Source organism: Hippoglossus hippoglossus, chromosome 21 (assembly GCF_009819705.1).
Source record: "Hippoglossus hippoglossus isolate fHipHip1 chromosome 21, fHipHip1.pri, whole genome shotgun sequence".
In the NCBI taxonomy this organism is placed as follows: Eukaryota; Metazoa; Chordata; class Actinopteri; order Pleuronectiformes; family Pleuronectidae; genus Hippoglossus; species Hippoglossus hippoglossus.
The window spans coordinates 23,790,990-23,935,168 of record NC_047171.1 but is presented as its reverse complement, the minus strand read 5'-3'; the positions used below and the strand labels follow the sequence as shown (position 1 = coordinate 23,935,168).

Sequence of the window (144,179 nt, the reverse complement as noted above, 5' to 3'; positions counted from 1 at the left end):
TATCCTTGATAGGACCTTGATAGGTGATTAAACTATCACCTATCAACCATAGGTTTATAGGTCGTGAATATTAAAGGCATAATGGTCATAGGGGAAGCTCCAAGGACCTATCCTTGATAGGACCTTGATAGGTGATTAACCTATCACCTATCAACCATAGGTTTATAGGTGACCTGTCAACCATAGGTTTATAGGTCGTGAATATTAAAGGCATAATGGTCATAGGGGAAGCTCCAAGGACCTATCCTTGATAGGACCTTGATAGGTGATTAACCTATCACCTATCAACCATAGGTTTATAGGTCGTGAATATTAAAGGCATAATGGTCATAGGGGAAGCTCCAAGGACCTATCCTTGATAGGACCTTGATAGGTGATTAACCTATCACCTATCAACCATAGGTTTATAGGTCGTGAATAATAAAGGCATAATGGTCATAGGGGAAGCTCCAAGGACCTATCCTTGATAGGACCTTGATAGGTGATTAACCTATCACCTATCAACCATAGGTTTAGAGGTCGTGAATATTAAAGGCATAATGGTCATAGGGGAAGCTCCAAGGACCTATCCTTGATAGGACCTTGATAGGTGATTAACCTATCACCTATCAACCATAGGTTGATTCATGACCTATCAACCATAGGTTGATTCATGACCTATCAACCATAGGTTTATAGGTCGTGAATATTAAAGGCATAATGGTCATAGGTGAACCTCCAAGGACCTATCCTTTATAGGACCTTGATAGGTGATTACCCTATCACCTATCAACCATAGGTTTATAGGTCGTGAATTTTAAAGGCATAATGGTCATAGGGGAAGCTCCAAGGACATATCCTTGATAGGACCTTGATAGGTGATTAACCTATCACCTATCAACCATAGGTTTATAGGTCGTGAATATTAAAGGCATAATGGTCATAGGGGAAGCTCCAAGGACCTATCCTTGATAGGACCTTGATAGGTGATTAACCTATCACCTATCAACCATAGGTTGATTCATCACCTATCAACCATAGGTTAATTCATGACCTATCAATCATAGGTTGATTCATGACCTATCAACCATAGGTTTATAGGTTGTGAATATTAAAGGCATAATGGTCATAGGGGAACCTCCAAGGACCTATCCTTTATAGGACCTTGATAGGTGATTAACCTATCACCTATCAACCATAGGTTTATAGGTCGTGAATATTAAAGGCATAATGGTCATAGGGGAAGCTCCAAGGACCTATCCTTGATAGGACCTTGATAGGTGATTAACCTATCACCTATCAACCATAGGTTTATAGGTCGTGAATATTAAAGGCATAATGGTCATAGGGGAAGCTCCAAGGACCTATCCTTGATAGGACCTTGATAGGTGATTAAACTATCACCTATCAACCATAGGTTTATAGGTCGTGAATATTAAAGGCATAATGGTAATAGTGGAAGCTCCAAGGACCTATCCTTGATAGGACCTTGATAGGTGATTAACCTATCACCTATCAACCATAGGTTTATAGGTGACCTGTCAACCATAGTTTTATAGGTCGTGAATATTAAAGGCATAATGGTCATAGGGGAAGCTCCAAGGACCTATCCTTGATAGGACCTTGATAGGTGATTAACCTATCACCTATCAACCATAGGTTGATCCATGACCTATCAACCATAGGTTGATTCATGACCTATCAATCATAGGTTGATTCATGACCTATCAACCATAGGTTTATAGGTTGTGAATATTAAAGGCATAATGGTAATAGGGGAACCTCCAAGGACCTATCCTTTATAGGACCTTGATAGGTGATTAACCTTTCACCTATCAACCATAGGTTTATAGGTCGTGAATTTTAAAGGCATAATGGTCATAGGGGAAGCTACAAGGACCTATCCTTGATAGGACCTTGATAGGTGATTAACCTATCACCTATGAACCATAGGTTTATAGGTCGTGAATATTAAAGGCATAATGGTCATAGGGGAAGCTCCAAGGACCTATCCTTGATAGGACCTTGATAGGTGATTAACCTATCACCTATCAACCATAAGTTTATAGGTGACCTGTCAACCATAGGTTTATAGGTCGGGAATATTAAAGGCATAATGGTCATAGGGGAAGCTCCAAGGACCTATCCTTGATAGGACCTTGATAGGTGATTAAGCTATCACCTATCAACCATAGGTTTATAGGTCGTGAATATTAAAGGCATAATGGTCATAGGGGAAGCTCCAAGGACCTATCCTTGATAGGACCTTGATAGGTGATTAACCTATCACCTATCAACCATAGGTTGATAGCTGACCTATCAACCATAGGTTGATTCATGACCTATCAACCATAGGTTTATAGGTCTTGAATATTAAAGGCATAATTTTCATAGGGGAACCTCCAAGGACCTATCCTTGATAGGACCTTGATAGGTGATTAACCTATCACCTATCAACCATAGGTTTATAGGTCGTGAATATTAAAGACATAATGGTCATTGGGGAAGCTCCAAGGACCTATCCTTGATAGGACCTTGACAGGTGATTAACCTATCACCTATCAACCATAGGTTTATAGGTCGTGAATATTAAAGGCATAATGGTCATAGGGGAAGCTCCAAGGACCTATCCTTGATAGGACCTTGATAGGTGATTAAACTATCACCTATCAACCATAGGTTTATAGGTCGTGAATAATAAAGGCATAATGGTCATAGGGGAAGCTCCAAGGACCTATCCTTGATAGGACCTTGATAGGTGATTAACCTATCACCTATCAACCATAGGTCTATAGGTGACCTGTCAACCATAGGTTTATAGGTCGTGAATATTAACGGCATAATGGTAATAGGGGAAGCTCCAAGGACCTATCCTTGATAGGACCTTGATAGGTGATTAACCTATCACCTATAGATAGGTGACCTATCAACCATAGGTTTATAGGTCGTGAATATTAAAGGCATAATGGTCATAGGGGAAACTCCAAGGACCTATCCTTGATAGGACCTTGATAGGTGATTAACCTATCACCTATCAACCATAGGTTTATAGGTGACCTGTCAACCATAGGTTGATTGATGACCTATCAACCATAGGTTGATTCATGACCTATCAACCATAGGTTTATAGGTCTTGAATATTAAAGGCATAATGGTCATAGGGGAACCTCCAAGGACCTATCCTTGATAGGACCTTGATAGGTGATTAACCTATCACCTATCAACCATAGGTTTATAGGTCGTGATTATTAAAGGCATAATGGTCATAGGGGAAGCTCCAAGGACCTATCCTTGATAGGACCTTGATAGGTGATTAACCTATCACCTATCAACCATAAGTTTATAGGTGACCTGTCAACCATAGGTTTATAGGTCGTGAATATTAAAGGCATAATGGTCATAGGGGAAGCTCCAAGGACCTATCCTTGATAGGACCTTGATAGGTGATTAACCTATCACCTATCAACCATAGGTTTATAGGTGACCTGTCAACCATAGGTTTATAGGTCGTGAATATTAAAGGCATAATGGTCATAGGGGAAGCTCCAAGGACCTATCCTTGATAGGACCTTGATAGGTGATTAACCTATCACCTATCAACCATAGGTTTATAGGTCGTGAATATTAAAGGCATAATGGTCATAGGGGAAGCTCCAAGGACCTATCCTTGATAGGACCTTGATAGGTGATTAACCTATCACCTATCAACCATAGGTTTATAGGTCGTGAATATTAAAGGCATAATGGTCATAGGGGAAGCTCCAAGGACCTATCCTTGATAGGACCTTGATAGGTGATTAACCTATCACCTATCAACCATAGGTTTATAGGTCGTGAATAATAAAGGCATAATGGTCATAGGGGAAGCTCCAAGGACCTATCCTTGATAGGACCTTGATAGGTGATTAACCTATCACCTATCAACCATAGGTTTATAGGTCGTGAATTTTAAAGGCATAATGGTCATAGGGGAAGCTCCAAGGACATATCCTTGATAGGACCTTGATAGGTGATTAACCTATCACCTATCAACCATAGGTTTAGAGGTCGTGAATATTAAAGGCATAATGGTCATAGGGGAAGCTCCAAGGACCTATCCTTGATAGGACCTTGATAGGTGATTAACCTATCACCTATCAACCATAGGTTGATTCATGACCTATCAACCATAGGTTGATTCATGACCTATCAACCATAGGTTTATAGGTCGTGAATATTAAAGGCATAATGGTCATAGGTGAACCTCCAAGGACCTATCCTTTATAGGACCTTGATAGGTGATTACCCTATCACCTATCAACCATAGGTTTATAGGTCGTGAATTTTAAAGGCATAATGGTCATAGGGGAAGCTCCAAGGACATATCCTTGATAGGACCTTGATAGGTGATTAACCTATCACCTATCAACCATAGGTTTATAGGTCGTGAATATTAAAGGCATAATGGTCATAGGGGAAGCTCCAAGGACCTATCCTTGATAGGACCTTGATAGGTGATTAACCTATCACCTATCAACCATAGGTTGATTTATCACCTATCAACCATAGGTTAATTCATGACCTATCAATCATAGGTTGATTCATGACCTATCAACCATAGGTTTATAGGTTGTGAATATTAAAGGCATAATGGTCATAGGGGAACCTCCAAGGACCTATCCTTTATAGGACCTTGATAGGTGATTAACCTATCACCTATCAACCATAGGTTTATAGGTCGTGAATATTAAAGGCATAATGGTCATAGGGGAAGCTCCAAGGACCTATCCTTGATAGGACCTTGATAGGTGATTAACCTATCACCTATCAACCATAGGTTTATAGGTCGTGAATATTAAAGGCATAATGGTCATAGGGGAAGCTCCAAGGACCTATCCTTGATAGGACCTTGATAGGTGATTAAACTATCACCTATCAACCATAGGTTTATAGGTCGTGAATATTAAAGGCATAATGGTAATAGTGGAAGCTCCAAGGACCTATCCTTGATAGGACCTTGATAGGTGATTAACCTATCACCTATCAACCATAGGTTTATAGGTGACCTGTCAACCATAGTTTTATAGGTCGTGAATATTAAAGGCATAATGGTCATAGGGGAAGCTCCAAGGACCTATCCTTGATAGGACCTTGATAGGTGATTAACCTATCACCTATCAACCATAAGTTTATAGGTCGTGAATATTAAAGGCATAATGGTCATAGGGGAAGCTCCAAGGACCTATCCTTGATAGGACCTTGATAGGTGATTAACCTATCACCTATCAACCATAGGTTTATAGGTCGTGAATATTAAAGGCATAATGGTCATAGGGGAAGCTCCAAGGACCTATCCTTGATAGGACCTTGATAGGTGATTAACCTATCACATATCAACCATAGGTTGATCCATGACCTATCAACCATAGGTTGATTCATGACCTATCAATCATAGGTTGATTCATGACCTATCAACCATAGGTTTATAGGTTGTGAATATTAAAGGCATAATGGTCATAAGGGAACCTCCAAGGACCTATCCTTTATAGGACCTTGATAGGTGATTAACCTATCACCTATCAACCATAGGTTTATAGGTGACCTGTCAACCATAGGTTTATAGGTCATGAATATTAAAGGCATAATGGTCATAGGGGAAGCTCCAAGGCCCTATCCTTGATAGGACCTTGATAGGTGATTAACCTATCACCTATCAACCATAGGTTTATAGGTCGTGAATATTAAAGGCATAATGGTCATAGGGGAAGCTCCAAGGACCTATCCTTGATAGGACCTTGATAGGTGATTAACCTATCACCTATCAACCATAGGTTTATAGGTCGTGAATATTAAAGGCATAATGGTCATAGGGGAAGCTCCAAGGACCTATCCTTGATAGGACCTTGATAGGTGATTAACCTATCACCTATCAACCATAGGTTTATAGGTCGTGAATATTAAAGGCATAATGGTCATAGGGGAAGCTCCAAGGACCTATCCTTGATAGGACCTTGATAGGTGATTAACCTATCACCTATCAACCATAGGTTTATAGGTCGTGAATATTAAAGGCATAATGGTTATAGGTGAAGTTCCAAGGATCTATCCTTGATAGGACCTTGATAGGTGATTAACCTATCACCTATCAACCATAGGTTTATAGGTCGTGAATATTAAAGGCATAATGGTCATAGGGGAAGCTCCAAGGACCTATCCTTGATAGGACCTTGATAGGTGATTAACCTATCACCTATCAACCATAGGTTGATTCATCACCTATCAACCATAGGTTAATTCATGACCTATCAATCATAGGTTGATTCATGACCTATCAACCATAGGTTTATAGGTTGTGAATATTAAAGGCATAATGGTCATAGGGGAACCTCCAAGGACCTATCCTTTATAGGACCTTGATAGGTGATTAACCTATCACCTATCAACCATAGGTTTATAGGTCGTGAATATTAAAGGCATAATGGTCATAGGGGAAGCTCCAAGGACCTATCCTTGATAGGACCTTGATAGGTGATTAACCTATCACCTATCAACCATAGGTTTATAGGTCGTGAATATTAAAGGCATAATGGTCATAGGGGAAGCTCCAAGGACCTATCCTTGATAGGACCTTGATAGGTGATTAAACTATCACCTATCAACCATAGATTTATAGGTCGTGAATATTAAAGGCATAATGGTAATAGTGGAAGCTCCAAGGACCTATCCTTGATAGGACCTTGATAGGTGATTAACCTATCACCTATCAACCATAGGTTTATAGGTGACCTGTCAACCATAGTTTTATAGGTCGTGAATATTAAAGGCATAATGGTCATAGGGGAAGCTCCAAGGACCTATCCTTGATAGGACCTTGATAGGTGATTAACCTATCACCTATCAACCATAAGTTTATAGGTCGTGAATATTAAAGGCATAATGGTCATAGGGGAAGCTCCAAGGACCTATCCTTGATAGGACCTTGATAGGTGATTAACCTATCACCTATCAACCATAGGTTTATAGGTCGTGAATATTAAAGGCATAATGGTCATAGGGGAAGCTCCAAGGACCTATCCTTGATAGGACCTTGATAGGTGATTAACCTATCACCTATCAACCATAGGTTGATCCATGACCTATCAACCATAGGTTGATTCATGACCTATCAATCATAGGTTGATTCATGACCTATCAACCATAGGTTTATAGGTTGTGAATATTAAAGGCATAATGGTCATAGGGGAACCTCCAAGGACCTATCCTTTATAGGACCTTGATAGGTGATTAACCTATCACCTATCAACCATAGGTTTATAGGTGACCTGTCAACCATAGGTTTATAGGTCATGAATATTAAAGGCATAATGGTCATAGGGGAAGCTCCAAGGCCCTATCCTTGATAGGACCTTGATAGGTGATTAACCTATCACCTATCAACCATAGGTTTATAGGTCGTGAATATTAAAGGCATAATGGTCATAGGGGAAGCTCCAAGGACCTATCCTTGATAGGACCTTGATAGGTGATTAACCTATCACCTATCAACCATAGGTTTATAGGTCGTGAATATTAAAGGCATAATGGTCATAGGGGAAGCTCCAAGGACCTATCCTTGATAGGACCTTGATAGGTGATTAAACTATCACCTATCAACCATAGGTTTATAGGTCGTGAATATTAAAGGCATAATGGTAATAGTGGAAGCTCCAAGGACCTATCCTTGATAGGACCTTGATAGGTGATTAACCTATCACCTATCAACCATAGGTTTATAGGTGACCTGTCAACCATAGTTTTATAGGTCGTGAATATTAAAGGCATAATGGTCATAGGGGAAGCTCCAAGGACCTATCCTTGATAGGACCTTGATAGGTGATTAACCTATCACCTATCAACCATAAGTTTATAGGTCGTGAATATTAAAGGCATAATGGTCATAGGGGAAGCTCCAAGGACCTATCCTTGATAGGACCTTGATAGGTGATTAACCTATCACCTATCAACCATAGGTTTATAGGTCGTGAATATTAAAGGCATAATGGTCATAGGGGAAGCTCCAAGGACCTATCCTTGATAGGACCTTGATAGGTGATTAACCTATCACCTATCAACCATAAGTTTATAGGTCGTGAATATTAAAGGCATAATGGTCATAGGGGAAGCTCCAAGGACCTATCCTTGATAGGACCTTGATAGGTGATTAACCTATCACCTATCAACCATAGGTTTATAGGTCGTGAATATTAAAGGCATAATGGTCATAGGGGAACCTCCAAGGACCTATCCTTTATAGGACCTTGATAGGTGATTAAACTATCACCTGTCAACCATAGGTTTATAGGTCGTGAATATTAAAGGCATAATGGTCATAGGGGAAGCTCCAAGGACCTATCCTTGATAGGACCTTGATAGGTGATTAACCTATCACCTATCAACCATAGGTTTATAGGTCGTGAATATTAAAGGCATAATGGTCATAGGGGAAGCTCCAAGGACCTATCCTTGATAGGACCTTGATAGGTGATTAACCTATCACCTATCAACCATAGGTTTATAGGTCGTGAATATTAAAGGCATAATGGTCATAGGGGAAGCTCCAAGGACCTATCCTTGATAGGACCTTGATAGGTGATTAACCTATCACCTATCAACCATAGGTTTATAGGTCGTGAATATTAAAGGCATAATGGTCATAGGGGAACCTCCAAGGACCTATCCTTTATAGGACCTTGATAGGTGATTACCCTATCACCTATCAACCATAGGTTTATAGGTCGTGAATATTAAAGGCATAATGGTCATAGGGGAAGCTCCAAGGACCTATCCTTGATAGGACCTTGATAGGTGATTAACCTATCACCTATCAACCATAGGTTGATCCATGACCTATCAACCATAGGTTGATTCATGACCTATCAATCATAGGTTGATTCATGACCTATCAACCATAGGTTTATAGGTTGTGAATATTAAAGGCATAATGGTAATAGGGGAACCTCCAAGGACCTATCCTTTATAGGACCTTGATAGGTGATTAACCTTTCACCTATCAACCATAGGTTTATAGGTCGTGAATTTTAAAGGCATAATGGTCATAGGGGAAGCTACAAGGACCTATCCTTGATAGGACCTTGATAGGTGATTAACCTATCACCTATGAACCATAGGTTTATAGGTCGTGAATATTAAAGGCATAATGGTCATAGGGGAAGCTCCAAGGACCTATCCTTGATAGGACCTTGATAGGTGATTAACCTATCACCTATCAACCATAGGTTTATAGGTCGTGAATATTAAAGGCATAATGGTCATAGGGGACGCTCCAAGGACCTATCCTTGATAGGACCTTGATAGGTTACTATCACCTATAGTATCCCTCACCGCTACTGAGGGAATCCTGGTTAGTTTCTTTTCCTCCGCTTAGTAGTATGCTTAAATTCAGCGGGTTGTCTCGTCTGATCTGAGGTCGTAGTCGAAGGTGGACGCAGAGTGTTAATCCGCGCTGCGTGGCTCGGGGGCGCCTGTGGTGGGGCGGACCATTATGCCTTTAATATTCAACCTAGGGTTGATAGGTCATGAATCAACCTATGGTTGATAGGTGATAGGTTAATCACCTATCAAGGTCCTATCAAGGATAGGTCCTTGGAGATTCCCCTATGACCATTATGCCTTTAATATTCACAACCTATCGACCTACGGTTGATAGGTCGTGAATCAACCTATGGTTGATAGGTGATAGGTTAATCACCTATCAAGGTCCTATCAAGGATAGGTCCTTGGAGCTTCCCCTATGACCATTATGCCTTTAATATTCACGACCTATAAACCTATGGTTGATAGGTGATAGGTTAATCACCTATCAAGGTCCTATCAAGGATAGGTCCTTGGAGGTTCCCCTATGACCATTATGCCTTTAATATTCACAACCTATAAACCTATGGTTGACACGTCACCTATCAACCTATGTGTCATCACAACAAGACGGAGATTACAAATAACCCAAAGATCGATTTTTCGTCACACGGTGTGACCGTGGCGTGGCGTCAAAGTTTGATTACACGCCATCAAACCACGAGGTTCTGTATCTCGGACATATTGTGTCCAATCGAGTCCAAACTAGACATGTAAGACAAGAATCCCGGCCTGATGACATCTACACAGACATCATGGCTTAAATACAAAGCACCACCTGCTGGCTACAGGAAGTGACATGTTTTATACTTTGATGCACTGCTCCTGGCTGCTTAACAATATAGAGCTCAAATGAGCTGAGAGAAGTCAATGGACCATGGTCACAATTGTGACATTTCCTCAAACCGTGGCAACATTGAGGTGCCTTCGCCAAAGGACATGATGTTGTCATAACTCCAGTGTGCATAGTCCTATCACTACCAAACTTCTGTCACAAGATTAGAGTCCAAGTCTGAACAGCTCTATGTGTCAATATTTCCTCAGTGTCATAGCGCCACCTACTGATTCGCCATGAAACAGGAAGTACTTTGTAAATCCACTCTGCATTATCCAACCGGCTCCGAACTACTGACCTATGATCACAATCCTGACCTGAACACATCCATATATTAATATTAGTTCAGGGTCATAGCGCCACCTACTGATCAGTGTGAAAATTAAGTTGTTGTAACATTGTCCAATTGACACAAAATTGCTCACGCTACATCAGAGCCCCTACTTGAACAGATATACAATATCAATATTATTCGATTTACATACAATTTTCACAGTGTGATGTGCTATTTGATAGAGTGGACCGTAATGAGCAATTAGCAGGAAAGGATCGACATCGCGTGACGGACGCAGGAAGTGAAGCGTTTATCCTTGCCACAGTGCGCAAAACGCATGCAACGCGGAGACGTGCGCTTGTTCAATGATCGCTCTCTCCACTAACCGCAACAGGCTTGAAAGTGGCTGTGCTCGGGCCCGTTAGTGCTACAACGTAGCCCTAGTTACTTTTGTAATTTTAGTTACTTTTTAGTTACTTTTCTACTTTTAGTTACTTTTTAGTTACTTTTGTACATTTAGTTAGTTTTTAGTTACTTTTGTAATTTTAGTTACTTTTTAGTTACTTTTGTAATTTTAGTTACTTTTTAGTTACGTTACGTGACGTTACGTTACGTTACGTTACTTTACGTGTGCATTGTCCTATCACCGCCAAACTTCTGTCTCATGATCAGAGACCAAGCCTGAACGGCCCTATGTGTCAATATTTCCTCAGTGTCATCCCGCCACCTACTGATTTGCCATGAAACAGTACTTTGTAAATCCACTCTGCATTATCCAACCGGCTCCGAACTACTGGCCTATGATCACAATCCTGACCTGAACAGCTCCATATATTAATATTAGTTCAGGGTCATAGCGCCACCTACTGATCAGTGTGATAATTAAGTTGTTGTAACATTGTCCAATTGACACAAAATTGCTCACGCTACATCAGAGCCCCTACTTGAACAGATATATTAGTCTGTAGGTAATAATAGTGATGGCGCCACCTACTGGCAACAGGAAGTAAGCTTTGTTTTACAACTATCATTCGATTTACATAAAATGTTCACAGTGTAATGTGCAATTGATACTGTGGACCGTAATGAGCAATTAGCAGGCAAGGATCGACATCGCGTGACGGACGCAGGAAGTGAAGCATTTATCCTTGCCGCAGTGCGCAAAACGCATGCAACGCGGAGACGTGCGCTTGGTCATTGATCGCTCTCTCCACCGACTGCAACAGGCTTCGAAATGCCTGTGCTCGGGCCCGTCAGTGCTACAACGTAGCCCTAGTTTGTTGTTGAATCCTTTGATGCTGATAATACAGGAGTGGAGTTGTTTGTTGACGGCTCAGCATCAAAGGATTCATGGTCCATGTATGTCCGAGATAATGAACCTCGTGTTTTGATGGCGTGTAATCAAACTTTGACGCCACACCACGGTCACACCGTGTGACGAAAAATCGATCTTTGAGTTAGTTTGTATCTCCATCTTGTTGAGATGACACTCATCTCAATTTGAAGTTGATCTGATGAAAGCCCTGGGACAAGTTCGTCAAAGTAAAAATGTGAAAAATGGCCAAAATGGCCATTAAATGCAAAATGGCGGGCTTCATGTTGCGTTTTTCAAATTGCACCTATACGTGTATCGATTTTTGTGAAGATCGGTCAATGTGAACACGTTCCAGGGGGCTCGGGGGGCACTGTTGAGCCATTTTGCCACGCCCATTTAAAATTACTCCAGAATACGTAAATTTTCACCACTTTCTAATTTTCGACCCCAATGGAATAGTTTTGAGATCATTGTCAGGAGTTAGATGAGACACATCTCCCGTGTCAATCCATGAGCTAAAACAATATAACCAGCAGCTTAGCTTAGTGTAGCCAGATGCGCGCTCCCTCCCTGCCACTGCGGGGCGCTCTACCTGTTATAATGGCGCACCGGTCATTAGGCGACGTCAGGCGTCCCGTATTTAAGGAGGCGGCCGTGTTTGGCTCGCCCTCCTTCCGTTTCCGCTCCTCTCCGGTGGGTCTTGGATAGCATGGAAGAGCTACTTCTGTAGCCGCGGCGGAGTTTGGCGTGGTTGTGCAACAGCCCGCGCCTCCCCTAAATATCCCCCCTCATACGCAGCGTGACTGACTGCTGGCGTGGAATCGCTCCGCCGGGGGACCTTCGGGGTGCAGTTGCGGGTCTGCTTTCTGGACTCATCTACGGCTGGGGGAGACTCCCACCCTCCGGGTTGCTGTGACTGTGCCTTGGCTTGCAGGGTGAGGCCCTGCTCCTTCGTCGGCCGTCATTGGCCACCATGCCTCAGACGGACCTGCTGTTTTGGCTTTGACTGGAAATTGCACTGTCCTAAGTGAAGTGATCACCACGGAGGGACGCCTAGTTTTTAGCAACCTTTAAATCCCATTTACATTGTGTTTATATTGGTTGGTATTTTGTTGTTTTGTTGTTTTGTTTTGTTGTTTCAATTCTGACATGTTTTAATTATCCTTTTATTGTTGGTCAGGTGCTGTGGGCCTGAGGCGGCGACCCAATTCCTGGTGGCGGGGTTTTCTTCACAACCCGTTTTGTTGGTTTGCTGTGTCACGGGTGGTGAGTTTATTAATCCTTCCCCTTTTTCTTTGGTTGTCGTCGCCGTGGTAAGTCCCAGCCCTGTCCCTGTGTTGCTCATGTCAAAAGTGTTTTATTGCATGTTAATTTGTGTTCTGTTTGTTTGTTTCATTTTGCTTGTTGGTTTATGCATTTATTTGAGTTACATTAAAGTTCGTTTTTACTAGTTAAACACGTCTCTTGCCCCGTGATTTAAACGAACCTGTGCTGTTGCACTTACAATATTTGAGTTATTTCCTGGAGGTGAAATTCCCCAGGTGGCGTTGTGGCAACCTCTCACTATCCCCGCTTTCCCACCACGCTACATTAGCATAAAGTGGGGGAAACTGCTCACTTGTTCCTGTAAAAAAAACAACAGAATACTGATTATTAACATTTTCTCATTTTGGGAATTGTTGACTTTATCTCTATAATGTTGTATGGTCTCAACCTTACTATGTGAATTGCCTTGAATTAATGTACGTTGTCATTCATTGCTATACAAATTAAATGAATTGGATAGAGCGAGCTAGCCCTCCCTATGTCCAGGCTTTGTCCTAAGCTAACTGTAACCAGCTGTATATTTACCATACAGACATAGGGCTGCTTCTTTTATCCGAAAATCATGTTCAAACTAATTTTAAGTGACACACAACAAAAAAGCAAACAGGTGAGACCTTTGGACTGTAAAGATGGATGACGTGTCTTCACTTCCTCCCACTATCCAGACATGAGGCTGAAATATCCCAGATACGAGGCAGTATCCAAGTCTTGTCAATTATGTCATTTCACCCTGTTTTAATAGCATCAAATAACTTATTGAAACCAAAGTTATCGGTGTGATGATATCCTTAATTGACCGAAACCATCTTTTGCAAAAACTGTATTTGACGTGTACTATGACCTATACAACAGCCAACCACCAGGTGGCGATCAAGACTCTTTGGTTTCACTTATGGGGCGCATTCCCGTCCTCCATTCTCAGATGCTTTGATGTCATATTTGTCCACTCAGGACGGTTTTGCCTCCTAGCATCTTCCATTTTCATAGCAAAAACAACGTAACAGTACAGGCTTACTTTACTGACAGGTAAAGACTGTGTCATAGGTCAATCTGAGAGTGAGCGCCCTCTGCTGGATCACAAGGCAAACAATTTCATACGATGAGACTGTATATCCTGTATATACCAGATGGTTTTCGAAACTAAAAGTGACGGCCCTAAAACAGAAATGAGAGTGGTAACAATCTTCTCATCTAATGGTGGGCAAGAATACAAACAAGTGTACTTTCTAAAATGTTGAAGTTCTGCCAGGGTCTGACTCAGAGCACTTTAAAAATTCTGTACAGTGTTGTAAATGTTTCTCTGCCTCTTCAAAGCCCTTTCCTGACATCCCTTTGTTCAGCTTTTAATGAAGACATAACAAATTTTAGTGTCTGATCCATAATGGTGGTGTAATGCATCTGTTGCCCGTATTTATATGATTTGCCCACAGAAATTATTGAACATTCAACCTGTCTCGTCTTGTCTTTTTACCTGTTGAACTAAATAAACAGTCACATTCTGGGAAGTGTGCCATCCAGCGCTCTCTGGGATTTCAAACATAAAACTAATTTTAAATGAAACATTTTTTATTTAAGAGGATGCTCAGGAAGAAGAGGGGCAGGATGAGGAGGAAGGGGAAGATGATCTTCCCATTCCCATGAAGAGGGAGAGGAAGGCGGGTAACAAGGGTTTTCTTATATCAACTCTCGGTATTCCTTTGTGACTGAGGATATAGAAAACGGCGGGTGGTTATTTATTGTGTGTAAGGATAAACAAAAAGTCAGAATTGGCTCTGCCCATGTTTTACAAATTGTGTCTGGCTTCACTCCACAGTGCTAAAAAAAATATAAAAGTGGCAGGAACAAAGAACAAGTTTAGTGTTTCTTCAGTAACTACCTGCTGTTTACTAATCTATTGGAATTTCTACTAATATTCAGATTTGCATGCCAGAGGAAATACAAAATACTTTCCAATGAACTGAGGCTCAGGGTATAAATAATCTGAATCTACTTGAACTGTGGAAAAAATATATTAGGCGTTTATTCATTTATTTTCTAGAAAAAAATATAAATTACTTAAGAAATCATCACATCAGTTGAGGCATATGATTGTTAGTTTTAGCTTTAATAAATCAAGTCAAATATCTGCCCTCATCAAAATGAACAGGATTCTATTTATTCTTCTTTTTCCAGGCGGTCGAGTCGTGGTTGAAGAGTTTCGCTCACCGAGGATCACCATGAACCTGAAGCTGGGGCCTGCACTCAGACTCTGTGCCCACATCAACTCTCTGAAAGATGCATGTTTCATGTCTGTGAACTAATTTACTCTGGACTCTATTACTCTGGAATTTGCCTCCTGAATGAGGAGTGTTTTTTGGTTTTGATTATAGATTCTTTGTTGGTTTTTGCCTGTACCTGAGTTCTCCTTGTGTTTGGATTTATGTTTTCTCCCTGAGTTCTGTTTCCTGTTTATTTTTGTGGTTTCTGCTCCTTGTTTCCCGACCTTGTGTTTGTCTGCACATGTGTTTGACCTGTGTCCAATAACCCCTGCCTCCCTGTGTATATAAGTCTCTCCTCCACCATCCCTCACTTGTTAGTGTCTTCTAGTGTTCCCTTGCTTTTTCTGTTTTGCTCTTTTGTGTATTTTGAGAACTGTGGCCTTTTTGGATTTTGTTTTGTAAACTCTGCCTCATTAAAAGGAGACTTTTTGTTTCAACTGTTTTGTCTCTGCATCTTGGGTCCTCCTGCTTTAACTAAATCTGACAGCATGAGCCTTTAACATTCCTACTTGCCAACAGCGAGTTTGTGTTGCTCGGGACCAAGACGAAGAAAAATCGTTTTTCTGGCTCGTCCTCTGATTCCACCTGTTAAAAGATGGAGCAGATCATGAAATGATCTGAAATCCTGGATGCACAGATTTTCCTGAGACCACTGCCAAGGATTTCCCTCTTGACACCTGCAGCGGTTTCCAGCTGTTTGTCTGATTGAAGTCCACTCAAAAAAGCTCAGCAGTTTCATTCTATTACCTCTGGTCATTCCATCATAATGATTACAGCTCCACTTATTCATTTGTTTCAAAATGGTTCCAACAAATCTTTGTATCATTTGTAAACAAGAGAACAACTTAAAATAGACATTGTTACCCAAAAGATGCTGTGAAATCTTCACGATTTACAGAACAGATATTTGCCTAATTTCGTGATTTTTACATTTATCATCAGCAAACAGTTAAATTAAATATGAAAACTAACTGATGACAAGGTTATTAATTATTATTATTGTATTGTTGTCATAATTAATATATAGATTAGACCAAATGTAAAAAAGTAAAGAAAAAAAAGTCTTCTGTTGCTGTGCTGTGTTGCTATGAATAGTGGCACACTAAATGAATCACACTGATTTGTTTCACTCCAACACTGTGTTAATTGATCAGGGCCATGAATCCTGTATCTATATTCAGAAAGACAGAGTTAGATGTTACTGTACTAGTTATATTTATTCACAAAATTTAACATATTTACAACATTCACATCATTAAAATATTTATAATATTGTACAAAGGGGGAACGGGGGAGGGGTTTGTTTTGAGGAGTAGGAAAAGGGTGAGGGTGGCGGGGCCAAGGAGGGAAGGAGTGGGTGAGGTAAGAATGGGTCAAGGGAAACGTCTAATCATCCCTCTCTTCTTTGAGAACTGTTTCGCCTTTTTCTCCTTCTCCACCTCTTCTCTCTGCTCCAGCTCATCTCGGCCTCCACTTTTCTGCAGCTCAGTCCCATAGTTGGAGTCGTCTCCTCCTGCTTCACCTCCAGCCCGACTCTTCCTATGCTCCTTTTCTTTTGTAGTGCGCAAGCCCAGGCAGCCGATGTAGGGAGCTGGTTCTTGTTAATGAGCTTAACCATCAGCCTCCTCTGTCCGACCTCCAGCAGGTTGACCTGCCCCTTCGGAGCCTGTTTTTCCTTGTCGACCTCCACCTCTCTGCTCCAGCTTGTCTCAGGCTGAGGTGGCTCCTGGTGCAGACTTGCCTCCATACTCTTGGACTTGGCCTTACACTCAGTGAGCTCGGCCATGCAGTCAATGTAGGCCCTCAAGCAAGCACGCCGTTTTGTGGTCTCTTTCTTTATGAGACCATCTTTGTCATTCAACTGATGTTGCAGCTGCTCCAACTGCTCCTTCAGAGCCTGGATCTCCTTCTCCTTCTCCACCTCTCTGCTCCAGCTTGTCTCAGGCTGAGGTGGCACCTGGTGCAGACTTGCCTCCATATTCTTAGCCTTGGCCTGACACTCAGTGAGCTCGGCCATGCAGTCAATGTAGGCCCTGAGGCGAGCACGCCGTTTCTTGGTCTCCTTCTTTATGAGACTTTTTTCACTTGCGTAATATCTCCAAAATCAGACATGTCCTTTCTCAAAAGGATGCAGAAAAACTAATCCACGCCTTTGTTACATCCAGACTGGATTATTGTAATTCCTTATTATCAGGCTCCAGCAGTAAGTCATTAAAGACTCTGCAGCTTGTCCAAAATGCCGCAGCACGTGTCCTGACAAGAACCAAGAAAAGAGAGCACATTTCTCCAGTATTAGCTTCGCTACACTGGCTTCCGGTTAAATCTAGAATAGAATTTAAAATTCTCCTCCTCACCTTCAAGGCCCTTAACAATATGGCACCATTATATCTTAAAGAGCTGTTAGTACCTTATCAACCCACTAGAGCACTGCGCTCCCAGAATTCAGGCTTACTTGTCGTCCCTAAAGTCTCTAAAAGTAGAGTAGGAGCCAGAGCTTTCAGCTATCAAGCTCCTCTCCTGTGGAATCATCTCCCACTTTCAGTTCGGGAGGCAGACACCATCTGTACGTTTAAGAGTAGGCTTAAAACCTTCCTTTTTGATAAAGCTTATAGTTAGAGCTGGTCCAGGCTTGTCCTAGACCTGCTCTTAGTTAGGCTGCTATAGGTCTAGAAGGTCGGGGGACACATGACACACGGAGCTTCTCTTTCCAGCTTCTCCTTCCTCTTCTCAATCGTTATCACATCAAAGTAATTCATATCCCATCAATACATGTTACTGACTTGACTTCTTCCCCGGAGTCCCTTTGCCTTATCGTCCGCAGATCCAGGGCCGCGGCTGTGGCCACATCATGGATTAGGATCTGTGGATCACGTATCAGAGGTCGTAATGGTGGATCCAGTATGGTGGATTCTGCATCGTGCTGGCTGATCGTGATAATAAAGGCAGATCCTTTATCGTGTTGGCATCTGATAATGGTGGTGGACCACGACCGAGGTGGCAGCTGATGATGGATCCTAATGGCGGCAGTGGACAATGACTGTGGACTATAGTGGCATCCGATCTTGATGGTGGATCATGATCTTGCTGGCTGCTGACCATAGACTATGATTGCAGCAGGACTGCTCGATACATAGTATTTCGCCTCAGACACTTGACCATTAATGACATTAATCCACCAATTCACTGACCTTCAGTTATACTTCAAAATGTTTACCCTTATCAATGCTGCTAAAACCTTTATCTTGATGTTCTCCTTTACACTTGACATCTATTGCACTTCTGTCCGTCCTGGGAGAGGGATCCCTCACATGTGGCTCTCTCTGAGGTTTCTACCTTCTTTTTACTCTGTTAAAAGGGTTTTTAAGTAGTTTTTCCTTACTCTTGTTGACGGTTAAGGGCAGAGGATGTCACACCATGTTAAAGCCCTATGAGACAAATTGTGATTTGTGAATATGGGCTATACAAATAAAATTTGATTGATTGATTGAGACCATCTTTGTCTTTTAGCTGGTGTTCCAGCTACTCCACCTGCTCCTTCAGAGCCTGGATCTCCTTTTCCTTCTCCTTCTCCACCTCCAACATTCTGCTCCAGCTTGTCTCAGGCTGAGGTGGCTCCTGGTGCAGACTTGCCTCCATACTCTTGGACTTGGCCTGACACTCAGTGAGCTCGGCCATGCAGTCAATGTAGGCCCTCAAGCAAGCACGCTGTTTCGTGGTCTCTTTCTTTATGAGACCATCTTTGTCATTCAACTGATGTTGCAGCTGCTCCACCTGCTCCTTCAGAGCCTGGATCTCCTTCTCCTTCTCCTTCTCTTTCTCCTTCTCCTTCTCCACCTCCACCTCCACCTCCACCTCTCTGCTCCAGCTTGTCTCAGGCTGAGGTGGCTCCTGGTGCAGACTTGCCTCCATACTCCTAGCCTTGGCCTGACACTTCTTGGTCTCCTTCTTTATGAGACCATCTTTGTCTTTTAGCTGGTGATCCAGCTGCTCCACCTGCTCCTTCAGAGACAAGTTTCCATTTTTAAGAGCCATAATCTCCCTGTTGGCTTGGAGGAGTTCGGCTCTGAGGCTCAACACAATGTCTGGTTGCTGCATGTTTACAACAGAGAGCAGATCTATTTGTTGATGAAGCTCTTGGAACAGTTGATGCTCTATTTTCTCTTATCTGCTGAGTAGTTTGTTGTCTTTGTGTTGGTTTGTGGTCGTCGAGGATCGTTCTCACAAGAAGTTTCCGTTCTCGTCTGGATCTAGAAGTCAAATGACGTTTGTCTGCAGGTGACAGGATGAAATAGTGTGTAAGATTTAGGTGAAATTGATCTATTGACAAACATTCAATATAAAACAATTGACACAGAGAGAGAGAGACACACAGAGAGACCCAAAGAGAGACACGCAGAGAGAAGGAGAGAGAGGGAGAGAGACAGACTGGCTGGTTTAAGTGAGAGTGAGACATACAGAGACACCCAGAGAGTGAGACACAGAGAGATAGAGAGAGACAGACTGGCTGGTTTAAGAGAGAGAGAGAGACACAGAAAGAGTGAGACACACAGAGAGAGAGACACACAGAGAGACCCAGAGAGTGAGAGAGACACAGAGACACCCAGAGAGTGAGACACAGAGAGAGAGAAAGACAGAGAAAGAGAGACAGACTGGCTGGTTTAAGAGAGAGAGACACAGAGAGAGAGATTTTTTTGATTTTTTAAAACCTTTATTTTCAAAATTTATACAAAACTACTGTCAATGTTTCCATGACAATAAGTGGATCTGTGCAGTACAGTTCAGAACAATATTAAAACCTACCTAGAAAATAATATTAAATATTAAAACATTGTCAATCACAGAACATATTACGTCATTAAAACACCCCTGATTGATGAAGCCACCCATGTTCATCTTCATTTCTTTAAAAAACCTAAAATCTACCCAGACTCTGGCCTTCAGCAGCGAGATAAAAACAGGAAGTGCTTCTTGTCCTGCCCTGTCCTCTACTCTGTTTTTTCTGCTGCTGTAGATGGACAGTTTGGCTTCCCCTACTATCCAGTTTAACAATTTCCACTTGCTAGGGTTGGACTTTCTATATCCAACTCCTAGGATGAAGGCACTCTTACTCCACGGCTCATCAAACTGTTTAAAAACATTCTGAAGTGTGTTAAAAAGGTAACAGAGTCTTCTACAGTCATAAAAAGCATGAAAAACTGTCTCTGCTTCTCCACAAAATGGACAACTGCATTTGACGGTTGGGTTGATGATAGAAATAAAACTGTTGACCGCGATGGCACCGTGTAAAATCCTCCATTGCAGATCACCAGTCCTTTTCTTCAATGGTGGTTTGTATAAAACCCTCCAGACTGGTTTGACCTTGCTGTCCACATCCAGTCTTCTCCTCCACACCGTGTCAGTCCTCACATCCAGTTTGCTTCTGTTCAGGGTTAAAACACAACATTCATACATGGCTCTTCCTTTGGCTGTGTGCAGTTCTACCTGTTTCCAGTCAGTTTTATTTAAAAAAGGTCCTTTGAGCCCGTCCAGATTCGGAGTAAAACCCAACTCTGGGAAAGGGTCGCTGTCGTCGGGGGTTTCTGTTCCAGTCCTGTACTCCTGTAGCATCTTTACCTCCTCGTCTGTGAGTCTCTTAATCCATAAGTTTAAAATGTTTCCTGCCTGTCGCATGGACCTCTGTCCGATGAGAGAAGCCACAGCCGGGATGTCAGTCAGTCCAGGACCTGCTGCATCGACTATCTTCCTCAGGGTTACAGCTCCGGTGGTGCACAGCATACTGGTGAGGCCTGGTGTTGAGCTGCTCTGGACATCCAGCCTGGCTCCATTTATTAACGGCTCTTCCAATAGCCAGTGCAGTGAGTTTGCAGGTTCCAGCCTTTTCCATTTAAAAAGGTTCCATGTCTTAAAAAGTGACTGATAAAAAGGAGATAATCCGTACAGTTTTAAAAGCTTAAAATCCATTAAGAACAGTGCCATGTCTAAAACCAAACCAGTTGTCCCCCTCAGGATGCTGCTTGCCACTTGTCTCCAAACAACATTCTGTGGACCTGCAAGATACTTTTGGATAAACTGTAATCTAAAAGTGGCTACCCTGCTTTGAATGTGCACCAGCCCTTGCCCCCCCTCCTCCTTTGGTAAAAACAACACACACTGGGGCACCCAGTGTAACCTGTCCCAAAAGAAATCTGTTAAAATGGTTTGTAGTTTTTGTGTGAGTCCTTTCGGTGGTTCCATGCATGCGAGTCGATGCCACAGAGCAGAAGCTACTAGGTTGTTAATTATCAATGTTCTGCCTCTGTACGATAACTGTGGTTTCAGCCATTTCCACTTGTTAAGCCTCCCTTGTATTTTCTCAGCCACCCCCTCCCAGTTCTTCTGAACTATGGACTCATTGCCGACATATACCCCCAGGTACTTGAGACCATCTCTTCTCCACTTCAACCCCCCCGGCAGACTGGGTAGCCCCCCCTCCCAACTTCCAGCGCTTCACTTTTCCCCCAGTTCACTCTGGCAGCTGACATGGTTTTAAAATCACTGACAATTTTTCCGAGTTCTTGGATATCCTTCAGATTTTTTACAAAGACGAGGATGTCGTCTGCATATGCTGATACAATGTGGCTCTTTTTAAAATCATTTAAAATCAAACCCTCAATGTTAGCTCTTATCTTATTTAGCATTGGTTCAATCGAAAGTGCGTATAACATCCCTGAGAGCGAGCAGCCCTGTCTCGCCCCCCTGTGCACTTTAAAAGGTGCACTCAGGCCTCCATTAATCTTCAGTACACTCTCAATGTCCTGATACAAAACCTGGATCATAGCTATGAGACATGGGCTGAGGCCAAACCTCTCCAGAGTCTTCCAGAGGTAAAGGTGCTCAACCCGGTCAAAAGCCTTTTCCTGGTCTAGAGAAATGAGACCAGTTTTTATGCCTAATGAACTAGAGAAGTCAACAATATCTCGAATTAAGGACACATTGTCCAGGATAGACCTACCAGGCACACAGTAGGTCTGGTCTTGGTGAATCACTTCCTCCATCACCTCTCTCAGACGGTTTGCCAGCGCTTTAGAAAGGATCTTGTAATCCGTGCATAAGAGGGACACAGGACGCCAGTTTTTGATCTCCTGTAAGTCTCCTTTTTTTGGCAGGAGAGTTATTACCGCCCTCCTGCAGCTTATCGGCAACACCAAGTCTCTAAAACTCTCGTTAAAAACAGATAAAAGATCTTCCCCCATCTCGTTCCAGAACTCTTTAAAAAACTCTACCGGAATCCCGTCGATGCCAGGGGCCTTTCCCCCCTCCATGCTCTGCAGGGCCGTGTAGAGTTCTTGTATCGACAGGGGGCCATCCAACCCAGTGTTCACGTCTTCAGGGACTTTGGGCAGCTCTCCACAGAAAGATTCATATATGGCAATGTTCTCGGTGTATTCACTTCTGTGCAGATCATTATAAAAACTCGGGGCTCTCCTCAGGATCTCCTTGCTGTCACTGAGTTCCTCTCCTTCAGGAGATCGCAGCGTGTGGATGAGTCGGCCTTGTCCGTTCTTCTTCTCCAGTCCAAAGAAGAATTTCGATGGTGCATCCATGAGCGCTGCCGTCTGGAACCTTGATCTGACCAGCGCCCCCTGAGCCTTAGTGCCCAGTAGGTCTGTAAGAGCAGATTTTTTAGACTTGAGATCTTTAATATGATCTCGATTTCCAGTGGAATCTATTAAATTCAGCAACTCCACAATTTCCGTCTCTAGATCCTCCATAGATCTGGTAATGTCTCTTGTAACATTGAGAGTATACTGTTGACAGAGCTGCTTTATCTCCACCTTCCCATAGTCCCACCACAGTTTTAAAGAAATAAAATCATTTGTTCTTTCTTTAAAACCGCTGCAGAAAAACTTAAAAACATCCTTAAAATGTGCATCACATAAAAGAGACGTGTTAAAATGCCAGTATGCACTTCTGGACTTTAATTTAGAGATAAAAACGCTGCACACAACCAGCGCGTGGTCCGTAAAACCTACCGGGAGTATACTGCACTTTCTGAAGATGCTAAAATTATGTTTAAAACAATAAAAACGGTCCAATCTCGCCATGGAAATTAGATTCCCTCGGCAATGAGTCCAGGTGTATTGTCTTTTATTGTCATTCATCCTTCTCCACACATCACAAAGTTCATGAGCCTGCAGCAGCTGCCTCAGTGCACGCTGCAATGCTCTGTGGGGCTCTAGGTGGTTCCTGTCTAAAACATCATTTTCTCTACAATTAAAATCTCCTCCTAAAAATTAAAAATCATCTACTTTAACTTTGCTTAAAACTGTGTCTAAAACCTTTAAAAAACAGACTCTGTCGGGTCCTGAGACCGGAGCATAAACATTTCTAAAAACTAAATAAAACTGCTCAACCTTTGCCCTCACCACCAGTAGTCTGCCCTCCACCACCTCCTCCACTTCCAAAGACTCTGGTGTGAAACTCTTGAAGAAGATGATGCCCACCCCCCCACTGGTTGTGCTTAGGTGGCTCAGGACCACCTGCCCCTCCCACTCTTTTTTCCAGTCATTCTCATTTTTAGAGTCACTATGTGTTTCTTGTACAAACACCACTTCAGTTCTTTTAAGTTTTATCTGCTGGAACATCAGGGACCTCTTCACCGCGTCTCTGGCTCCGTTTATATTCAAAGAGCTAATGTTTAAAAGACTCATGTTGTAAAATATAAAAACCCCACACAAAAACAGGACTGATTGATAATCAGGATGTAAAACTTTATTCATCATCTTCATCGTTGTTTTTCTCTTGCCTAACTTTTTGAACAATCTTTTTGAGTCTATATATTTCCTGGTCGGTGAAGCCTCCTCTGCCTTTGCTGCTCATGTGCAGCCGGGCAGAGTTTGAGAGCTGCTCTTTATCAGAGAAATAATCTTCTATTTTCAATCCTTTCATATTCTTTGTTTTCTGGAGAAACACTTTTATCTTCCCCGCACTGTAGCTTCTTGTGCTCTTCTGGCTTCCTGTCCTGAAGTCGGAGGATTCACTGTCAGCAGAGTCGGTCTCCATGTTGGACTCAGACTCTGCTGCTCCTCTCCCTCCTTTCTTCACTGTTCCTTTCTTTGCCTTTGAGCTTCCACTGTTGCTCCTGGTCTTTCTTTTCAGATGAGGAACTTTAAGTACCTCCTCATCTCTCTCCATGTCAATATCACTTACTTGGCCCTGTTGGACCCCGCCTGTCTCCTCCTGTTCCCCCTCACCTACCTGATCTACCTGTTGGACTCCTCCTGTCCCCTCCTGTCTTTCCTCACTCACCTGATCTACCTGTTGGACCCCCCCTGTCCCCTCCTGTCCTTCCTCACTCACCTGACCTTCCTTTGGGACCTCCCCTGTCCCCTCCTCACTCACCTGACGTAAAATCACGTAGTCAAACTCTTCCACTCTGAGTTTAAACACCAGGTTCAGGTCCTCAGTCCAGTTGTTCAGAATCATAAATAGATGCCTTCTGTGGGACACCACGTGTTTTAGCAGAGGGGACCTGCATCCTGAGGACACTTTCTTTACTTGAGACACTATCTTTCCGTGTCTGGACAGTTCTCTTATCAGAGTCTCGTCTCTAATGAACGGGGGGATGTTGGACAGAGTCACTTTAACCGCCGGTGTGGCGAGAGGCAGAACCGATACGAAGGTATCGCTCACTTCGATCCCGGTCGCCACCACCGTGTTCGCCTTCTCTACACTGTCTAGAAAGATGACAACCGCGTTGTTCATCCTCGCAGTGGACTTCACGCTGCTGTGCCCCTCTACCCCCCCCCCACGGCCAGGCTGCACTCCTCCACCGAGCACGGGAAGGCCGGAGCGGGTTAACCTGGTGAGGTCCATGGCGTTTAGCACACCGGCCCGCGGCCGACTGCAAACACTCACACACACGCACCACCTAACACCTCCTCCGTGTACACCACAACACCACGACCCTATAACCGACAATACACTATATCTATAAACAGAATTATCAACAAATAAACCAAAATCGCACAAACCGCTCATTAACCGCAACCAGCTCTCAGCTCACACACACTCCACCACACGAGAGAGAGAGAGAGAGAGAGAGAGAGACTCCCCTCCTGCTATGTGTGTATCTGGTTGCCATGGAAACTCAACTGAATGCACCTGTTCTCTCCCCACTGGGAAGAGACAAATCTAAACTCTGAGTGCAGCACTCAAACAACTATAATTAAAAAACTATAAGTCCTATCTGTGAAATAAAGACACCGTGAGAATCCCAAGACGTTGCCGAACACACAGATATATTTGGGATTTGTGAGAGTAAAAAAATGGGACCGTGGGAGCGAGTTATGCGAGTTGATGCTCCTTCTTTCTCTGAAATAACATTAGACCCAATGGAGAGGGATTGGTTTTTCCTTAAAGGAGCTACACACCTCATGTAATGTGCTCCTAGCATTAGCTTAAGCTCCCGTCAACTTGTCCTTAAACACATTCAAACTCCCCATAAACCAATTAAAACTCACCAGTAAAAAAAAAGCATTTTCTGAAATAAATGACTGGGAAAACTTCCCTCATCAATCACCATGCCAACCAGATGCTTTGATATGAATTTGAATCTGAATTTGATTGGCAGTGATGGCAGTTGTTTTTTTATTACTTTCTCTACAATACTATAGTTAAATACCAAGGTTAATCTTCCCACTGTTACAAAAATCACATTGTTTGGTAGAATAAGATGTGGAATGTGAAAATATCCTGGTGCTAAAGATGTGTTTTCCACAATGCCTGGCCTAGGAGACCTAACGCTACTTAGCATCACGCTATCACGTATCACTCATTCATTATCACGTATCACAACATAAAATGACAAGAATACCACAGGAATCAAAGATAAGCAGCAGAAAACACAAAACAAGCCAGCAACAATATTCCCACATTTGTCATAGAAGCAACAGAAACCAGCACATTATCAACATTTAACAGCAGCAGGTAACAGCAGCAACTTCATATTATACAGCGGTCTCATTTCAAACTTAAATTATGAGTCTGAATTGTATCGGTTAGCATGCTGGGTAAATACAGAGAGAGAGTGAGACATGACTTACCTCAGTCAAGGTCAGAGTGCAATAGAAACTGTCTTAAACTTTAACAGTATTTAAGGCAATCAACAGCCAATCAGGGGTCTCCTATCAAAATTGTCCAATCAAAATCATCCTGTTGTCACAGCAACAATGGGGGTATTGAGGGAGTGTCCCTGTCAATCAAAATCAGCTTCTATTTCAAATCTTAGCATCTGGTTACTATGGTGATGAAAACACCTACTGATGACTAAGTTTGGGGGTCATTTATTTCAGTAAATACTTTTTTTCTGACTTAGATATTTTGATGACTATATTTGATTTACATTTGAAATAATAATGTTATGAATAATAACTAAATATTATATAATGTTATTAATGCTATTTAATTATATGTTTAAAACTCTTTAAAACTCACTTACTGAATGCACCTGTTCTCTCCCCACTGGGAAGAGACAAATCTAATATAATAATAATAAATAACAACACAGTGGAATGTTAGTCAGCTTTCCCTTGAATGCCAGCGAGAACGGTGTGTCGCGGCTCGCTCTTCCTAGCTCTACTGGAGGTGCTAGCGAGGGGCTACTAGCGCTAGCCGAAGATGACACACTCGGGCTCGGAGACTGCAGGACATTAAACGCTGTACAGTCTTTCAGATCCATTGTGTGGAGACATAGCACAGAAGCATGTATAATTAAAGCCCTCAAAAAGCCAATTCAGGTGTTGTTTAGTGTAGTATACATTGGACCAGAAGTTGGTGATGTATAGTGACCACATGCAGGGCTGGTTGTTGAACTGCTGTCAGTGGCTAGTTAACTAATAACTCACAAGAAAACCTATGGGAAAGCAATATTATAATTAAAATAATCGGTATATCTTATAGGTTATAAGATACAATAAGATAAAACTTTATTGATCCCACACCGGGGGAAATGCCCTTGTTACAGCAGCAGACAACAGAATGAGGTAGACAAGAGAATTAAGTCAATAGAAAAAAAATTCACCTGCCTGCACTGAGCAATTAATCAATCAAATTGTATTTGTCTCATAGGGCTTTAACAAGGTGTGACATCCTCTGCCCTTAACCCTCAACAAGAGTAAGGAAAAACTACTAAACAGGGAAAAAACATAGAAACCTAGAGAGAGCCACATGTAAGGGACGGACAGAAGTCCCACGTCCCAAGTGAGATGCGTAATGGAGAACATCAGCAAAACCAGTAATGTGCCATAGGCTGGATGCCAATATGGTTGGAATAAAATGGCATGTCTGTTGGAAATATTAATGTGGTTCAATAATAAAACCTAATATAACATTTTTTTGATATGGCACACTAATTAACAAGAAAATTTCACATTGGCACTTGTCAAAAAGGTTGCCAACCCCTGGTCTATGGGATGATGACTCTAAATCATAGGACCATGAATTTAGTTCTGAGGTCTCAGACGATGAATCAGAGGTCTCAGAGCGTAGAGACCAAGAGACAAAACAGAAAATGGTGGAAGAAATTTTTTATTTCCTCTAACCAAGCAAGTGGGGTATAAAGAAGTAGAATGTTTACACTTTGGGAATATGTTTGTGAAGATTCTCAGTTATACAAGAATTTGGAAGGAGCTTTTCAGATGAGAAGTAAAATGTCTTCAAGCATCTACAACCAAGTGCATGGATGACCATGATAATACAGTGGTTAGCTCCGCCCTCTTTCTGACTACATGTTACTGTGCTACTGGTCATTTCCTCTGTATGCTTCAGTTTCCTACCACAAATTCTTCAATAAAAAAACAAACAAATCTTTACATCAATGACATAACATTAGGGTTAGGTGAATACAAAAATATCCAGGAACCTGACATTTTCAGGTCCCATGTAGTGCACGGGTCATCCAAGGACATAAGGTACTCCTCACTTGTCATTCAAACCCCAAGGACGCTTTGTTCCTAGTGTATTAATCCATTGTTTTTCTTGTCTTTTACGTAGAATATCTGTCCATGAGGATCCAGCTTGTAGTACTGTGATCCTGACTGAGTTGACTTTATGCCAAATAAAATGCAGGACCTTCTCCAAACAAATGAGTGACTGTTCAGGTGCTAGTGGCCTCTTTTGGATTCATGTATGATAGAATAATCTCCGTACAGCCTGGCTTTAACGTTGGAGCGTATCATAGCAATAAACAAGGAGTGTTAGGAAACGCCCAGCTACAGTGTGTCTGAGTGTTTGCTGGTCACCATGTTCCACGTGCTCCACCTCCACCCACACAGATCCTGAACTGAAGATAAATCAATATGTATTAATCCACCTGTGGGTGTTAGAGGACAACTGTTACAACCCAGATTAGAGCTAGGAGGAAGGGAAGTAACACAGCACCGGTAGAATCTGGCAAAGCAGCCTTTTATTGAAAAAATTAGGGGTTAGGGGCGGAGGGTGACGCCAAAACATAAAATAAACAAAAGACAAGCCCTCTTCCTAAATCCTGGTCCTACTCCCCTGACTCACGGTATCACACAAAAACAAAATAACACTGTCTAGCCGCTACCCAAACTAAACTTCACATAACCAAAAATACAGTCAGAACATCAACCATAAAGACTAGTGAAATAACAAAGGGAAACTGTGTGGAGTGCACAATGAAATAAGAATATAACAAACTAAACTACGGCCACTCAGAGAACCCTCATATACAAGTCAATATAATACAGCAAGTGGCACGAGGCGGACTGATCACATTAAATCTCAGCCACCCCCTCAACATCAAACAGGATTCCTTTTATTCCTTCGGTCACGAAGACTAGAGAGCCGTATAGGTCACTGATGACATTGGAGGAGGAGCCAGTGGAACGTGGATCACTGTCTTGGCCTGTGGGTGGTGCAGGGCGGTGCTCCAGGAGTAAACACCTGGTGTGGAGAAATAAACAACACTGCCCCCCCCCCAACATCTTTAAAGCAGTCGAGGCCCGTAACAACAACGTTGGGTGAAGATGTCAGAATATTACACATGTAATCTCTTTAGATCTATTGGATAATATGATGAACATATGGAGGATTGTTTTGTTTTTCATTTGTTTGATTTTAATTTATCATTAAGGATTTTAATTTCTTTCCTTAATTGTTTTGTTTATATTTAAATGTGTTATTTAAATCAGACACAGGAGACCCAGGAAGAGGCGTCGGTCACACCCCGACAAGTTTTTCTTTATTTGTGAAGCATTTTGTGCACTTTGTTTTGAGATGTGCTTTATAAATAAAGATATGATTTATTATTATTGAATGCATCTATTTGAATTGACTTTAATTGTTACTCTATGTTGTGAATGTAGGATAACATACTCTGCCTCTTACTAAATGCTCCTCTTAACAACAGGTATGAACAGGCCTCCGTGAAATGCAGTAAAGCCTGAAAAAACGTCAACTTCTTCCTGCTCTCAAACACAACCAGCCTGCATCAGGTCCTGTGACCATGAAACAAATGTCTTTCTCTACATTTTATTTCAGGTATTTCACTGTTGGAACTTCTATCCACATGTAACCGATGTATTAATGTAATTAGTTTATATTTCACCAAAAATCCACTTTAGTTGATGTTTTGCTGTTGTTTTTCATGTATATATCTGTTTTATATACATTTCTTTTGGGGATTTTTACTTTGATTGAGTTATGTTTTTGTTGGTTGACCTCTAACCTTCTCGCGATGTCATTTCCTGTAGATCGGTTCGCGCTTGAGAGATAGCAAGCTCAAATCGTGGAATGCGGGAGCTCATAGAGGCACTTCCAGTGGCAACAGAAACTGCCACTGATTTGCAAAGGCAGTCGTCATTTGTCTAGTATATGCACTGATGCTTTTACACCATAGAAGTTCATAACTCACAAAAAATATTTTGTATTTTGATGGAGTAACAATAGGTCAATTTTAAATGTTCTTATGGATGTTAGTGTATTTAAATAAGAGTCATTGGAGAATGCCTATGATCCCGTCATAAGGAAAACATTTGGGCCATAGTGAACTTATGATGGTAAATAAAACTGTAAATGGTTCATATGCAATTGGAAAGTAAAGTTTTGTGAGTCTCTCTTTGCTGTCTTGTAACACAAAAACACTGAATACATTTATTCAGCCTAGAGAGAATACAGCTGAGCTGTCGTCAGACTCGTTCACTTCACAGAGAAAACTGACTTCATTTGGAATAAATCCAAACACACTGGATCTGCTGAGGAAGTTTAATGATTGATGCGTGAGATCAAACTCTGCAAATGGTGAATACGGTCGAGTGGAAATCTGAACATCAGGAGAAAACTGAAATGACAGACAATGAGAAATGTGTCATTTTAAAAGAGCACTTTTATTAGAACTTGAGTATTTCTGTGATCTGCCCTGAAAAGACAGAGACTGAACATGAACACGGAAGTTTGTGGAGTTTCAGGAGGAAAACTGCCTCAGTTATTCTCTCACATGAGTTTCACTTTGTCTCCATCAGCTTTGAATAAAGACAAAAGAACAGACTGGATTTATTCTTTATTTCAACTTTCAGCTTCTTCACACATTAGATTTGTATTGCTTTATACATATATAAGAGATTGAAATGTATATACACATGTATAAAAACCACATAATATGGTTTTGGATAAGCTTCTTTTCAATAGGGTAAGCCTACAAAATGTCGCGTCTGCTTCAATGCGTAAAAAGGGTGGCCTGGAATGGAGTTAAATTCCCCGCCTCAATTATTGTCCCAGTCAGCCCCTGCTGAACACCTAGCAGTGTACTACTACAGTATTTGTCCCTCTTATATCTAATTTATAGACACTGACGTGTTGACTGGTGACAGTCTCTTCAGTAGTACTGCTACTTGAGTGTCAGGGATGTTTGCCTCGAGTATTTTGGTCTGCTCTTCCTTAAAGCTGTTCAACACAGTCTCTATTCAGCAGTTCAGCAGAAATCCGCCAGATGTCCTCCTTAACCCTTTGATACACAAGGTGTGCAAACCCCTTCTAATGCACAACATGGGTGAATCAATATTAATATATTAGTAATAGTATTAATTTCCTACGTTTTTTGCTATATATTTAAAATAAATTTATTTCATCATTTAATACTCCAGGTATTCAATAAATATCTTGTTTTTGATTACCACAAATCAATATTTTTATTTTGCCTTTCTTACTTTAGGAACAAACATAAATGTTATATTTCTACATCAATTTTACACATGGGTAAAAAAATTACCCATACAATATGTATTCACTACGGAACACCTACGATACATTTCACTCAGCTGCTTTTGCACATCTGATGTATTCAAGTCCTTTTTTATAATCCGTTACTAGTGAGAAAGAGAAATATGTACAATACTAGCCTTTTAGCTAGCTATTAGCTAGCTGTTGACATATTCTTTTCTAGCTAGAAGCCATAGATGGATCAATAAAATAAAACTCGAAATATGGGTGTGTCTTGGAATCCAGCTCTCCTAAATGAAGAGGGCTCATTTGATGACATAGAAGACTCATCTGATAAGTCCTCTGAAGAGGAAACTGAGACCTGGTCCAATAGATTGAGTAGAAATGGGTTTTACTGGACTGAGCATCCCTCCACTCAGGGAAGAACACGAAGCCACAACATCCGGTGGAGCTGCCCAGGACCTTTTTTTTATTTATTCAAAAAGTAAAAAAGAAAAAAGGATTTGTGATGATCAAAAGTTAATTGAGTAATACCTGAAATACTAAATGAAGACAAAATGAATTGACTACAAAGATATAGAAAATAAAAACTGAGTTGGGTCACCTTTGACCCATGTTGTGTATCAAAGGGTTCACAGAATGCCAACACATGCGCAGTAATTAAGAGGTGAACTCAGTAGATCATGTCACCACAGCCGACTCAAGCACGGATGATAAATATGTTTACGTCACACAAGCAACAAAAACCGTCAGACTGCCATTAACAAAAATATGGATTGCTGGCAAGCCTTCAGATGTCCTAAATTACACAGTGAATCTGATGGATAGGAACACTTATGAAAAGAATCAACCTCCAACTCATACAGTGTTATGCACCCACCAACAACACTGAGGAGGAAACAAAGGACATTTTCTATAACCAACTACAACAGCTACTCCAGGCCAGGAAAGAAAAAGACATCACTCTACTTATGGGCGACATGAACGCAAAGGTGGGAAACAACAACAGTGGATACCAACTGGTAATGGGGAAACATGGAATCGGCTGCATGAACAAAAACGGTGAGAGATTTGCATGAACAACCGAACTGTACCAGACCACCTTACAGAACAGGTTCCAAGCCCTGCAAGAAGAAGAGCACAAATCAGTGGAAGAGCACTGGAACGACCTGAAAAACATATGGAAGGAGGCATGCCTAGAAGTAGTGGGGAGAAAAACAAAAAACCATAAACCTTGGTTATCAACAAACACACAGAAGAAAATTGAAGAAAGGAGGGCAAAAAAAGACACACTATACAAAAGCAAAACCCGAGCAAAAAAGGCAGCAGCTCACAAAGAATATGAAACAGGAAATAAAGAGGTGAAGAAAAGTGCAAAATGTGACAAGCGGAACTACATCGAGAATTTGGCACAGGAAGCAGAGGAAGCAGCTGAAAAAACAACCTCAAAGAACTCTACATGACCACCAAGAAACTAGCTGGAAAGTTTAGGCAGACAAACACTCAGATCAGGGACAAACAGGGACGACTCCTCACCACCAAGGAAGAACAACATCAAAGGTGAACAGAACACTTTAGGGAGCTGCTCAACAGACAGCCCCCTGCCCAAAAGGTAGAGATCCCACCAGCCACGCACACGCTTGACATCAACTGTGCCCCCCCAACAAGATCTGAGGTGAGGAAGGACATCAAGGCATTGCGATGTGGCAAAGCAGCAGGGCCAGATGACATCCCATCAGAGGCTCTACAAGCGAATCTCGACACCTCAACCACCATGCTCCACCAGCTAATAAAGACCATATGGATTGTTTACCCTTATCAATGCTGCTAAAACCTTTATCTTGATGTTCTCCTTTACACTTGACATCCATTGCACTTCTGTTCGTCCTGGGAGAGGGATCCCTCACATGTGGCTCTCTCTGAGGTTTCTACCTTCTTTTTTCCCTGTTAAAAGGGTTTTTAAGTAGTTTTTCCTTACTCTTGTTGAGGGTTAAGGGCAGAGGATGTCACACCATGTTAAAGCCCTATGAGACAAATTGTGATTTGTGAATATGGGCTATACAAATAAAATTTGATTGATTGATTGAGACCATCTTTGTCTTTTAGCTGGTGTTCCAGCTACTCCACCTGCTCCTTCAGAGCCTGGATCTCCTTTTCCTTCTCCTTCTCCACCTCCAACATTCTGCTCCAGCTTGTCTCAGGCTGAGGTGGCTCCTGGTGCAGACTTGCCTCCATACTCTTGGACTTGGCCTGACACTCAGTGAGCTCGGCCATGCAGTCAATGTAGGCCCTCAAGCAAGCACGCTGTTTCGTGGTCTCTTTCTTTATGAGACCATCTTTGTCATTCAACTGATGTTGCAGCTGCTCCACCTGCTCCTTCAGAGCCTGGATCTCCTTCTCCTTCTCCTTCTCCTTCTCCACCTCCACCTCCACCTCCACCTCTCTGCTCCAGCTTGTCTCAGGCTGAGGTGGCTCCTGGTGCAGACTTGCCTCCATACTCCTAGCCTTGGCCTGACACTTCTTGGTCTCCTTCTTTATGAGACCATCTTTGTCTTTTAGCTGGTGATCCAGCTGCTCCACCTGCTCCTTCAGAGACAAGTTTCCATTTTTAAGAGCCATAATCTCCCTGTTGGCTTGGAGGAGTTCGGCTCTGAGGCTCAACACAATGTCTGGTTGCTGCATGTTTACAACAGAGAGCAGATCTATTTGTTGATGAAGCTCTTGGAACAGTTGATGCTCTATTTTCTCTTATCTGCTGAGTAGTTTGTTGTCTTTGTGTTGGTTTGTGGTCGTCGAGGATCGTTCTCACAAGAAGTTTCCGTTCTCGTCTGGATCTAGAAGTCAAATGACGTTTGTCTGCAGGTGACAGGATGAAATAGTGTGTAAGATTTAGGTGAAATTGATCTATTGACAAACATTCAATATAAAACAATTGACACAGAGAGAGAGAGACACACAGAGAGACCCAAAGAGAGACACACAGAGAGAAGGAGAGAGAGGGAGAGAGACAGACTGGCTGGTTTAAGTGAGAGTGAGACATACAGAGACACCCAGAGAGTGAGACACAGAGAGATAGAGAGAGACAGACTGGCTGGTTTAAGAGAGAGAGAGAGACACAGAAAGAGTGAGACACACAGAGAGACACAGAGAGAGAGACACACAGAGAGACCCAGAGAGTGAGAGAGACACAGAGACACCCAGAGAGTGAGACACAGAGAGAGAGAAAGACAGAGAAAGAGAGACAGACTGGCTGGTTTAAGAGAGAGAGACACAGAGAGAGAGAGATTTTTTTGATTTTTTAAAACCTTTATTTTCAAAATTTATACAAAACTACTGTCAATGTTTCCATGACAATAAGTGGATCTGTGCAGTACAGTTCAGAACAATATTAAAACCTACCTAGAAAATAATATTAAATATTAAAACATTGTCAATCACAGAACATATTACGTCATTAAAACACCACTGTTTGATGAAGCCACCCATGTTCTTCATTTCTTTAAAAAACCTAAAATCTACCCAGACTCTGGCCTTCAGCAGCGAGATAAAAACAGGAAGTGCTTCTTGTCCTGCCCTGTCCTCTACTCTGTTTTTTCTGCTGCTGTAGATGGACAGTTTGGCTTCCCCTACTATCCAGTTTAACAATTTCCACTTGCTAGGGTTGGACTTTCTATATCCAACTCCTAGGATGAAGGCACTCTTACTCCACGGCTCATCAAACTGTTTAAAAACATTCTGAAGTGTGTTAAAAAGGTAACAGAGTCTTCTACAGTCATAAAAAGCATGAAAAACTGTCTCTGCTTCTCCACAAAATGGACAACTGCATTTGACGGTTGGGTTGATGATAGAAATAAAACTGTTGACCGCGATGGCACCGTGTAAAATCCTCCATTGCAGGTCACCAGTCCTTTTCTTCAATGGTGGTTTGTATAAAACCCTCCAGACTGGTTTGACCTTGCTGTCCACATCCAGTCTTCTCCTCCACACCGTGTCAGTCCTCACATCCAGTTTGCTTCTGTTCAGGGTTAAAACACAACATTCATACATGGCTCTTCCTTTGGCTGTGTGCAGTTCTACCTGTTTCCAGTCAGTTTTATTTAAAAAAGGTCCTTTGAGCCCGTCCAGATTCGGAGTAAAACCCAACTCTGGGAAAGGGTCGCTGTCGTCGGGGGTTTCTGTTCCAGTCCTGTACTCCTGTAGCATCTTTACCTCCTCGTCTGTGAGTCTCTTAATCCATAAGTTTAAAATGTTTCCTGCCTGTCGCATGGACCTCTGTCCGATGAGAGAAGCCACAGCCGGGATGTCAGTCAGTCCAGGACCTGCTGCATCGACTATCTTCCTCAGGGTTACAGCTCCGGTGGTGCACAGCATACTGGTGAGGCCTGGTGTTGAGCTGCTCTGGACATCCAGCCTGGCTCCATTTATTAACGGCTCTTCCAATAGCCAGTGCAGTGAGTTTGCAGGTTCCAGCCTTTTCCATTTAAAAAGGTTCCATGTCTTAAAAAGTGACTGATAAAAAGGAGATAATCCGTACAGTTTTAAAAGCTTAAAATCCATTAAGAACAGTGCCATGTCTAAAACCAAACCAGTTGTCCCCCTCAGGATGCTGCTTGCCACTTGTCTCCAAACAACATTCTGTGGACCTGCAAGATACTTTTGGATAAACTGTAATCTAAAAGTGGCTACCCTGCTTTGAATGTGCACCAGCCCTTGCCCCCCCTCCTCCTTTGGTAAAAACAACACACACTGGGGCACCCAGTGTAACCTGTCCCAAAAGAAATCTGTTAAAATGGTTTGTAGTTTTTGTGTGAGTCCTTTCGGTGGTTCCATGCATGCGAGTCGATGCCACAGAGCAGAAGCTACTAGGTTGTTAATTATCAATGTTCTGCCTCTGTACGATAACTGTGGTTTCAGCCATTTCCACTTGTTAAGCCTCCCTTGTATTTTCTCAGCCACCCCCTCCCAGTTCTTCTGAACTATGGACTCATTGCCGACATATACCCCCAGGTACTTGAGACCATCTCTTCTCCACTTCAACCCCCCCGGCAGACTGGGTAGCCCCCCCTCCCAACTTCCAGCGCTTCACTTTTCCCCCAGTTCACTCTGGCAGCTGACATGGTTTTAAAATCACTGACAATTTTTCCGAGTTCTTGGATATCCTTCAGATTTTTTACAAAGACGAGGATGTCGTCTGCATATGCTGATACAATGTGGCTCTTTTTAAAATCATTTAAAATCAAACCCTCAATGTTAGCTCTTATCTTATTTAGCATTGGTTCAATCGAAAGTGCGTATAACATCCCTGAGAGCGAGCAGCCCTGTCTCGCCCCCCTGTGCACTTTAAAAGGTGCACTCAGGCCTCCATTAATCTTCAGTACACTCTCAATGTCCTGATACAAAACCTGGATCATAGCTATGAGACATGGGCTGAGGCCAAACCTCTCCAGAGTCTTCCAGAGGTAAAGGTGCTCAACCCGGTCAAAAGCCTTTTCCTGGTCTAGAGAAATGAGACCAGTTTTTATGCCTAATGAACTAGAGAAGTCAACAATATCTCGAATTAAGGACACATTGTCCAGGATAGACCTACCAGGCACACAGTAGGTCTGGTCTTGGTGAATCACTTCCTCCATCACCTCTCGCAGACGGTTTGCCAGCGCTTTAGAAAGGATCTTGTAATCCGTGCATAAGAGGGACACAGGACGCCAGTTTTTGATCTCCTGTAAGTCTCCTTTTTTTGGCAGGAGAGTTATTACCGCCCTCCTGCAGCTTATCGGCAACACCAAGTCTCTAAAACTCTCGTTAAAAACAGATAAAAGATCTTCCCCCATCTCGTTCCAGAACTCTTTAAAAAACTCTACCGGAATCCCGTCGATGCCAGGGGCCTTTCCCCCCTCCATGCTCTGCAGGGCCGTGTAGAGTTCTTGTATCGACAGGGGGCCATCCAACCCAGTGTTCACGTCTTCAGGGACTTTGGGCAGCTCTCCACAGAAAGATTCATATATGGCAATGTTCTCGGTGTATTCACTTCTGTGCAGATCATTATAAAAACTCGGGGCTCTCCTCAGGATCTCCTTGCTGTCACTGAGTTCCTCTCCTTCAGGAGATCGCAGCGTGTGGATGAGTCGGCCTTGTCCGTTCTTCTTCTCCAGTCCAAAGAAGAATTTCGATGGTGCATCCATGAGCGCTGCCGTCTGGAACCTTGATCTGACCAGCGCCCCCTGAGCCTTAGTGCCCAGTAGGTCTGTAAGAGCAGATTTTTTAGACTTGAGATCTTTAATATGATCTCGATTTCCAGTGGAATCTATTAAATTCAGCAACTCCACAATTTCCGTCTCTAGATCCTCCATAGATCTGGTAATGTCTCTTGTAACATTGAGAGTATACTGTTGACAGAGCTGCTTTATCTCCACCTTCCCATAGTCCCACCACAGTTTTAAAGAAATAAAATCATTTGTTCTTTCTTTAAAACCGCTGCAGAAAAACTTAAAAACATCCTTAAAATGTGCATCACATAAAAGAGACGTGTTAAAATGCCAGTATGCACTTCTGGACTTTAATTTAGAGATAAAAACGCTGCACACAACCAGCGCGTGGTCCGTAAAACCTACCGGGAGTATACTGCACTTTCTGAAGATGCTAAAATTATGTTTAAAACAATAAAAACGGTCCAATCTCGCCATGGAAATTAGATTCCCTCGGCAATGAGTCCAGGTGTATTGTCTTTTATTGTCATTCATCCTTCTCCACACATCACAAAGTTCATGAGCCTGCAGCAGCTGCCTCAGTGCACGCTGCAATGCTCTGTGGGGCTCTAGGTGGTTCCTGTCTAAAACATCATTTTCTCTACAATTAAAATCTCCTCCTAAAAATTAAAAATCATCTACTTTAACTTTGCTTAAAACTGTGTCTAAAACCTTTAAAAAACAGACTCTGTCGGGTCCTGAGACCGGAGCATAAACATTTCTAAAAACTAAATAAAACTGCTCAACCTTTGCCCTCACCACCAGTAGTCTGCCCTCCACCACCTCCTCCACTTCCAAAGACTCTGGTGTGAAACTCTTGAAGAAGATGATGCCCACCCCCCCACTGGTTGTGCTTAGGTGGCTCAGGACCACCTGCCCCTCCCACTCTTTTTTCCAGTCATTCTCATTTTTAGAGTCACTATGTGTTTCTTGTACAAACACCACTTCAGTTCTTTTAAGTTTTATCTGCTGGAACATCAGGGACCTCTTCACCGCGTCTCTGGCTCCGTTTATATTCAAAGAGCTAATGTTTAAAAGACTCATGTTGTAAAATATAAAAACCCCACACAAAAACAGGACTGATTGATAATCAGGATGTAAAACTTTATTCATCATCTTCATCGTTGTTTTTCTCTTGCCTAACTTTTTGAACAATCTTTTTGAGTCTATATATTTCCTGGTCGGTGAAGCCTCCTCTGCCTTTGCTGCTCATGTGCAGCCGGGCAGAGTTTGAGAGCTGCTCTTTATCAGAGAAATAATCTTCTATTTTCAATCCTTTCATATTCTTTGTTTTCTGGAGAAACACTTTTATCTTCCCCGCACTGTAGCTTCTTGTGCTCTTCTGGCTTCCTGTCCTGAAGTCGGAGGATTCACTGTCAGCAGAGTCGGTCTCCATGTTGGACTCAGACTCTGCTGCTCCTCTCCCTCCTTTCTTCACTGTTCCTTTCTTTGCCTTTGAGCTTCCACTGTTGCTCCTGGTCTTTCTTTTCAGATGAGGAACTTTAAGCACCTCCTCATCTCTCTCCATGTCAATATCACTTACTTGGCCCTGTTGGACCCCGCCTGTCTCCTCCTGTTCCCCCTCACCTACCTGATCTACCTGTTGGACTCCTCCTGTCCCCTCCTGTCTTTCCTCACTCACCTGATCTACCTGTTGGACCCCCCCTGTCCCCTCCTGTCCTTCCTCACTCACCTGACCTTCCTTTGGGACCTCCCCTGTCCCCTCCTCACTCACCTGACGTAAAATCACGTAGTCAAACTCTTCCACTCTGAGTTTAAACACCAGGTTCAGGTCCTCAGTCCAGTTGTTCAGAATCATAAATAGATGCCTTCTGTGGGACACCACGTGTTTTAGCAGAGGGGACCTGCATCCTGAGGACACTTTCTTTACTTGAGACACTATCTTTCCGTGTCTGGACAGTTCTCTTATCAGAGTCTCGTCTCTAATGAACGGGGGGACGTTGGACAGAGTCACTTTAACCGCCGGTGTGGCGAGAGGCAGAACCGATACGAAGGTATCGCTCACTTCGATCCCGGTCGCCACCACCGTGTTCGCCTTCTCTACACTGTCTAGAAAGATGACAACCGCGTTGTTCATCCTCGCAGTGGACTTCACGCTGCTGTGCCCCTCTACCCCCCCCCCACGGCCAGGCTGCACTCCTCCACCGAGCACGGGAAGGCCGGAGCGGGTTAACCTGGTGAGGTCCATGGCGTTTAGCACACCGGCCCGCGGCCGACTGCAAACACTCACACACACGCACCACCTAACACCTCCTCCGTGTACACCACAACACCACGACCCTATAACCGACAATACACTATATCTATAAACAGAATTATCAACAAATAAACCAAAATCGCACAAACCGCTCATTAACCGCAACCAGCTCTCAGCTCACACACACTCCACCACACTCCAGAGAGAGAGAGAGAGAGAGAGAGAGAGAGAGAGAGAGAGAGAGACTCCCCTCCTGCTATGTGTGTATCTGGTTGCCATGGAAACTCAACTGAATGCACCTGTTCTCTCCCCACTGGGAAGAGACAAATCTAAACTCTGAGTGCAGCACTCAAACAACTATAATTAAAAAACTATAAGTCCTATCTGTGAAATAAAGACACCGTGAGAATCCCAAGACGTTGCCGAACACACAGATATATTTGGGATTTGTGAGAGTAAAAAAATGGGACCGTGGGAGCGAGTTATGCGAGTTGATGCTCCTTCAAGAAATGTTTTCTCTGAAATAACATTAGACCCAATGGAGAGGGATTGGTTTTTCCTTAAAGGAGCTACACACCTCATGTAATGTGCTCCTAGCATTAGCTTAAGCTCCCGTCAACTTGTCCTTAAACACATTCAAACTCCCCATAAACCAATTAAAACTCACCAGTAAAAAAAAAGCATTTTCTGAAATAAATGACTGGGAAAACTTCCCTCATCAATCACCATGCCAACCAGATGCTTTGATATGAATTTGAATCTGAATTTGATTGGCAGTGATGGGAGTTGTTTTTTTATTACTTTCTCTACAATACTATAGTTAAATACCAAGGTTAATCTTCCCACTGTTACAAAAATCACATTGTTTGGTAGAATAAGATGTGGAATGTGAAAATATCCTGGTGCTAAAGATGTGTTTTCCACAATGCCTGGCCTAGGAGACCTAACGCTACTTAGCATCACGCTATCACGTATCACTCATTCATTATCACGTATCACAACATAAAATGACAAGAATACCACAGGAATCAAAGATAAGCAGCAGAAAACACAAAACAAGCCAGCAACAATATTCCCACATTTGTCATAGAAGCAACAGAAACCAGCACATTATCAACATTTAACAGCAGCAGGTAACAGCAGCAACTTCATATTATACAGCGGTCTCATTTCAAACTTAAATTATGAGTCTGAATTGTATCGGTTAGCATGCTGGGTAAATACAGAGAGCGAGTGAGACATGACTTACCTCAGTCAAGGTCAGAGTGCAATAGAAACTGTCTTAAACTTTAACAGTATTTAAGGCAATCAACAGCCAATCAGGGGTCTCCTATTAAAATTGTCCAATCAAAATCATCCTGTTGTCACAGCAACAATGGGGGTATTGAGGGAATGTCCCTGTCAATCAAAATCAGCTTCTATTTCAAATCTTAGCATCTGGTTACTATGGTGATGAAAACACCTACTGATGACTAAGTTTGGGGGTCATTTATTTCAGTAAATACTTTTTTTCTGACTTAGATATTTTGATGACTATATTTGATTTACATTTGAAATAATAATGTTATGAATAATAACTAAATATTATATAATGTTATTAATGCTATTTAATTATATGTTTAAAACTCTTTAAAACTCACTTACTGAATGCACCTGTTCTCTCCCCACTGGGAAGAGACAAATCTAATATAATAATAATAAATAACAACACAGTGGAATGTTAGTCAGCTTTCCCTTGAATGCCAGCGAGAACGGTGTGTCGCGGCTCGCTCTTCCTAGCTCTACTGGAGGTGCTAGCGAGGGGCTACTAGCGCTAGCCGAAGATGACACACTCGGGCTCGGAGACTGCAGGACATTAAACGCTGTACAGTCTTTCAGATCCATTGTGTGGAGACATAGCACAGAAGCATGTATAATTAAAGCCCTCAAAAAGCCAATTCAGGTGTTGTTTAGTGTAGTATACATTGGACCAGAAGTTGGTGATGTATAGTGACCACATGCAGGGCTGGTTGTTGAACTGCTGTCAGTGGCTAGTTAACTAATAACTCACAAGAAAACCTATGGGAAAGCAATATTATAATTAAAATAATAGGTATATCTTATAGGTTATAAGATACGATAAGATAAAACTTTATTGATCCCACACCGGGGGAAATGCCCTTGTTACAGCAGCAGACAACAGAATGAGGTAGACAAGAGAATAAAGTCAAAGAAAAAATTCACCTGCCTGCACTGAGCAATTAATCAATCAAATTGTATTTGTCTCATAGGGCTTTAACAAGGTGTGACATCCTCTGCCCTTAACCCTCAACAAGAGTAAGGAAAAACTACTAAACAGGGAAAAAACATAGAAACCTAGAGAGAGCCACATGTAAGGGACGGACAGAAGTCCCACGTCCCAAGTGAGATGCGTAATGGAGAACATCAGCAAAACCAGTAATGTGCCATAGGCTGGATGCCAATATGGATGGAATAAAATGGCATGTCTGTTGGAAATATTAATGTGGTTCAATAATAAAACCTAATATAACATTTTTTTGATATGGCACACTAATTAACAAGAAAATTTCACATTGGCACTTGTCAAAAAGGTTGCCAACCCCTGGTCTATGGGATGATGACTCTAAATCATAGGACCATGAATTTAGTTCTGAGGTCTCAGACGATGAATCAGAGGTCTCAGAGCGTAGAGACCAAGAGACAAAACAGAAAATGGTGGAAGAAATTTTTTATTTCCTCTAACCAAGCAAGTGGGGTATAAAGAAGTAGAATGTTTACACTTTGGGAATATGTTTGTGAAGATTCTCAGTTATACAAGAATTTGGAAGGAGCTTTTCAGATGAGAAGTAAAATGTCTTCAAGCATCTACAACCAAGTGCATGGATGACCATGATAATACAGTGGTTAGCTCCGCCCTCTTTCTGACTACATGTTACTGTGCTACTGGTCATTTCCTCTGTATGCTTCAGTTTCCTACCACAAATTCTTCAATAAAAAAACAAACAAATCTTTACATCAATGACATAACATTAGGGTTAGGTGAATACAAAAATATCCAGGAACCTGACATTTTCAGGTCCCATGTAGTGCACGGGTCATCCAAGGACATAAGGTACTCCTCACTTGTCATTCAAACCCCAAGGACGCTTTGTTCCTAGTGTATTAATCCATTGTTTTTCTTGTCTTTTACGTAGAATATCTGTCCATGAGGATCCAGCTTGTAGTACTGTGATCCTGACTGAGTTGACTTTATGCCAAATAAAATGCAGGACCTTCTCCAAACAAATGAGTGACTGTTCAGGTGCTAGTGGCCTCTTTTGGATTCATGTATGATAGAATAATCTCCGTACAGCCTGGCTTTAACGTTGGAGCGTATCATAGCAATAAACAAGGAGTGTTAGGAAACGCCCAGCTACAGTGTGTCTGAGTGTTTGCTGGTCACCATGTTCCACGTGCTCCACCTCCACCCACACAGATCCTGAACTGAAGATAAATCAATATGTATTAATCCACCTGTGGGTGTTAGAGGACAACTGTTACAACCCAGATTAGAGCTAGGAGGAAGGGAAGTAACACAGCACCGGTAGAATCTGGCAAAGCAGCCTTTTATTGAAAAAATTAGGGGTTAGGGGCGGAGGGTGACGCCAAAACATAAAATAAACAAAAGACAAGCCCTCTTCCTAAATCCTGGTCCTACTCCCCTGACTCACGGTATCACACAAAAACAAAATAACACTGTCTAGCCGCTACCCAAACTAAACTTCACATAACCAAAAATACAGTCAGAACATCAACCATAAAGACTAGTGAAATAACAAAGGGAAACTGTGTGGAGTGCACAATGAAATAAGAATATAACAAACTAAACTACGGCCACTCAGAGAACCCTCATATACAAGTCAATATAATACAGCAAGTGGCACGAGGCGGACTGATCACATTAAATCTCAGCCACCCCCTCAACATCAAACAGGATTCCTTTTATTCCTTCGGTCACGAAGACTAGAGAGCCGTATAGGTCACTGATGACATTGGAGGAGGAGCCAGTGGAACGTGGATCACTGTCTTGGCCTGTGGGTGGTGCAGGGCGGTGCTCCAGGAGTAAACACCTGGTGTGGAGAAATAAACAACACTGCCCCCCCCCCAACATCTTTAAAGCAGTCGAGGCCCGTAACAACAACGTTGGGTGAAGATGTCAGAATATTACACATGTAATCTCTTTAGATCTATTGGATAATATGATGAACATATGGAGGATTGTTTTGTTTTTCATTTGTTTGATTTTAATTTATCATTAAGGATTTTAATTTCTTTCCTTAATTGTTTTGTTTATATTTAAATGTGTTATTTAAATCAGACACAGGAGACCCAGGAAGAGGCGTCGGTCACACCCCGACAAGTTTTTCTTTATTTGTGAAGCATTTTGTGCACTTTGTTTTGAGATGTGCTTTATAAATAAAGATATGATTTATTATTATTGAATGCATCTATTTGAATTGACTTTAATTGTTACTCTATGTTGTGAATGTAGGATAACATACTCTGCCTCTTACTAAATGCTCCTCTTAACAACAGGTATGAACAGGCCTCCGTGAAATGCAGTAAAGCCTGAAAAAACGTCAACTTCTTCCTGCTCTCAAACACAACCAGCCTGCATCAGGTCCTGTGACCATGAAACAAATGTCTTTCTCTACATTTTATTTCAGGTATTTCACTGTTGGAACTTCTATCCACATGTAACCGATGTATTAATGTAATTAGTTTATATTTCACCAAAAATCCACTTTAGTTGATGTTTTGCTGTTGTTTTCCATGTATATATCTGTTTTATATACATTTCTTTTGGGGATTTTTACTTTGATTGAGTTATGTTTTTGTTGGTTGACCTCTAACCTTCTCGCGATGTCATTTCCTGTAGATCGGTTCGCGCTTGAGAGATAACAAGCTCAAATCGTGGCATGCGGGAGCTCATAGAGGCACTTCCAGTGGCAACAGAAACTGCCACTGATTTGCAAAGGCAGTCGTCATTTGTCTAGTATATGCACTGATGCTTTTACACCATAGAAGTTCATAACTCACAAAAAATATTTTGTATTTTGATGGAGTAACAATAGGTAAATTTTAAATGTTCTTATGGATGTTAGTGTATTTAAATAAGAGTCATTGGAGAATGCCTATGATCCCGTCATAAGGAAAACATTTGGGCCATAGTGAACTTATGATGGTAAATAAAACTGTAAATGGTTCATATGCAATTGGAAAGTAAAGTTTTGTGAGTCTCTCTTTGCTGTCTTGTAACACAAAAACACTGAATACATTTATTCAGCCTAGAGAGAATACAGCTGAGCTGTCGTCAGACTCGTTCACTTCACAGAGAAAACTGACTTCATTTGGAATAAATCCAAACACACTGGATCTGCTGAGGAAGTTTAATGATTGATGCGTGAGATCAAACTCTGCAAATGGTGAATAAGAAGTATTTGATTTCATCACGGTCGAGTGGAAATCTGAACATCAGGAGAAAACTGAAATGACAGACAATGAGAAATGTGTCATTTTAAAAGAGCACTTTTATTAGAACTTGAGTATTTCTGTGATCTGCCCTGAAAAGACAGAGACTGAACATGAACACGGAGGTTTGTGGAGTTTCAGGAGGAAAACTGCCTCAGTTATTCTTTCACATGAGTTTCACTTTGTCTCCATCAGCTTTGAATAAAGACAAAAGAACAGACTGGATTTATTCTTTATTTCAACTTTCAGCTTCTTCACACATTAGATTTGTATTGCTTTATACATATATAAGAGATTGAAATGTATATACACATGTATAAAAACCACATAATATGGTTTTGGATAAGCTTCTTTTCAATAGGGTAAGCCTACAAAATGTCGCGTCTGCTTCAATGCGTAAAAAGGGTGGCCTGGAATGGAGTTAAATTCCCCGCCTCAATTATTGTCCCAGTCAGCCCCTGCTGAACACCTAGCAGTGTACTACTACAGTATTTGTCCCTCTTATATCTAATTTATAGACACTGACGTGTTGACTGGTGACAGTCTCTTCAGTAGTACTGCTACTTGAGTGTCAGGGATGTTTGCCTCGAGTATTTTGGTCTGCTCTTCCTTAAAGCTGTTCAACACAGTCTCTATTCAGCAGTTCAGCAGAAATCCGCCAGATGTCCTCCTTAACCCTTTGATACACAAGGTGTGCAAACCCCTTCTAATGCACAACATGGGTGAATCAATATTAATATATTAGTAATAGTATTAATTTCCTACGTTTTTTGCTATATATTTAAAATAAATTTATTTCATCATTTAATACTCCAGGTATTCAATAAATATCTTGTTTTTGATTACCACAAATCAATATTTTTATTTTGCCTTTCTTACTTTAGGAACAAACATAAATGTTATATTTCTACATCAATTTTACACATGGGTAAAAAAATTACTCATACAATATGTATTCACTACGGAACACCTACGATACATTTCACTCAGCTGCTTTTGCACATCTGATGTATTCAAGTCCTTTTTTATAATCCGTTACTAGTGAGAAAGAGAAATATGTACAATACTAGCCTTTTAGCTAGCTATTAGCTAGCTGTTGACATATTCTTTTCTAGCTAGAAGCCATAAATGGATCAATAAAATAAAACTCGAAATATGGGTGTGTCTTGGAATCCAGCTCTCCTAAATGAAGAGGGCTCATTTGATGACATAGAAGACTCATCTGATAAGTCCTCTGAAGAGGAAACTGAGACCTGGTCCAATAGATTGAGTAGAAATGGGTTTTACTGGACTGAGCATCCCTCCACTCAGGGAAGAACACGAAGCCACAACATCCGGTGGAGCTGCCCAGGACCTTTTTTTTATTTATTCAAAAAGTAAAAAAGAAAAAAGGATTTGTGATGATCAAAAGTTAATTGAGTAATACCTGAAATACTAAATGAAGACAAAATGAATTGACTACAAAGATATAGAAAATAAAAACTGAGTTGGGTCACCTTTGACCCATGTTGTGTATCAAAGGGTTCACAGAATGCCAACACATGCGCAGTAATTAAGAGGTGAACTCAGTAGATCATGTCACCACAGCCGACTCAAGCACGGATGATAAATATGTTTACGTCACACAAGCAACAAAAACCGTCAGACTGCCATTAACAAAAATATGGATTGCTGGCAAGCCTTCAGATGTCCTAAATTACACAGTGAATCTGATGGATAGGAACACTTATGAAAAGAATCAACCTCCAACTCATACAGTGTTATGCACCCACCAACAACACTGAGGAGGAAACAAAGGACATTTTCTATAACCAACTACAACAGCTACTCCAGGCCAGGAAAGAAAAAGACATCACTCTACTTATGGGCGACATGAACGCAAAGGTGGGAAACAACAACAGTGGATACCAACTGGTAATGGGGAAACATGGAATCGGCTGCATGAACGAAAACGGTGAGAGATTAGCATGAACAACCGAACTGTACCAGACCACCTTACAGAACAGGTTCCAAGCCCTGCAAGAAGAAGAGCACAAATCAGTGGAAGAGCACTGGAACGACCTGAAAAACATATGGAAGGAGGCATGCCTAGAAGTAGTGGGGAGAAAAACAAAAAACCATAAACCTTGGTTATCAACAAACACACAGAAGAAAATTGAAGAAAGGAGGGCAAAAAAAGACACACTATACAAAAGCAAAACCCGAGCAAAAAAGGCAGCAGCTCACAAAGAATATGAAACAGGAAATAAAGAGGTGAAGAAAAGTGCAAAATGTGACAAGCGGAACTACATCGAGAATTTGGCACAGGAAGCAGAGGAAGCAGCTGAAAAAACAACCTCAAAGAACTCTACATGACCACCAAGAAACTAGCTGGAAAGTTTAGGCAGACAAACACTCAGATCAGGGACAAACAGGGACGACTCCTCATCACCAAGGAAGAACAACATCAAAGGTGAACAGAACACTTTAGGGAGCTGCTCAACAGACAGCCCCCTGCCCAAAAGGTAGAGATCCCACCAGCCACGCACACGCTTGACATCAACTGTGCCCCCCCAACAAGATCTGAGGTGAGGAAGGACATCAAGGCATTGCGATGTGGCAAAGCAGCAGGGCCAGATGACATCCCATCAGAGGCTCTACAAGCGAATCTCGACACCTCAACCACCATGCTCCACCAGCTAATAAAGACCATATGGATTGTTTACCCTTATCAATGCTGCTAAAACCTTTATCTTGATGTTCTCCTTTACACTTGACATCCATTGCACTTCTGTCCGTCCTGGGAGAGGGATCCCTCACATGTGGCTCTCTCTGAGGTTTCTACATTCTTTTTACCCTGTTAAAAGGTTTTTTTAGTAGTTTTTCCTTACTCTTGTTGAGGGTTAAGGGCAGAGGATGTCACACCTTGTTAAAGCCCTATGAGACAAATTGTGATTTGTGAATATGGGCTATACAAATAAAATTTGATTGATTGATTGAAGAAGGAAACATACCAACAGACTGGAAGGATGGGCTCATTTCTGTCATACCAAAGAAAGGAAACCTCAGGGATTGCAACAGCTACTGAGGGATCATGTTGCTATCAACACCAGGCAAAGTGTTCAGCCGCATCATCTTGGAGAGACTGTGTAAGGGGGTTGATGATGAACTGAGAGAAAACCAAGCTGATTTCAGGAATGAAAGATCATGCAGCGACCAAATTGCTAGCCTCAGGATCATTATTGAGCAGTCCATAGAATGGCAAACACCTGTTTATGTCAATTTCATAGACTTTGAAAAGGCATTTGACAGTGTAGACCGTGAAATGCTATGGAAACTCATGGCACACTATGGAATCCCCCCAAAGTATATCAACATCATTAAGAACATGTACTGGGACATGCAATGCAACGTACTCTTCCAGGGATGCGCACAAGAAAAATTCAAAGTGCTCACCGTCGTGAAACAGGGCTGCCTGCTTTCCCCTTTCCTCTTCCTTCTGTGCATTGACTGGATCATGGTACAATCAACCCACAATAAAAGGACTGGCATCCAGTGGAGTCTGACAGAACATCTGGAGGACCTTGACTTTGCGGATGACATCGCACTACTCTCCCATAGCCACCAACAGATGCAGGACAAATCCAAACTGCTAGGAAAAACTGCAGCTGGACTTGGACTCAAAATAAATGGACCAAAAACCAAAGTAATGCGGATAAACACCAAGAACATGGACCCAATAACCATCGGGGACCAGACGCTGGAAGATGTTGACAAATTCACCTACCTGGGAAATGTGATAGCTGTTGATGGTGGGACAGAGGAGGACGTGAAGACAAGAATTGGGAAAGCAAGAACAACATTCAACATCTTAAACAAAATTTGGAAAAGTAAAAAAATCTCCCTCAAGACGAAGCTTCAAATCTTCAACTCCAACGTTAAAACTGTGTCATACAACTACACCCGCCACATTCCCTTTCACTTTTGAAAAAAGATGGAACAGGAACTACAACTCCTTGAAGACCAAGATATCATTGAGAAGGTAGAAGTTGAATCTGTGTTGATAACCAACATTGCTGTGCTCAGAGAACGACACATTTCACCAACAGAGGATGACATTGTGCATAATCTCAATGATGCAGTGTTCTCGAAATTAGACCTAAATACAGGATATGGTCACTATCAACACATGTCAGACGATACCCAGTTATACTTATCTATGAAACCAGAGGAAACTCAACAGCCAACTAAACTCCAAGTATGTTTTAAGGAAATAAAAACCTGAATGACCCACAATTTTTTCCTATTAAACTCAGATAAAACAAAAGTTGTAATACTTAGCCCTAAACACCAAGGAGATGCATTATTTAATTATATAGCTACTCTGGATGGTATCACCCTTGCTTTCAGAAAAATCATCAGGAAACTAGAAGTTATGTTTGATCCAGATTTGTGCTTTGATTCACATTAAAAACTAATTTCAAGGACTACCCTTTTTCACCGTTATATTGCAAAAATCAGGCACGTCTTGTCTCAAAAACATGCAGAAAAATGACTGCAGCACGTGTCCTGACAAGAACCAAGAAAAGAGATTACATTTCTCCAGTAGTAGCTTCACTACACTGGCTTCCTGTTAAATTTAGAATAGAATTTAAAATTCTCCTCCTCACCTACAAGGCCCTTAATAATATGGCACCATCATACCTTAAAGAGCTCATAGTACCATATCACCCCACTAGAGCACTGCGCTCCCAGAATTCAGGTTAACTTGTCGTCCCTAAAGTCTCTTAAAGCAGAGTAGGAGCCAGAGCTTTCAGCTATCAAGCTCCTCTCCTGTGGAATCATCTCCCATTTTCAGATGGGGAGGCAGACACCCTCACTATATTTAAGAGTAGGCTAAAAACCTTCTATATAGATAAAGCTGCCTTGGACCTGATCTTAGTAATGCTGCTTCTCTTCTCTACGTCTCTTTCCTCTTCTTGCTCTTCATCACATTAATGTCTTATCAATACAAGTCACTGACTTGACTTCTTACCCGGAGTCCTTGTACTTTATCGTTGCAGATCCACATCATGGCTCGTGATTGTGTATAGTGATTGTGGTGGCAGCTGATCATGGATTATAACTAGATGCTTGGATTTACAATATGCCTACTACCATTATTGGCAATACCTCTATCATTACAATTGTTATTACTGCTCCTTTCACCTCTGTCAGACTTGTCTTTTGTATAAATACTTTAAACATTGGTATACCTCTCTATTTATGTTAGGCTTTGTCTTTTCTCATGAATGTTGTGAATATTGTTATTTTGTTAACGTGCTCTGCAACTTGCAGCATCTATTGCACATTGCACTTCTGTCTTCTTGCTATCTTGAACACATTTGTTGCTGCACACTTCCTGTCATGAGGGTGGAGTAATTCTATCTACACAGTGTTGAACACAGCTTTTAACCACAGTTAGCAGCTGCCTCTTCCTGTTTCTGGTGAGTTTGCTTTTAACAAGAATGAGTTTTTTCCATTACACATTGTGTTTGTGACTTTTATAACCATTTGTGGATATACTAAACTCATTCGAGCAATGTCCGCAAAAAGGACTAAATAAACTTTATATTCAAACGTTTTGTGAGCTATTGTATTTCATGGTGTCAGAATAAATTTGGTAAATCAGGCTACTAGGAAAAACTGGCTTGTGACAGTTTATATTAAGACGAAAGAGGAAGATGAGCTTCTTTTTTCTCGGAAAGGAAGTTGACTGAGCTTACTTCTGACACATTTTCGAGAAAGGGTAACAGGAACTGTATATTCTATTTAGTTTTTGAATCCAGAACTGTTAAACTATACTATGTGAAACACATTTTTATTTCAGTTACAGATGTTTCTATTTTTTTTATTTTTTATTATTTATTGTTCAAAACCTGTACAACTGAGACAGGAAGAAATGTGTTTGAGATCTTTGTATAGTTTTTTTATCTTTGTTGTCATTGTACTGCTTTACACAATTGCAAAATTAAATTGCGATGGTGCTTTTCTTGATCTATGATGGCAGATCAAGGAAATGTAAATATGATGTACAATCACCTGTCACCAGGTTTTATTGCATTTGCAAAATGGAGTGCAGTTTATGACTGTGAATTTAGGTTTATCATTTGCATCAACAGCACACCTAACACATCACCGGTTTCCAATTGGCCCCTCATTACTCTGTGGTCCTCAGCAGTTAGCATTCATAAAGAATCACCTTGCACTTTCTGCCTCAGATAAAGCAGGAGAGATTCTACATATGTTTCTTTTGTGTTTCGTCGACAACCCTGCTGCTGCTTCTTCATTTGGTAAAATTAGATGTTGTCTTTGCTGAGTATATAAAGTCAGAGGAGAGAGTGCTAAGTTATACTTTTCACATAAATAAAATGAGTAACATCTCATTATTAAACACATTTTTTTTGTATCACAGTAATGTGATGGAGATATTTGACTGTAGCAAATCAAGGTGAAAGTCATTTAAACTATTTTGCATGCTCTGTGCAGTTTAATAATACACAGAATGTCATGTTTTATACATTCACTACAGAAACAAGTCAACAGATGTGTTCCATTTTCTGCCTTTAAATCATAGTGTTGATATTTTCCTAACCCCTGATTTCAACATCCAGTTAGCCATTGAATGTGAATTTTTAATGAATTTTGACCGACTAAAACTCTTCAGTCTTTAGGAGTGATTTCATATGAATGTCTGAGCAGTCAGTCACAAGGCTCCTAAAAGTGAGTCAGGTTCAAGTCTCTCATTGAACAAACTGCAGACACATCTTTCGTGAACCTTTAACTGTCCAACTGTTGTCCACGCATTTCTCCACCACAGTCTGGTATTTTGAAAGCTTTGTGATAGTCGTGTGTTTTACACCAGATTGTTTAGTTTGACTGATGACAATAAGTCTGACATGTAAGAGGTGTGTTGCTGCTTAATGGCATTCAATATGGTGGTTACCAGCCAGTCATTCCATCTGACAAAGTGGATCAAAGTTGCTTGTCTTAGTTTTGGCCTGGGGCCTCTTATACGAAACACGTTAAGCATACTGACGATATATTTTCATTATTTGGCTTTTAAAAAGTGATACGTAACAAAGTGAAATGTGAAGTAAGATCACATGACTACATCACAAAAAAAACACAAGAAATAACTTCTTTAAAGTCAGCCTAAAGCAATATGTTAAAAAAGCACAGGAAGGTTTATTATTTCGTGAGTATTTTTGTACTTTTGAGGGGAGAGGAGAGAAGTACAGTAGCTAATGTGTGATGAGCTCAGTCTGACTGAAACGTTGTTTGATAATCATTGAAATATTGGACAGTGTGTGAATCATTTGTCTAATAAAGGTCATCAGGGGCTTTAGACGCTCTTGTAATTAGTATATTGAGTCACCTTTACGATGAAACAGAAAAATGGCATTCCTGCACAAAACTGCCATTGTTATCTGATAATGTAAAGTGTATTGTAATGACATGTCAGCTTTGTTATTTTGTATGTACTGACACACAGAATCTATTTTGAGTGTCACCATACATTAACAACTGATAGTGATTCCTTATGAGCTTAGACTGAGTCTGAAAGAGGAAATGCACCAATGACCCAACCTCTCACTGTTATCTATTGCCTTTTATGGTGTCAAAAGTGTACAGGAAAGGATTGTATTTTGATTCAGTATGGTGGCCTGAGCTCTGACAGGGGGTGGACGCTTCACACAAATTGAAAATGACAAATTATTTCATTTTCATATGTAGTTCACTGTTACTGTCTTTGGACCTTTGATATTTTTTACCTTCAAGTGTTTCTAAATGCAATCGTGAGCTGCTCATCACAAGTTAACAAACTCCCCAAGGGTAAGGTTTTTTAAATTTATTATCAAGCTTGTGTATTTAGATGATTGTTGATACATGGTCTCTTATACCCACCTCCTATAGCATACGGCCTACTGTATTTCAGCAGAGTGGCATTTTAGTGTATCTTTACACAGGCTTACCTAAATGTGACCTATATCTATCTGTGTCTTCCACTCTCAGTCTTGAAATTAAGATTGGTGAAACCTTTTATCCAAAGTTGTAGTTAGCTGGTCTGTATCATACTGACAAGTGTTTTGTAGCTTTTTGTCCTTCTCATTTACTAACACCCGCAGTATAGAACATTAGGGACAACTCTGAACATAATGCCGTCCAGTATAAAACTACTACTATGTAGGGAAATGGAAAACTCTTGGATAGTCTCAGCCAGAACTGAACATTATGATCTATAATGATGTAAGGTAACAGTTATGGCAGTGAGGCTGTATTGACTACCTTATTTTACATTAGGTACTGGACATGTATTATCAGTTTTATTAGAAGTATTGAGTTGTTTGCAGCTATTACATTATCAGTAATAGGGTGAGAAGTACCTGCCAACATAAGGATTTATGTTTAGTTCTGGTTCTGTACAAGGTTGAAGTTAACTAATGATTTCACTGACTATTATAACCACTCAAGCTGATTGTGTCTATTTTTACCATGGATGTTAAAATGTAGGTTAGCACACTTTGTGCCTTTGATTCTCCAGATTATTCTGGCACCAACACTAAAATCATTTCACCTCCTGCAGACATTTTGTTAGCATTTAATTATGTAGTATATTCTTGTCTGCACATTCATCTACACAGAAGTGACCCATCACATTTTGTTCTGATATCTAGTTGTTGCTCATTTCCAATGAACTGTTATGCATCATTTTTTTTGTGCTATAGCATAAATGCCTCAATGATTAATCTACCAACACCCAGGTCAGAAGTGCCTCAGTGATTCTTATGAGCAAACTTGGGTCAAGAGACTGGGTCGGTCAAATGACTCTCTTCATATATACTTGCTGTCAGGAGCAAAGGAGAAAGTTAGGAGACGTTTTTACAGAGACACAGTACTACAGATGGACAAAACACAGGTCGATTTGTCTATCAAACATTGGCTTTACAAAGTGAGGCCATCAATGTATTCCTCCTGTCCAGCATGTATTCTTTATAAGCAAGGTGTACAATATTATTGGCTTTAATAGAAATGTGTACTGAATTTCAGAATGAAAGCTTTTTGGATAAATTATTAAAAAAATAGGTGCACCATCCCTTAATAACATTGTTTATTTGATAGCTATACACTAATAATGAAGAGTAGGCAATAACTCTCGAGTGATTCTTCAAACCAAGGTGACTGGCACCCTCTGCTGGTAAACTGCAACAGTTGAACTATACTTCTCTGCAGTTTTGCCTCCAATGCAAAGTCAGCATGTCATCTCATGTAGTCACACCTTGTAAGTGTTCCCCTGACTGAAATACATTTGTTGATTTTATTTGGGCTCCTATGCTTTTGGTCGTGATCTGTATGTGTGACCAATAAACACCTAGCATTAGCTGTAAGAAAAAGTTTTTACTATTTTACTCCTTTGCTTGACCCAAGAAGAATTAACTACGCCCCGATCTACTAAGTAACACAGCCAAATCTGAATTTATACCATGAATAAAAAATGAGGTCATTATATTTGATGTTTGCAGGTGTACATCATTGATAAAGTACTTCTATTTCAAATGACTATGATAGTCAGGATAACGTGGTCCTGTCATGATCCTAGTGAATGTCGCTCTGAGAGAAAATGTGTTTCTTTTTGTCAACAGGAGATGGATCGCTGTTTGTTGTTTCTTCTACTCCTGTTGATGGGAGGAAGTGGTAAGATTTCGCTACCTTTTTGCAAATCTTGAAGTTCATCGAATGATAAGTTGATATAGAATCAATTATTCAATTGTAATATCAAATGACTATGTTCAATACCCCAGGGATTGTACAAAATGTACAGCAACCAGTTTGTTATTGACTAGCCAGGTCCTGGAATTAATTCAAGAGCAAAAAAAGGGAAAAAGGGAATTTCAATAATAAAGGATGTTCAGGCCATGTTCTCATTCAGTTTCACATGGGACCTTGTTCCCTAAAGTTGTAAAACCTGGTCACTTTGACCTCACACGGTTTTCATCCCAGCAGGAGTACTAAAACAAAATTAAGAAGAATGAATGATGATGATAAAATATATGTCTTTTTTAAATCTTGTTGTAGTGTTAGGAGTACCAAGTAAGGACACTGTGACAAGACAGGTTACTGGACAATATACAACAAAATGAGGTTCAGCCTAACACCAAGCAGTGATAGACTCACCAATATCAATGCCAACAGTTGTATGATTTATGAGGTATACACATTATTAATAATCTACCTCTGAATACTGGATACTTCATTACTGCTGAGGGATTTCAATACATTATTTTGACTTGAGATTGCTGCGTGCACTTTGTTTGCCAGGATGTCACTGAAAGCAGGAATGAGTTTGAATGGATTATAGTAATTTGTGTCCATAACATATTATCTCAGCAATTTGTGCTGTTTGAACAGTTTATGGGTCTGTGTTGTATAGAGTTTGTGGTTTTCTTTGCAGGTTTGTGTCAACAAGAGGAGGTTTGCTCAAAGTCAGTGATCAACACCTGCAATGACTGTATCAGATCTGGGCCATACTGTGTGTGGTGCCAACAGCTGGTGAGAAAGAAACGTAATGTAACATCTGTCACTGCTCAGGGTTTAGCATTATTTGAATAATGGCATTTACTTGAGAATTTTCAGGATAAGCTAACTTAATACTTAAACCTGATGCAAGGGAGTAATAATGATAAGCATGAGTGAACTTTGAATAAAGAGAAGTTGCTGTCTCTTGTCATGTGTTTTTGACTTCCCTTTGTCCAGAATTTCACCAAAGCTGGTGAGAGGGAAACGGCACGCTGTGACACCCGAGCTCAGTTGATAGCAAAAGGCTGTAAGCAGGAGGAAATCATCTCCCCCAAGAACAGAGTCGTCATCATCAAGAGAGATCCTCTCACCAGTTCATTCAAGGAGCAGGGTGCTGTTCAGCTCAGCCCACAGAAGATTAGTCTGAAACTGCGCCCTGGTAAGTGGAATCAGTTAGTGCAGACCTAATTAGAGGAATGTAGTGGTTGAGTTCCAGATCAGAGGAAAATATTGTTTTGCACCTGTCAGTATTTCTGGATCTCAAAGTCTCAAATTCTAGAAATCTTGCAATGTTTCCATAATTTTCACAATAAGCTCATCCCAACTGATTTGATTCAAAAGTCTTCCTTATCTTGTGTTTACAGGGCTTCCTTCCACATTCAATGTTTCTTTTAAAAGAGTTCAGGGTTATCCAGTTGATCTCTACTACCTGATGGACCTGTCTTTCTCCATGAAAGATGACTTGGAAAATGTCAAAGGACTGGGACGAAAACTTTTTGCAGCTCTGAAAAATATCACTGCACATGCTCAAATAGGTATGAGGCAGTCTTAATCTAACAATGTGAATTGACAGAATCCTAATGTTTCTTGTTTTGTACTGCTTTAGAATACAGCCACAACCTACAATGTAATTATCTTTACTACTATATACCAATACTATGGTTCAGAGCGTCCTGACCGCTGTGCCGTGTATGAATGATGTGTAGGAGAGAAAGTGCTGCACATGGATGCAGTGTATGTGTGCGTGAATGGGTAAATGGCAAAACTGTACTTTAAAGTGCTTTGAGGGATAACCAAGACTAGAGAAGCACTATATAAATAACAATCATGTACAATTATGCTTCACAAATTTCATCAGTACAATAAGAACAGCTGGGTGGCACCAGACAGATGCGCTAGAATCTATTATTCTATCGGATCTTTAATCCAGTTTCCTTCAGGCCACCACACAAACCCCTAAAAATCTATGTCCTATATTACTTCTAGTAGTATACTACTACTACTGCGTCTTCTACTACTATATATAAAACTGAAAATAACCTCCAGAGGTTCCATGAGAGGAGAAACATTGGTGTCTATCAACAGATCCATTCTGATGATACTGATCAACACATGCTGATGACTCGACTCTTGAGTCTTGAATAGAGTATCTGACCAAATGGTTGACTTGTTTTTAATGTATATTGACCAGGTCCAAACCATAAGTTTGTCATCTTTCCTAGGTTTGTATGGCAGCTTTATTAATGTTAGCTGCTTGTTGGGTGTGATGTACATTTCTTAGATACAGTACAGTATCTTTTTTGAAAAAGGCTGCAAAGCATTTACATATTTGGCTGAATTGTAGGCAAAGTGTGAATCATTCTATAATGGCTGTAGTTTTTTTACTTTCATTGCCAAAATGTTACTTTAACTTTGACTTGGCCCTTCAGTAACCTTGATTGGGACAAGCTCTAGTTTTTCCAATTTCAAAAGCTTCAATAATTGTTCCATATTCGAGGATAAATACTGTAGGATAATATGTTATTGAACTAGTGATGTTGTGATTTCATTTTGCTTCTTTAGTGAACTGTGGATGTTGTTTTGGTTAGTGTTATCATGAGAAGACAGCTGCATTAATCCCTTATTATACCTCTGATATTTAGATTTATTTTGATGTTGGTGCATTGTGATTCTCGAATGCAGTGTTGCCCTTTTGAGAGGATGAGATGCAACAGTAGCTAAACTAAGTGAAGCTTGATGTCCATAACACCTGTCAATATGCGTTGTTTCAAACGGGTGGTTCACCTGTTAGATCCCCCGAGATACTGAATCCCAAGTTGCCCCTGACCGTTGTGCTGCCACTGTGAGAGTGGTATGCGATAGAAAAAACAGGCAAATAGCTGTAAGTGAAAGAGTGAATGTGGCTTGTAGTGTAAAGCGCTCCGAGTTGTTGAAAAGACTAGAAACGATAAAATACAATACATTTACCATTTCCAGATGATAAACTGTAATGGCCTTCCTGAAGTTTCACTGCATTTGTCAATCACGCTCAAAATAATTAAGCGTTGACTTTGATTTATTTTTTTGTTGTCAACCTGTCCCACGAAATTGTATTCGGTAAGTTAGAGACAAAAATAATTAGGGTCATGTAACTTCATGAATTTGTGTTCAGTAATGCAATAATTGTGAATTGGGCCAATTAAAAAATATAACTTCTGATGAACAATATATATTTAAGCATGCCTAAATTAAGTCAAGTATGGTGCATGGACTTAAAGATTATATTTACAGGCTACATGTTTTATATTTGACCTTTCAACGTATATCTTATAGAAGTTGAATAACATAATTAAGTTCAATTGATTAAACATTAGGTTTTCATCCAGTTAATTATTTAAGTTTGACATAATTATAGTTTGTCAACAGGTTCCACACAAATTATTCTGCACACCCAAAATATTTCTGTCAATTCCTTTATTTATCAACACAGCAACAGCAACATTATAGAGCAGCACAGTCCAACACTTACAGTTGTAAACTGATTCACACATAGATCCAACAAAAACATCCTTTCTTTTATTAATATGGTCTAACAAAACAGGTTTGCATTTTACCTCCGCAAAGGAAGTTATGTTTTCTTAAGCGTTTGTTTGTTATTAACAGCATTACACAAGAACTACTGGATGGATTACCATGACACTGGGTGGAAGGATGCAGTATGGGTGTTTGTGCATTGAGTGTGTGAAATTGATGGATCTAACAGGTGAATGTTGAATTTTTATGAGTGCAGGTCTTCCTACAAGGATATTGAGTAGCAATGTAGAGACATCACCTCCTTCCAACACTTATCATTCCACCCGCAGCTGCAAGTTCAGTGAAAAGCCGTAACTTTTGAGTTTTATTGGAATATCAAAATCATCAACCTGATGGCCATTGTCCCGTAACCATTGTTTAACATTACTCACCGATTGGTTATCTAAAGCCACTTTTTTCAAACCAATCTCCCTTTTAAACTCATCCGCTGGGAGGTGGCCAATCAACTGTTTCTGCATTTCAATAGTTTTATCAGACATTTCCATGAAATATTTCCGGTGTATGTTTTCATACCCTTTCAATTAAATCTGATTAGTACATCAGTGTTTTGGGCTGGTTCAAGATTCCTGTTGATATTAGGTAGTTCATCAGTCTTAACAGACTGATCAGTTTCCCCTTTTAAAGTGGGCTCACATCTCTGTGTGACGCACACGTTTATAAAAAATAGACATAAAAAGCCATTGATGACAATCAAATATCAACTTTTTTCATGTAGCATTTTAAGCAACATTACATGTTCATCCATGAAATTATTACAGATGCAATGTCAAATTGTTCTATTTAACAATCCAAAAATGTCCACGATGAAAGCAAAAAAGTTTCATTGATTTCCTCAAAGATTGACCATGAAATGACCATGGGTTGTAGTGAATCAAATGTTTGTCACAATTAAATTCAAAGTATATATTTTCTTGATAACCAGACATCAATAAAGTGTATGCATTGACTGAGTCATCTCCCTAGATGATGCAAATTTTGCACAAATTCATGTAACAGATTATGATACGATTACAGGCTGTATTCTAAAGTGTTCTGACATGTTTCCTAAATATTTGCTGTATAACAAAAAGAAGAATTATGAATTTATTAGTTAGTAATAAAGATTTCTATAACTACAGGGTTTGGTGCCTTCGTTGATAAGACAGTCCTCCCTTACACCAACACCAACAAGGACAAACTGAAGATGCCATGTGATGAGAACTACCAACAGTGTCAGGCAGCCTTTGGCTACAGACATGTGCTCAGTATGACATCACGGGAGGATGATTTCAGAACAAAAGTGACACAGCAGTACATTTCTGGGAACTTGGACTCTCCTGAAGGGAGTCTTGATGCCATGATTCAGGCTGCTGTATGCGGGGTAAGGACTTAACCAAAGAAATGACTATATACTGTGAGTAATACAAGATAAGTGAGTATGTTTTATTAAAAAAGAGTACATCTAGAAAACCCTCTTTTTGTGTCCACTCTAGTAGAAATACCTCATATTGTACATTTTACAAAGGTCAGGCCTTTTAGCAGGTGGTATTAGCTTAAATTGATAGTGACAGCTGTACAAGGTACAAACCACAACTGACAACAATAAGTATGGAAAATTGAACCAACAAAAGAAATCAAGACTCGACAATAATTCTTCTATGGGCTCACACCTTTTGGTTTGATGGATAGTGTCCAGGTCAGAACTAATATGACAATTATTTCTTCCAGTTTCAAGGTTTATCCGTTCAGTTAAGTTTGAATTAACTCTGGAGTAGAAGCTCATATTACTCTGGTGTACATTGAACAAAATGTGCACCAGTGATAGTAGACATGCAATGTTAGCATGAAGTCAAAAGATAAACCATCAAAAAATCCAATAATAGAGTAGTTTCCTTCTCTGTGACACCAGAGAAATTGAACAAGTACATGATATTCACTGTAGTGCTGCAGGAATAAATACAGGCATGTACATAGGCTACCTAACATTAAAACTGAACACTGATCCCAGGGTTCTGCACCCTTCACTCATCTCCTCCTTCCGTCAAAATGACAACAACACACTCAAAGCAGGAATCATCTTTATTCTCAAACATGTTTGCATAGCAGATTAGTGAGGTTTAAAGTTGTTTTTTTCAAACCAGTATGATACAGGCCTGTTTAAACCGGCTTTAACTAGCTCCCTCACACATAATGCTGTTTAGGGAAAAATTGGATGGAGGAATAGCAGCACTCGACTGATTGTACTGACCACTGATGATGGATTCCACATGGCTGGTGATGGAAAACTGGCCGGAATTCTGGAACCCAATGATGAACAATGCCACATGGAGAACAACCTTTATACCAAGAGCAGTGTGATGGTAAGTATGGAATCACAACAGGGAATCAACAGTTATCAGAACTGCAGTGCCATGTCATAATAAAGTTTGTGCGCAAAATATGAAAAAATGATCCATATTGTCTTATTCTCAATCATCATCATCACAATAATTCCAAATAGATTTTCTTGAAAAACAACTGTTCCATTTTGTTCACTTGCACGTTTTTAAGAGCTGTAACATGGATATTATGTTCACATGATTCCATTGCTTTGTGCAGGACTACCCTTCTGTTGGACAATTAGCTATGCAGTTGGAAAAAAACAATATTCAACCAATATTTGCAGTGACAAAAAATATGGAGAATGTGTACAAGGTAGGTCAAATTGACCTTACATTTTTTGCTTACCTGCAGAACAAATGATGATTGTTTATTTCACCTTGTGTTTTTTTAATTTATTTATTCCCAGCAACTCTCTCAAATGATTCCAAAATCAGAGGTGGGAGTTCTGTCATCAGATTCTGACAATGTTGTCCAGTTGATTGAAAGTGCCTACAATGTAAGTTGTTTCATAGAGACATTTTGCTAATATTCCCCTTTTGTATACAACCATATCTCTTCTCCTGATTTTGTGCTTTTTGGTGAATATAATTTTCTTAAATGTGTGATCTATGACAGCGGTTGTCCTCCAAAGTAACTGTGACCCATGACAATCTCCCAGACAATGTAAGAGTTGTCTACACACCTATATGCAAAAATGCAGGACCAGCAGAGGAGAGCAAAGGGGTGTGTGACAATGTGCGTGTGGGACAAGAGGTCAGTTCTTTTTATTTATACATACCAGCATGTTTTTCACTGTGAAATATGTCAAGTGCACAAAGTTCTTGTTCCATCTGTTTTGGGTTATATCTTTGTAGTGGAATCCCCATGTTTACATTGTGATTCTTATTGAAAAGCAATCTGCCCATTTGCCATGCTGGTCCAGGTCTTGGTGGCAGCAGTCTTAACAAAGTCACCCTTCTCCCCAGCCCCCTCTTCCAGCTCTTCTGAGGTGATGCAAAGGCATCCCCCGATCAGATGGGATATGTAAACTGTTCACTATGTTCAGAGTCTTTTTTGTTTCCTTCTAGTCGGACATGCTGTGTCCATCAAATGCCCAAACCCACATTGGCTATCAGCTTATTCAACTGACTGTTAAACCTCAGCTTCATGAAATGTTGGAAATATAATTTAATTCAAATTTATTTGTATAGCTCTAAGTCAGAACATAATTATATTATGATGTGAGGTCACTTTTCATAGAAAGGGCATGAGTAACCCAACAGTTCCCACATTTAACACTCGGTGTTAGAAGAGAGAAAAGATCAAGAATATTCGTGTTTTTTGTTTATATATTTTTGTTTTTGTTATGTTATTACACCTCTGCCTTACTCGCCACCTATACTACTACTTTTTCTTCAGATCTCCTTTAAAGTCACTGTCACAGCAAACTCGTGTATGCAGAACAAGTCTTTCACTATCAGACCACTGGGCATTAAGGACACATTGACAGTGAGCTTATCTACAAACTGTGAGTGTCAGTGTGAGGACCCTCCTGACATAAGCCACACACACTGCAATAAGAAGGGAGGAGTTCACTGTGGTATCTGCAGGTAAGGTTTACAACCAATGAGTGTAAGAGCACCTCAACAAATGGGAGAACCCTATAGCAGTAATGGGAAGCACTATTCTATATGATATAATTGTATAAAGCTACCAGCTACTGCTTGGGAAGTGAACTGCTTAGTTTTCTGTTATTATTGTAGCAACAGGACTTCACAGAGCTGTGTGTGTAAATGATGAGCCCAATGTTTAATGTTTTCAATGTTTCACTTTTTTTTGTTTTAACTGCCTTTTATATTGTGATTACAGCTGCCATGATGGCTTTGTTGGTCAGTTCTGCAACTGTTCCATTGGCAATAAAGACGAGAGGTCCTTACGGGCATCTTGTCAGAGGCAGAATGGAACAGAATGTGAGGGTCGTGGAGACTGTGTGTGTGGCAGGTGCCAGTGCCACACCACAGAGAATGGACTGCGTTACCATGGTGACTTCTGCGAATGTGATGATGAACACTGTGAAAAGTTCCAGAATAAACTGTGCGGAGGTAGGGTTTCAGTCATTTTGTTACTCTCTGCATTGTTACGCTTTACCCTATCCTGTACCTTAACTGGAAGAGGGTGATTGTTCTTGCCTGTGTGTGTGTGTGTGTGTGTGTGTGTGTGTGTGTGTGTGTGTGTGTGTGTGTGTGTGTGTGTGTGTGTGTGTGTGTGTGTGTGTGTGTGTGTGTGTGTGTGTGTGTGTTGGAAGAGGAGAGTATTACATGATTAGGTTCTGGAGTTGATTTGTCAAAGGTCAAGGTCAACTAATGTGATCCAAAAAATAAATTTTCAAAGATATGTACACAAATAAGTCAATCTAATTTATTATGATAATATGAATAATATTATTATTCATATTATTCAGAAAGTTATTCCCCATCATATGATTTACATCATGAAGTCTAATAAGTCCAAAAATTACATACTACAGACATGTATTTTTAAAGGTACCCATGCATCCTGTAGGACTATAGAAATGACATAAAGCTTATATAGATTGCAAAAATAATCCATGATCATATGTAAAGAATTGCATCATTATGATATGACATTATTATTGTATTGTATTGTATTGTATTTCATTGTTTCTCGCAAGATAGCAGCACCCGTATGTGGGATATTTCAGCTTCATTTTCATACAACGGCATCGTCTACATGTATGTGTGTTCCCTTCCTTCCTTGTCAGTTTGTCTCTTATTGTTCCTAGTGTTCCTGTCTTTCGACTTTGGGTCCTTTTTCTTGCTCTTTCTTACCCGTGTCCGGGGGGGACCTCACCACTTTATGTAACTTCACCATTCTTCACCCCGTCTTGCACTCTGAGTGACTGGAGTTGGCTGGAGCAGATTCCAACTAGATTTGCAGCAGGTTGAACATCTGCTCGAAGTCTGCAACACATTGGCGAGCTTCTCTAATCGTGTCTTGGAAGAGTTCACACATAGCGATTGATGAGTGCTGACCGAGGGCTGATCAGGGGCATGAGCCGTGCAAAACTTGTTGGGGACTGGCAAATTGGGCAGAAAATCGCGTAGTATGTTTGCATTTCCACTTCCAGGAAGCCATTGCATTGTGACATTTCACCATAATGCCATGAACCACAGGACCTTATTATTTTTATAACACAAATAGTATATACTAATGTTTTGATAAGGAACCTTAAAGTGAGCCCTTATGCTCACATTCACCTCTATATTTTAGTCTGCTGGTCCACTAAGCTTTGCATGGTTCACAGTTTTCTCCAACTATCATGCAGTCTATCATTTTATGCATCAATAGGTCATTCCTCCTTAAGATCCTCCAACCATTAACTTCCATGCTCTAACTCTCCTTTTCATTCTCCACAATTTCCAGGAAATGGTAGGTGCAAATGCGGAACATGTGACTGTAATATAGGCTACGAGGGCTCAGCCTGTCAGTGCATGGTGTCTGAGGAGGGCTGTCGAACACTTAACAACACCGTGTGCTTCGGTAGAGGATCCTGCAAGTGCAACCGCTGTCAGTGTAAGGAGGGATACCAGCGGCCACACTGCCAGAACTGCCTTGGCTGCCCTGACGCATGCCAGACCAAACTGTAAGGATTCCAAACTCAACTTAATATTAAAATACTTAATAAAGGTTTAGTTCACCGAATTACAAAAGAAAGACTTACCAGTATTTTGTCAAGAGTGAATCTCTACTGCTAGCCTATGTTGAGATCTTTAGGCTTACTTTAAAGTATGAACTGTTGCTATTCATTTTTCAGGAACTGCATTGAATGCCTCGGCTTTGACTCTGGTCCCTTTAAGAAAAACTGCAGTGTGGCTTGCAGCAAGAGCATTTTTCATGGGATGGTAGAGCAGTTCACAATACCAAGCAAGCAGTGCCAGCAGAAGGACTCAGGTGGCTGCTGGATCAAATATAGGCTGGACCAGCTGGTTGGAGAGGATTACTACAGGGCTGAAATTCTGAAACAGAGAGGTAAGCTGTTAATTGAAAATACAGATAACAACTTCAGAGCTATTCTATTTAACAACTATTTTGTTATTGCACTACATGTGGATATACTGTTTCGGGTTAGGGTTAAATATACCAGACAATGGGTTCTATTTCAGCTTCCTCACCATGTACCATGTTATGTAAACCCCATGTGGTTGTTCTTGGCATGTCTAAATCCACTTTTGCAAGGCAGAAAAAGGGTGACAATGGTGCATGGTTTAAAATGGGTTCTTATAGGTAGTCTCATAATTAATCATGGATGTGTTTTTGGCAAAAAATGCAATACATGAATCATTGTGCAATATCGCTTCACCTTTAAAAGGCAGGTGTCCCAACACCCTGACCCATTGCGATTATAATGGAAGATTTAGCAGGTAGAGGAAGAAACATCTGTGTGTAACAAGTGTACATTGTACACATTCCTGTTGCTAAAAATCACTATCTTGCACCATTTAAATAATATTGAAAGTGCAATCACTTCCTGCAGCATCAAGGTGCCTGAACACACTTAATGATAAGACCAATATGCCCAAAGATGGTATAGCTCTTTTTGCTGATGACACCAGTATTTGCACTTCTGACTTTAATCCATTACAAATCTAGAATTCTTTACACTCTGAATTCAACTTGGTTCAAAACTGGTTTCTAGCAAGGAACCATGTACTGACTAAAAAGTCAGCAGTGAGGTTTTGTACACCATACTGTCATCCTTTGATTTGCGTATTATTTATTTTCATCCAATTAAATACCCTGCCAGATGCAAAGTGCCCTCCTTCCTATTTCCCTGAGATCTATTATTATTATGTGTTTTATCCAGGTTCATGTATTTATTTTCCCAATGCTTTAGGTCTGGGGTGAGGCAATGAAGGAGCTGTATGTGTGTATCAGCAGTGAATGTTATGTATTGCTTATTTGTGTTTTATAATTTTGAAAATGAGTTACTTCATCTCAAGAGGTAATTCATTTAGTACATTCCATAAACTACGGTATTAGACTTATATAAACTTAGCCTTGATGATGGCACTAGAATTTGTATCTGAAGTAATTGCATTTTGTCCTGAAGAGAACATGAATGTTTGAACCAAATTCCACTTATGGCAGTTTTTCAAATTATAGTTGACATTTCAGTCTTTACCCAAGTATACTGAGAGACTTACCAACACTGCCATCTAGAGTCTGAACAAGTCAGCAGACATACATGTACACCTCCTTACATTTTGGATATGTGTAAAAGCTTCATGATTTACAACTCTTCCTCCAGACTGTCCAGAACCACCCAACGTCATAGCTATTATTGGAGGCTCCATAGTGTCTGTGGCTCTTATTGGAATCTTGGTGCTGATGCTCATCAAGTTATTATTCTACATGAAGGACCTGAAAGAGTTCAGGAAATTTGAAAATGAAAAGAAAAAGTCACAGTGGGCAAAGGTGAGACACTTTTTTATTACTGCTAACACAACTAGAAATAATCACCATTTAGGGATTTTAAGGTGTTGTTACTTAGTGTGAACTTACTTTGCAGAGAGGCACATCTTCTTTTTTGTTTGAAAGAAAGGCTACACAACCCTGCAGTGCAGCAGCAGTGTGGTGTGCTGTACAGCAGGACATACTGTTATTGTATTATGTTGGCACAATGAGGCTGCGGGGGTCAGAGTATGCTGTGGACGTGTGATGTTCAACTTTAATGCTGATAACCAAGCTTCACATCCATTCATCTCTAATGTTACATGTTACAAAGCCCTCTGAAAGGTCAACTACACATTCTAAGTCATGGAGTAGATATATATGTTAAGACATCAATCGATGAGACCATACACCCCCAACCCCAAAAAACGTACAGCCTACTAACCTGATGTTATTTAAATGAAATTAAGCTTGAACTACACCACCCTTTAGATGTCACACTCCCTGGCACTGGTGTCCCCGGGCGATATATGACAGTATTAATCCACAATAAGTGTTTTTGCAATTCTGGAGATCCAACATGGTCTGTGGTAATATGACATGATAAATGCTGAACTTGGAAATGGAAGTTAACTAATCATCTGGCTTTCTCTGTCACCAGGCTGACAACCCACTGTTCCAGAATGCCACCACCACTGTGGCCAACCCAACATTCACTGGAGAATGAGGGCTTCCACTGCAGCACGGCGATCGCTCAGCATTGCTTTGTAAAATCATTGTGTGAGACTTATGTTAGTTGAATTTCTTTTGTAATGCTCATGTTCAGGAATATTTTTCCTGAGAGCTACTGTTAAAATTTCCTGCACACTGAATTTCCTTGCCCATTTCACGTGAAATTATAATATTCATTTTCAATTCTCTTTTTCTTTCATATCAAAACTGTTGTAATGCTTTGTATAATATAATTATATTTTACCCTGTCTTTGTCAGGTTTAATACAATCCACTTTCTGAGGATTGTATTTATACATGTAGAGGCAGATTCTTTTTAAAAGTTCAATAAAAAAAAAAAAAGTCACATTTTGTTTATCAAATATTTTCTATCGGTACACACAGCCATTGTTTCCAAGTCCACATTCGCAAACTGCATTTAAAAGAGTTCAGAGATGAATGTGGAAATGCTGCTGTTCAAATGTCCCTCTCACACACTGTCTGATATCCACATGTCTATGATTACCCCCTGGGTGGCAGAGACCTGGCTGTCATCAGTATTCTTTAGTGGAGACACATCGAGCTCATTCACCCTCAGATGCTAATACTATCTTATCTGATACTGTCAATAGGGTTTGGAGCCTGAGTCCCACCATATTAGATGGTACATATATTATATTCTGTACCATCACAACATATTTTTCATAGGAAAACAAAGGCAATTGTATTAGCATGTGTAGTATGGAGCCCCCCCAGTGGTCATGTGGTAGAAAGAAATATTAAAGTGAGTATTCATTGGACTGAACTGTCAGTTTCATTCATGTTACATTTAGTCTGAGGAGGAAGTTGATGCAGTTTTCAGCTGTTAATAAAAAACATAATTAAATAATTACTAAATAACACTGTTAACCTTTTCTGCAGATTTATGAATCAAATGCTTTTAGGAGCTCATATCTGAAGTTGACTAACAAGCGTCTACAATGACCTGACTTGATTGTGTGATCCATGCTCCAGAGGAGGATATCAGAGGACATTTAGGCTAAAAACAGTGTAAATGACCTTGTTTCCAGTCGAATTTGAATGCTGTAGCTTATGGACACTTGGATGACACCACAGGAGCAACATGGAGGCCCTTTATGTTTGGTTCTTTTTACGTTTGAAGAATTGGTCACCATTTACTTCAACTGTATTGGATTTGGCTGCAACGCTGTTTACCCCTGAAACTCCAGAAGTGTTTTGTGGACTCAAACACTTCACCTGCCCCTCCATCCATCAACATAGTGGTGAGTAGATAACGAGTGAAAACTATCCCTTTTCGAGTAAAGCTTTGCAGATTAGAAAAATACCAATCCAAATGGAGTTTGGAAAACTGTGGAAAAAAGATACTTGCTGCATGGTCTGTGACCAAAAGGGTTACCACTTCCCACCAAAACACATAATACTGAAGGACTTTTGGTCTAAATTTGTCATTCATGAAATAATGAATAATTTGATATACTTTTATAATGTGTTCACTGTAATGCTACCAAGTTATTATTGGGGTCAGATGTGTCTACTTTATAATAGATTTTAACAGGCTGAGGTAATATGACAATGTCAACTGATCAATCATCATTTTGCCTTTATTTCAATATAAAAGAACAATTAGTCAAGTCAAATGTCTAACTGCGGGCCTAAATAGGGTCACCCACGTGTGAAGAATTGGGATCAGGTCAACAAAGAACAAATACAAAAATCTGAAAAACAGACTGCTTTAATTTTCATATTAGAATGAGGAGAACTTCAGTAGTTGCCCATTGTCAGCTCGTAGAAACACATGCTGCCAAGGTGTGTGTGTGTGTGCATGTGTGTGTGCTGTTGTACACCTATCTTTGCGAGGGCCAGTTTGAGCCTACAACCTACGGCGTGAATACATTTTTGGAAAGTGAGGACCTTTTGGCCGGTCCTCACTTTGTGACCCGCCACCCTTTAATGGACTGTTTGGGGGTTAAGACTTGGTTTTAGGGTAAGGGTTAGAATTAGATTAGGTTAAGCATTTAGTTTGGATGGTTAGGGTAAGGAGCTAGGGAATGCATTATGCAGATGAGTTTCTTCACCAAGATAGAAGTACAAACATGTGTGTGTTTGTGTGTACGGGCCGCCTTTGTAGATGCACAGTCCTCTGCCAGCAGTTTGCAAGCTGTTTGATGAAATGTTTTATACATCCTAGACCGAGACAAAAACGTCTTCATTTTGCTGCATGATGGAATAAGTCGCAGGCAATCAGCCAATTACTTTTCAAAGTTAGACATTTCTAAATTGCATCGACTCCATAACAATGCAAATCCATAATCAGATTACACCATCTTCAGGTCTGATGGTTATTCATTTACTTTGGTGCCTGATAATCGTAATTAATAATTAACTTAATTATCATGTATCTGACAATTAACTACTGAGTTCGAAAACCCAAAGAGGATACTGGTGTAGCTTAACGCACTCTGTGAAGCTGCTGTATTCTGAGCCAAAGTTAGGAGAAAAAGGAGGGCGTGGGTTTGGAACACAGTAAAACAAAGGCCCTGTTCAGACCTGGTATCAACATCAGTCCTGAAAATCTCAAGTGGACAGCGTTAAGTACCTGTGTTTACACCTGGAATTAAATGGTTCCTGAATGTGTCTCCAGTGAACACTTGTGATCAGATCTCACTTCCCCACTCTATATGCTAATAATCATGTATTCTCAAAGGCCAAATTATGTCTTTTTTAACCAGTCTGAGTTTAAATATGTGTCTGATGTCACTGTGTGTGTCTGTCTGTCGGGAGGAGCTATAGAGTGAGGCAAAAGAGTTGCATTAATTATTATGTGTTGATATTGTGGTAGTGGCCACAAACAAATCGACGTATCGGCACTGAGAAACAACAAAATACATTTGATTCATTGTGAAACTGGAGCAGGTCAGAGGATGTCAGCTGAGTAGGTGGTCCTTCATATGTGGCCCAGAGGGCATGTGTTCACAGAGCGAGAGGACTGCATCCCAGACCACCTCTAAATGTGGTGTGAGTGATCGGATCTCAGGATGAATTCAGGATGCATTTGGGCAAGTTCAGACCTGAAGTTGGTGCTGACCACTTGTGACTGGATCACTCAGGATGGATGTTTATACCAAGCCTGAATGGGGTAGAAAACTAAAGCATCAGCTGGAGCAGAAACCCTAAACTGGTCAGACTGAATTAATTCACATTTTACATCTGCTGGGTAGAGTTCCCGTTCCAGGTGTTGTTGTCATCCTCACTGTCCTCCTGAGTCCTCAGACTGCAGATTTTACCCTCTTTCTTGAAGTCTTTGGGCCGCTTCTCCAGAGTGTGAGTTTCTCTGAGTGGACATAAAGGAAAATGGCATGACATACAGTGTCACTTAACACATGTACATTATGTGCATACAGTATACAACAATTAAAAAACACAGATCTCCCAAAATCTGCTGATGGAACTGAACTCTAATTACACAAACTGCCAGAATGATAGAAAGAGTAACAGAAGAACAGAAGAGTCAAAGTCACCCAGCTGATTCAACAGTATCTATACTAGTAGCTATGGATATGGATATAGCTATGGATACATGAGCTACTGGTCCAGCAGGGCAAAGAGTGCTGCACACACCATGGAGCAACAGTGCAATACAGATACTTTTTATATTATTGAAGAAAGTGTTAAAACATTTTAGAGCATTTTGAAACTGGCAGCACAAATGACACTATGGTGGGCGATATGGAAAAAAATCATATGATAATTTTTTTCATATCAGTCGATATATATATATATATATTTTACAACACCGTTTTACCACGCGCTGCACAACGTCTCCACAGACATGGCCCAGCATGGCTGGTTTTAGCGGTAGAGACGCATCTACTACTATTGAAATTTGTTTGAGACTGGTAGCGAGTTGGAGTTTACAGACAGACACTAACACACAGGCCCCGGGGCCCCACCCCCACTCACTCACACAGCGACACACACAGTCTCAGGACCTGAGCAGTACATAAAGTTTACTAAGAGTTTGTTTGATTCGCTCCAGAGATTATGAGGCTGCATATAAACAAACATTTTGTGCACGTTCAGTACAACACGAGACGTGACGCACACAGTCAGGACTCAGTGTTAAAGTGACCGGAGCGACACGGTTTCATGACCTGACACCATTGATTAATAACTAAATAGGGTTAGGGTTAGGGTTAGATGATGTAAGTTTGACATGATGATTGTAAGTTTGACATGTATTATTCACAATAACAAACTGGGAGATAAAACAGACTATTTAGATAATTTCATCTGTCTAATAATTCCAGAAATCTCTGTCACAGCTCTTTGTGAAGCAGCGATGGCGCAGCTTCAGGGCTCTGCAGACTGAGTCCAGCACTTGGTCTTTACTTGCAGCAGCTCAATCACTGCAGGTCACTTATACAGTTTTTCAGAAAGAAAGCTGCAACCAGCATCACCACAGGCCAAGTAAACAGCCCATTCCAAACAGCTGCAGTTTCTGCCTTGAGATAATGTGGATTGTGATTCATACAGCTTTCAGGCAGTGCACATTCTGAACACATACAACTCAAACTTAGTTTATTCTTTGTAAGCAGATGTATGGCCTATTGGACTTAAATGTCAATTTTGTTCAGCCTTCCTTGGTTGATGAAGAGTGTGCATGTTGTTTAGGTAGAGCAGTAGCTGTCCCTTACCTCTTTGCCTTGTCGGATGCCGATGATGAGTTGGTATACGAGCTGGACTGCTGGCTGGGGCCTTGGGATGCCGGTCCAGGAGGGGGGGGAGTTGTAAACAGAAAGGTGCTGAGGAATCTCCATACAGCCAGTAGAGGAGAGAGGAGTGTTCCCAGAACAGCCCAAATGCCACCCCCAGAGGACTGGACTACAGTGTTAGCAGGCCTGCCTGAATGCTGAGAGGGATAGAATACGAAATAACATTGACTCAAGAAGCACGATTATGGAATGCTTTAACATTTATGGACATCAGTGAGTTTATTTCTCTCTGCTTCCCTATGCTATGCTAATCTAACCGCATTCTGACTGTACTGAACAGTAAGAGGCAAATGTGAGCCTCTCTCTCTTACACACTCTCCTGCCCCTTCTCTCCCTCTGTGCGTTAACATCCTGCAACATGGATGCAGATATAATTGAAATAACTAGGGACTCCTTCTCCAAACGTAAAAAAACTAAAATGCCTCCATACTGCTCCTGTGGTGTCATCCAAGTGTCCGTAAACCCCGACATTCAAATTCGACTCAAAACTGCGTCATTTACACCATGTTTTTAGCCTAAATGTCCGCTACCAAAGTAGCGATGCTAACACGCATCCACAGGTCACAGCAGACATTTAGGCTTAAAACATGATCTTTTTTTTTTCCTCTATTGTTTTTTTTTAACGTATGAAGAAATTGTCACCATTTACTTCAATTGTATTGGATTTGGCTCCAACGCTGTTTACCCATAAAACTACTTGTGAGTGAATTTTCTGTTTTCCGGCGAACTATCCCTTTAACTTAATTGTTGCAGATGAAGCAACGCCCCATTCATCCATGAACATAAATATAAATTCAGCAGATTTTTTAAAGTTTTACATGTGAGTGATTATAAAAGAGGAGCAGAATCACTTGTTTACAGGTGCTGAGTAACACGCCTCATGAGTGAGGGGCGGATTAAATAAAAAGATTAATAATGTGTTTCACCATTCAGCGAAAACTATAGAGATTTGATTTTGGTTCATATCAACCAGCCCTACTCTGTTATAGCAAACATGCAATCTGCAGTAAGTAAAAAAATAACACAGGTTAACACAACTTATGAAAATCATTCATACACATGAACAGTAACACAACAGATTCACTTCCATTTTATGAAAAATATCGTTGACCAAATCAGAAGCCATGTTGATCATTGCTCATTGCAGATGAAACACACTGGCTTTACAATCATGAAGTCAGGTAAGATGACATTCATGCCAATTAATAATTCTGACGTATATATATAAAAAAATTCTTAGAATAATTTTTTATGTTTATTTCTGATTACACAAGACTATTCGGAGTTGAGCATTTCACTACACATTCTATAAGTCACAAATTCCTGGTGCTTTTTTAAATTATCTTATTGAATTAGCCTTTGATTATTCTGATCCGCAATCTAATGGCTAAAAAATGCAGTCAAAATTGCAGACACCTGCCATAGACCCTCTGAATTATGCAGGTTTGACACAGAGGGTGGACTCGGGTTTGCTCACCGGCAGAAGCACAATGGAAGCACTTGGAGCCAATTCCAGCTCTAGCAGAGTTTTGTTCAGGTCTTCACTTGTGAACTCCCGTCGAGGGAACATGGTTGCTAGGGAGAAGTTGCCGTAACGGTTTCCCACTTCCTGAGACATGATCAGCACAAAAACATTAAAAGTGATTAGACATGAAGAGATTTACAAGGTTACACATGCCACACTTTACAGCCAGGCCACACTGGATGCATGAGCGGCGCACGACTTTTTCGAGGCACATCTAGCTTTTCATTTCAGCGGCCGCATGTTATCAGGTTGGAGTGACCACACTGCCTGCGTGTCAAAGGCTCAAGTCGTGCTGCTCTTCAAGAGTGAATGTCGCCCATTTTCTCTGCAAGCCTGCAGGTGGTTATCAGCTAAATAGACAGTGAAAATGAACAGTTTAAATTACAATATCTTTTGAATTTGTCACAAAAATAATTTGAAAAAGCACTAATTTCTGTTGACTAAATCCATTCATTTAATGAACAAGGTTTTATTGTGCAGCATTTGCACGACCAGAAGATGCATGAGTCCTGGCATTGTGTAATTTGAGTACATAAGCCTACTTTTATATGCAGGCACGTAGCAGACACACCCTGTGTGAACAACAGATGTCCAGGAAGTGAAGCAGAACAACATTGTAGCCGTCACGCACTGCACGTACACCCAGTTTGGCCCAGACACTACACAACTATTTCATTACTCAGAGATGATGCTGAATGATGTGGAATCATTTGGAAGTTGGACTCAAAAGATTCTGCAACACCTGTCTATTGTTAAAAACTGGTAGGTGATTGGACAGTTTATTTTTCATGTCTAAATGGGAGAACCCCCTGCTCCCACACCACCAACATACAGCCACATACCTTCGTAGGATGTCATGTGCTCATAATATATTAATAATATTTAATAAGACATTTGCAAACAATAAGACATTCGCAAACAATTCTTTGAGTCACTTTTCTTGCTTAATGTCAGATTACAGTCCAGCTCTGTAGCAAAATATTTCTTATGGAGGAACTGTGAAGAAACACAAACCTGGAAACACCCAGAAATGAAAATACTGCAGGCAATCAATAACAAGCTTTAAAGTTGCAGTGTGCAGAATTTAGTGACATGAAGTGATGAAGTTTCATGTTGCAGCTGAATCCCCCTCATCTCATCCTCCCCTTCCAAACATGAAAGAGAACCTGTGGTAACCTTCAGTTTTCATAAAAACTCAAAAAGGTGTTTAGTTTGTCCAGTCTGGCCTACTACAAGAAACAAATGGGGGCCTCCATTGAGATGACCCCCCCCTGATGTAAATATAAAGTATTTCAATATAAAGGGCCCATTCTAGGGTAAATAAAACAACAATTTGTATAATTTAGATGTAACACACTCGTGAAAACATCACTAGGATTATTTTATATAAAATTTCTGTCAATAGATCCCTTTCACCTAAATCTTACACACTAGGCCTTTAATAGACGTGTAGGCTTTAAATCAGAAAATAAAGCACTGAGTGAAAACCACCGTCCAAATGGTTCAAACCATATGTCTCACCATACATTCAGCCAAGCAACACTGCTGAATGTGATGAGTGCAGTTGCTAACCTGGCATCTATGGTAAGGGGAAATGCTACTGAAAACTGGCAATAGAGTTTATGGGAATCTCAGGGATGATATGATATTATAATTACATATCCCTAGTTCTGTGTTTAAAATCAAACCTATTTCATGGTTCTGGTGAATGAAGACAGTAAAAACAAACAAAAAGAAGAGTGACGACTAATTAGAAACAGATTGGTAAGACAGACCTGAACAGCAAAGTGACGAGCCTCCTGCAGTGTGCTCTGAGAGGGGAACTGGTTGGTGAAAGATGACCCGTCTGGGAGGCGGAACTGTATCCTTGCTATGGTACTACATACACAAAACAAATTCAGGGAATAAAATTCACAAACCCTGCATCTAACAAAAGTAAGGGATAAAAAGGTATGACGGCAAAATCCTTAGCTGACTAGTTATGATGATTGTTTGATATGTGTTGGATCCTTGATCCTCTGGTTATCACTTTACTTTACTTTTGAGGTAAACCGCGAACGAGCTGCTACCCGCTTCACACTTTCCAGCGTCAGGCCTCACATTGTAATGGGCCAGTCACGTGAGTGGCAAAAGATAAAACCACACATATTATATTATGGGCGATCACATTATCATACATATTATACCAACCCCTCTGTTAACGTGGTGGGTGATATTTCAAATCCTTCCATATTAACTCAAATGAAGCTCAGTGTAAGTTCAGTCAGGAAGATTTTACCCCCATTCAAACAAACTCAAATCCCTCACTCTCTCTACACTTATTGATCAGCTGATTGTGGGCATTTCTAAATGGCCCATCAGATTCTGCCAGTCTCTTTGAGTCAATCATGCGGCTGCTGTCAAAGTTTAAATCCCTTCTCCTCTCTTCCTAGAATTCTGGAAGCTAAAGCATATATAGTTTGTGTATATATATATACAAACACACACATCACTCCTTGGTCTCTGGACTTTTTACCTCCTCTGCCTGACCAATGTCTCCTTCCTGGCCTCCTGTTCTGCCTGTCGGGCCTGCAGCAGAGCATCTTTAACAGCTTTGTCCTCTTCCTGGGTTTTGGAATAGCGGGCTGCTCTGTCAGCTCGGTCCTGCAGGACAGAGAGGACAGACAGGTGCAACAGATCAAGTTAAATCTGGTAATCTTACATGGATTCAGACTTTTGTATCATTCCAGTTATAGAGCTGACACCTAAATATATTTGTGACAACACTTGCTTAAAAAGGGCAGAATAAGAAACTATATTATAATAGCTCATAAGGTACACGCTCGAGACTGATACAAAACCAGTCCCAAGTCAGTCTAGGATTCCAGGTTTACAGGTAAACAGGTAAAAGTGAACAGGGAGGAAATGTGGAGTTTGTAGGAATAGCAAATAAAAATGAGAACAAATGAGAAAACCAAAAAAACATTTATAAAACATGAACAATTAAAAACAATAAACTAGTAAACATAGTCCCCTTCCCACCTCTCTGGGGTTGATGAACTAGCTATGTTCAGGATTCTCTAATATTGTTATCGTTACCACTTAATAGGTAAAAGGCATCATCAGCCCCACCCAACATTATCAACCTTTCTGAATGTAATTTCTTATAGATCATTTAGCAGCCAGATAGCCATTTTCCACACTTCCTCCACATTAAGAAGATAGAGGTTACCATGGCGATTTGAAGTTTGACCCGCTCCCTGGCAGCCTTCTCCTCGGCCTTCTCCCGATTCCTCTCGTCCAGGAGTCGCTTAGTCTTGTCGTCTCCTTGTTTCTTTTTTAAGTCGTGCATGTCCTTCCCAATCTTCCGCCGCTCCATTTCCTTTCTGATCTCGGTCTGAATCATGAAACACACAGGCTGAATTGGGCCAAAATAATGATGTACAGTAGTTCAAACTTATATAAGGTACAAATAAAATAAGCTCTAATGGTCAGTGCTGCTCATTTAATGCTGTGACTGTGCTCGTATAAACTGAGGTTTACTGCCAAACCTGCTCCAGCAGGTCAGCACTTTTCATTACATAAGACAGTGTGACATACAGTAAAGTGAAAGTTACCAATCACCTCAGTGTTCACTCAGCCTCCTGTTCGTACCCAAACATACACCACAAAGTCAGTATAAGAGCTGCTTGTGTAAAATGTATCAAACACAAGTCATTTCTGTGCATTTTCAGTGCCAGAGTAAGAAAAGTGCAATAACAGAATTACAGCTGCTGTGATTAATTCTCCTTATAGTGTGCACTATGCTATTCTAATCGGTGGGAAACACTGTTTTACTGTGACAGAGGAAAGGGAACACATCTTCAAGTGAGCTCAAAAGGATGTAATGTATGTTTAGTACAATTAAAAAAGTGTCACCTCACTCTTTAACCAGCAGCTAAATGTTGCTAGGTTATTGCAGTAAAACGCATGGCGAAACAACGTAAAATTCCTTAACAGTATCTTTACCTCTTCTTCTCCTTTCTTCTTTTGCTCTTGTCTCTCCTCCAGTTTTTTGTTTAACCTAACAGAATAGAACAATGTATGATACAATAAACACACTTATCTTGACAATGTGACTACAGCACTGCATGGCCTTTCTTTCACTTTTTTTATTCGTCATAATTTTTTACCAGCAGAGCAGTTAATGGCCTGGACTATGAACTAGGGTTGCACGATATATCGATAATGTATCGTCATCGCGATGTCAACATGCACAATATACATATCCCAAAAAGCAGCTTGAACTGCGATAAATGGCGTTCCATGTGCCATGTATTCACACTCTGCATGTCAATATATTTGGCAAATTAGATGGAGCCCTGCTGCCCTAGATTATAAATTTAAAGTATTCAGATCATTTTCGGGATTTTCCGTCAATTAATCATTGTCGGAAGAAGATATTAGTGAGAGAAAGAGTATTGCAAGTCGGCTCTGTCAAGTGCCGCCTCCTCCCGACTAAATTCTACTATGGAAACTTCTAGTGATCACGTTTGATCCGGGTCAAATTAATCACTACAAGCGGTTGATTATGTAAAAGAATTCTGTATTTTATTATAGTCCCAGAACCTGAGGGAAAAGTAACGGCACACACACACAGACTCTGCTTATCTCTCTCTTAGGTCTTTTTGTCTGTCTCTCTCAGACTCAGCTGACGTCTCTGGCTTGCTACAGTTTAAATGTTGATTTGTTTGAAATGACGCCACAATATCAACACTGATCATCACATAATTATTGATACTTTTATTAATGAGTTAAATTTTTCGTCAGAGCATTCATCAGCCGTCCCACTCTCTCTTTTCCTCAGACACACATGTAAACTCAGACTGGGTAAAAACATCCACATTTGTAAACTTGACAATATATGGAGAGCCAGAGGAGATGGCGGAGACGCTCAGTTTGGCTTGACGCAGTTGGTGCAGTGCGAGTGATAGAGACACAGAGAAGAGCAGTAAATTACTGACAGAGCTGCTAAAAACAATTTAAATCTATAAAAATAAAATCACGATCCAAAAATGTACACTGTAAGCGGACTTAGTAGAACTGTGCATGGCTCCCTGGGTGTCTGCCCTGGACTTTTTTTTCAGTGTCTGCATAGACCATTTACTGTATGGGGTCTATGTTAGCAGTGAAACCAAAGCAGAGAGACTTTAACACTGTATACTTAATAATTTGTATATTTATCGCAAGTCATATCGTCTTCGCAATATTCAACAAGATTAACGCATATCGCATGTTTTCCTAATATCGTGCAGCCCTACTTTGAACTGTTGGTTGGTTAAGATTCTGTTTAGTTATCATTGGTTGATGCAGCTGTTTAAGTAGATGACGTTCTGATAATTTATCTATAGAGCACAAAATAAGTAAATTAATGTCAGTATGAAATTTATAATGACAGTGATTTGATGAAGTGATTTAAATTCCAGCATCAACAAGGAGGGAAAATCTACCCACTGTGTAGCTTATCTAACACAGATGTTGTCGAGACTATGTCAATGTATCAGCTCTACAAAGAGACATTTATACTTTGTTACAGGTAGAATTATGTACCCTGTAATTTAAATCTTGTTCATGAAGTCAAATTGTAGGCGAGTCAACTCTGGTGTTTAGTTGTAGTTAAACCTTTTATTATTGTGAAGTCATTCTAATGCTTGGTAATGCTTTTATACTAATTCTAATCGTTTTTTTTGCCATAAATTAAGTTTAGCTGTATTTTTTTTCCTTTGGCTGACATTTTTTGCTTAAAAAGATGAAGACTACAGTGCCAACACCTCAATACAGAACACATTTTCTGTCTAGAACATATATTTGAGCTTCTACCTTTGCACTTTAGCATCCAGGTTTTCCTCACTCTGAGCACAGTGAGTAGCATCATCTGAAGAAGCACTCTCTGCAAGAGTCACTGGAGCATCTTCTGAGCTCGATAGAGGTGCTACAAACAACAGAAACACAAAATGAAAGCACTGGGTTAACTGGCAACTCCACACCTTGTCAGCACAAAGCAAACAAAGACTATCCATATCCACCCTTGAATTCTGTTTGCAATCATCTGTCTCATCTACTAAACTCAACAAAAACATAAATGCAAAACTTATATATTGTTCATGAATGGAAGTAAAAGATGTACGATTTCAGACAGAATAAATTTTTTTTAAATGTGCAGTTTATCTTGAAGAAAGACATTTATTAGGCACTGAACAACAGTTTCACTGAGTTTTATAGGAAACCAGTATGACAACCATTTGCCTCACGCAGTGCGACATATCTCGTTCGCATAGAGTTGATCAGGTTATTGATTGTGGCCTGTGGAAATTTGGTCCACTCCTCACCAATGGCTATGCAAAGTTGCTGGATATTGGCAGAAATCGGAACCTGCTGTCGTACACGTCTATTGAACGCATCCCAAAAATGCTCAATAGGTAACATTTATGCAGGCCATGTAAGAACTTGCATGTTTTCAGCTTCCAGGAATTGTGTTTCGCCCTGTGGTCAGGTTGTGCGCCTTCTCCCTTGGGCTCAGGAGCTGTCCGTAGTCTCTGTGTCCGTAGCCAGGGACTGTTTATTTATCGCAAGTCATATCATCATCCCGTCATCGCGATATTCAACAATGTTATCGCATGTTTTCCTAATATCCTGCAGCCCTAATCTGGGAAGTGAACAATGCCATAGACGCTGGGCGTTTGCCCAATCAAGTCGTTAATGATGACATACTGCAGTCAGGTCCAGACCCGGTGAGGCCCGTGAGCACTCAGGCAGGCTTTCCTGAGACAATCTCTGACCTTTTGTGCAGAAATTCTGCAGCTGTCCAAACCAACTGTTTGATCAGCTGTCTGGGTAGCTGATCTCAGACAATCTCTCAGTTGAAGACACAGGATGTGGTGGTCCTGGGCTGGCGTGGTTAAACATGGTCTGCGGTTGTGAGGCCAGTTGATTGTACTCCTAAATTCTCGGAAACGATGATAGAGCCGGCTTATGGTAGTGAAAGGAACATTAAGTTCCTGGGCAGTTCTCTGGTGGAAATTCCTGCAGTTAGCATGCCAATTGCCCCCTCAAAACGTGTGGCACTGTGTTGCATGGCAGAACTGAACATTTTAGAGTGGCCTTTTATTGTGAGCAGTTCACACCTGTGCAAGAATCATGCTCCTTAATCAGCATCCTGACATACCTCACCTGCCAGGTGGATGGATTATCTTAGCAAAGGTGAAGTGCTCACTAAAACAGTTTTAACAAATTTGTGATCAAACTTTGAGAGAAGTAAGCCTTTTGTGTGCAGAGAAAAGACTTAGATCTTTGATTTTTGAATCTCTGATTAACATCACTGAACGCATTAAGACTGCCTGCTCTCTCTTTAAACACTGAAAAGTGGTAAAGAACTCAACCATAAGGTTAAAAAGTAACTGTCTTGCCTGTGCCTGCCTCCAAAAACAAGACACAATTTCTTATAATCTTCAGGGACCATGCACCAACATCTCTGTGGTACATTACTCATTTAACAGGCTCCTCCAACTTTTTAGAGAACACTGACTCAGGTGCCTTTTTCTCTTCTTCAGTTAAAAAAAGATTGTCTCTCACTGCCAGAACAGCATGTTTCACTGTTAACAATGATGATTGACACCACTTTTGGCATGGTGAATGCATTACATACACATTATAATTACAGTGAGCTGAAATGTCTTTTCTGGTGTGCATTCTGTTATGTCACATTGTGAATGTGGTTGTGAATAATTACTTTCTTCTTTCTGCAATGCTTACATTACACTTTATTGGTGTTTTCATGAATTTGATATAAAGGGACAACTAATTTCTCTTCCATAAGTTTGAAAGTTAGAAAAAACTAAATGAAAGGAACCAAACAGACAATGAGATGTGCTCTTCAGTTACCTAATGAGTGGACTCAGACCTTTTCATTCATTTCAAAAGTTAGATTTAAAAACTTCCACTGAACTACTTCTAGTTGTTTATGCACAACTCTGAATGTACACACATATGTACTTTAATCTGGTCCAGAGTTAAAAATATGACATATCTGGTTGTGACGAACTGAGAGGCCTTTATTATTGGTAAAAGGATTGATAATTGGTAATAATTGTCAGTGCAGAGACAATAACTTGCTGTTGCCACAAGAAGGTGTAAATTAAAGATTACTACAAACAGGCCACATCATGTCTGTTATTAGCACAGTTCTGGGATCAGATTTAACGAGAGATATCACTTCCACATTGTTTTATTTAGGTCTATTTTTAGATTAACGGGTCAAGCACTGCTTGACTTCCTTGCCCTGACAGCACACTCCTGCTCAGTGCAGATGTTAACACCAAATCTAAACAGGATCTGAGTGATCCAGGCTCACTCACCTTTTGCACTTCCTGATACTGCTGCAAGATCTGTGGCTTCTGCTGCTGACCTGACAGGCTTTGCGGGAGCTGAGGCTACAGCAGATTCTGTGCTTTTATGTGAGCTGGTCTCCAAAGGAGTACTTGCCTCTGGAAACACTGTGGCACCTCCAATCTGCTCAGTATGCATCTGTTAGAGGACAGGGAGGAAGATCATTACCAGAAAGAACATCATGTATATTCAGTAGCTCAGATTTTGAAGGATCTTGTCCAAGTCCTCAGAAATTAATACAGTGTAATGTAGCAAAATGCAATTAAGCACATTGGGACAATATATCATGATGTAAATGTAAGATTGCCCAATGGCCACTGAACCAAAAACAAATTAAACAATAGAAGAATGTTCAGAAAAGATCAAGTTTGTCATCACTGGTGTGTTACATAAACCTACTATATGAGGCCACAGAGACCTTAACCTTTGGCTACCGAATCAAATCAGTTAATCCTTGAGTTCAAGTGAATGTTTGTGCCAAATGTGAAAGGATTCCTTCACGGCGTTCCAGAGATATCACATTAAGAAGACATAAATCGTGCTTTGTTAGGTCACCGTGACCTTGACCACCAAAATCTAATTAGTTCATCCTTGAGTCCAAGTCAATATTTGTACAAAATTTGAAGAAGTTCCCTCAAGGCGTTTTTGAGATATAGCTTTCACGAGAATGGGACAGACAACCCAGAAACACAAGGTCTCCAGCTACTGGCTGGAAGAGAAATCGTGACAGCAGTTGTGACATTCAAAATAAGTGACCACAGAGGTTGTTAAATACAGTTAAACTTATGTGTTACCATCTAAATGAGCTCCTGCATTTATGGTGTAAAACAGGAAAATGTCTGTATCCAAAACTATGTTAGAAATGTTTCTGCAGGAGATTTTCTTCACTAAAACATTTCCAGTGCACATTGCAACAAACACACAAGTTTGTGCTAGATAAAAAGAATGGAAAACAGTAGTGAGATCAATCCCACCTTTGTGCCCATACCTGCTTAACTCTGTTGAGTCTTTTCATCAGTTCTTCGGCGGACACACTCCCAGCGATGACCTCCAGAGGAATTCCATTCTCCCCAATAAAGAAGCAAGAGGGAATGCACACCACTGGATCTTCACACAGGGGGGCTTAAGGAAAAAGCCCCCAACAACTATTGTAATACTGACTTTTTACATAGGCATTTCTGCATTGTCGCATTTTTTTTATTATTGCATCCTACAGCCTGGGAAGCTGGCAACCAGTTTCATGGTCTATCACAGGCCAGAAGCACTGTTCTGGTCCCTATTAAAAACAAGTCTGTCATGTGGGTTTGTGTCAACAGTATATATTGGCCTAGTGAATACAGGAATGCAATAAATAACTTCTCAGAGATGAAACAATACATTCTACAAATTTTCTGTTTAAGTTCCACAATAGTTCAGCCCAAGAGGAATGGCCAATTTTGTTTGGAGCAACAAAAGGATACAGAACTGGGAGAACTGCATACATGCTTCACTGTTGAAAAAAAATGACAACATTGTGTGATGAATCTCTACCATATGTATATAGTATACAAATTACCATGTCTATTCTTTAAATTATTAACATCAAACACGCATCAGATTGATCGCAGTTAATAGGTTGTGGATTTGAGCAAAATGTATAAGTTATTTGTTTTGCTGAGAATGACAGAATATTTCAATAATAATATCAAGAAGAAGAAATATTGGGCAGAGATACTTCAGTTAATTGTAAAGACAGGTCAGCTAAATTCAAGCTTTGGGCATATACAGTACATAATATTTACACCAGTTTCCTACAAGTCAAACAGAAAGAATGGGTGATGTGATGGGGAGTAAAATCAACATGTATTAATAGTGAATGGTAGATGGTTTGGATTTGTCTCAGGTGGTCACTGTTACAAGACACGTGCAGTTAGATATTTGTTTTTCCCAATTAGGGATAAAAGAAATCTGCACATGTTGCTGAAAAAGATTGGCTTTGTAACAAACTTCTGGATCTGCCATTAAAGAAAGAAGTAATTTAAGGTAAATTGGAAAAAAGGGTTCCTGATATAAAACATTTTTTAAAAGACCAGTGAAATTGGGTAAAACATTATTATGCCATTCAAATACAATTAAATTTCGATCTACCATCTAATGACTACATATTTTCTAGAATAAAAACAGACTCCTCAGGCACCAATGATTCAGAAAACTGAAGATCAACATCATGCTTTACTTCTGCCAGACAGCAGTCTGGAAACATCTTGAGGACAGTGACTTCCCCTGCACACAAAACTTCAGAAGAGACACTGTGCATGTAGTGAATTCATTATACCTCTTGGCATCGACATTAATGGCCACACAGCAGTTGAGTGCTGCCTCTGAGACTGTGTCGTCCTCCCAGCTGGACATCAGCAGTGCGGACTGCTCATCTTCGCCTGAGAATACAGTGACAGTGTTGACACTGCCCATTCATTAAAACACCCTGTCACGTAATGGTGGAACAGCTGACGAACAGCGCCACTGCTACTGCTGCCTATGATGCAATAATGGCCCAGCACAAACTAATAACATTTACCTGGCTATGGTATCACTTCAAGTGTGAACCGACTGTACCCACCCTGCCAGGGGGTACTATCAAATGTGACTAACATATGTGTAGCTGCTGTGACGTAGCCTGTGCTCTTTGGAGTGAAGTTAATCTGGCAGGGTTAATAAAGACAACAGACTATGTTACAGGCTGTCCTTAGCCAACAGCTCAGGCTAGCATCGTGTTTGTTTTACTACGTTTGACTTCTTGTTTTCGTTGTCACGATGTGACGACACCCCTCGTTTCGTTGACAGCTGGTCGACCGTGCTAACTAGCTAATGGTTAGCTGACTGGCACCCTATTACTTGTTACCTATACAAGCTAGCGTTAGCATCAGGCTAATTGACACACACATACAAGTACGTTACCAGTAATGACGACGACAAAAACGAAGCCCCGCTGCTTAGCTGAGTTAATGGCAGCAGAAATCGAGCCTTCGAACCAAAGCATGTTTCCGAGCTGTGTTTTCTGCCGCTGCTGTGGTGACGATGTCGGGCAGCTAAGCTAAATGTTACATGGGTTCAGGAAGCTGAGCCTCAGACATTGAACAAGTATTACACGGCGCTGCCACTCAGCTCTACAGCGCTAATATCCACTGTGGCCACTTGCGGTATTATAACAACTGTCCAAACAGCGTCGTCACAACAGATGAAAACAAATGAAAAAGAAACTAAAACTGTTGACATGGAACCTCCAGTTATTCGATTAGTCTTAATATTGTGTATTTATGATCTATGGGGGTTTAATCTTCACTAATCCTCCTCACAGCCCAGAGAAGTTCTTCCTGAATGACGGGTGTGTTTGTGTCCCCCGGGTGGAAGCAAATCCTCTGTGTATTAAAGTTAGGGACGATTGAATAAATGACTCAATGCGAACTATTTTAAACATTAGGATGCCTTGTGCTTTTATTTGCTTGTTTATTGTTTGCCTTTGATCTCAAACTTTGTGTTTTTTATCGAGTAACTGACATGAAGTAGGTGCTATAACTACAATAACTATTCTTCAGTGTAGTTTAATGACGTTGTGATTCGACCAGTGTCTCATCATTTGGTGCAAACAATCACATTCTGGTCCCGCACACCAGAAGGCGCTATATTCTGTTACGTGGCTTTGGAGCCACTTTGGGTTTCACTTTTGATTCAGAGCCACTACGAGGGACTGCAGCTTTATTCTCTATTTTCTCTTTGCCTCACGACACTTTAACAGGAACTCAAAGCAGAAAATCATCATAAAACAGGTAGGTAGGGCCGTCCTCTGTTAGTTTAAGATTGATAAAACCGTTTTAATTTGACATACTTAAACGGAGTCTCGTTTGTGTCGGCCAGGTTATGACTCGCATGAACTGGCCGATAAACGACAAGCTAAGAAGTGCTCCAGTATTTGAGGATATTCAGTAATCTAGACGGTTGCTAACATGGTTGTTTGTCACTGTCAGATGGACAGTGCTATGGAGGAGGAAAATCAGTTCGAGGAGGCCAAGAAAGAGCTGGAGACATGGAAGGTAAGACCAAGTCAAAAACGCCATTTCAACCCCTTATTATTGATAATGAACAAGTCATGTTTGTCACTGTAAATGTAGTAATCCTCCATCATCATCCATCTTTCTCCATGTCTTCTTAAAAACCTCCCAATGGTCAAGCTTTTCTCCCTGTTCCTGTTTTGTCTCTTAAGACTAAAGTGGAGAGAGCTGATGATGTCAAATCCAGGCTCATAATGGAAAAACTGGAAGAAGATGAAGCCAAGAAGATTGCCAAGGAGGAGATGAAGGCTTTGGCCAATGAGCGAGCTGAGTGTGAGGAGGACTTCAGTCAGAGAATGTGTGCAGTAAAGGTAGAGTTACTATCAAGTGTGTAATATTTACAGAACAAGCTGCTTGGGAGAAGTGAGGTGGAAGATCAAGGAAGTAATTTCTACATTTTCGTATTTGATTCTTTCACTCAGGAGGAAATCCTGAAAGTTTCTAAACGCAAACAGGATTTGCTGGATAAACTGAAGAGATTTCAGGCTGAACTGCAGAATAAGAGGGCAGAGTCCACCAAACTGAAGCAGAAATTCAAGGTGAAAGTCCTCAGGATAGCCCACCAGCTTGAAATGCTGCACAATTGTACACCACAATATGCCTTGACAATATAACAATACTTTGAAATATCATAGAAAAATAATAATAAGAACATTATTATTGTGCTCTACTGCTATTCAGATCTATGCCCAGATTCCAGACACAGAGGTAAGGTTCAGCGCTCAGGAAAAAGAGGAAAGTGATGATGGCAGTCAGCCAATCAGAGGAGTGTTCATCATCAGCCAGAGATCAACTGTGCCTCTGCAGGGAGGACAGGCACTTATCACCTTCGAGGAGGAGAAAGGTACACATGACCTGATCTGTTAGTGTGAGAGAAAATAACAGAGTAGTTCTGCTTTTCACCTGTGTATGTGAATATTAGTAAAACCAAAAGCATAACAGGGTATTCTTGACTGGTGGTCACATACACATACTACCCACATACACATTGAAAAGAAGAAGATAATGCATTCGCAGTGTGACTGAAATCAAAATACTGAAAGCAAACTTAAGCATAAGATTTGCTTGACTTTGACTTTCTTTCATAAGGATGGAGAGTTGTAAGCAGAAAACAGGTTGTGGTGACAGACTGCTATAACTGTGATTGATTCGCTAGGTAGTGTGTCTCATCCATGTCTCTTGATGGCAAGACAAGCACACAAAACTCACTTTAATGGTCATACAAATCATTCTTCCCTGTGTTGCAGTAATTTCACTAAAAGTAAATATTGTGGAACATTTATTGGCTCCAACATGATCCTCTCAGTTTTCGTTTCTATTGTTTGAAGTACACACACAGTGGCACGTACATCCCACCACCTACTAGTCTTTGCAGATTTGATTTCAGAGTGACACAGACACACCATTGTATACACAAGTATAAATTCTCACAACAGTGTAGGCTACTTGCATAAGCTATGGTATTGGCTCTGTGTCAAATATGCACAAGTATACACCAGGCTTAACCCCTGTTTGTCTTATGTTAAAGATGAATCACATCCCCTGATTGCTGTCTTATTTAAGCTTATCATGGGTAAATTATTTAAAAACATACACACTTCAACTCAGCATTATAGGCTTCTTACTATCATGTTTCCAAGAAGACATTCTGTGTAAAGGGTATATGATGCATGTATCATAATAAAATATATGATATAATATATCAGTCACTAGTTATATATACTATATATAAATAATGTTGAGTTAAAGATAATGGCTTAACTAGAAATTTAGGGTAATGTATACAAGATTTTAAACTATATAGCAGCAAACAGTTTTTTCTAATGTAAAGATATAGTATAGTATAAGCAAGGTCATGTGAGTCCCTCCTTAAGAACAGGAGGAGTTGTGTCGGAAGGGAGTTCAGAGGTTTGGTCTGAGGTGCTGCTGCTGGTACTGGTGCTGGTGCTGGTGCAACAGCTAGTGACGAATAGTGTGTGTGTGTGTGTGTATAATGTCTAATTGATCATAAACTTATATTTTAGAAAGTGGTTTGGACCTTTTAAAGAATGATTTAACATTTCTTTGCACAGAGGTAAATCAAATCACCTGTAAATGAACTTCATGTTACTTAAGATGTTCATTTCCCAGTTGGAAACCACCGTCAGTGGCAGAACAAATCTGTGGCACCCTCCTTAATTGTTCAGTGTGATAATTCCACCAGCAGGGGGTGCTGCTGTGAACATGCATCAGAACATAAAAATGCCTTTTGTCATTTGGCAATGCTGAAAATATACAATAGTGGTACAAAAGCCGGACTTGAACCACACCATATATCACATACTGTGATACATCACATACTGTGATGAGTATATCTGTCATGTTTTCTCTTCTCCAGTGGCCTCTCAGATCCTGAAGATGCCCAAGTGCTCCGTGTCCTATGAGGGCAAGAGTCTCAATGTGAAACCAAAACGCATAACCATGGATCCTGCTGTGAAGTTTGAGGTACATTCTTACTGTGATAAGTAGTGTTTTACACACACACACACACACACACACACACACACACACACACACACACACACACACACACACACACACACACACACACACACACACACACACACACACACACACACACACAAACTCTGTATGTGGATATAGTTTCCAAAACTAAACCTTGGCCAAGGCTTTAAGACAGCAACAGTTTTGATTACTGAAAATTGGCTCTTCATGAAATCTGTCAGATAGTAACCTGAATCCAACTGACTGTATTTAATGCATAAAAATGTGTCTTTAGAAATTTTGTTAAATGATAAACTGAAATCTCCATGACAAAAGTATTCAGACCCTTTGCCATGGCATCACAGACTTCGGTCACATCCATCCGGTTTTGATTAAATTACGTATTACGCATTACAGGGCTTAACTTCATCTGCAACAGTGAAGTTAAAACACATCGCTAGTCATAATCTGCGGGAAGAACTTCTGTCTGCAGGAGTGTGTGTGTGTATGTGTGTGTATGAGTGTGTATGTGTGTGTGTGTATGAGTGTGTGTGTGTGTGCTTGTCTCTCCCTCTTCACACACGAACTGATAATCACATGGGATATTCACCATCTAGTCTTATATTCTAAAATTGTTGTTAATCGATGATTCGACTGATATTCTGACTTTGTGCGTCACGTTACGTTACACGTGTCTCCTAAACTCTAGAGCAAATCAAACAAACACAGAGTAAACATCATTCTTGTACGTGTCCTAATAACTAGTGATCAGTGATTGTGTTTAATGTTAAAGTGTAAAGTGAGCGCAGGTCAGAGGAGGAAGCAGACTCCGACAGAGACATACAGGAGGACCGGACCTTTAATGAGCGTCTGTCCTGATCCTGAAGCAGCGCTGGCTATAATCATTCAGCGGTGGAAAACAATGAACGTAGCAGAAAACATGAATCGATTATGTTCAGTCACTGCATCAATGCAGAGTCGTCCACCTCTATGCAGGAGCTCAAACATTAGCACGTGTGCTGCTCCTACTACACTCTGTGCTGTTTGGGTCAACCTAACCTGACGTGGCTGTAACCTTATTCCAACCACATGATTGGTTCGGCGCGGCGCTATTCACATTATCATTGGCTGTTAGTGTTGTCTGCCAAAACATAGATGGAATGAGTTCTATCGACGTTATATCGACACGTCTTAAAGTTCTATCGAGGAAAAGTCATATTGAGATAATTATCTCTGTCGTTTTACCGCCCCGACCTGATTGTCCCCTAAAGTCGCTGGTTCCATCCGGGTCGCCCCCATTCCATTTGTCGAAGTGTCCTTGAGCAAAATACTGAACCACAAATTGTCCCTGAACGGCTGAGACGTTAGTGTGTGATTAATGTGTGATTAAAGTGTTGCACATAGATGCACTTTATGAATGTGTATGTGAACAAGTGAATTTCAATTTATTTGAGTGGTGATCAAGACTAGAAAAGCGACTCTATAAATTAACGTGTTTTTCCGAAAAAGGATTTCTGGGGCCGATCGCTTGAAATAGCGTCAGCCGATACCGATTAGGGGGTCCATCGCCTTGGGTGATCCAAGTGACCACTTATGATCTGCTTTCTCTTCACCACTCTATATGCAAATAAACACTACAGGGCTGAATCCTACACAGAATTGTGTTAAAGTTCGGAGTCAACTTTAGTCTGTGCCATTTTAATCTGCCAATCACGTTTATTTAATTCGCCCTGTCAGAATTTACTGATTTCTGAATTGCTGGTTGGACATAGGGCTGAGTTTAAAATAACTATTCTCTGATTAAAATTGATCTGAATGATCAGGTATCAATTCATAAAAAGGATTGATCTTTTGATATAAACCTTTTCCCCTCATATCTACTCTCCTCTCTCATCTCTCATGGAGCGAGGTGGATTCAGGGCGTAGTGCTCACACACACACTCAGGTGCCTAGGGGGGAAATAATTAATTATTAATAATCCCTGTATCATTAAAAATACTTTTCGGTGTTGTGTTTAATTGCAGCGTCGTCCGTTCATAGCTTCTTTACTGGAACTCATCACCTGTATGTGGCGCTAGTCTGTGCATAGCAGGCTGTCAGCCCATCCCTGCCCTGAGCCAAATGTTAAATATTTATTCAAAAGCAATTTTAGGTGGTTTATTTTGTTTGTTTTATTTATTTACGATATTTTAATAATTTTAATTTCTTATTAGGATTATGATTGTGTGGTGCGAACAGACGCACATTTCTCCTTTCTCTGGTATTAATGCATTTTTTTGTCCTATAGTTCAGTTCAAATCCTGCAGCTTCTGACAGCGCAGGTGAAACAAGTGACACAGACACAGGTTGATACAGGAGTTTGTGAGGCACTGAATTGAAAAAAAGGAACAACTTGGCAGTAATAATGGACATTTACTGACATAATTGTGGGTAGGATTCAGCCCTGTAGGGTTTATTTGCATATAGATCGGAGAAGAGAAATCAGATCATAAGTGGTCACTGGATCACCCATCATGCATGTTAATCAGGCATAAACAGAGCCATAGACTCTGTGATCAGTATCGGCCAATACTACTTCAAACGATTGGTGATCGGCCCCAAAAATCCTTACTCATGATAGAATCCCCCACTCTATATGCAAATAAACTCATACATCACACCTTTTGCAAAGATGAGATGTGTTAAAAAAAGAAAAAAAAGACGAAATGCATTTTTACCCGACGACAACACTACGGAGACAACATACTGGGACAAACGCACAGAAACGTTTTTTAGACAAAGAAAGAAATAACTTCCTGTATAAAGTTTGTCGAATTTACAAGAAGGCTCAACAATTAAGAATTGATTAGATAGACAGCGTTTCTCAAAGTTTATAAAGTTTCTCTTCACTCAACAACTCTTAAAAGTGCACGATTTTAACGAGATGTCATTGGCATCACAGAGAAGCAAATGGTGACCAGGCCGGCAATGGCCACGATGCAGCCATTGTCATGTTTAATCGATACTGCGCATGTGCAACTCTCAACAGAGATGAGAACAGAAGCAAGATGCGTCACTCATCAGCTACTTCCACAGTCAGCTCCAGGAAAAAAAATTACATTGAAAAACGAGTGAGACCTCTCAATTCCTTCTCATCTCTGTTGAGAGTTGAATGTTTTGCCTCCTCTGATTGGCTCCTCTAATCGGCTTTTATAAAGATCACGATCAAACTAATCAGAGGGAATATCGGCCGATACAATCAGTAGCTGATCAATCGGAGCACCCTTAATATAAATACAGACCATTTACCATTAGATTGGAATCCACATGTAGCAGATTTAATTGGTTGGACATAGTTTCAAAGGGCACCTGTGTATATTAGGAGTTAAGTTTAGAACTGAGGGAGGGATGAATGTATTATTGTAGCATTAGAGGATCTGTCCAGAAGAATGAGATAAATGGCCCAAATTCAGTTGTGCCAAAATTGCAGACATACCCAAGAAGACTGAAAGCTGTAATCACTACTTAAGAGGTTTCGGATTGGTTTTGTGCCTGAGAGATTGCAGTTTTAGATTTTTTCCATTAAATGGTCTTGTCTGTGAAGGGATCTGAAACTTTCTGAAGCCACTGTAAGTCTTGAAGCAGTGGTAATGTATGTCCCTGTATATCTTAGTCTACTTTGATCATTTATTTCAGTGTTGCATATTGTATTGTATCCATTCTGTGCTCAACCAACAGAATGAACAAAGAGTGGGCCACACACCTCTCCTTAGTATCAATACTGATTTACAGAACAATTACGCTTTATGTGTCATCCTGTAATTTAATAACCTACTGTAAATATGGTTTTGTTAACACTCTACTGCGAGTACTTTTGCTAACTCCCCTTTACTGTGTGTGCTGTCATCAATGTAGGTCCACCTTGATGTCTCTAGAAAGGAGCTCAAGGTTTCCAGCATCCCTCCTTCCATGCCAGAGGAGAGAATGAAGGACCGACTGGAGATAAGTTTCTCTCGGCCCAGCAGAGGAGGAGGAGAGGTGGAGGGGGTGGAGTACGATAAGAACACCGGGACAGGACTCATCACCTTTCTTCACCCTGGAGGTACAGCTCTCTTATCCAAACGTTCTAAGACAATGCAAAACTTCAGTGCAACTAAGGATGGAGCTGGAGATAGAGTGGATTTTCCTGTTCGAAATGCTACGTTGTAGCTTTTGGCCTTCCTTTCAAAAAGCCCAGTCAGCTCTGATTGGTTAGCCGACCCACTTAGAGTGTGTGTCAAAATCATCTCCCTTATTCAAAGGCTTCCTGTGAACACCACTGGAACCATTGCAAAAATGCTGTCAGAGTATAAAAGCCGACACTGCTATTGGATATGTAGCTGGTGGCACATCGAACATGCTGACTCGTTTGAAACGGCATCACCAGAGTGATGTCCTCTAACAATGGGAATAACACGAAAAAACAAGTTCAGTGCAAACCCAGTTCCCCGCGGCATTTAAGCTGCCACTTGCAAATAATTCAGACCGTGTCCTAGCAGGAGTTTTTATAGCAGCGGCCATGCGACCGTTCTCTGTTGTTGAGAACGCAGGGTTCAAACACACGCTGAAAGTAATCGAGCCCTGTTACGAAGTTCCCTCTCGTCCTCATTTCAGCCAGCATGTCACACCAGCCCTTTATAAACATCTGTCCCTAGCAGGAGAGTGTTCTCCACAGTGGAGACATTGTTAGTGCCAGCAGGGCCTCAAACCCTCTGCAATCAAAGTGGACAAGTTCATTTCTTTGAATTAAAAAAAATACGTAAACACAGTGACACTCTGTTAGCCAACCGAAATGATCCTCACCTTCTTCCTTGAACACACTTCTAATAATTTGCACGTTTGGCCTTCACCTTGAAAAACAACTGTCAGTAAATTTATGGTCAGCGATTCATAATAACTTTGAGTTAGCTTTATTTTCAAAGCCTAGGTCGTACTTTATGGGGGGATGGGGGAAATCCCCCCTGCTATTTAAAAAAGTCAATGCCCTTTTGACATTTTTGCTTATTATATCAGATACAAGAAGGTGAATGTAACAGCAGGGCGGGAATTGTGACCAGAGTGGAAGAGGAGACGCAGGGTTGCCTGAGGTAGTGCTGAGACCTTTAATGGTCTGTATTTAAATGACCACTCAAAGCGCTTTACAGCCCAGCTTTACATCCACCCATTCATACAGTCCATGGGCAGCACTTTTTTTTAATTTGGGGTTCGAAGGAAACTTCGGCATATGGAATGGACAAGACTGGGATTGAACTGCCATCCCTCTGGTTAGAGAAGGATCTGCTCTACCCCCTGAGCCACAGCCGCCCGATTTAAGTGTGTTTAAGCTTGACAAATGATGAGTCCTTGTTGTGCACCGTAATTGTGAAGGTGGGAAGGTGGTCTACCAGTACAAACATTCCGTGTGTGTGTGTGTGTGTGTGTGTGTGTGTGTGTGTGTGTGTGTGTGTGTGTGTGTGTGTGTGTGTGTGTGTGTGTGTGTGTGCGCACAGTTGCTGAGGTCCTGGCCCTGAGAGGGAAGTACCTAGTGGACCTGGATTCGGAAGTGAATGTCCAGGTTGGACCTGTTTACAAACAGGAGCTGCGTAAGTTTCAGGTAAGAAACATCAGTGAGACTTGTTACTGTCGCCTGTATTCCTCCTGCAGAGAAGAACTGATCTGCTCTTCGTGAAGCTTTTTTCAGACATTTGCCTCACACATGCACAGCGCAGCAGGTGGTTTTATGCTCAGATGTGTTCACAGATATTTTTCTTCTTTTTTTGGGGGGTCTGTCGCATGTTAGAAACGTCCTACTCGCTTGTGGTGAATCCTGCGTAGGATCTCCTGATGTTTTCTCACATCGGCCACATCCGCCCCTCTGGCCTGTCTGCGGACTTTATACTAGAGGGCCAGGCAGAGAAAGTACAGAGGCTCTTATTTGGAGTGTGTGTCTGAAAGCAGCTTAAGATACAAAACCCCTTCTTTCATTTGAAGAGGTTTTAAAAACACAGCCTCATCACATTGTAAAAACCAGACACTGTGCACATACTGCTTTAGTCCTTTACCATGTAAACAGAATAATACATTTCCAAATTTAACTTAATTTAAAATGATATGATAATTGGCCCTGTGGCACTATACAGATGTCTTGGCTAGTTTCAGACCAAAACAGTTGACATTTTCCCATCCAGTAACCATGTTGTTTAAGTAGCAAAGAGCATGTTGGTCCTAAAATAAGTTGTGGTCGTTTGCATTGTTGGATTGTTGATATCTTGAGGCAGTGAAAGAGATTGGCCAACAAATACCTGGTCTGAAGTCAGTCGTGCAGTATTTTACTGTCAAAGCTCATTATCTGGCTGTTAAAGGTAATGAGAGCTGGCACAACGACCATCTGAGTGGCTTATTGAGTATTTTACCCAAAACACACCCATGGTTAATTAAGAGACAAACTGCAACCCTTTGAACCTTTAAATCATGTGCCTGTCACATACTTTTCCACAATTAAACTCCCGAAGTGGATTTGAACACCTAATAAATTAACCTGCTTCGTGTGCTTCAAGCCAAGTTCACACTCCACGATTTTCACACTCCACAACATACTGTTTTGTGATAGGGAGTCTTTCAGTTGTTGTGACACGACTGAGTGGCAATGGGGGGGTCAGACACTACATGATATTTCACCAGCAGAAACCCTGACTCGTCTCTAAACTACATTTAACCACAAAAGCACTCACGGGTAGAAACAATCTGTACGGAAAGCCAAACGGTCCAAACACTCAATTTGTAACATGCTTACTACATGTAAACAAGACGTTGACAACACATTGTAGACGCGCAATGCTAATAATGTGTGAACCCTAAACAACGTGTTGACAAAGTGTTGATGACATGTGATCTTAGACCCGTTCAAATTAGCCACTGGCAACCATGTTATTAGTCTGAAGTGAGTTTGAAAATATTTGGGTCCTTTTAGTTACAAATACACATTGATGACGAGATCATTGATCAAATATCAATCATCTTTTGTCAGCTTGACATGACATCAGTAATAATACTCAACAAAACTCTGAGGAAGCTGTGGAACAAACAGTGATGTTTGTGATTCCTGACAGACCTTCTGTGGCTCTCCGAAACGAACCATCCTCCTGAATGACATCAAGGACATCACGGACATCATGGACGAGGACGAAGTGCAGGACATAATAGAGCTCCACTTCCAGAAGACCAGTAACCGTGGCGGTGAGATAGAGAGCATCAAGTACGTATCTCGGGAGAAGGCTCTGCAGGCCTTTTTCTGTGAGGATGCTGAGAAGAGAGACGGCTGATATTTCACCAGCCAGGGGCAAAACCTAGAGACAGCTCCAAAATTTAAAACCAGTCATGCTAAAGTGTAAAAAAATGCAGCCCTTGCACTATTCTGTTCTAATACAGCGCTGTTGTATCTCAGCCTTCATCTAAATCTGTGTTGCTTTCACACAGACCTGTTATCTGTCTGTATATCTGATAACAGGTTTAAAATTGTTACTATGCTCTTCTCTTCTTCACTGGGCTTATTAAAAGTTCTAAATCAATCACAGAAATTGTTTTTTTATGAGTCATTTAGTACCTGTATGTACAGTGTTAAGTTAAATAAACACGGCTCTGTATATAGTCTAAGTGATCACGGTTATAAATTCTATAGGACTGTAGGCAAGATCTGCAGCTTGCATAGATCGAAAAATAATTTAGGATCATATGGTAGGAATGACATCATCATGATGTCACTATGAAGTCAGAAAATGATGTCATATACTGTAGAAATGCAATCACTTTTGTTAAAAGTCACATTATGGTTACGATCAACAGCCTATTAAGATTAACCAATCATTCATCATGGTATAAATGACATCACGATGATGTCTTCACAAAATGTCACCCTAACAATATTGGAGCATTGCCCAATTGCTGGAGGTCAAATATAAAAAAGCTGAAAGTGCTGAATTGGCAGTGGTGTGCAACACAGTAAGATTTGAGGGCATTGAGTGTTTGCAGTGGTTATGGAATCATTTCGCTTGACTACAGTGTAAATCCAGGGTCGACTAAGTCATTTTCTTTAGTGTTGACTTTCGATTGTTATTCCAGGATATATTCCATTGAGCAAAATCATGAAGCAGCAACATTTTTATAAACTAAATTTATCTTGGCAATACAAAACATTTTTAACAAAGATTAGTGGTACACAAAAAGTCACCAGAAACATTACATATTATATCATCACATGCAAGACTTTGATATCCCAACATCAAAGAAAGTATCCTTTAATCATTCTACCTCACCTTCCTGCCTCTCAACCCTCAGAGGAATCCTAGTAGGATATGTCAACTCGTCTGGCTGAACAGGTTATACACCACAACAAAAAGGTAAAAAGGAGTGCCAACAAAACAGAGTCACAGATATCCAAAGTGTTCATTGTCCCCCCAGTCAGTCTTTCAGTCGTTCTTCAGTTTCCACAGCAGAATCATCAAAATCATTTGGTATCTCTTCATGAAACGTATTTTTGAAATGGTGGCTTTTGATGGTTTGGGTTTGCCAGGGGACTATGTCATCTCCTGATGACTTACCTTTCTAAGATTGAAAGATTTGAAGATCCTGAATAAGTGCATACCACTCTACCTCTAACTGGTGTTGAAGTGGGATCATCTGGATCTAGTTCAGGGAAAACTGTCTTTATATCTACTGAGTGTACCCTAGGTACCCAAAAGAGAAACTGTCCTCAGCTACAGGACCCAAGAGCTCATTGAATGGTTTCACGAGTATCAAAATAATGTCAATCTGAATAGGCTAAACCTACAGCATGTCAGACCATCTTTTAATGAAGGAATACATCTTGGAAGAATGCTGTTCATCCTCCACTGTGACGAGGAGCGCTGAGGATGTTCTAGTGGACACACTTTAGTAAGATACTTAGTGTTGTCTCCACGGCAGCTCTCTGTAGTTGCATGTGATGGCACATTGAAACACTATTTACACATGAACTATGTACTTTCCCAGTCCTGTCTCCATAAAGTCTGCATTGGGCATTTTCAATCATTGCACGAAATCAGTCATCACACCTGCTTCAAGTTTAAATGACATCTAGAACCACAGAGACTGCAGGACTGACCCTCCACATGCTCTGTCCTTGGCAGTGTCTGTATCAGTATTTGTGTTTACATAACAGCACAGCTCTTAGCTTTGGTCTGCTGAAAGTGTGTTGATGCTACAGGGGACATGTCTCCTCCGCTGTGAGACATCCTCTTAGTGGCTCTGGAGGACTTCCTCCTCTTCATGTTCTTGTTGTTCTTGTTGACACACGCCAGTGTGGCCACATGGAAGATGTCCTTGACGCTGTTGTCAGACTGCAGTGAGGAACACTCCAGGTAGGGGGTGCTCAGCTGCTTGGCTGTGTTGGAGCCCTGGGACAAGAAACACCAAAAAGATTAAGAGTGTGTCGAAATGATGCTCCACATTCCTAAAACTTAGTAAAGTCTTTATACTGATGATTAGAGCCAACACAAATATTTAACAAATGGATGGTGGAGGTTTTGTTCTAGCTGAAGTCAGGCAGAGGAGCTGTTCAAGCTCTCAATGACTTGAATAGACGGGCACCCCTGGATTTGTCCATAGACACAATTAATCAACACAATTGATCAGCTAATGAACTTACAGGTTATGTTTGCTGTTTCAAACGTGACTTTTATTCCTCACTTCTGCATTTTATCACGTAGCTCAGTCAGTGATGATGTTGTACTGGACACATTGTATTCAGGGGTCTTCCCAATATTCTGGCTGCCTTACGTGTGTAATGAAAACAGCTCTCAGTATAATTTAGTCTAGTACCACAGCACCTTTAACAGTAAACAGAGGGTTTTTGACAACATCAACAAAACACACAGATGTTTTATATGAATGTGGGATGGACACATTCCTACCCACTCAAAGAATTGACACATTTAATTGTTTTTTGTCAAATTGTTCCACGAAATTATGTTGTTAGTTAAAAGCAAAAAATAATCATGTCATGTAACTTAATGAACTTTAGAGTAACACAATGATTGTGAATTGGGACAAATCAAGAAAATACTTTGGATCAACAATACATATTGAAGCATGCCTAAAGTACGTCATGTAACCTGTACGATTAAACTTACAGGTTACATGTTTTACATTTGATTTTTTTAACGTATATCTAATCAATAGAAGTTAACTGTTATAATTAAGTTCAATTATTAAAGAAAGTTCAATTATTAAAGAAATTGATCAAATCCTATGACTACTGAAAGTGTTTCTGCTCGTTCTCCATTTGTTTTCGAAGTAATTCGACTTGCATTAAGTACTTTCCCTCCTTTCAGCTCTGTTTTATCTTCCATTGAGACAGACAGTGGCACTCAGGATATAACCCTCCGATGTCTAGGAGCTGAGCCAGTTACAGGGACTTAAACATTTTTACCATCCATACTATTCATTTTCAATAAAGCATATTTTTGTACTTTGCTCAATGCATGTACAAGTATGCACTTGTCAAGGCACTTATCAAGTACTTTGCAATACGCTTTTCAATTTGTTTAGCCATCATTAAAAGATGGAAGTTCTCAGTAAACACAAGTATGACTTTCCATTCGTCTATCGGATTTTCCACTCTCTGGTTTCGATCTAACCTGACTCTCTAGACCATTTCATCAGATTCAGCCGAGCTGCATGATTCATTAGTCGTCCCTTGATCACCACTGGCTTTTTTCTTCTTTCTTTTGAAAGCCACTTTCTGCCACTACATGCCCCCATCATCCCAACCATCATCCTCACTTCCATATGTCAAGTTTATCACATTCACAATACAGCTGTTTGTAGTTACTGGCTTGATCACTCCCCTTCCACCTACCCAAAATCTATCAACCACAGATATTTTAAAGCAGGGCTGTTTTTTGAATGCCCCAAGCGTTTCATGGCAGCTCATATTTCATACAGATAACGAAAGAAATTACTCCGACTCAATTAGAAAAAAATATATGTTAACCTCACAAATACAAGTATTTTAAGTTAAGTGAATATAAAAAATAATACAAAGTGAACAAACCACCTTGTTTACTCTTTTGAGTGTAATAGGTTAAACACATGCTGAGTACACCTGTGTCACGTGTCTACTGTGTGGAAGTGTGGAAGATATTTACCCACCTGGTCATATGATACTGGAGTGTGTCTGCTGTGAGACCTGGTAAAGAGGTCTGCTCTGAGGTCTGACTTACAGCCTACCAGCAGCATCTTGGTGTTGGGGCAGAACTCCTCAATCTCTCCTCTCCACTGGACAGAGCGCACAAAGACCAGGAGGATAAATAATCATGTAACCATGATGGACAACTGACTTTGGTGTGAATAATTAGTAAATACAACATCAGGTAAAATAAGAGTCATCAAGAGATGACATTCCCCCCTGGCACCCAAAAACATTAGTGAGCAGATCAGTCATTTGAAGTGTTATTATTTCCCACACATGAAAATCTAATTTGATTGGCTGAATAGGAAAGAGAAAGAGAAAAGGGTACAATCAAAGTTTATTTATTTATTTAAAACACAGAAACAAAATTTAGATTTAAAGAAACCCCAAATGTGAAAAAGCACTACTTCTATGTCCAATGAACATAACTGTTAAGTCTCATGTAAAGTAAAATCCTAATAGTCTGCAAGTTCTTCTCTAGAAAGAAAATGATTATGATGATTATTACAGACGTCAAACATACTGATCCTTCTATCCCCTGCATTATATGGCGGGGGATAAAAATGCATGTAAATGCATTACTATATATGGAGTAAAACAGACCCAGGATGGATCCCTACAAGACCCAACATGACACAGCAGGAGACCAGAGGAGGGAAAATCTTTAACTACAACATGGAGGACCACCCTTACACTCACCTTCTTAAGCACGTTGTCTAATGTCTCTGGTCTGCTGATGTCAAAGCAGATGAGGACTGCGTCAGCATCCGGGTAGGATAGGGGACGCACGTTGTCATAGTAAGAAGAACCTTTAATTACAGAAATATTCACACGTCAGTTTTCCATTATATAAGGCAATGATAAAATGTGTTATATATGACTCAGAGCTTAATTCAAAAGCTCAGTACTGCTAGTTTACTGAATGTTGCTGTTGTCCTTATATTTATCTCTTTATCATTGTTGTTATTTTATTATGTTTACTATTATTATTATGATCATTATTACAGTGATACCATTATTATTTTGCTTTATTTCCGAATTGTAGGCCCATAAGTACAATGAAAAATGGAAATGACCAACAAACAATCCATTTTTTCACTTTGTTCCATAGATTTTCGAAGTTAATGCACATACTGTTTGTTAAAATAATAACCATCTTGGTTTGCCCATATTTGCCACATAAACCAACATGATCAATGTGAAGTAGCTGAAATGTGTAGGCCTATTCACTGTGTACAATTAGTATCCCAGTCAAAGTACAGTCTGCTCTCTGCTGCAGAAGTCAGACATCCAGTCCAACATCCAGTCCTGCAGGGAAGAGCGGTGCACTTTGCTCCACAGTGCAACAATATGTTTTTCACACCAAAACATGGCTAGAATTACAGCAGCGTACATTCCAACAGAGGATCCAAACACTATCCCCTCCCAGGCATTTTTCAAACAAAACCCTAGTGTATTACTTCATTTATGAATCTACAGCCCTGTAACCTTAATGCCACCTTTTGCAAAGTGGTGAATGGATACCTGAAGCTGGAATTAGATAGGAGCGTGTAACATATACGACTCAATCTGGAAGCCTGTTTGGTCATTCAAACAAAGACAGACTTCAGCATTACATAAATAATGTGTAATTTATGGTGTAGTATGGTGTTTCTGTTTTCCGCCTTCCTAAAATGCGCTTCTTATAAACAAAAGATGAAAAATGAATCAGCTTTAATATCTTAGTTTTAAAGCGCTTTGTAAAACACAGCTCGTGGAAAATTGAGCTGAACTTTTGTTTGACAAAATAATGGATACGCATTCTTGGACTTGAGTCAATGTTTTGTTCACTTATGTAGACCCAGAGGGATTGCATACAGGTGTAATGAAAGCCAGAAAGCCACATCACACACAGGAACTTGAGACTTTAATCTCTGGTATAACATATACTCATCATAGTTTGTATTCTTTTGCAGTAAATCTTGACACAAAGAGTCAATCATCATCGCCAGTTCATCTCAAACCTTCCCCCTCTTAGCTGCACCAGGCACACCTCGTCACCAAAATACCAAATGTGCATCGTCACACTCCCTGCACCATGGCTCCTTTATGGCCCTATGTTTCTATTGACTAGTGGTTAATGGCAACTACATCATGTCATTATGTGAAATGTTAGAACTGCCTTACAATCAATGATAAATTGTTCATATTCACATCCAAGAAGCTTCCTCAGTTCAGTTCACAGGTTGTATTCAGTAAAGAACATATTTGAATCTTTTGGCCTCGCAGTATTAAAACGTACTCACACTTTAGTTATCTCATTACCATGGTTTACTGCATTTCCCATTTTGACTACATTTTTCGTTACTTATAGTGTTTGTGAGTCGATAAATTCTGTATTTAGTTTTGATCAGATTGAACAGCATCAACAACATCAACCCTAGGAAGATTTCAAAAAAGTTGGTTTAGAATGTTTTGCAAATTAGAAAAAATAATTCCACGCAAAAATAGGACTGGTCTATATCATGAGATTCAGCTCAATTCAGGGAATGTATCCTTTGCATGCATGACCCCCAGCCCACTTTGGCTTGGACCCTACAAACCTCATTCAAAGTAGTAAGTTAATTTCACATCTGAAAAGCACAAGGCTTAAGTGCTTCAGTCAGTCTGCTGTAGTATGATATTAGCATATAAAAACACTGTGAAATGGTCTTGACATTGCTGCCGACCAGAGGAGGAAAAATGAAAAGAAGAAGACAGGAGCCCCTAAAAAGGAGTAGCCTGCAGAGGAACTTGCTCTCAAAATGGTACTCCTGAGTGACTGGGGGTCCCTCATATAAAGTCATCAGGGAATGCCAAAGGGGTTTTGCCAGTCTCTGAACATGCTGCCCTCCTAAGAGACACTCTCATCATCCACCCAGCAAGCTCGCTGGGATCTTCTACACATGGTGATGACATTTTACAAACAAACTGATCCATCAGTAGGACTAGGGGGCCATGGATTGAAGTTCTCCCTTCCTCCCTTGACATTGATTACGGTCACATTTCACAGAGGCCATGTATGAGATCATTGTAGATTAAAAAAAAAATATTTCAACTTCAGTGCACAAAAACCCAGAACCAGCATCCTAGTCCATAATCAATCTACTCATCATGATTTGTTGCTCAGGTTGTTATGTCTCATATCATGTTATTACCATGTTGTCAGTATGTGACGGTGATTAGCTCTGCATTACAACTTAACAGCTTACAACTGTTTCTAGTTTAGTAAGAGCATAAAATTAAATAAAAAAATTTAAAACAACATAAAACTCAGAATTTTTTTTTATTATTGTTGTAGTTTGTAAATAATGTTAAAAGGTAAAGTAGCAGTAAGTAATCAGTTTAAGCTGTCCATCTACTTAAATTGTCCCTAGTGTTGACTAGTTATCCAGTAGGCCTCTGTGGTGAAGTTCCAGTGTTTTGTGTGTAAATGGAGAATATGTACCTGTCGTTTCTCTTAAAATTCAATGAGTAACAAACTGTTTAAACTCCTATGTACACTTGTACAACTTCTGAAGATACAATGACCTGAATGACTGAGAATCATCAAAGACAATCTGTTTAAAAAGCTTAAGTTAAGGCTAATTAAGTCAGTTGCAGTATTTCATTTATATAAGTTACATTAACCCAGGGTAACAACTTATCTGATTGTTGTTGTTATGCATCTGATGTGTTCATTGTGTTTAGAACATCGACTCTGCTCCTGTTTTCCAGTGTCTCACTGTGTCAGGTTCTTTTACTAGATTATATCTGTGCAGAATGCCTGTTCAATCAATGTTCGTTAATGCATTCCTGAGTAATGCAAAAGTAGTGTGTATATTATTAGTAAGTATAAGTTATAAACTCCGACTGAACCTTTGCTTGGCCTCTGCTCTGGCTAAGTGCCATCTCCTCAGGAGCACCAGTGTCTGACATGCATCAACAAACAACTATCCTCAGTTCTCAAACACTTTTCCCACACTGTTGCAGACACCCTGACTGTTAATCAGTTTCTTTTTTCCTCAAAATTAACTTTGGTGTGAAATGTTACCCTCCACATTTTTTCAGTTATGAAAGATTTTCAGATCTTTTAGAGCTGGTTTCTTATGTTAAGCAAACAGAGTTAAGTTAAGCCAACAAAATGTTTCTGCCATCCTTCAGGAGTTGTGGTATGAAGGTTTTTCCATGGGAACCTTGTGAGAGAGAGCAGATGCTGAATCTTCATACAGATTTCCAAGGGAACAAATTAAGGAGTACAATATCTGGTACTATTTGACAAATGTGTATTATTGAAGTATTGATTTATTTAATAATAAATATATAATATTTTTTCATAATTTATAAATATTTAACACTTTACTTTATTTGTTTCTTCCCTTTTCTCTTTCCTTTTTTATTATTTTCAGAGTTGTTTACTCTCCAATTTTGATGCACCTTCTTCTCAATGTCCATGCTCCATAGTACTTCGAGACTTGCCATGGTGAACATCTCTATATTACATTTCTACAGCAACAGGTCACTAACCGGCTTATCGGTTCGCTTCTGGACAATGATCGAAAAACCACAGGTTGAGGAACAGTTGATTTTCTTCCATGATGTTTCTTTAGAGCAGTCTTGGTTTTAAATGTAATTATAGATCTGCTTCGGTACTTTTTGATATTATCAAAGGTGAAATTAACAGAGATCATTTCAAAACATGGTATCGAACAAGTATTAATAGTTTTGACAACTCTAGTCAGAACACTTCCAATTCCATTGGGAATAACATTCAGAATAGACTATTAACATATTATGGTTGAGAACCACTGCACAAGGGTGATTCAGTTCTTCAGTCAATCTCCAGCCTTTCAAACAGGGGAGCGGGAAACACAAGCTGAACTCTGAGACTGAGGGGTGGGTGGACGGCTTGTTGAGAAGCAGGGGTGTAAGCTGTAATTTATCCAACACAAGTGAGTTCCACAGAAAGACTATGACGCCGTCTGTCTGGAATGTAGGCGAAGTGCTGGATTGAAGCTAAGAGTCAGATTTCACTGTAGCCAACATATGAAATGCTCCCACCAGGCCCCTCCCTCATCATGCACTCACATCTATCCAGTGCCAGGGAATCATTGCTGCTAAAATGAAGAACTTTTCTACAAAGTATATTTGATACAAGGAATCCTAAACTCTACTCAATCCTATCATGAGTTGTTTTCTTTTCAGGGAGTGAAAACTCAGTCCAGCAGTCCACAACCTGGGGGGAATTGCCTCTATTAGACTTGCTGGGAGGGGAGTAGGCTGAACCATACACCCTTAAGTCCCTATAAAAACAGTAAACAATGTGTTCCATACTGTACATCAGTGTAGATATGACTTCAGTATAATGGTCATTGTGCTCTTTATGCTCTCTGTCACCATTTGCTAATATGTATCCTCTGAATGATGATTCTGATATAAATCAGATTAATGATTTGTATAAATATGAGAGGAGTTAACGGTGCTGTTTTACTGAAAAAACTCTTGTTTTAGAGTTGGTAATGAAACTCAGGTCTAGTTACACAGCAGTTACACTCTTAGTCCTTATCTTAACCAAGCTCCCAGGTTCAGCCCTAAAATAGGTCATCGGCCACCCTGGCATCATTTTGTGATACATCTTTATTACAAAAGGTCTTGTCTTGGGTCCACAAAATATTGTCAAATCTTATAAATAATGTCAAATCTTATTTTCAAATGTACTGTAATGTATTTGATTGCTTTGATATAATGAACTAGTTCACTGTTTAAAGAAATGTCAGAAATGCTCCTTTAAACTCTGAGCTTCTGAGGAAAAAACATTTTCCTGGGCAAGTCATATTTGAATATTCCAGAGCCAAACTCCACCCACTGCATTCTGAAAAATGCTAAAAACGTTGCTCACTTTACAGACTTTTCCCCTCCAGCATCCTCCTAAAGTGGGCATTAGTGTGGTGGAGGACAACTTCACTTATGCCTGAAGCTGGAGCTCTCTGAGCCCAGACAATGCAAGTACATGAGAGGACAGCGGCAGAGTGGTGTAACGTAACTTTAGTTGGAAGTCTAATGTTAGCTGTTGTAAAGCTATAAAATTACTGTGAATATTTTTGTAGCTATTACAAAACAATGTCACACAAATCACACATGCCAGCCCTACCAATAATGCCCTTTACCCAGGTGTGTGTGCTGCAGCAGCCTTTCTCCCTGAGAGCATTGTGTTGTAGGGAGGTGCCAAGGGTAATGCTACGATACTGGAATAAGACTAGACCACTGTTTGTCTATAAACCCCATTTCCTCAGTCAGATAATTCACCTAACCACATAAAGGGCGTTCACTTTAATATACATTTGATTATACCCAAACACTTGACTCTATGTCAGCATAGTCTGTGTAAAATACTGGCTGGTGTTATGAGCTATGTTCAACCCATGAAATGCAGAATTTTTATAACCTTGGTAAGAAATGGGATTTTGAAACCATTACTAATGTGTTTTCATCACTTAGTTTACAGTTGAAAAACATATGTAAGTGTGCAGTATCTCTTTGAATAAGCCAGTGTTAAGCATCCAAAACCTAAACCTCAAAAGAACCATTATGTTGGGTGTTTGCTTGTTTGTCTTTGAGACAGAACCTAAGAAGTCATTACGTAATTGCAGTTGATGATGTAACAATGTGTATTCAGAGTGTGCTCTCTAAATAAAGACTATAATCCAAGATAAATCAAAGATATGGAATCAGAAGACAACGATTGTGTTATAAGAACTGATGCTGTACAGTGAAACTAAACCAGAAGATGTACAATATAAGATTTAGGCCTGCTTTACACAGTTAATATTAACATAAGTAAGATCATAAATATAACAATATATCAATGTCCACTGTTAATTTGTCCTAGTAATTCCCATCTAAATTAACTAAATATATTTATACTAAAGCAATTTATTAAACTAACGGTAGGCCTACTTTGTCATGATTATCGCTTTAATAGTAAATATAATCAGGCTCCTAATAAACCTGTAAGCTAAGAAGGAAAGGATTTTAACAAAGATAGTTTTATCAGAGGGTCCCTGCTCTCTGAATATTCGACTGTAATACAGCAAGAAAGTCTGTACAAGGTGCTTTTGATATATGATTCAAAATAAAAATATTATTCCCCTTCATTACTTCCTACAGTAATGTTAATGTTGAAAAAAAAACACACTTAATAAGTGATATCATTCATATATATGTGCAAATTCAAAAATAAGCTGTATTGATTTACTAAGTAGGTTAGTAAATTAAACTTCTAACGGGTCTAGATTTACACACTAAAGTAAATCCAGCCAGATCTTGAGGTTAAGCGTGGGCTTCTTGTTCGGACCCACTGGCGGCCCACCGCAGCTCAGTGTGGGGGAGCGCTCACCTGAGGTGTCCCACAGCCGGAGCTCCACTCTCTGCAGGTCCAGGTCAAAGCTGGCCGAGTAGTTTTCAAACACCGTGGGCACGTAGCACTGCGGGGGACAGAGACGGACAGAGAGCCAGAGTCAGGGGCAGCTCGTCATCAGGGGGACACGAGCAGGACTCATCTTACCTCAGGAAAACTGTCTTTGGCGAACACGCTCAGCAGCGCGCTTTTCCCGCACTGACTGTCTCCCACAACCACGAGTTTACACTGGACGGCGGAGTCTGAGTCCATCCTGACCGAAGAGAGAGGAGACAAGTCCCGTTTATGTCCGAGGAAAGAAGTCAGTCCACTGTGAGACTCAGTGTGGGTGTCTCTCTGCTCCGGGACACTCACGATCCTCCTGTTTCCAACTGCGGAGGGCGGGGCTCCACCGTGGGAATCCCGTCAGGGATTGTTGGGCTATGACGGGAATTCTCTCACTTGGCAGGGACGGACCTTTTTAGGGCCCCAGGCACAACTTCAATCCTCACCTCCATAGAAAGGATAGATGTAGATTGAGATAAATGTGTTGTTTCGATCCATGGGAATTACAGGGAGACCACAATTAACATCACAGGACTAAGTCAACTAAAGCAGCTAATGTGTTTCTTAAGGTCGATAGTGGCTGAACACATCATAACAGGGGAATTGCTGTGGCTTCATGTGGGGACATTCCCAATTCCTTCCTCCACAAAGGACAGCCCATAATTCTTCACAGAAGGTTTTGGTTGTCTTCATGATCCCTCACAGCAGCGTTACATCAGCTATATACAATAAGGGCGTTGCAACAGGGTGGGTAGGCAAAGTAGGCTATTGCCAGGAGCCACTGAGAGGGGAGGGGAGAATGCCTTACTTTGCTTTAGTCCAAAGCACTTACAATTTTGGTTTGGTTGTATATAGTCCCTTGAAACACTCTCGATTACTGTGCTCTGCTGGAGGGTTGACCTGTATTCTCTCATGATGATCCCAAATGGCTGATCTGATGTGCATTTGGGTGGTATGAAGGACCGAAACTGGCAAATTGATACTTCAACACATGAATAAAAAAACATACAGTTTGGTATTTAAGTAGTCTATTTGTGTATTTTTACATTTATTTCATCATTTATTTATTTTTTTCTAGATGCTTTATTCATTTTCACATTTCCACATTTATTTATTTCAGTTTTTCCAGATTTCTATATTTATTTATTTCAGTATTTCTGTGTCAGTAGTTTAATTGTGTAGGCAGGGTTACACAGCTCTGCTGTCAAAAGCTGTATTGGTTACAGCTGCAGGTAAGGGTGCTGTCATTCAAGAAGTGATATTAATACATGTAGAAATACATAAAGAGCCTTTTACCTCACCCAATAAATACAACTTTCTTCTTACTTATGTATAGATATTTATGTATTTATTTATGTATTTGTCATTGAGTCATTTACTTAGTTCTTTATTCATTTTTTAATTTTGGCTCTGTAGGTCTGGACAGGACTCTTTTTTATAAAATTTATTTTTTCTGGTGGGCATAGCTTGCTACTAGCCTGCTGCTACGTGTGCAAGGGTATCATACTGGGTACTGAGAGAAAAAAGAGAGAGTAATAAATCCAAGAAAAACAAACAAATGTACAACATCAGAGAGCAAACAAAATCATGATGATTTTAGTTGTACATGCTTCAAACAACTGAAGCAGCGAAGAGGCTGGGAAAGAGGAAAATGAATAAAAACTGACATTTGTGAGGGCACCAAGCCAGTGATTCACCCCATGTTGTCACAGTGGACTCTTTAGTCACAATCACATCTTGTGCTGTTTACGGCACACAACAACAACCAAATACAATCTTGTTTGATTTAAGTAAGGATACAGACATTTAATCTGAAGTTTAGATTTCCAGTTTGTGTTAAGTACAATGAAGATATGATGGCTACGTTTCTAAACTTATTATTATATTATTAATTATTAAATTAGTTATTTAAATTAACACCAGCTTTAGATGAAAAGGTTTCTATCCTCTATTACTTTGACATCATGTGCACACAGTGTTTTAATTTGGTTAATTGTAAAGCTTTGGCTTCTCATATGTCTTAATATTCTACATTGCATATTCAATTACATTCTTGTCTGCACTATGTTCTGTCAACCAAGTGTGCTGCTATTGAACCACGGCTGCTACCCAATGTGCAATACTGTTTTATACGCTTTTCCTTTTTACTACAAAGGATTTTAATGTATGTATCATGCTGTACTATATATATTTTTTCTCTAATATCCCACATTCTATATGACCAGGGCTAATATTGCTGCGCTGACCTTTTTTCTCATCTATCACATTTCATTTACCATTGACCCTGTGTTAACATACACATGATAAAGCAGAATTGATTAGTTAGAACATTTACCTTGTTTATAGTTGCTCGTGGTTTTAGTGACCTCCCTGACCGTCTGTTTAGATCAACCATCAGTTTTATCAGGGATCACAAGCATATCCCAATAATGGGAAGACAACATGAAATTTATTGAGCATGCTCATGGATATTGGTCAGTTTTATTATGTAACTACTTTCAGCATAACTCACAGGCTAAATTATCAACTGCATACAGATCATTCAAAGCCAAGGTGAGAGAGCATTCCAATTCCCAACAAACCCAAAATAGTTAATACATATTGTTGGGTGTAACAGGCACCAGCAGCAGGGCTGCCAATCTTTAGATATTTCCATATTTCACCCTGTCAACTGGGGTGGAAAAGCTAAATGCTGAACAGTTTGGCATAATTGAAAGTGAAGGTCACTCTCCACCTGTACCTGAGAGAGAGAGAGAGAGAGAGAGAGAGAGAGAGAGAGAGAGAGAGAGAGAGAGAGAGAGAGAGAGAGAGCACTCACTGGACAAGTGGTCTGACTTCTTGCTAAGAGCCACAAAGCAGATATGGCTTCCATGTTAGAGTACTGAGAAAAGAGCAGTGAGAGGGGCCCTGAGGGGACAGCCAGCCCATCCACCCCCACTGCTCCTTTATACTGAATTGCTCTGTGTTGTGGTTGTTGTTGCTTGTACTCATCCCCACTAGTTATATATATATATATATATACCATCATGTACACTTGAAGAGTTGTATTGACTGAATGAGTTAGAGCACATCGTCCTAATGGAACCCAGAGCCTCTAAAATGACTTGCAAACACTGAGAGCAGGAAATGTGGGTCAACTAACAATACAGAACATCTCACACTAAGCCACTGTAAGAGCGAAAATAAAGAACATCAACCAGTTCCCATGATGCATGCACCTTTTGATGGGCTTCCAACATTATGCTGTTACAGTGACACTGCATTGATAATGAATAGACTGCATTTGTGAGGTAATTTTGAAGAGACAGTGTGGGTGTGGTGGACTGTTAAATTGTTTTGTTGGTCCAGTAGAGTTCTGTGGTCTCCAGTGTTGTCACTGTGGGTAGAGAGCATGGCCAAACATGTCTGTGTTCAAACTCTAACCAGATGCTCCACCACCACAAAAATAAAGGAGTTACCAAGGTCCTCTCTGTCGTAATGAAAGTGGGGCAGGGCCTGTGGCCCCCACTTACTCTGTGTCTAAAAATGGGCCAAGTTAATCCATGTGTAAATGCAGTTTAATTAGCTTGTATTCAGAATACAATTATTGAAATGATATATATACTGTATATATATAATGGTAAGAATGATGGTGTTACTTCACTTGCTTTGTAGCACAAAAGTATACACAAATAAAGTAAACAAAACCCTAACCCTAACCCTAACCCAACATTTGCATTTATTAAGCTACATTCATATAATGGTAGAATGTTACACCAAAAGGTGATAATGGTTCAAGTGCTCCTCTGGTGCACCCACATTACCCTATTGTGACTAAAGCACAGATGGTCCCCTCTGATCAGTGTTGGTAGGAGTGACATGCCTCCACATATTAGAATTATGATGATGATATGATGATGATAATTCTATATTTTGAATTATCATCATCATGATAATATGAGAGGAACACACACCCACCCACCCACCCTGTACAGTGGGTACATTCTCACTTCATACTGTATTTGGATAATGTATAGCCTAAATTGCAGTGTATTCATTAGGTCTGATTTTTACATAGATAATATTAGGTTTTTGTCCACCCATTGAAACTTGATCCCCATCATATCCAGCTAATTTTTGTATTACCTCCGCTGAGGTTATGTTTTCACCTTTGCCTGTCTGTCTGTTTGTTTGTTTGCAAGCAGAATTATGCAAAAACTACTGAATGGATTTCCTTGAAACTTTTTTGCATATTTAGGGAACTGATATGTTTGAGGGTGTGAAATTTGGTGCAGCTTGATTGAATTTTAGAAGACTTCTGTACTCTACTGCCTTTCTAGGAATGTAGCCACAGCTTCATTTAGTCAAGGAGGAAAACTGTGAGGTATCGCCATCTAGAGTGTGTGTAGAGGATTGCATTGGAGAAGAAGATCTCGAAACAAATAAGGGGCAGCATGTCCACCTTGAGACGGGTCTGTTAATGAACACACTAGAGTGTCAGTTAGTTTTCAGCACATTGAAATGACTGAAAATGACGTCAGATGTTTAGTGTCTGGTCACTGAGTCGTTAGCATATAAAGCAGGACACTGTTGAAGCAGCTTCAGGAGAACTGGGAGTGTATGGAATAGAGTTCTGCTGCACAGTGATGTGGCCTGCAACTCCTGGGTGGATATTAGAACCACTCGTGGTAGATCTTCAGATTCTGCAAGTCAAGGCAAGGAGGTAAAGTATGGATTTAGTAAATTAATTCTATAAATTTAAAGGAAGTAAGTACTGAGAGTACAGGTTACAGACGGATCTAAGGATCCAATAACAAACAACACTGGACAGTTACAGTTCCTAGCCGTGCAAGCAAACATCTAACTTCTTGAATATTTCTACAGTAGAGTTGTATGCCATTTGGATGGCTCTGGAGTGAGTTGAACAACCTATGGTCCCATTAATCTGGATTCCTGCACACATGGGCATTATGGGTAATGTGAGATTGGAGAAATTAGCCAAGCAAGCTGTTAAAAAAGAAAATAGACATAAAAATCAGAAGGAAAGGGTATTGCATGTAAGGAAATCAATATAGAGTTGCACTGGGATCAGGAGACAATAACAGACAATAACTAGACTCAGAATAGGACACAGCAACCTGAATGGGACACTCCACATCACAAGGAAACATCCAACAGGCCTTTGTGGACACTGTTAGGTACCAAAAACCGTAGAACATGTACTTGTGAATTGAAAAAAATATATACGGCAAGGGAATGAAAATGACAGGACTAACAGGAGTAAGCATAAAGTGCATACTGAAGTGTGGGGAGAGAGGACAAGGCAGGAGACATCTGGGGAAGTTTCTTCAGAGAACCGGACTGGGCATTGTAGGAGTGAACTAACACCAGAAGATGGCAGTAATGCAACAACAGGGATGCAAGCTGCCGTTAAACCCCAAAGAAGAAGAGGAAGCAGATGATGAAGAAGAAGTAGCAGTTTAGGGACCATAGGCTGTAGCTCAGGAACCTTCGTCCTCCGCACCAGCAGGGGCAGTATTGCGTGTTGAAGCCTTTTGCCACCTGCCCTCCACGAATCCAGGAAAGAAACGAGCCCCCATCGTTACACGCATGCCCCGACTCAAGGTGAATTGTTATCATACGAACAGCTGAGTGTGTGAAGTGTGTTAATCTGTAGTTGAAGCTGTGTCTCACGACGAGCGAAGGAAGCACAACATCCGGTAGGTTCCTGCTCTGTAGTACAAACTGTCCGATGAAGACAAGTCATGTTCTTTACACAGTGAGCTGTAGGTTCGTGGTTATTCAGTGGATCTTACACAACGTCCGTGTATTTGCTCAGTCTGTCTGGAGGCTCTGCAGACTCTGTTCAGATTCCAGATGAATCAGATCTCACTGTTACACAAACTGTCAGCGATGCTTTGAAAAACCTCCTGACTGTTCGTCGTCCCCTCCTACAGGAACATAACTGGACCCTGCAGGTGGACAGAGACAACAGGATGGCCAGTGTAAGTTGTGTTGTGTGTTGTGTGTTGTGTGATGTGTGGTGGAATAGGGAGAGAGAGAGAGACTACCATTAATGTGATGTGATATGATGTGTTGTGCTTGTGTCCAGGTGCTGTGCCGTAGAGCCAGGCTGGTCAGTTACCTCCCAGGACTTCACGTGCTGGTGCATCGTGTGGCAGGAGCCAGAGCCTTCTCTGCTGCAGGTTCCTCAGGCTCTGATGAACCACACGTAGCCATCACTCCATCTGATATGGGTAAGTCATACATGGTTTTTGTGTTATATTTCAAAAGTCATTAGAAGGAGATGATTATTATATATACATATTATACATGGTATCATGCTGTATAGACATAAAGTCAGTGAATTTCAAGCAGGAACACAAAGATTATTTCATTTACTCATATTTTTGTCCTGTTGTCCCCTCGCTGGTTCAGGACTGCGGACAGTGTGGCCTGATGAGAGCATGGGGCCTTTTGGGCCCCAGGACCAGCGCTTCCAGCTGCCTGGTAATGTAGGCTTTGACTGCCACATGGAAGGAATAACAAAGCAGAAGGAGAATCTGGCACACAAGATGGTCCCTGATGTGCTGTCATCCCTGTCCAGTAGTGAGAGACATGAGTTCATACTGGCCCAGGTCATTGTAGACTTTGTAAGTGTAATAATTTGAACATGGGTACTTTTTCTGACCTGAAAAACCTGATTGAACAGCAAATGAAATTACAGTTGACAGGAAAACATTTACAACAAATCACCACTGTGTTCCTCTGCGTAGTGATAAGGACAGTGACAGATAGTGTCAGAAAATAATGAAGCAAGAGACGACTCATTGTGTACTCGCCTTTGTAACTGTTCTCTTCGTGTGTGTGTGTGTGTGTGTGTGTGTGTGTGTGTGTGTGTGTGTGTGTGTGTGTGTGTGTGTGTGTGTGTGTGTGTGTGTGTGTGTGTGTGTGTGTGTGTGTGTGTGTGTGTGTGTGTTAGGACAAAGACGTCCCAGCCTCGTCTCAGAGTGTCAGTAGAGCTGAACAGTACTTTGATAATTCCAGTGTGGAGTGTGCTATACAGTCCTGTCCTGAGCTACTACAGAAAGGTACTGCACTCCTCCAACCATCATCCACAACATCCAACTTCTCTATTTGGACTGGCATATGCCACCAGAGCAACAACAACAGAGTTTAGATCTTTTAGCTGATGAGAAGCAGTGGCTTTGTGTGATTTGTGTTTCTTCTGATAATGTGATGAACAGATTTCCAGTCCATGTTTCCTGAGGCTCCATCCTCTGGTATGATGGTGGTGACAGTAACCCAGAAGACCAAGAATGATATGACATCATGGTGTGCTGAGGTGGAGGAGGAGAGAGAGAAGATGCTTAGCAAGGTGAGCTGCTTTCTGGAGGTCTGAAGGGTCTTTTTTTTTTTACTGGTGGAGACTATGGGTAGGCAGTATACAGGTATACTAGTCATCACCGGTATGATAGCGCGCCACAACATGGATTGTGCAATGCCGTCATTACCGTGACAAATCAACAGCCTATTCATATTAAAAAGTAAAACATAATCGCTCCATCAGCTGCTGCTTTCATGCAAGGCACATAGTAAAAAGGAAGAAGCCCAACTGATCAATTAAAGCGTCGTTTAAGAGATGGAGTGTCAGAACCAATCAGGGACACAAGGCAGCCACAGGAGAGGAAACTGTCGACTCGGTTTTAAATCAGCGGCCCTCCACTGCAAAATTATTACAGGCAGAGTTTCAGGATCAGGGCAGATGCACATTCAAAGTTCAGTTTCCTTTTACCATGTCATTTGCACTTCAACAATAAACACCAACACTAATCAGATGTTTTGAGGATCTGTACAGTACTGAAGGAATTACTATCTGTCACTCTAGAATTTACGAGGCATGATTAAAAAAACAAAAAAGTCCAACATTTGGTGCACATAAACTTCACCTGTCACAAACAACACAAGAAGTGCACAGCCAGGACATCATGGTTAAAGTGACTGGAACAATATTCTCTCAATTGTGTTCCCTTTATGTCAGAAGTGCATAAAATGATCAAAAATAATTTATCTATTTATCACACATTGATAACAATTGTTCATCTCCTGTGCAGTTTGTGGATGGAGCCCAGGAGATCTGCTGTGCGCTGCAAAAAGAAGGATTCTGGGCAGACTTTATCGACCCTTCCTCAGGCCTGGCGGTAAGATTATAACTGTCACTCAAGTGAAACACTCACATTCACAACTGTCTGAACAGCTCAAGAGTGAATGTGAAAGACCATGTGCTGCTGTCGCTGCTTTCCTACATTTACATACTTGTTTTATCAGCCTATCTGACCTAATGGTAGTGTCTCAAGTGTGCAACAATGATTGTTGATGAGAGGTGTAAAGGACCGCACATCCCTATTCAAATGAAATGTAAAGGTGCAGAATCCTGGAAAAGACATGAATAGATGCATATTCGCTTACCTACCCCTAGAGTCTTGATTATTGCAATTCCCTGTATGTAGGCTTAGACAAATCCTCCATTAAACGCCTGCAGCTGGTCCAAAATGCTGCTGCTCGCCTGCTGACTAGGGAAAAAAAGAGAGACCATATCACACCCATGTTGCGCCTCCTACACTGGCTTCCTGTTTGTCACAGGATCGTTTTTAAAATCGTACTTTTAACTTTTAAATCTCTTAACGGACTGGCACCGTCTTACTTATCCGAACTTCTCTGTATGCACAGTTGGGGAACTGAGATCAGCCACTCTACTGCTCCTTGACAAACCTCAGACAAGGCTAGTAACCAGAGGTGATCTGCCCCGTCTTTAACACACTTTAAATCACTACTGAAAACACACCTGTTCTCCCAGGCTTTCTCCTCGAGTTGAGTACGTTTCATCGCAGCTGATTTTATTTATCTTATCGTATATCTTATATTATTTTTATTTTATTCAATTTACATTAATAATTGTATTTTATTTGTATTACTTGCACTATGATGTATTACGTTTTACTGTCCTTTTGTTGTACCATTACACCTGTAAAGCACTTTGGTCAACTAAGTTGTTTTAAATGTGCTATATAAATAAAATTGACATTGACAGAGTAACACAGTGCTAAGAGCCATGTTTCCATGGTAACAGTCAGTGACAAGCTGACCAGCGGCTGCATGTAACAAGAGAGAGGAAAACATGTCCTTTAACATTTAGGTTGTTAACAGAGTTGAGGACCAGTAATAAATAGACAGTTTTTAGAGTGTGACTAATGGAAACACTGTCAGTTGCGTTCATTTGGAAACTGACCTTGACCTGACTGGTGTGTCAGCAGAAACACTGAACTCCGACACGTGATGACACGTGGCATTTAATTAGCCACATGTACTTCATACAATTGCACGAAACTATCTGTGAGTGGAAAACCATCCTCACGAGGCAGCGTTCCAACTCTGGGTGCACAAATCTTGTTTCAGATGCACAGTATTTTAGGATATTCAATATTACATAATGAATGTTTGTAATTGTTTAGAATTTGAGGTCTGATAATTATTCAATTAAATTGTATTAGTTTTGGGCCAAATCACAACATTCAGTATCTTTAGGCGCTGTATATAACAAGGTGGAGACCTTACAAAATGACAGAGAAGGGTAGAGTGAAGTAGAGTATTAAAAGCTGTCATGTTCTGAGCATTGACAACAAATCTCTGGTCAGGTAAACTTCCTACATAAAACATTTACATAAAATTCCTCATTGAAATCTCATTCTGTTAGTTTCACACTGTTCAGATTTGATTGTGTTTCAATTCATGCTGAATTGCAATCAGGGCATTTTTATGGTAATAGTTTCTGTCACCTCTGATTAGACACTAAAGTTAAATTCATTTCAGCTTATTTTAGTTCAGTAGCTTAGTGTTCACAGACACTCAGGCATTGTTTGTGTTACAGTGACAAAGTTTAAAGCTGCTGATGACGTGGATTCAGATGTTAGAAATGTGCAGATGAGATTTAACTTTCATCGTGTTTAAAAGCATTGCGATTAGATAACTACATGATAAATGTGTTTGTTCTTCTCCAGTTCTTTGGCTCGTACACCAACAACACACTGTTTGAGACCGATGACCGGTACCGTCACCTGGGTTTCCAGATCGAGGACCTGGGCTGCTGCAGAATGATCAGACACGCTCTGTGGGGGACACACGTTTTTGTGGGGACAATATTCACAGACGCACCACCCAGCAGCTTTATAATGAAGAAGCTTCAGGGCAGCTGAACATAAGTTCAGGGACTTTGGGCTGCTATTAAAGCTGTTTAAATCCCTGTCTGGACTGTTGGGTGATTGTTTTCATTTTAACACAATTCTTTAAGAACATCATAAACTGACCATAACCTTTGTACAACATTTGTATAAATATTAGCTCATATTGATTTATATTTATAGATTCAGATGTCACAGGCAAATACTGCTGTAATCACAATAAAATGTTTCTTGACTAAACTGCATGTGTTTCTGCAAGTGTTACCTTTTAGGTTCAAATTCCTCTTAACCACACTTTTTCTGAATATATCTGATTGTGTTGTCTGAAGTGTCAAGAGACTTCTTCTTTGAAACGTGTTATATTGTCAACAAGACTATGCTCTTATGTAGTAACAACATCATCATCACCCACATTACTGAGCCTAAATTCTATATACAGCCGACAAACTTGAAGGTAAGTGTTGAAAACCAGAAGACCCTAAAGCAGAAGTGACAGCAGGTGGGTGACCAGTTGTAATGCGCAGCTGGGTTTTCTAGAGTTTCCACAGGCTTGTCATCTAAACCCTCCATCCCTACAGAGGAGCTGTAGGAATGTTTGTCGAGTAGTGAATCGGTAAGGGAAGTCTCAGATCAGCATGTGACCCAGTCTATTGTTAAATCACATGTCGCTGGCCAAAGAACAATGGTTAGAATCCTGCCTGCATGGTATAGGGTGATTTGAATCTCTGCTGGAGCATTTCTAGTTAAGCTGGAATTTAACTTTTGTTTTAATAAATGTTGAGGTTTTGTCTGCCATGGTTACAGCAGCTGTGGTAAAAGGTCTGGTCCTGTCGTGCCACCATCAAAACCATGAATGAAGTCCTGCAACAAACAAGTTATACTGAACCTAGTGAAATGAGCACATTGTTGTGTGAGAATTCTGTTGATGAACCAACTTTTATGATCAGAAGATGAAGTGATCTCCGAGCCTTTCTGCTAACAAAGCAGAGAGACCTGTATGTGTGGTGAGGCCTGTTGTTGTATCTTCTTTCAAACAGCCCCATTGACAGGGCTCCACTTCTTGTCTCAAATGTTGAACAGTCAAAGTCACAACTCTGCAGTCATTTATTCATACTAAACACAGGTCTGACGTGAGGTCGATGCCCTGTCTCAACATTTCCTACTTGGTTGCTGAGATAAAAAAAAGACTCATTCTTGCCCCTTCCACAACTGGTGAATCATCTGATCACTCACAGTAGATAATGATGAATAAAATAGAAATTTAAAAATAATTTACTCTCAACAAATGATAAAAAAAATGGCTCTAACAGTGTGTGATGAGCTCATTCTGACTGAAATGTTCTATTATAATCATGGAAATATTGAGCAGTGTGTTGATCATTTTTCAAATAAAAGACTTCAGAAGCTTCAGTTTGTATTTCTCTCCCTGATGTTCTGAGCTGAACTGAAGAGTGAAAGCATCACAACTGTCAGGATCTTAGTAGGGTTAAAATGAAACGAGTTGTGACATTTATTTTGTGTAAAAAATGCTCTGTGTAAAACCAGAGTTAACGCATGAAATGTTTGGAACAGCAAAACCATTCCACTCATCCATAGAAATATATATTGCTTTTCATTATTTCTCACCTAACTGTAACATGTTTTCCCCTGCAAGGATCCTGTAGATGATGGTCTACTTTTTCTAGTCCTCATGACCACTCAAAGCACTTTACAGTGCAATCGGTGAACTATCCCTTTAAACCTGAGCCAAGCCTGTTGTAGGGGCAGTTCCCTGTCTGCACAGCCACTCTCTGATTAACTCTGAAGTCATGTAGCATAGTCACTCAATCAGCTGGTAACTTACTAAGGTGATGTGGCAAGAACAGGCGAGCTCATCTGCTCCAGCTCTCTGATCCATAGCTTGCAGCATTCACACTGAGGATCAGACTCACTCTGACTGTGAAGTGCTGGGAAAAGCCAGAATCACCAGAGTTGAACTTTTGTAAGATTTATGACAAGTTTAGTTCTTTAATGATGAAACTACCCATGTAAATGTGGAAGGCAACATAAGGTGGTCTCACACAATATGATGCTAGATTTCAGTTTCCCATTGAGGTGAGACATTTGGCAGTGCCATCGCAAGCATTTCATATGGAGGTCATAAGGAGGTCCTCCTTATTATAATTGCAAAAGGGGAATCCTTCTGGGGCCTGTATCTGGGTAGGGTGTATCATACAATTAGAGGCTATTTATTGGTGCTGGATGCCATTATGTTCATGCTTTTGTAGGGATATATTGTAATTAGGAATTTCATCATGTTAGGGGCAAGGTAATTTGGCCTTTGGTGTCCAAAATGTTTAGGGCACAAAGGCCAGTGAGAGACATAAAAGGATTTGGGGCTTACAAATGAAAAACTTGACTTCCTGATGAGAAAGCACACAAATGAAGAAATATTCTTCACTTTGATTAACTGGGTTTGATATGTTTTCCAAAACAAAATGTTCAATTGTGTCACAATTCTACCTTCTACCTAAGTAAACACTTTAGAATACATAAATATGTAAATATTTCCTTTCAGAAGTGAAACTCAAACATTCGATTGTATGAACATGACAAACAAAACAAACACCTTTTGAGTGATGGGGAGTTAAAAAGGCCAAAGTCAGTGTATGTATGTGTGGGAGAGAGTTTTTAATCCGACTCAATGTAAAATCAGTTGTTGTTGCACTCCAAGAGGAAAACTTTAATTATAATCAAACACAAGGACAGCCCAAACTGCAACAATAAAACATAGAAAGTAGCTAAAACAGGAAATGGAAGGTTAATGGGACCCTCAAATATGAATAGACACTTTGACAATGTAAATAAACATCTGATCTGATGCTTTAAAAAGTTGCACAGTGAATGGTAAAGAAGACATGCCAGAAATGTTTAAATCTTCTTTTAAAAACTATATGGGTAATTGCAATGTAAAAAAAAAGGCATTAAGCAACATGTTAATGTCAGACTAATGTAACACCAAAGTTAGATCTTGCTTTCTAAAACCTGCTGTAAGATAATAAGTGCACTGTCATCAAGTGAGGGAAATGTATGTTCATTACTTGCTGACCAGGAACACAGTAGAGTGACCATCAAGCCAATCGTGCGAGGCTGCTGACACCTGCTGGCAAAACATTGTAATGCAAGTTTACCATTTTATAACGTCTGAAGAAATACTAACGACATTGTAAATGACTTTCAACACTTTAAATGTGGGATTACTTTTATTTGACATGTTTAAAAAAAACTAAAACAACAGCCAATCAATCTACGCTGACAATTGAATACCTTTGCTCGCTTATAAAAGCAATTATCAATCAAATCTAATTTTATTTGTATAGCCCATATTCACATATCACAATTTCTCTCATAGGGCTTCTAATTGTTTTTTTCCTTCAAAAGTTCAACACACAATTTAAGCTGGGTTACAAAACAAGAAGCATAAGATGAAGTATTAATTACATCTACATTTTAACAAAATTTTATATACACTCTAAATCTGCTTAAAAGTGTATGACAACACTAAAGTTTTAGTACAGTAGGAGAGCTTAAAGTGAGTAGGCTAGTTGTACAATAAGACAAACTGTGGATCAGGTAAAAAAGTGCTATTAAATGTGCCAGTAGACACCTATCACCTTAGTTTGGAGAGGAGGTGCTCTTGAAAGAGATGAGTCTTCAAGAGGTTCTAGAAGATGTGGTAGCTAGCTCCACCATCGAGGAGCCTCAAACAAGAACAGTCTGGACTGTTATGCCTTGTTTGCACGGATGAGAGTGCCTGATGATGTTCCTTTTGAGAAACAGAGCGTCAGTGGTTGGTTGGCCCATATGATTGAGTTCAGGTAGATGAGTGGAGACCCAGAAGTCAGGTTTTTTTCTGGTGGCCATGGATAGCCACTAAAGTTTGATGATCTATCTTGGTCTGACCTCGTGAGCAGTCTGGACCAATAGTGATGGGGCAGAGACCAGAGATTCGACAAACCCCAGATGTGGGCATTTATTCACTGTTTCTACACATATTCGGGTCAGGCAGCATCATGGAAACATTCGGTAGCAATCAACAGGCTGTCAGCACTGACTAACCAAGCTGGAATAAAGTGCAGCGCTATATACTCACCGACAGGGGGTGCTACCAACAACAGGGGTCTTCCAAGTGACCTAAGTTAATGAGCTGGTCTTTGTTGTTGTTAATTTGTTAACTCTGCTGTCCTTGTAGTATCCATTGCTTTCCCCCAAGAAGCTAATCGATATTTGTATCTGCCTTGCAGTGCTAGTATTGTGTACTGAACATGTGTTTCCTGTCTTTGTATATTTGAGTGCTATAGGAACGGTGGCAAACGTGGCCGTCAGGACGGTGGAGGGTTTGGTGACGGAGTTTCTCACCTGTGCTTCACACCCCCCATAATCGCATGTTTGGTAGTTCTTTGCACGTCCTTCACAATTTATATTTTTCTCCTCCACCATTTGCTTTGCTTTGTAGTGTGTGTGTGTGTGTGTAGGGCACGTGAGCGTGGTGAGTACTCTGTCCCAGTGTAACTTTGTCAGCAGCCACAGCCAAATCCCCCTTTAGCACTCTGCTTCCCTATTGTTGATGTGGCCTGTTAAGTATTTTATATATATATATATATATACATACACATACATACATTTAGGTATGGATTTTTTACAATTTTAAGTTTCTGGTATTGATTAAATTTTCTGTTTTAAATATCATGTGTAAATTGTTAGTTGCTGAATAAATGGTTGTAATCTTGGGGGAAGTCCTAGTCTCAGTTCATCTCTTACTGTCATGTGTCATTATAGATGATCCGTGGGCCTTTAGTTGGTTTGAGTCAGTATTAAAGGGTCAGTACACTATAAAACTTTAATGAAATCCGGGCCTTGACAGGGCCCGTGGTCACACATACATACAAAAACCTGACAAACAAATACTAACTTAATACAGGAGTTTGTTATATTTGTATGCCGTTAATACTAAACAATAATACATGCATGTGTGTAGTATCGTATGTTGTATATTTTGCTGCTGAAGTGAGCCAGAGAATTGCCAGTCTGCACCCCCGTCCCTCACAGGTGGTGTATCAGTCCCACCACCCTGTGTCTGGAATGACTACATTAAAATACACACACCATCATTCTAAAAACAACCACAGTAAAGGTTTTGAATGTATTCACTGCTTGTCCTCCTTATTTATTCTGCAATTATTTCCTTGTGCTCTTTAGTTCAAATATTGCATCCTGTGCAAATATACTTCGCCAATCCGGAATCAGCACATAAATGTATTGAGTGGGAGCACCTCTGTTATGGTCAATGGTTTGTATTTATATAGCGCTTTTCTAGTCTTGATGACCACTGAAAGAGCTCTACATTACAGTTTGCCATTCACACACACAATCATACAGTGTATCTATCGGCAGCACTTTTTTGTTCTATGAGGTGCAATTCGGGGTTCAGCATCTTGCCCAAGGACACTTCGGCATGCAGATGGGGAAGACTGGGGATCAAACTACCGACCTTCTGGTTGGAGGACGACCGCTCTACCCCTCAGCCATAGCCGCACAGCCGTTATCGCTATAAATTTGTCAATATGGACATGCTTTACCTCGTTAGAATGGATTTTGCCCATGACGCAAAAACATGCCAACTTTACATGTCCATAAAGCTGGCAGTGACGATCGTGCCTCTTCATGCTAACAATGCAAGGTATCATTTGAAAGTCCGGACTGAGCAGCTGAAGAAGAGCAAAAAAGGTTCACATCAAAGAGCGATACACATAAATAACACCTCTATTTTGTTACAATAAGCTTTGTTTTTGTCCACAACACCAGTAAATTTGACAAATCCAATGTCTCTGTGTCACTTTGAAATTATTCATGACAGTGCTACAAGCTCTAACACTCATGGGTTTTTGCCTCCTTGTAAATGCACCAGTGCCCAAGGATGTGAGATCCAATTTAGGTGCAGAGCTGAGCTTGTCCACACAACACAGGTTCCATAAATAATGGGTAAAAAAAAAAAAAGTACATGATATAAAAGACACAAAGGATAGGCCCAATAATAACCTATTTGAGTCATGAGATGTTCTTAATAATCTCTGTTTATCTCTGTTTTCCATATTTTGAATTAAACATGTGCATTATAATTTTAAGAAGGACTGCTTCTTTGATACACTCCTTGGCATTACTGAGTCCTCCGAAAACAAGTAAAATATACTGTCACTTTTTTTATTGTTGTGTTGTTTTATTGTTGTGTTGTGTTGTATTGTTGTTCACTGTGTTCAGAGCTTTTTATATACAGTCCATGGTGTAGAGTGAAGTGAGAAACCTTTGTGTTTATAATACCTGGTTTATCTGCAGTGAAGCCATTGTGCGTCCATGATCAACCAGATTCAGATTTTTAGCACAGATTTTGAATTCAATGTTTTTCATAAATGAAACAGAATTTGCTTTATTACTGCATGTGAATGGCTTATTTGTCAGTTTGAATGACTTACTGGTGTTATTTGCTCATACATTGCATTTCAGCAATGTCAGAGGCCTGTTCGGTAGTCGACAACTTTCCAAAATAATAGCTATGTAATTCAGCTTGATATAAAGCATTGTGCTTTTACTTTGAGGACAAATTGCTGAAGAGGAAGTGATTCTATGAATGTTTTTGTCACTCTTGATTCTTTTCTGTTGCTATGTTTTGCTGTTTATCTTGGTTTTGAGATAAAGCGGATTGGAGACTAAGCTGTTAGACAAACTGAAGAAATACCATGGGAATTAGCAAAACAAACACGGAGAGGATTTTCTGCATGGTCAATAAAAGAATAAAGCTGATATAGCACAGTCGTATGACACTAGGGTCACACTCAGATGGACTGGAGTCAGATACAAAATTATTTAAGCGTGTTTCGTCAATACCGTTTTCATTCATTTAGACAAGTGTACACTCAACACCACACTGAGAGGGAAGCTAAGATGTATAACTGGTATGATTGGTGATCTGTACCATCTTTTCTGCAGTTCAACATGATTTCAGTTACCCCTCACTGCCTTACAGTGATTTTTCACAAGGACATTGTAAATAACACTTACTTACTTTTCATACATTACTTGAATCAATATTTTTGCACAAAACATAATCCAACAAATGAATGTTTCATGCCCTGTGTTCAAATGTTTTTTTTAATTTCTTCACTTCAGTTAGGTTCATTTGGGATAAGAAAATATATTTAATTGAGCATTATTTGGAAATATCTACTCCCAGGTTCTGATCCCAGTACTAGTTACAAAGAAATTACACTATATTTATAATAAATTGTTCTCTCTGTCCCGTTAAAGCAGCAGAAACAAAGCTCTGTGGTTTCAATACACATAATCATACGGAAGTTACAGCGTTATCTCACTCCTGATCAGTTCAACCTCTGTGTGGGTTGGAGAGTGAGGAGAGAGAAGCCAAAATAAAATTTGTATTGCTTTTAATTCTGAATACAATTCAGCTATGTGTTTTTGATTCAGTATTCAGATTGTTGGACTGGAAACTGGTAATGGTACCAGGTACCATTTGAAAGGGTTCAACCCACCCACATGTCCTGACTGTTAACAAGGTTGTGTTGCAAATAATTAAGGTCACATAAATCAACAACTGAAGAAATCATTCAGAGTTGAGGCCTCTGTGGTTCTGCCTCTTCCCACGTGTATGTTTAGCTATTTGCTCAAATTTGATTTCTTTCAGAATTTCTTTCATGTAACATAGGAATTAGTCACCAAATCTGCTGCAGATGGTTCAATTCTGAACCACTATGGATTTAGAGGTCAAGTATCTGCCTGTTGGTCTTCACATGGCACCTAAAACGGATTGGGCCAAAGTCCTGGGATGCACTTTAGTTAGTACGCCCCTCCTCCATTTCTGCACTCAACCTTGGAGCCCTCTTGTCTCTGGTTCCCATGTCTCTGCAGGGATTAATCCCTGAACCACAGGTGTGATAATCCCAAACAGAATGCCACTGCTGAACACAGGGATTGACAATGCTCCGGCCCCAGTCTGCTTTGATCGGGGGCCTAACAGCTTCTGTTGCTCCACAAACGGAGTCTGGGACCCGCTTCCACAAAGACGAGAGAACAAAACAAAGCACTCTTGTTCCCCAAATGCTGTTAGTGGACTGTAATGTTGCATTAAGTGGTAGACATACTATGGAAACCCTTTTAAAAAGATGATTATCTATTTCCATGAATATGCATCTCAAAAGTAAACGGTAGAGCAGAAACCAAAAATATGTTCAACTTCATTTTCAGAAGCATTGCTGGTGCTTTTGTGTATATCCTTGGATGACAATTAATGATATTATGTTTGTTAATAAGAAATCTATATCTCTCTTGAAAGACAAAAAAATATTACTAAAATATAGATTTTTGTTCAGAACCATGTGTTGGTCAGGACTCTGTGTTTTGATTACCAAAATCCTGGCAATTGACACTCTTTAAATTCATGCTACAGTTGTCAGTTGTCATGTTGGTTGTCATTCCCACAGGTTCTGTGACACAACTCCATTGGTCCATTTGTGTGAATGCATATGATCACAGTTGTAATTGTTAATTGCAATAATTCATTTCAGTTTTTGATGATTAATACATTTAAAAAACTCTTGAAACATATTCAAAAGTTCCAATAAAAAATAGAGATTGTTGAATGTAATTTTGTGTACAAAAATTTGTTGGGCAATTTTACTGGTACTATTGCAGACACATCTGTATCAGTATCTGTTCATTTGTCCACTGGAGGGCAGCCTTTACCAGATAATTTCCAAACGCTGTGCACACCCACCACCTCTTTCTCATCATTGAGTCTGTGTGGGGGAGTCAGTGCCACTATGACTCTAGCTGGTGAGAAGTCCATTATTCGTACTTTCCCACTCTGCTTGAAGCTGTTCTAAAGTCCTGTTATGAACTATTTAATTATCACATTATCACATTGTTTGTGTGAGACTACTCCTCAGATAAGGCTGCAGTATTGAGAACAAAGACCTGTGGTGAGCATAAGTTAAGGAACAGGCATCCAACTCAAGAGATTTCAAAGAGACGTACACACACACACACACACACACACACACACACACACACACACACACACACACACACACACACACACACACACACACACACACACACACACACACATTGGTGACTTTGTGGTAATATATCCTCCCAGTTGTCCTGTCAAGTTGTGTTTCACACTGCTAGGGTCACCCTCTATGTCCTTGGCTAAGCCCCTTTCTCATATTCACCATCAGAACACACACATACACACACACACACACACACACACACACACACACACACACACACACACACACACACACACACACACACACACACACACACACACATCAGATTAAATACAAAATGCACTTGCTCCACATCAGAGGCCCTGTTCAGACCTGGCATTAACATCCGTCTGAGTTGATCTAATCACAAGTGGACAGCTCTGAGTTCACCAGCTCCCACCTGGGATTAGAATGTGTCTCCACATGTGTCTCCAGTGACCACTGTGATCAGATCTCACCTACCCACAAACAGACCCATTACAGATGTGTGCAAAGATGTAATGTGTTGTTGTTTTTAGCCAGCCTGAGTATGACAGACAGGTCCAGTGTCAATGTGCTTATGAGAGTGTGTGTGTGAGAGAGAGAGACTGATAGAAGGGGGAGGGCAGAGCAAGGAGGTGCTGAGTGAATAAACACAGCTCTGCATTTTGACCATTTGGTATAATTGTGTTGAGGTCAATGTTAATGGTAATGCTTTGTATTTATATAGGGCTTTTCTAGTCTTGCTGACCACTCAAAACACTTAACAGTACAGTTTGCCATTCACCCATTCACACACACATTCATACAGTGCAGCACTTTTTTCTATCTCAACAAGATTTAAAAGAGGACAACGAGGTAGCTTGTCGGATTCCCAGTGGAAGGTTATTCCATAGTCGTGGAGCCATTACTGAAAACGCTCTACTGCCCTCAGTTTCACACCTTACATCGGGAACCAAAAGCAACAGTTGATCTGCAAATCTGAGATCACGAGCTGGTATCTATGGGATAGGTCAGTGATATAAGAGGGGGCAATGCAATAATTGTATTTATTAATTCTGAGCGTGACAGGTAGCCAGTGCAATGAGAATGGGGGTGATGTGTGCGGTATTCTGAACAAGTTGGAGATGGTTGATAGATTTATGGGGCAGTCCTGCAAATATTGAGTTACAGTAATGTAGATGGCTGGAGACAAATGAATAAATAACAGTTTGTGCATCACTGAATGTGAGAATGATCTCACTTTGGCAATACTCCTGATTTGACCCATAGCTGATCTGATGATATTGCTGAAATGTTTTGAGAAATTCAGGTCTGAATCAAAGACTACACCCAGGTTTCTGGCCTCATGAGTGCACTGTAGACCCTGGGATGCTAAGGACTCATTTACAGCATTCCTGTGTGATTTAGGTCCAAACACCAAATCTTTGGTTTTATCATCGTTCAGCATAAGGAAGTTGCAGGACATCAGGACCTTATTTCTGCAAGACAAGCTGTGAGAGAAGCGGTTGAGGAGGATTAACAGACAAATATATATGGGTATCATCGGCTCGCGTGCACTTGCTGCGCTCCTCTGCTGAATGCGCACTCCCGCCAACGCTCCAAGCGCACCCCGCGATGCGCTGCTGATAGGCAGCCTTTGTACAACAGTCATCCACTGCCATATATTGAGAAAGTGTTTCATGAGCTACAAGGGGCGCTGATGTTTTCCACCACTGACCTACAGAATACCAATATCAAGTACCACTGCACCCTGGGATCAGAGACTTTCTTGGTTTCATCACTCATGACGGACTCTTCCGGTTCACCAACGTCCCTTTCGTTCTCGCCTCTGCTCCATGTGCATTCCAGAGAATGATGTCACAGATTCTGTCACCTTTAGATGGTTTGCAATGTTGCTTAGGTGCGTTATAGTGTATGCTGATTACCCCAGCATGAGACATGACTTAAGGCTGTGCTGCACCGATTTAATGGAAGTGGCCTAAAACTCAATGTGGAAAAGTACCTATTCAGCTAAAGTGAATCTGAACAATGTCACTGCAGTCACAGAGGTATCTCTCCATTGTGACGTCACCACTGGGGTATTCTAAATTCATCCCTTACCAAGCCGCTGTTGTTGAACCTATTCATACACTGCTATCGACAAAGGCAGAATTAAAGTGGACAAATGCTGCACAAGATAATTTAACTTGAGTTAAGCAACTGATTGCTTCCAGCCCAGCACTGACCCTGTTTGACCTTACTCCTTAACTCTGGTGACTACAGACTCATGTGGTTATGGCATAGCTGCAGTGCTCAATCCGCAACACAGAGACACTGAAAAGACTGTTGCGTTTGGAGCTTTCGAGGCTCCCATCATGTTGTCATTCCCCCAGCTCTACGGCCACAACTCATACAACTTGCCCCCAAATACTCACCAGAGCTGTAGAGTCCAAACTCAAGGCCACACATAGAGATTGATGGCCTGGTTTGGACTCAGATGTGGAAGCGATCATTGAGTCATTTTCAACCTGCCCCCTGTATGACAAAACTGCCATAACTTGCCATGTATATTGTAAGACCATTTCACTTCGCCCCCCCTGATTGTCACCCTGGTGGACTAGTACAGTAAATGGTCTGAAGTAGCATTTAGTTTATATCTGACATCTGCTACTATCATTGCATTCTTGTCCACTGTATTTGGCCGTGAAGGTAACCCCCTTGAAATACTGACTGAGAATGGACCTTAATTTGTCTCTGCTGAATTTGAGGCCTTCTTAGCTGTTCAAGATATTGAGCGCTGCTGCAGCTCATTGACTATCCCCTACCCCAAGTAATGGACAGGTGGAGAGTTAAAGGGTTGTCTAAAAACAGCTTACATCAAAGGTCAGCCCATGTTACTGACTTGCTCTTTACTTATCGTGCCACTCTCCATGCAGTGACAAAAGTTTCCCCCGCTGAACTTTGACATGGCCGTCCATTTTGCACCAAAAATTTAGAATTTAACTGCACAACAGCTGCTAGCAAAGACAACAGGGTCAGCAATGCTTGCAATAGATTTTTCATGTTGTGTGCTACACTGGTAGCCGAGGCAAACGATGGTCGCTTCTTCCAGAAGAAGGTCATGTGACAGCAGCCTGATGAACCAGCGAAAGCTACGTTGTGATCGAGTAGATCCAATTAGCAAGTGATTGTGAGTGGCTGTGTCATTGTTTCCAAACATCTCAGTTTCTGCTCATCCAGACTAAAATGCAGCATCAGAGATTTCTAACTAAAATGGGGCCAGCAGCATTTCCATAGCTTTCCATTTTAGTGGCTCTAAAAGTAATGTGGATGCCATCCGTATCTGTAGCAGAGTAGATAGCAGTATGGATGTAGCCCTATAGAAACATAAAATAAAGGTGAAGTTTGGGAGCAATAGTGAAATCTCTTCTTGTACATTATACACATGTGGCTTAATTTGTAACAATCCATGATATCTTGAAAAGCAGTAGGAATATGCAGTTCATGTCACAAAGTAATGTATCAATAACGTGTGCTTGCCCAACAACCCTGCACTGTCACCACCCCTAGGCCTATTCAAACAAATGAGAAGCACACAGAAATGTAGTTGGTCTGAATGGGGCCTTAGAGCAAAGTTATAATGAGTATGACGCAGTTCAAATTTGAGCATGTGTTTTGATGCAAATCTGGATCCAGATGCACATAAAATGATTGTACTGTTTTATTATGAATTAAAACATGGAATATACATTTGTTCTTTATTTTGAATGCATTTTTGTCTTTTCAACAAAAGCTAAGCCCTCTCTCTCTGTGTTCCTGCCACTGGTTGTTAATTCCACAGTTCTTACTTTTTCAGCGCAGCCTCTTCCCTTCTGTTTGTGTGTCACTGCTCCTATCCCTGCACCTGTCTCTGAGAGCGTGCAACACTAAAATATAACCATGAGAATACATGGCCGGTTCCCATCATTCAGTCACAGTGAAAAGGAACTAGGAGCAGGGTGGGATCATTTCCACCAGAATCCTGAGAGTAAGGAAAAGGATACTGGAAACAGTGGGAAGCCAATGTTAAATTGATGGGGAGCTATGAGAACGGAGGCAATTTGCCTGCAGGGGCCATGACTGTTTAACCAGAACTGACAATAGTGACAAGTAAAAGGGTTGTAATAGTGTTAATGTAGCGACAGCCTGTGGAAATGTTCAATCTCTGAGGAAATATCTGGGTTGTGGAAGACATTTATAGACATTTACATATAACATTTACAAACTACAATTGATGTCATAGAGCAAGAAGGGCTGTATTCAAAATAATTGTAAAAAAATTGGTACCTTATACCTATTATACCTCTAATAACTATTTAATATTATAATCCATTTTTTAAATCTTTTCCTGATATGTGTTGATTCACGCTATAAAACCTCTTAAATCTAATTAGTAAGAATATAATTTTCATAATAGGTTGGACATATTGAACTGGCAGATAGCACCTAAGCCCAGGCAAACATGACGTCATGGGGATCCACGGGTCAAGGTTGGATTCACTCTTGGTGAATCCTTTGGAAAAGCTTCCACTGTTTTCTCACATGGGCTCACTCAGACAACTCCGACGTCTGGAGCCTTTCACTCGAGCATTTGCTTTCTCAAATACAGCCCCTCTGCAGAATGTCAGGAGATCATCCGGAGTTAAGTGAATGTCCGAAAGCACTGAAAGACATTGGAAATGTCTGAAAGTTCACAGGAAGATCTGAAAACACATCTGTCCAAACAGTGCAGCTTCAGTTAGTGTTTGCATCTCTGCCTGATAACACCATAGTTTACTGGCCCCTGTCAGAGCTGGCTGCGTATCTGCGAGTGGGAAGTCAGTGTGTGTGTGTGTGTGTGTGTGTGTGTGTGTGTGTGTGTGTGTGTGTGTGTGTGTGTGTGTGTGTGTGTGTGTGTGTGTGTGTGTGTGTGTGTGTGTGTGTGTGTGTGTGTGAGCAGTAGTTACTTTATGGCTTGTAGTGCTCCCCAGACTCAGCCATAAACCAGTAACAGTTGTAGACTTTTATGGGGACTCCAGGGTGTCTCACTCACTAAAACCAGAATGGATGCAGTTAGATTTAACACATTTCACACAAACAAGTGTTAGAAACAGGTTGGATGTGTTCTGTTAAACTGTTCCATTACGTCCAAAGTCGATATTTGTAAAAGCATGAAGTTGATTGACTGACAGCATGAGTCATGGAGCAGTTAGAAAGTATTTGAGGTGATGAAGTCATTGTGTAAATGTCCCATCTGCTCTTCATTTACAGAGATTTCATTGTTGCCCTTCAGGAACACTTCTTCTCCAAAAGGTCTGACTGACATTCGGGTTAAAGGACAACACTGGTAATGTATATTCTTTATTTGTCAACATGTGCCATCAAAACACCAAAACCTTCAATATCTCAGTCCATCTCAAAGGAATTTCTGCATTTTGTGCATTTGTTGGGGACAATTTTAAGTTGTGGATTGGGACATGATGGAGACAACTGGATGGAGGCATGGAGGACTAAGATAAGTGGTGGACTGCACATCAGGAGCACCAGGGCATTTTCTGGTGGCCTGGTGGTCTCTGTGGCCTTGAACTGATAACTTGACCAGTAATAATGTGGCAAGCAGGAATGAGTTGAGGGACTTTTCAAATCCACTTAATAGGCAACCAATGTAATCACATCATGTTGATGTGACGTTTCTCGGCAACGCACAAAGCAGCCGAATGTTCAACAGTTCCGCTAAATTGTTGTAGCAGCCGTGCTTCCTATTCTGATAGCATTATAACAAGTTCCAGGGAAATGGAAGGTCGTGGTCAGAAGAAAAGGAAAGGTAGAGCAGAGAGGAAGAGAATTAAGAAGAGAAAAGCTGTTGCCTCAGATGCAGCTAAATACTGCAAAATGAGCGACATGTTCTCCAGGAAGGGACCAGGTCAGTCAAGCGACACTCTGGAATCAAGCCACTCAGAAACACAGGTGCAAACTAGCCCCTACTTATTTCACAGTGTGCATTGTTCCTAAGCATTAAGTTACGAGTTAGTGTCATTTCAAAATAATGACGACCTTCCTTAGTTCAGTCTGTAAATGCATTATTGAATTAATGAGGAAACAAATTCATAAAAAATTACAATACACAAATTAATTGAATTGAATGAAGTAATGATAAATAATGTGAAACTATTTCAGAGAAAATTGAGACTTAATAAATGAATGATTTCTCATGCTACTGTGTAAATAAACTTTATAATGAAAAAAAACTTAAATTCAAGCAACACAATAACAGACTGTCATTGTCATAATCTGTTGAAACTACCTGTTTCCACAGACTAATTTCACTTTATAGACAGTTCAACACCTCAGAGTCTCACTCTGACAATATCAGGACAATCTTATGTAGAATTTAAAGGTAAAAGGCCTTGGAAATGTCATATTTTCACTGTTTTGGTTGTTGAGAAGGAGATTTTTATGGCACTTGACAAAGATACCATAATTGAAAAGATGAAAGAAGGCCGGACCCAATTGTCCGAAGATCCTCTGTTTGAAAATGGCTGAAGAGATGCTTTAAATGCTTAGCAACTTCTTTATTGTGTAGTACTAAGCCATTTTCAGACATGACCTCCAGGTAGAGTCTGGAGAATTGAGTCCGGAGTTTACCCACAGTTTGCCCTTCACACATGCACAAGCAGGAGGTTCTCTGCACAGACGCGTTCACAACTGCAGCGAATCCTCCGCATTATTCCAGTCAGAGGTGGAGCAGCCGGGTGCAGCAGGCAGAGACAGGAAGTGATGTATTAACTCTGCTGCTGCGATCACGTGATCATGTTTACAGCACCCTGACACCAGTGTCTTTCTTCGTGTGTGACACCGCTTTTTCACCGGGAGTTATTTGTTTTCTTTTTGTTCGTTTTTTTAGTTTTTGCATCTGTTGTGCGCTAGAAGCGTCACCTAACGCTTGAATCGGTGCATGTCTGTGCATGTCTGAAAGCAACTATAGTGGGCTCGTAGTCAAAGACTTTCTCGAAATATAAACAAACAGAGTAACAGACAATGAAGAATAAGCTGTTAAAGTTTGTCAGTCTTCTCACAGGTTGATATACTTCCCTCTCTCTCTCTCTCTCTCTCTCTCTCTCTCTCTCTCTCTCTCTCTCTCTCTCTCTCTCTCTGTCCGTCATAGACTGACCATCGGCTGCACCAGGAGAAATCCTGCACCAGTCAGTGGGCGAGTGCTCTTATCACCACAAACTCTCTTGACATCTTTGTATCTTCAATGTGTATGGCACCGCTTTTTATCTGAACAAATTTGTTTTCATTTTGCTTTTGTTTGTTTTTCATTTTTGTGTCTGTTGTTCGTAGACTTTTTACTTGGGGGCAAGGTGGAGAAGGTCTGCAGAAAGTCCAGTTCAGTGTATGTCTGAAAGTCGCTTTTGTTTCACCCTCAGCTGCACTGGTACAGAGGGTAACTATAGGGCAATCTTGCTAAATAGGCAAAATGGAACAGATCCACAGTGTGTGTGTGTGTGTGTGTGTGTGTGTGTGTGTGTGTGTGTGTGTGTGTGTGTGTGTGTGTGTGTGTGTGTGTGTGTGTGTGTGTGTGTGTGTGTCTATGTCTGTGGCCCTGACCATGAAATTCTCTGCTTCCTCTGTCTCTATCTCCTCCACTCTTCCTCCCACTTTCCCTCATATCGTTATTAAATTGGCTTCACAGTTTGAACGAAACATAAATCAGGGAGGCAGTAATCTCCATGGGAAAGACAGACTCCAGCTCTTTTTTAGCTAAAACAAAACTACTTCAGGTCACTGAGGTGAACCAACCTGGCAACAGCAGTTCCTATACCTTCTCTTTCTCTATGGATTAGAAGATGCATTTTGTGCATGGAGTACGCAATGCCCATGAGTAATCAGATGAAGAGACCTTTGAGTGAGGGGATTGGGAAATATGGCTTATCTGATTTAATCCAGAGTTGTACTTCTGATGGGCTCATGGATTGGCTCTAATGACCACTGTTTGAGTATAGGGTGATTCATAAGTGTGCTTTGGACAGTTTTTTCCTCAGATCTGTGCCTGCATGTCTTGGACACACTGGTAGTTTATACACTCTGTAAGCATGCACACAGAGTGGGGATGGACTGAATGTCTGAGGCACCTGCCCACGACGCCTCTAACTCCCCCCTCTGTAAAAGATTCCTATTGAATCCCAGGGGAAGTTAGGGGCATGGAATCTAAGTTGTAGTATGAACAAGCATAAACTGAGACATTTGGAATTGATGACGCTGTCCACTGCATTCACTTCCTGATTAGTTCTGATCATTTATGATGACTCTACTACAAGCTGGGCCGGGATGTAACAGGGACAAGAGGTCCGTTCAACCTCAGAGACACTGTCCACAATACTGTTTGCACCAGACACATAGAATAGAAAGAATATGATAGCAGTGTGAAGAGCAGCACTGGTCGTCGATCAAGTCAAATATTTACATAGCGTCTCAATAGTTTGCTTCTTTGAAGAATGAATAGAAAACTAACCCAGAAATGTTTTAACCAGCTTTGAAAATGGCTTTTCTTCCATAAATAGGGTTTCCTCATAAGTAGCCTATTTCCTATAATTCCAAATGAAATAGAAATGGAAAATTATATTATGAGAGGCCATATGTGTTTGATTTTCTCACTTTCTTAATTACAACCATGTGAGCATGCAAGCTAAGGTGATCAGAAGAAAACCTGAACCCAAATGGCAGAATTTTAGAAAAACTATTTGATCTTTTTCATCCTATAAAAACACTATACAACTAGTATATGAACAAAACTTCAACAAAAATAGACTATTTACCTAAAATAGCCCACCAGAGAAAATATCCAAAAAATGCCAGTTAATTTTGATAATTCGATTTTTTTTTACAATATCAGACAGACTCAAACATTGTTGGATACCAAAGGGGCTGATCGCTGACATGGCAGCAACATTTATAGAATCACTACTACATCTCTCAATTCTGTCAACAAAGTAAAAGCACATTGTTGGATTATTTGCTGCATTACTATTTTGAGGTGAATAACAGGACTCAAAAGTTGTGAACTTTGGTCTGAATATTGTGTTGCTTCCTTAACAGACCTCTGAAATATTGGTAGGAAAAAATAACACCAGTTAAAGGTGGAGTTACTGACGCATGATATTTGAAACAAAAGCTGCTTTCAAACATGCACTAAACTCATGGAGCTCATGTGTGAACACAGCAGGAGATCAGTTACCAGTTTCAACAGATGCAAAAACAAAAAAAACAAAAGGGAAAAACAAATCCGTATGAAAAGGTCAAGCAACACATCTTGAAGACACCGACAAAGATGTCAAGAGAATCTGTGTGAAAGGAAACCTCTGGAGAAAGCCCAGACCCAGTTCCCTGCAGATCCTCTGCAGGTCATATCTGAAAACAGCCAAATGCATCTTTCACCCCCCACATTCATACACACGCATTGCCAAGGTGCAAAACTGATCTCAAAAAGTTTAAATTAACCATCACAGAGAATAGCATTAATTGTAGACAAAATACACCCTCTATTATCCACGGCCAGCTCAGCGATCGTCGATTGACAATGTACTCACGCAGGGGGGAAAGTGAGTATCAGCAAACGGAAGGGCTCCTTGCAAAGAAATATACAAAATCCCCGATTTGGGATTTTTTAAATCTTTGAATCTGACTCAACCAGTAGATAAAGGGCCTAAATGAGGAAATGTGTCGTTTCTGCAAAGATGTAGTTCAGCAAAAGATTCTAACACCACAAATATACCTGCTGTATACGGAAATAATTAAGACTTGCATTTGTGTTTGTGAAGACCAAATTATGTTGTTTTTACCTGGTCTGAGTTTCCAGATGCAACCGATGACACATTGTGTGTGTCGGTGTGCGTGTGTTTATCAGTGTGTCAGCGCGTCAGGTTGGACTGAATGAATATATATAATATGATATAATATATAATAAGTGTCGGATCCTAGGCTAATTATTTATAGAGTTGAATTAATTCTAGGGGAGGCTGAGCAAAATAAAATGATAAATCGCCCCAAAAAATCCACAACCCAACAATCCAGGTGCTTTTTAAAATGAATATCTTGAAAAAGCCCAAGAATATATTCTGGCCCATCATCTAATGGCTAAGAAAAAAATTGACCCGTGACTCAAGTTACTTGCCGACCCTTGGTTTAGTGGTTTGATCAAAGATATGATTATAAACAAAAATATCATGTTTACGTGGCCTTGCATTGTGGAAGGTTTTGCCTTAAGTTACACCACATACACACAGTTTTCACTTAATGCCTCATTCACACCAAATCCCCTGTAAGTGGAAAGAAAAAAGGCACTGTAACTACTGACCTTCTTACCACTTCCAGCTTTGTGAATAGGGAAACCAGTTGTAAAGCGTCTCTTATCATCATCACTCCTAGGACATCCTTAGCCCAACAAAAGGTCACAGGAATGTCTTATCCCTCCCAGGCAATGTGCTGGCCAAAGGAATGTGGAGGAGGCAAAGGGACGATTAAATTAAAAGAGGAGAGAGAACCAAGGAGGCGTCCTGTGCCTGATCCCCCTTCCTTGTTGAGACAATCATCTCTAGTTGTCCCAGCATGAGAAAGTGGTATAGGAGGTCTGGCTTTTCTTAAAGGCCCCATGCTTTGCGTCGCTAATTTCAGGAATGAGAGGAATGGGTTGATGGAGTCTTGTTGGTTGCTGGTTCTCTATTTGCCAGTCTGTGCTCCAAGAGCTCTAACACTTGGACAGCTAAAAAGTGAAGAAGGCATTTGGAACATTTGTAGACTAGAAGTGATTCTAGAGAATTAATAATGAGGTGGCAAACTGGAAAGTGGCAGCGATTATATTTTTTCTAGGGTAAGAAAGGATTATTAAAATTCATTGTCCACCAAGAAAATCGAGATAGGAGGCTTAAACTCCTCCTGTGATATGCAACTTTCTTAAGACCTAACCTCCCACAAGATCCCAGACCAACAATATTTTGACCTGCACAATAAGAGGATTTGGCCACAGCTCAAACCTTTGTATAACTTTGAAGGCAAACAATTTACGACTGCTGTCTCCTATTAGTTTGCAACAACTAAAAGGCTTGCAATTGATTTGCTGTTTGTTTATAACAGCTTCTTACTTAATGTGGACTTGACCCAAAATATTAAAGGGCTGGTGTTGTTTTAAGTATTTTCTCTTATTGTCCCCTTGAAAAGACTAAAACTAATAATTTGCAATTCTCCTGCAATACAATGGCAATATTTTTATATAGTCATTTGACTCAGAAAATAAGCATTCATGGGATCTGCTGACAATAATAAATTCTGAATATTAATCTTTTAAAACTAGCTCAGCCACACGTGTGACACAAATACATTATTGTTACTTAAGATCACTGTTATTACTTTCTCCAGTAAAATGTTGTGAAATGCTATCATCCCCTCTATTAGTTCACACTTATGTTCTGTCTTCACTCTCTCCCTCTCACTTGTTTCTTCTTCCATCTTTATACACCTTTTCTCTATTCCTACCATTCTTGTAATCGTCCCTCCACAGTTCCCTGTCCATCTTACCTTACAACTCCTGCTTATTTCCTTACTTGTTCCGACGTGATGGTACTCTTGAAAACTTCTCATCTTTAATATTTTTCAACAGCAGCCTTTTGATCAGAGACATAAAGCCTCCTTGCACTCTTTTCCTCGTATCAAGTCTGTCTTGGAATGAAGATGAGAAATGTTTGTATCAGCAGGAGTTTCGCTTCAGAGGCCTCGGCTCTCTGCCTTCCGTTGGAAAGCCACGGAGATGAAGACGATAAATGTCATTTACAACCCCAAACCTGCCCAGGTGCAGGCTGCTGCCAGGGAACAAAGACAGACAAGACAAAGTGTATGAGGATATCTTTTTATTTACAGGCCTAACAAACAGTCAAATCCATCAGGGGAGTTTGATGTGAAGAAAAGTGATGGGAAGTGCAGTGGTCTACATGTGGCCTTCTAATGGTGGAAACTCCTCTGGGAATGGAGACGATGACTTGTCTGCGTTCCTAGGGAACACTTTGCATAACAAAAGCTATGAAGCTGATTTGCTTTTAATAGGTTCTGTCTCTCTCTTTCTCTCTCTTTCAACTAAGGTGAAGGAGAGAGCAAGAAACTACTTGTGAAACAATTGTAGGCACCAACGAGGCAGTAGGCTTGTCTTACAAAAAGAATGTAACTATAAAAGCAGAGTAGGAGCCGGAGCTTTCAGCTATCAAGCTCCTCTCCTGTGGAATCATCTCCCAGTTTCAGTGCAGACTCCCTCTCTACGTTTAGTAGGTTTAAAACCTTCCTTTACGAAAAGGTTATAGTTAGAGCAGGTCCAGGCTCTTAGTTATGTTGCTATAGGGCTAGAATGTCGGGGGACACATAACACATGACTTGACTTCGTCCCCGGAGTCCCTATGCCTTATCGTCCGCAGATCCAGGGCCACATCGTGGATTATGATGGTGGATCGCGAATCAGAGATCATGATCGTAATGGCAGATCCTGTATCGTGTTGGCATCTGATAGTGGTGGTGGACCACGATCGAGGTGGCAGCTGATGGTGGATCAGCAGTGGATCATGATTGTGGACTATGGTGGCATCCCATTGTGATGGTGGATCCTGTTCGTGGTGGCTGCTGACCGTGGACTATGATTACAACAAAACTGCTTGATATACAATATCTCTACTCAGATACTCGACCATTACTGACAATAATCCATCAATTCATTGACCTTCCATTATGCTACAAACTGTTTACTAATCAATGCTGTAAATACCCTTATCTTTCTGATGTTCTCCTTTACATGTGGCATCCATTGCACTTCTGTCCGTCCTGGGAGAGGGATCCCTCACATGTGGCTCTCTCTGAGGTTTCTACCTTCTTTTTACCCTGTTAAAAGGGTTTTTTAGTAGTTTTTCCTTACTCTTGTTGAGGGTTAAGGGCAGAGGATGTCACACCATGTTAAAGCCCTATGAGACAAATTGGGATTTGTGAATATGGGCTATACAAATAAAATTTGGTTGATAGATTAATAAACAAAACATAAACTGCTTTCAGATATGCACTGAACTCCGCAGTTCTTCTGTATTTCCCCTGGAAGAGGAGCATGTGTGAACACAAATGAATGAGAGGCTCCGCAGTTTCTGCGGACTTTCACCATCTGACTCCTAGTATAAAGTCCTTAGAAATCCAGGAGAAGTCGGCGTGAACACAAAAGGGGATCCCCTGCTGGATTCACCGATAGCGAGTGGGGGGGATGATGACAGGCACAAAAAATGAAAAAAAGAAATGAAAAGAAACATATCCAGGTGAAAGAGAGCTGTCATACACGTGGAAGGCAACGACGAAGATTTTAAGAGAGTTTGTGGTGATAAGAGCTGATCACATGGTCTCTGCAGTGGAGTTCATACGTCACTTCCTGCCTCTGTCTGCTGCAGCTCTCGCCTTAATAATGCGGAGGATTTGTTGCTGTTGTGAACCCGTCTTTGCAGAAAACCTCCCGCTGTGTTGTGCATGTGTGAAAGGCAACCTGAGGGTAAACTCTGCAGCCAATTCTCTGGATTTTACCTGCAGGTCACGTCTGAAAATGGCTAAAAAGGCACATAGGATAATATATAAATGCTTGTAGCAGAAAAAGAAAATATAGAAGTGAACAAAAGTAAGAACACTATAGGCAAAACTGTGGTAAACTATCCTCCAATAAATGAAAGGAAAGTTATTGAAATAGAGCATTTCCCTGGGTGGTTTTAAAATAGAGTGAACACGGAACATCTCATCTGCCTTATATAGTGCAGCCCAACGTCAACTCACAGCAAATCTCTGCAAGTGCGGTAGGTCCTGTCTCCTGCAATGCCAAACAATACTAGGGGTGTTTGTACCTGGTGTTTACAGGTGGAGACATAAATGCACAGCTTAAAACCAACATTTGCTTCAAGGAAATTTCAGACTCCAGCCCGCTGAATGACAAGGAGGCTCCAACAGTTTCAGGATGACACTATCAGTGGAGAGCAGCGTTAAGGTGTATGTTCCCACGGGGCATTTAAAGTGCACCACATGAACCAGCTGTCTGGTTGCCTGTTTCCTTATATGGAAAAGGAAAACTACGCTACAGAGATAATTATGTTGTCGTCTGTGACCAGCCAGGTGAAAGTGGCTTGGAGCAGGCCAAGCCTGAAGACTGAGGGATAACCCTGCTTTATATGTATACTAGCAGCAATGAATCATTTATTTTGCTGACATTTTCATATGCAAACTCTCCTGCAATATTGATGATTTACCGGTAAACACTTTAATGCTTCATCCTCTTACTTATGGGAACGGAAGTCAGTTCCTTTCCCCACTGTGTCAGAATGTGTCCCAGCTTATCTGTGACATTTTATTTTTATTACTGAACAATATGACTATAAACTTGGACGTTTGTCTTGTAGTTGTGAGTGATTCAATTTCGATTTTATCTTGGTGGTCGTGCGTTTACAGCTGCGCACACGACTTACTCACACTCACACTGTTAATTGTGGATTGTTCCAGTCCCCAAAAAGTTTATGTTTGCTGACAAAACCAGGCACAAACAATGTCAAACTCTTTTGTGACCTTATCAACAAAAACAAACGTCCATCACAATTAGAGGCACAGTGCCACTGAGGGAAAACCCTTTAATGTTTGGAAATTAAAATAACTTTAATCTGGCACTGCAGACAGGCAACTAACAGGGAACTAAAACAATAATTTGTTGTTTAATTTTTTCTCTGAAGCAATTCATTCTGTCACATTCTCTCTCTTTATCTCAGTTGGAGCTCATGTGCATTCACAATGTGCCATCAGCCATCCCACCACCTCCACACAGCTACTGTAAACAATACAGTGCAATAACAAAAAAGGGATCTGCTTTCCCTTGCCCCCCCCCCCGTTTTCTGTCCTAATCACAAAACAATGAGAAACAAAGAAGTTTTGCCTGAATGACTCCCCTCCCCCATCTTACTCTTACTTACTTATATCACAGCAACAAGAAATGGACTGAAAAACTGAGGTGTGTGTGTATGTGTGTGTGTGTGTGTGTGGGTGTGTGTGTGTGTGTGTGTGTGTGGGTGTGTGGGGGAGGGTGATTTGGGACTGTATGGTTTTGCAGACCTCTCCTATCCCCTCTCACCTCCCCCCTCTGCATCTGATCTGCCTGAGGCCTAAATAGGTCAGGTGGGCAGCAGAATGAAGGGAATGAGAGGAGGAAGAGGAGGAGCACGTTAGCTATATGGAAGTCTGGTGAAGGTTCCTGGGACAATAACAATCACTGATATGATGATTGTGTCTGGAGGAGGAAACAAAGCAGCATGAGTCTGAAAGAGAGACATAGACCACTTTCTGCTTCTTGTGTCACATGATATGAGATTATTTTTACCCATGATCATTTAATCAATCTTAAGTTGGTTTTATTTATTATTATTATAACCATGACAGCAAAGATACTCTAACCTGATCCATGATATTTTAAAAATGTGATATTTTTTTTAAACTTTAGTTTTTGGACTTAAATACAACTAAACCTAAACAAAATGCTTTTAGTTGTGTAACAATACTGCAGCTTATTCAAAACGCTGCTGCCCGAGTCCTGAACAAAACCAAAAAAATGGAACAGACATCACCACAGTTCTCAGAGCTTTACACTGGCTTACCATGAAACAAAGAATTGATTTAAAATACTGTTTTTGACCCACAAATAACTGAATGGTTTGGGGCCTAAATACATGTCTGATATTGTTACAATTCATTCTACAATCTCAACATAACATAAAAATATAGTTGATGTAGTTAATCTAACCTAAATGTAATTGGCAAAACATCTTTAGAATGGATTTTCCCTGTAATTGACCCCATGGATAGTGGGGGGCAGTTTGTAAGACTTGCAGCTAAAAGATTCAAAAATGAATCTAAGAAGCGTTCAGGCTAACTGTTGCTTCTAATTTATTGCAAATGGGACATGATTAGAAAAAAAAAGGCCATCAGTTTTTTGAAAACTATATCAGAGCAATGACGATATCTGCTGTCGCCCACCCCCATGTTCACCAAACCTAAAGATTAGCCCCTGCCCTCACCACCTGAGGAGGGGAGAGTGTGCATGCTTACAAAAAATACATATTTTTTAATGCTATTTCATCACGCCATCATGACATCATTTATTCCATTTGATGACGAATGATTGGTTAATTTCAATACAATGTAGATTGTGTCACTCATCTCATTGGATGCAAAAGTAAATGAATAGCTGAAGTAGTTTTCTGACTATATGGTGACATCATGATGACATACTTCCTACCACAATCATAAATATCAGTTTCAGGTCATGTCTGTAGTCCTGGTAACATTAACTCCCTTCCAAAGAAAGCACAGCAGGGGATGTACTTCCTAGGGCAGCTGAAGGAATTCAACCTAACAATCCATCCTCATCTCCTTCATCACCTTTTAGTAGCTGCTGCCATTGCACAAGGGCAGGCTGTAGTGGACCATTCGCTCTGCAGAGGTGATCGGCTGCAACCTTCCATCCCCTCTAGATGCAGGTATGACAATGGACCCCTCCCATATCAGACACAAAATGTTTTAAACACTCCCCTCTTGCAGAGGGCTGTTGTCCATCAGGACCAAAACCTTTCGCGACAAGAACCGTTTCTTTGACCCTCAGTGACGCTGACCCAACTCATGGACATTATGTGGTACATTAATATACACACAATATATCAATTGTATGCTTTTAGTTTTATATATTTAATTTTACTGTATAGATACTTTCACTTAATTCTCTATTACTTTAAAGGTAAGTTCACACACACACACACACACACACACACACACACACACACACACACACACACACACACACACACACACACACCAACAAAGATGCCACTGACGTACACTTGGCAAAAGAAATTAAAATAATTTTCCTTCTCAGTGTCCTTGGCCTGTGCATGTACTGCTAATGTAATACTTTTGCTCATGCAATGTGAAACCTTAACTTTTATTAGAGTATTATTGTAATGATACAGTGTCCTGAGCAGCCTGGCTGCCATAAATGATTTTGATGCCACTGCAGTATTGGCTCCCTGTTGACATCATCTTAATGGCGGTTGTGGCTTAGAGGATACAGCAGGTGGGACACCAATCAGAAGGTCGCAGGTTCCTGGCTCCTCCAGTTCTTGTGTCGAAGACGCTAAACGCCAAATAGGCTGTGTTATAGTGTGTGTGAATGATGATGAGTAGAGAGGAGCTACATATTGAAGCACTGTGTGAAAGATGCATTAATGGGTGAATGTACTCATACTATAAATCCCTTTGAGTGGTCGTTAAGACTCGAAAAACACTACATTAATGGATTACATTCACCATTCAATGCCAAATAGTTGTTAAAG

At 40.5% G+C, this 144,179-nt stretch overlaps 5 protein-coding genes and 2 long non-coding RNA genes across 13 annotated transcripts; 4 read left to right on the top strand and 3 right to left on the bottom strand.

Moving 5' to 3' along the window:
• Positions 1–34,579: 34,579 nt before the first annotated feature.
• On the top strand, positions 34,580–40,538 carry LOC117755290. The gene is made up of 3 exons (XR_004612570.1): positions 34,580–34,629; positions 35,153–35,155; positions 40,281–40,538. It is a non-coding gene; the product is annotated as an uncharacterized LOC117755290 (long non-coding RNA).
• A 10,435-nt stretch (positions 40,539–50,973) lies between these two features.
• Positions 50,974–77,539, top strand: itgb2 (integrin, beta 2). Of its 3 annotated transcripts, XR_004612466.1 has the most exons (18): positions 53,236–53,423; positions 55,232–55,283; positions 56,041–56,138; positions 56,343–56,544; positions 56,750–56,920; positions 60,077–60,318; positions 61,139–61,297; positions 61,536–61,631; positions 61,726–61,815; positions 61,935–62,072; positions 62,718–62,908; positions 63,168–63,400; positions 64,743–64,962; positions 65,134–65,348; positions 66,628–66,794; positions 67,432–67,605; positions 72,118–72,129; positions 77,529–77,539. XR_004612466.1 is itself a non-coding variant. In XM_034573472.1 (16 exons), exons 2-16 carry the CDS (start codon positions 55,235–55,237, stop codon positions 67,495–67,497), a joined length of 2,337 nt encoding a protein of 778 aa, XP_034429363.1. In that variant the 5' UTR covers positions 50,974–51,034; positions 55,232–55,234; the 3' UTR covers positions 67,498–67,849. The 3 variants fall into 3 exon arrangements, 2 of the variants coding, with proteins under 2 accessions (XP_034429363.1, XP_034429362.1); XM_034573472.1 differs by lacking the exons at positions 53,236–53,423; positions 72,118–72,129; positions 77,529–77,539 and adding an exon at positions 50,974–51,034 and having other exon boundaries at positions 67,432–67,849; XM_034573471.1 differs by lacking the exons at positions 72,118–72,129; positions 77,529–77,539 and having other exon boundaries at positions 67,432–67,849.
• Positions 69,218–85,368, bottom strand: ubxn4 (UBX domain protein 4). The gene is made up of 13 exons (XM_034573473.1): positions 85,139–85,368; positions 84,516–84,618; positions 83,662–83,690; positions 83,190–83,308; positions 82,171–82,339; positions 79,637–79,748; positions 77,786–77,840; positions 77,010–77,174; positions 76,314–76,441; positions 75,574–75,676; positions 73,751–73,882; positions 72,196–72,410; positions 69,218–70,832 (listed from the first exon to the last, which is right to left on the bottom strand). The coding sequence occupies exons 1-13, from the start codon at positions 85,218–85,220 to the stop codon at positions 70,703–70,705; spliced, it is 1,542 nt and encodes a 513-aa protein (XP_034429364.1). The 5' UTR covers positions 85,221–85,368; the 3' UTR covers positions 69,218–70,702.
• nmi (N-myc (and STAT) interactor) lies at positions 84,896–96,341 on the top strand. Of its 3 annotated transcripts, none has more exons than XM_034573474.1 (9): positions 84,896–85,051; positions 86,206–86,271; positions 86,442–86,600; positions 86,712–86,828; positions 86,971–87,133; positions 88,667–88,773; positions 92,668–92,854; positions 94,281–94,384; positions 95,880–96,341. In XM_034573474.1, exons 1-9 carry the CDS (start codon positions 85,049–85,051, stop codon positions 96,090–96,092), a joined length of 1,119 nt encoding a protein of 372 aa, XP_034429365.1. In that variant the 5' UTR covers positions 84,896–85,048; the 3' UTR covers positions 96,093–96,341. The 3 variants fall into 3 exon arrangements, with proteins under 3 accessions (XP_034429365.1, XP_034429367.1, XP_034429366.1); XM_034573476.1 differs by lacking the exon at positions 84,896–85,051 and adding an exon at positions 85,863–86,007 and having other exon boundaries at positions 86,214–86,271; XM_034573475.1 differs by lacking the exon at positions 84,896–85,051 and adding an exon at positions 85,873–86,007.
• A 1,338-nt stretch (positions 96,342–97,679) lies between these two features.
• LOC117754559 (rho-related GTP-binding protein RhoE-like) lies at positions 97,680–108,069 on the bottom strand. 2 transcript variants are annotated; one of them, XR_004612467.1, is made up of 6 exons: positions 107,559–108,069; positions 107,391–107,478; positions 100,697–100,806; positions 99,958–100,083; positions 97,889–98,201; positions 97,680–97,851 (listed from the first exon to the last, which is right to left on the bottom strand). XR_004612467.1 is itself a non-coding variant. In XM_034573478.1 (5 exons), exons 1-5 carry the CDS (start codon positions 107,661–107,663, stop codon positions 97,956–97,958), a joined length of 675 nt encoding a protein of 224 aa, XP_034429369.1. In that variant the 5' UTR covers positions 107,664–108,069; the 3' UTR covers positions 97,680–97,955. The 2 variants fall into 2 exon arrangements, 1 of the variants encoding a protein (XP_034429369.1); XM_034573478.1 differs by having other exon boundaries at positions 97,680–98,201.
• A 4,863-nt stretch (positions 108,070–112,932) lies between these two features.
• Positions 112,933–117,913, top strand: mmadhcb (metabolism of cobalamin associated Db). Of its 2 annotated transcripts, none has more exons than XM_034574695.1 (8): positions 112,933–113,060; positions 113,393–113,440; positions 113,548–113,692; positions 113,874–114,088; positions 114,418–114,526; positions 114,683–114,813; positions 115,550–115,636; positions 117,494–117,913. In XM_034574695.1, exons 1-8 carry the CDS (start codon positions 113,046–113,048, stop codon positions 117,686–117,688), a joined length of 945 nt encoding a protein of 314 aa, XP_034430586.1. In that variant the 5' UTR covers positions 112,933–113,045; the 3' UTR covers positions 117,689–117,913. The 2 variants fall into 2 exon arrangements, with proteins under 2 accessions (XP_034430586.1, XP_034430587.1); XM_034574696.1 differs by having other exon boundaries at positions 113,009–113,155; positions 117,494–117,688.
• On the bottom strand, positions 114,966–131,821 carry LOC117755148. Its single transcript, XR_004612545.1, has 3 exons — positions 131,810–131,821; positions 119,605–119,609; positions 114,966–115,317 (listed from the first exon to the last, which is right to left on the bottom strand). It is a non-coding gene; the product is annotated as an uncharacterized LOC117755148 (long non-coding RNA).
• Positions 131,822–144,179: the final 12,358 nt, after the last annotated feature.

What these genes read in the sequence shown, in the direction of transcription:
- itgb2 (XM_034573472.1), top strand. Translation starts at nt 55,235, where the DNA reads ATGGATCGCTGTTTGTTGTTTCTTCTACTCCTGTTGATGGGAGGAAGT. An exon ending in GTGTGTGGTGCCAACAGCTG is followed by an intron (nt 56,139 to 56,342) that starts GTGAGAAAGAAA and finishes CCCTTTGTCCAG; the next exon opens with AATTTCACCAAAGCTGGTGA. An exon ending in TGATTGAAAGTGCCTACAAT is followed by an intron (nt 61,816 to 61,934) that starts GTAAGTTGTTTC and finishes GATCTATGACAG; the next exon opens with CGGTTGTCCTCCAAAGTAAC.
- nmi (XM_034573474.1), top strand. An exon ending in AGAGAATGTGTGCAGTAAAG is followed by an intron (nt 86,601 to 86,711) that starts GTAGAGTTACTA and finishes TCTTTCACTCAG; the next exon opens with GAGGAAATCCTGAAAGTTTC. An exon ending in AACTGAAGCAGAAATTCAAG is followed by an intron (nt 86,829 to 86,970) that starts GTGAAAGTCCTC and finishes ACTGCTATTCAG; the next exon opens with ATCTATGCCCAGATTCCAGA.
- ubxn4 (XM_034573473.1), bottom strand. Translation starts at nt 85,220, where the DNA reads ATGCTTTGGTTCGAAGGCTCGATTTCTGCTGCCATTAACTCAGCTAAG. An exon ending in GACTCAACAGAGTTAAGCAG is followed by an intron (nt 82,340 to 83,189) that starts GTATGGGCACAA and finishes GTCCTCTAACAG; the next exon opens with ATGCATACTGAGCAGATTGG. An exon ending in CTCGTCACTTTGCTGTTCAG is followed by an intron (nt 73,883 to 75,573) that starts GTCTGTCTTACC and finishes ATCATGTCTCAG; the next exon opens with GAAGTGGGAAACCGTTACGG.
- LOC117754559 (XM_034573478.1), bottom strand. Translation starts at nt 107,663, where the DNA reads ATGGACTCAGACTCCGCCGTCCAGTGTAAACTCGTGGTTGTGGGAGAC. An exon ending in TAGACAACGTGCTTAAGAAG is followed by an intron (nt 100,084 to 100,696) that starts GTGAGTGTAAGG and finishes CGCTCTGTCCAG; the next exon opens with TGGAGAGGAGAGATTGAGGA. An exon ending in CTCCAGTATCATATGACCAG is followed by an intron (nt 98,202 to 99,957) that starts GTGGGTAAATAT and finishes TTCTTGTCCCAG; the next exon opens with GGCTCCAACACAGCCAAGCA.
- mmadhcb (XM_034574695.1), top strand. An exon ending in CCCAGGTCATTGTAGACTTT is followed by an intron (nt 114,089 to 114,417) that starts GTAAGTGTAATA and finishes TGTGTGTGTTAG; the next exon opens with GACAAAGACGTCCCAGCCTC. An exon ending in GAGAGAAGATGCTTAGCAAG is followed by an intron (nt 114,814 to 115,549) that starts GTGAGCTGCTTT and finishes TCTCCTGTGCAG; the next exon opens with TTTGTGGATGGAGCCCAGGA.